The sequence below is a fragment of the Nesoenas mayeri genome (genome assembly GCF_963082525.1).
Source record: "Nesoenas mayeri genome assembly, chromosome: 7".
In the NCBI taxonomy this organism is placed as follows: Eukaryota; Metazoa; Chordata; class Aves; order Columbiformes; family Columbidae; genus Nesoenas; species Nesoenas mayeri.
The window spans coordinates 14,687,666-14,831,844 of NC_137551.1; the positions used below are offsets into that span (position 1 = coordinate 14,687,666).

A 144,179-nucleotide genomic window follows, 5' to 3' on the forward strand; every position below is an offset into this window, starting at 1 on the left:
AAACATTTTAGTGGATATTTTACCCCAATAAGGAATATTAGCTTGGCTCCAATTCAAATGAATCAGTATGTCAACTTCAGTTTTGTCACACGCTAAACTGCAGCAGATTTTGCAGCTGCTGCTTACCAGGACAATCAACAAGCTCATAGTCTATCATAAAAGCATTCACTTTTTATCAAACACTGAGCATAAACTAAAGGCAGGTATGGCTCAGATTCTCTTCAAAAAATGTCGTCAGAATAAAATTAACTTCACATCTGCCATTAAATTCCCCTGTGCTCTACATGAGTGAGAAGAATCACTGAATAGGTTGTGACTTAAGAGTCTGAGTAATTAAAAACCAGTTACTGTATAATTATCAGAATTCATAAATATTTTAAACTATTAGCAACGTCCATTTTAAACATTTGTATTTACTCGTGTTGCTCACATTGCCTATGGAATGACAAACTATCAGTTGATGTTACCTGTTACTACAAGATGTATCTCTGAATGACTTATTTGCAAAAAAAATACATGCATGACACGTAGAACGTGACATTGTGCATACAAATAGCCAAACCTAATTGATTCTTACAGGGATTGTGTGGTTCATTTCCAAGCATTGACAGTGACAGAGTTTTCGAAGCTAACCAAAGAAAAAGCTGATCTGTCCCTGCGATGTTTTCCAATGTATTAAAAGTGAAAATGATCTGTATAGGTTACAAAAGGGCAGATGGCACAATTCTGGAAGCCAAACAATTGGTGGGTAGAAGGGACGTTCCCGTCATGGCTAGAGATAGGAAATAAATGTCATTTTGTTGCAAATGAATCAGCAGAATCCCACTTGGAGATGTGCTTTGGGACTTGTGAGACACAATCTATAATAGTCACAAACTACCTGACAGCAGTGAACAGCACCGTGACAAAATTATTCTGAATAATCACACCTAAAGCTGACAGCTAAGACTTACATCTTAGGTACATATAATATCAAGTGAGCAGATGACAAAATGTTTCCACTGATAAGTGTAAAATAATGAGTATGGGCACAAAATTACCTTTAAGTATATATCTACAGTGACAGGCTCTGAATCTCTAATTATCTCTTTCTCGAGAAAGAGACCTGGGCAGGTCTTGAAATTATCAGTTCACTTGTCAGCAGGGTCATACTGACAAATCCCAAGCAGAATGCTAAAAAACACTAAAAAAAGAAATAGGAAACAACAGAGAAAACATAATCGCACCACTTGGATGCCATTGTGCTCAGACTTACTGAATAAGGCGCATAGTTTGAGTCATTTGAGCTCACAGAGGACACAGATAAACTAGAAAAGGGCCACAGGGATGATCAAACATAACAAGAAGCTTGAACACAGAAGAGATTAAATGAAGGAGAGCACTGGCTCAGAAGAGGAGCTGGTGAGGAGACCAGAGACAGTTTCATTGAAGCAGGCATTCGAGGGATGTGACAATGGAATGATCATTTGCTGCTTCCAACAGCACAAGAATGATGGGACGTGCAGTAAAATTAAATCGAGCTGTGCATTTTCTGAAGCTTGTGGTTTGAGAAGTGTTCATGTTTGCCTACTGAAACACATTATGGCTTACAGAACAATACTGTAACAATGTAATAAATAACAGCTTAAGATATTTGGTTAAGGTTTGAGTCCACTTCAGATTAAAGGGATCATACCTCAGTTAGACACTTGTTAGGCTTTGGCTCTTAGTCCATTTTCAGACCGATTTTTCACTTGCTCTTAGTTCATACCTTTTATTTTGGGAGTAGAAAATAGCAGAGCTGCTGCTTCATTCTGTTTGACAGCCACAAATTTTGATGTGCCTCTGTTTAGGTTTGCATATTCTTTTTCGGATTCGACTACTGAAAGACTAGTGATGGGTAAAGCTGAGTATTATTGCTTAGTAAGCATAAAGTTCAAGCCTCAAGAGCAATGGGGCCTCTGTTTGGAGCAGCAACCAAGGCTATCCTCTGTGGCCGCACTGACAAAATGCAAGGTAACAAAATCACTGAAATCTTTCAGACCTAGAGGTGGTGCAAAATTTACAGACTTGTTTTGAAGAATGTGGGACATGTTCATATAGCCCAGCACAGTGCTCTAAACTGAGGCCAGAGCAGAGGCTGTACAGTACATTACAGTGACATGAAAACACTCCCACCCAGGAGTGGCCTCCCACAGCTCTTCAAAGCAAGACCTCACTTCAGAGGGTTCCCGGTGCACCGTGTTGCACTGAGTAGCTGTGAGGTCCAGTTGCTCCTGTCTGCTCAGAAATCCTACCCTGGTTTCACACTGCACCTCCAAATCTGAGTCATTTTTCCTGTCATTCATCTCCACCCTAAATACCATAAATGAATGCTTCTCAACCAGTCAGGCCCATAGCTGTCCTGGCCTAGGGGTTTCTTCATACAAGTTAAAAAGGCTCCTGACTGAGTGAAGAGAGGCAAACGAAGCATTTGAACAGACTGGGTAGACTTAAACAATTCCTTGGTTCTGATTCATAATGCCTTGGCTGCGCACTTCCTACCAAACAGTGGAGGAAATGAGGTTGCTCATGGCTCATTTATTGGATCATGGATAATTCTCGCTCTCTCCACAAAAGAAAAAAAAAGAAGTTTCCAAGAATAGGTCACCAACGCAAAAATCCTCTTCTACCTATAACTAGTTTTCAACATTAATTTATCCACATTAAGAACTGGCTGACAACCACTAAGAAGTGCACCAAAAAGTAGGCTGTGTTACTTTCAGAAAGATGTCTGAAAGCGAACTGCAGTGCATCAAGAAGCCAAACACACGCTTCCGGTTTATTACACAGTTTATCCTTAGCACAGTCAGCCTTCACCATCACCACAACAGCGCTGGCCCAGTGCCCTCTGGCACTGCTGGTTGTCCAGACCCTGCCAATTAATATCTGCCACCATCCTGATAAAGCCTCTCACAACAAGGTCCCATATCTTGAGTATGTTTTCACACTCTGGAGAACCCAAAAAGGCTATAAACAGGATTTATATTACTCTAACCAAAGTGCAGCCCAGGGGCTGCAAAACACTCCCATACAGATAGTATCCCATCTACTATAATTTAAAAAAAAGAGAAATGTGAAACCATTGGATGGTTGGATGCATTCAGCAACCCCACTTAAACCAGAACAGCCAGTATGGACATCAGTGATTAATACATGTCCTGTCACTAAAGAAGAGAAAGAAGAGAGTGGCTACAAGCTGCCCACTTTTAAAAATAATTAGACAGCACTTCAGGCTACTTCACCATTAGCTATTGCAGCCCTTTGTTGGGGAGGGTTTGAACAATTGTTCATTATCAAAATAGAAAAGGAAAGTGTGCCCCTCCTTAGAGTTCAATTACTTGTTCAATTCAGTATTCAACTACTCTTAGTACACAGTGATCTACAGTATTCTATCCAATATTACTGAACCACCCTACTATCGCTCTTACAGGCAGTCTAATTCTGCTCATTTTCCTCATTTTTGTCAGAGTGAATATTTTGATGTCCTGATGAAAAACAGACTTCTGAAGAAGAAATAAAAGGCCATTTTTCCTCCTTATCCCTAGACACAAACAGCATAAATTCTTCAGGTTTTCATTCAGAAGACAGAAATGCCTCACACCTTAAATAGCATCTCTTGGAATCCTATTTTCAAGGCTATTAAATGCCCAGAGCTCCAAATGAAGTTACTGTGTCCTCAATAATGCTACAAATCAAGGCCTTGCTGACTCAGCTTTCCTGTACTGCCCACACTTACAAACACCCTACAGTTCAATAAAAGGGAGATGAGTTTTTCTGCAGTGCACATTCTTCATATGCTCCATACACTTTGTGATGTATTTTTTTTCTAGCACCTCTTGTACATCTGATCAGGGCATTACAAAGCGATTTAGCAATAGGGTCAGGGAAGAATTTGCACTGTTGCCAGCCTATCATCATACTACTTTAAATTGCATTGCCGTAAAACAGTGAAGTGCACTTGTTTTGTCACCACGGGGAAAAAAGGATTGCCAAATTCCTAAACACGGACCCAAGTGCTGATAACTGTTTTGGTTCAACAAGCTGGGATACACAGACTAAAAGTGCAATGTAAGATCCTTATAATACGACAATGGCAAGTGTTAGTCACAAGTAACTTATCCTTCCCATCATGTCTCACCTAAATGTCTGTTCATGTTTCACCTGTGAGGATGGCCCAGTGGAGACTTACACCTAGCCTATGATACTGAGAGTTCGCCTTTTGGAGCTAAAATGAAAAAAATATTTAGTACAAGCTGCCTTGCATACATATTCACACTTAAAGATCATTCCTCAGAGGATTACGATCAATGATCTGTATAAGCTACCCTGGACAGTCAATACTCATACAGTAAATACTCAGAAGGTGCTTTGTTATGAAAATAAGCATTCCACTTTCTGCAGAGAAAAAGAGGGGATGGACCTGTTGCATTAAGATTACGTAAAAAAATAAGAATTTTTAAATGGTAAACACACATGCCCATACATCTATTTTAGGTGTCGTTTGGAAATTTGCTAATGTAAGTTAATTGTGTATTATTAAAAGATGAAAGGATCCAATAATAACAGCAATTCTAAGAAGATGTCAATAAGATGCAAGTTTGAACAATTATGAATATAATTAAAATTGTACATGCCAGAATTAAGAATTATTTTTTAACACTTTAAGACCCTTGGATTTCCACAGGCAGGATTTGCCCCTGTGTTACCCGTGTATGAAATTTTTCAAAGCGGGCTTTGTTCAGAATGCACCATCAGATCGTAGAACTGTCAGAAAGTAGAGCTGAGTAACAGCTGTGTGCTGGGCTACTGAATTCCCCCATATGTGAAGAAGCAGAAGGCAAGCCCAAGGCTCAGCCGCCTGCACACTGGTTAGAGACAGCTCCCCAGAACAACACCAGAGAGACAACGCAAAGGGAGGTATCTCGTTTGAGCCTCTGGCCCACAAAAATATTCAATAAAACTAAGAATTTGAACCTAAATGTTGATTTCATGTTAAGAAGTATTTCAGATGCAGATTCAATTACCTACTTTAAAGGAATATAATTTTTATTAACCCAGGTTTAAAATTAATGTAAACTTATTAAACACTGTTTAGAAATCTGCTTCAGAGGACAATACTTAATTCAGTAGGTCTCTCATGGTAGAAAACATGCTTCCTTTTAACAAAAATTTGATCTTGGGAATTTGAAAAATAATTGTGCAGCTATAAAGCAAGGTCTAATATCTTAATACAGTGCTATGATAAGTCTTAAAAATAATTATTTCTAACTGGTAGTAAAAGAATATGGCTGTAGGAAGACAAATATTTGTGGCATACAAACACATATACCTTATTTTTAAAGAAAGGGCTGAAATGGTGACATCAATAGTTCACTTACATATGAAAATCAGCAAAGAAAATTATATAATTGGAAACAGAGAGCACACTTGCAAGTGCTAACAGTGAGAGTGCTAAATTTTCAATGTGCTTTAGATCTTGACAGTGAAAACAAACTGTGTTTTGGCAGACAACAGTTGGAGGTTCTAATTTCTGGAGAAGTCACTATTTGGATTTTCTTGAACAGTGAAATAACAGATTATTTCCCTCATGGTATTCAATGATTTGTGCCCACTGCCTCAAGATTCCTTCCACTGAATTACGCAAGGAGGTACTACAGCAGCATTCCTGATTTTTCTCTCCATAAGATGACCCATCATTCAAATATGGGCAGTTTTGCAAGCAAATTATATCACATTAGATGAGAAGTCATGCTGAAAAGCAGCTGTACAAGCAGAAGCTTAAAGATGCTATTAACTATAGATGGGGCAGGGAAAATGCCATTAAACAAATATAGACAAGACAAAACCAATGTTTTGATGGCGATATTTGTCAGCTCTTTCATAACTGAGCTGGGCTCAGTTCAAACCCCAAAGCTGATCGGCACTCCGCAGTTATGGTTCTGGCCCAGCAACGTGTTGAGTGGCAGCATATACTAAATATTCCATTGAATGACACCTCTGATGATGGATAAAATGCTGTATTTCCAAGAGAGCTCTGCAGCCTCTCCTTCTACAGGAAGGTTTTGACTTTCTTGAAACAGATAACAAAGAAAAATCTTAATGGAGACAAGCTAGTGGGCTGATTTACTGAGTTAGCCCTTTATCCACAAGACAACATATTGAGATACTTGGCACAGACATGCAATATATCCAGCTCCTGGAGGACTGTCCCCAAGCCTGAGTTTGGTACACAAACACTCTCCCAAAAGTGGGATCCACACATAAGGTAATGAAAAGCATCTTGAAGAAACCATTCATATGAAAAGAGGATTTTTTGTTTCATATCCCGCCAGCTTGGGCTTTGGCACCGCATTGACCCACTTCCCTGCGGCCTGGTTTCAGCAAGGATTCAAAACTTAGGACAACTTGAAGCCTATCTTTTCGTACAATGAGCAAGAAATCACTGTTATGGCCAAAAGAGATGCTTTTATGCAACAGGACTCATCTGGGAGTGGATGGATTCAAACCCATTTGTCCTTAACCTGATGGCTGTCAAACACACAGCTTCTCTTATACAGGAGAGCCACAAGGCTCTTGCAAAACTCTTCCATTTCCCTACTGACACTATACCCTTTGCAGAAAAAATAATACAAGATTTTGCCACTGAAGGAGTAGAAAATGAGAAGAGGAAATTTGGGATTGATTTGACTTGACTAGAAAGGAAAAAATTAAGATCAAGATGTTTGCTTCCAGGACAAAATTGCAAAGGCTTGTGTGTTGCTAATGAATGCTTCAATTTCTCCAAGATACTTGTGAGTAAAATATGACAAATTACACCTCCTATCAAATTAGTACATAACATATTCCACGGACTGAAAACTAGGCTACAGACAGATCTTAAAATACAGTTGGTGGGCAGGTACAACTGAGTGGGGACATTTTAAGCCAAAGAGACTTTTGCTTGATCCTTTTTTTTTTTTTTCTTCACTATGCTATAATCACATATTTAAGTGACTTTAAAAATTGCAGAGTAGTAACTAAGAGACAGATGGGTTATAATTACAGGCTGACCTGAGCCACCAAGGTAAATACTTGTAACCTAACAAAATGTATTTTGCTAAGTGTTTGAAATCCAAGAATGGCAGTCACTTATATTTACAAGATGGAAGATTTTGCTTTGAAAAACAGAGCTCAGAAAAGGATTTAGGGGTCATTATATATAATCGTCTCAATGTAAGCTGTCTGGGCAATGTTACAGCAAAAAGGACTAAAGAGATTCTTGAATATACACCATTTCCCTGAGAATAAGGCAGGGTCTTACATTAATTTTTGCTCCAAAATTTATTACATTTTTACATGTGTAGCTGCCTGGACATTATTTAAATGGACTTTTAAGATGAACAGTAACTAGGGCTTATTTTTGGAGTAGGGCATATATTTTGAGCATCCTCAAAAATCCTGAAAAACCATGCTAGGGTTATTTTTGGGATAGGTCTTATATTTTGGGAAACAGGGTACAGAGGGAAAGGGGGAGGGGGTGGCACAGGGAAAGGCATGAAGTAGAAATAATAAAGGATTCCAGCATCTCTTGGCAGCACTGCCAAGACCTCTACTAGGTTGCTGAATCCTGTCTTGGTATCTGCATTTTAAAGAGGATTTGAAGTCATTGGACAGAGTTCAACTGAGTGTCACAAATGAATTCTTTGGCTTTAACAAAAAGCCCAAGCCTTCTGACACGAAGGGTAAGGAATGCAGCCTATGCAGCTCACTGAAGAGAAAGCATAGACATACCTTCATCATACTGTGTAGGTAATTGCACTTGGGGAAGATATACGTGAGGAGCTTTCCAATCTGACTGGCAAAGATCTAATGAATAAAAGTTGAAGCTGGATAAATTCAACCTTGAAATAAGGGAAAGTTTCCCAGCAGTAATGAAGACAGGAACAGCTTATTAAGGAACTAGTGAAACCACCACCACTTGCAGCCTTTTAGACAAAGACAGATAGCTCTGAAGATACACCTCTAGCCTGGTTTCAGGATAGATTATTATGGTTGTCCTTTCTAGCTCTGTAATCTGTGAACCCTTAGGTCCCCTAGGCATACCTTTAATTCCTCAGCCCTTGGTGAAACAGCACTGCCTATGCTGCACAAAATGTACTTGCAATGTTTCTGTGGTAGCTCAAATTATGCTACAGGGGCAAGGATGAAGAGTTAGTGTTGTGGGGTCACATTGCCCTCATGGTCAGGGACAAGGGGTGATGGGGGGAAGAATTCCTGACTCCGAAATGCATGAGACTGGAACCAGAGAGGCATCAGGGGGATGAACCAGAGCTTCTTCTCAACAACTGAAAAAAAAAAAAAAAAAATCTTTTTCTCTACACCTTGCTTGTTCTAACAGATGCATCTATGTTGCAGTCACAGAAACAGCTATGTACAGCAACAGACATCCCACAAGAACTTTAAACAAATTGGCCTGCCATACATGGGAGATCAGACTAAATAATCTTACAGCATCTGAAGTTGTTTCTTTTGCTTGTATTACCCCAAGTATGTTTTCTTCCTTTCACAGGTCACTGGAGCAAAGAAAAAGTGCTCACATGGAATGATGTTTTAACCCAGTGTCCCCTAGGAGTAACTGAGTGAATGCAGTGACTTCCAGGCTAAATGAAGGTAAGCAAGGCAAGATGAAGCCTTGTCAGTTGAGCAAAATTGCTTGTCTATGAACTCCAGCTTCCTCCCACTCTTCTGTTCTGGTCTGATACAGGCAGTCAGCCCTGACAATCAGCTAGAATTTTGACAGGTGTTTGAGAGATCATGATCTATTCCTAAGGTAGGAACAAGCAATTACCACAGCAGCTGGGTGGCCATTAGCAACTCTGTTTTGGCAGATAAGAACAAAAGAAAAACAAAATAAAATAAAATCACCCTGCAATATGATATCTGGGTCAGGACTTAAAAACAAACAAAAAAGCAGAGAGCATAAAGTTTCATTCTTCAATAGCAGTGGAGAGTAATCAGCCCTTGGGAAGCTAAGAAAGTTTTCCTCTACATGCAGCCAAAAACTGTTTTGAAATGTTTCACTGTTTTTTTTTTTCAAACTCACCCACAGAGCAGTTAGAAAGTGGAGCACATCACAGACATGGTCAGATCTGATCCCAGTGTGCTTGCTGAAGGGAGTCACACTAGCCAACATCACTTGTCTAAAAAGTTAGGAGCCACCAGGTCTTGTATGGTTCCTCTGCTCATTCAGAGGCAGGGTCCTCCAGAGGAAACTGCATGCTAGAAGGCATTGCATTGCAGGTGCACAGGCACACTCTGCTCTCCCCATCTGTCTATTCCACAGCAGGCACCAGCATCTCAGCCACTATCACCTTAAGATGGCATTTGAAATTACAGATATACAGCAGTAACTTTAGACCAGAAACACCAGTGGAAAAATGCAGGGTTCTTGACTTCAATGAAAATGCACTCAGCAGCCAAAATTAGAAACATTAATCCCATGGCATTGCCCATAATTAAAGGCTCCATCTACCAGCGAGCAGCTGTGTAACTACTGCTAGCTGAACCTCAGTGGTTCAAAATGGGATTAGGTTGAAATGAAACGAAAAGCAAGCATAGCAAGCATTGGTAAGACAAGCAATACCTTAGTGTGTCTTATATTGATCAAACAATAGAAATAGTTTATTGGTGTCCTTTTGCAGTTCTTCTTTCTGGTAATTCCTTACCAGCAGAAATGAGAGTACTACAAACAAAACAAAGGAATTCAGGACTAGAAGCATGTCAGCATCCTATTATCCAATAGTCTATGCTTAGATACTGCGTTAAGCATTTTTTAACTTATTTTTGCTATAACATTTCAGAGACCTGAGCTTGCCACTGAAGTCTATTCCATTGCCTTACCACTACAAGAGAACACTATGCCTCAGACAGAATATACAAATAAAGAATTATCCAAATAGATGGTGATCTCTCCTTGGGTGTCTTTAAATGGTGCATGTTGCTTTTCTGACTGAAAACTATTTGTAGATATGGACAAATGACAGGATAGCAACAAGAAAGAGTCATCCTGTGGGGAACGTGCCATATGGTACACAAATCCCATTAAGAGGGCTTAATTGTTATTTTAAAGCCTACAGGCAAGCAGGAATAAAAGGGAGCCCAGTTCAGATATTCTCTAGATGCCAAATTTGCTTATGTTTTTGTCACACTGAGAATGCAAGATCCATCCTTCCTCCTGCTGGCAGACATTAAATATGACTGAAAGAAAGTGGAATAACTCTGAGTTACTGTAAGCAAGCACAGTAAGCCAGTGCTGTGCATTACCTCTCACTGAGTCACCAGGCTCCTGCAGCGTTTATGTGCTAGCAGCCAGTTGACAACTTCACTCAGAGAAACTGGTTCATCTACAATGCTCCAATGGGATTTTCCCGGTTTAAACTTTGTTTGTGTCTCTTTTCAGATGTAACCCACCCTCCTGATGGAGCCATAAGGCCAGGGCTGCAAACAGAATTACTATTCACACATCTATTTCTGCTTTCTTTTTTTCCCCCTCCCTGCCCACTCTCTCCAGGTGATGGAAAATAAATTACCTGGGAGGTCTTTTCAGGCAAGGTGGCTGTACTGCGACCAAGGGGTAGTACTGGAGCTGCAATCGGCATTTGTTCCTCACATCCCAGGCTGGGCATTCTTGTCACTGTCATGTTGAAAGTAACATGAAGAGGAGCTGGTTAAGTATAGCCTCCAGCAGTTAAAAATAATGGCACAGAGGTGGCTTGTCAAACTTCAAGCAGCAGAAAAAACTGACCTCTGAAAATGTATCCTTGCTGTTCCATCAACGGTATAACTAAAGTGTCTAGTTTGATTTTATTAAATCAGTGTATGGAAATAGTACATAATTTAGAATCATAGGCTTTGGTTAAAGCTCAGATTGCAATGTTTCAAGCAGGTCTGAGGCCCAATTAAAAATATTAAGTTCACAAAATTTAATCCATCTTTATCTTTTTGCTTCAATGTGACTCTTGTTAGCTCCCTAAAATTAGATTTTTAATCTCAGATTGGCACCCCATTCTCTGCCACTCAAGTATCACAAACAGTGAGAAGATTATGGCCACTTATGTACTATCTATTTTCCTATAATCCTTTTAGCACCATAAATGCTAAATATAGCACTAAGTTTAAATTAGCTTTAACCTCAAGTTGACTCCAGTTAACTCCACAGGAACAGTTATTAAAAATCCCACCACCCCAACAAAAAAGCTAGAAATATTTCCATACTTAAAAAAAATGAAGCCTTTCAGTGCATATGAACAGATCGCCTCAACAGGGGTGAATTCTCTAACAGCTTTTTGGAAACCTAGGACTTGTGAGCTATTACTCTGCCACACACGGGTAGATTGGTTACAGTACTCACTCTTACAAACAGCCATCCCAAAAAGTCCAACAAGAAACTGAGGTTGCTCATGCAGCTCCTGTATCCTGGCTATATTTGCAAATGGTTAACACTGAACTCACAGCATTTGTGAATCAGACTCCCACTAGTTTTTCCAGACAGCCTTTTGTAGGCCCCATAAGACCTTCACAAGGAAAACCGATATATCCCTTACCTAAGGGAGGACCATCACTACACTATTCTAAGTCATTAGTGAGACCTAAAACAGGCTCAAAACCCAGAAGAGGAATGACCTCAGTAAAATGACTCCAGGGAACCCTGCCTTTCACTTGGCAGTTGCTTCAGGAAGAAAGACATCCTCAGCATCAAAGCAGGAGTTTCAGGAAGGCTGCCAGAGAGCAGAGGTCTCCCACATTTCATGCAGAGACACCCATAACTGGCCCCAGGGAACCAAGTGCCAGCTCCTGCTGACTGAGCCAGCTTTACAGCTGGGCTACACCCAGGCTGCCAGAACTTGGGCTTTATTTAGACATTTATAGGTTAAGTACTTACTCATGAACCTATATGCTCTATTTCTGCCTATGCAACAGCACCTACTCTGGACCAGCCATGTTTTTTCATCAGCCAGTTTGCCTGAGGAGCATAACAGCAAATGAATGCTAATGAACCAATCATCCTGCAGTAAACAACCATCAGGTGCAACACCCTTAAAGTTACAGGTTCATCTCAAAACTTAGTACTGGATTTAATAAGGCTGCAACTTTCTCCACGTCTTACCTTTGCTCTTTTCAGGTACTACATGGAGAGAAGGGAAGTCCATCCTCAGCAAGCCTGGCATTTTCTCATACTCCAGGGAAAGAATGACTGCCAAACCCTACCCTAGCATGGGAAATGACAAAGAAATGCAAATTATATCTGATTGTGTCTGCCTGTCCATTTTGCTTCAGCTTGTTAGGAACAATTAAACAGATGCCTAAAGCTGAGCAGTAAAATGACTACCCAGGAGCTCTTCCCGCAGAACTTTCCTCCTTCACTTGGAGGACTGCCACACACACAGATTGTGATATTCTCAAATGTTCATTACTGAGATACACTCATCTGTTAAATACAGATTGGAAGGAGAGCATAGATAGAGCTGGTCAAAGGAGAAATAATGAATCAGAAAATGTTCTTGTGAACTGCCATGACCACTACTGAAACATTTGGTGAGCTTCTGTTTAAAAAGCTATGAAATCCCAGCAAAATAAACAAACACATTGAAAAAAGTGGTATTAGGATTCTACATCAAAAGCAGAATCAAACTGGCTGTAAGCCTGAAATCCAGAGCCCATAGTAAGAAGCATGGCCCTCGTGCTGTTTGCAGATTTTTTTTCCTTAAGAAGCATCAAATTTATTTTCTGGACCAGTTGTATAGTAGAAGAGTAAACAAAATTTTTTCAACTACTTCTGGATACAAAAGTAAGGAGTGATAAGATAGTAATCAACAGAGAAAATACCAGGAGGAAATATAATATTTGGTTATTTATTTTGAGCCTCCTGAAGCTAGACTGAGCACCTAATGGACCCCAGCAAAAGTGTCGCAGCCTGAAGGGCACTCGGTCTCACTGAATCACAAGGAAAGAAGCAGCACCATAGAGAGGAGTGGAGATAAAAGATGAAGGACAAGAACACAGTGGTAGAGTCACATATTTGGAGGATAAATTTCTTCAGTTTTCCCTGTATTACAATTTGCAAACTGATTCAACTTTTGACTTCATCAACCTCTTTGACTTGGATCAAATCCCTTACAGTATGTGGTGGACAAATATCCGAAGTAGGTTACACACTTTAGAAAGAGAAGTTACCTAGGTTTCATAAACCAGACCCTTTGGAATAAACTGTTTCTGTTTACTTTCGTTCTGCAGAATTTTTAAAACTTGCTCATTGATACTTTTAAAGAGATTAGCAAGTTAAGCAATTATCTATGCTCTCATTTCCTCATGAAATACAGGTTAATCTTCTTATGCTCTGCAATGATACTATAGGGCATAGCTATAATATGAAATAACATGTCACTCCAGAAGAAGGAGGCTGCAAAAGTTTTGCTCTCCTCTTTATTATTATTTAAAAAACAAACAAACAAACAAACACCAGCTCAATCTTTGAAATTGGTGGAAAGCGACTAATGTTATTATGCAAGTGGGGACACTACTTGTAATAGTGAAGAATCAGCATGTATTTTTCCAGGTTAAGAAAACAACACAGCCACTATGCATGTGACAGTGACAGAAATCACTTGCTGTAGCAAGTCAGAGGGGTAATGAGTTGCAGAGGGCAGTTGTGACAACTGAGGCACAGCAATGACATCCCACAAGCAGTCCATGTCTAGCCAGAGGAAGACTTCAAGCTCTGCCAGTGTAATGGCACACACTGCTCCATGCTGGCTCCATACTGCTCTTCCTTTGTATTGTAGCTTCTGAGAAAAATGACTTATTATTCATTACTAGTTTATCACAGTTAACTACCTGCACAACCATTTGTGGGGGACATAGAAACAATTAACACTGACCAGAATTGGAGTGTAAATGGCACCTCTTCTCCCTCCCAACTCCAATTCTCTTTATTTGGTCCTGTGTTACCACTACCAAAAAATGCTGAAATGGCAAATTTCTACTGTAGGGACAAAATAAGTGCTCTTATGCCAAGTCACCACATCCTACGCCCACAGCCAGGAAAGCTGCACAGCTAGTGCACACCTTATGTTGCTCTGCAGCATCTCCCATCACTAGAGCAGCCTTAGTGGGCTGCAAGGAAACCTCAAACCAACCTTTGTTTCTTAGATAGTTCCTGACATAAAAAGTCTTCAAAAAGTGGAATACAATGAGAAATATATTTATTTAGTACTGGTCTAAAACTTTAAGCTTAGCCAATGCTAAGTACTGGTACTTCCTAGTGTCCTCAACACCGCCATCCCCTGACCTGAGCATTGGCATCAGACTTTTTTTTTTTTTAACCATGGAATGAATGAGTATGGACCAATTTCACACCAGCTTTCACTAGCTTTCTCCTCACCCTCTCCTCAAGACAGCTCTGAAATCAAACTGCTAGCATAGGGTTTTTATTTGTAATGAAACAACTGATATGCACATTGAGAGGTATGTAACTTGTCTAATTTCTGCAGGGGGCTGCTGGGTCCTACTCATGGCCCACAGCCTTGTGCCTCTTCAGGCTGTCTTTTCCAGAGGCCTGGGGGCAGCTGTCAGGAGGGCTGGGAGGACACATTTTCGCTACAACCAACCATGAAAAGTAAAAATAACACACACATAATTTATCCAGATTAATCGCGTTGAAGCCAATCTACTACCCCATAAGTATGGCTGAGAGAAGCATCAGTGGCAGGAGCATACATGGCAGAGGTCTAAGGATGTGCAGCCATTTGATCCGCTCAGCCTGCTCCATGGTGGTGCTGTGCCATTGTCACAGCTGGAAACAAAAAATCACTCAGTATTTCTCAGTTTTGCTTTTCCTGAAAAGTCAACATTCCTACCATGTTATCAATGCTTTCCCATTACAGTAGGGAGACTGACAGAGCCCACAGCCTCTCTTCACCTGGCATGTGTGTAAAGCACTCCAAGGTGCATATTCAGATGTAACCTGCCAAAGATGTTAGCAAGGCCTTTCTCACAGCCCACCTGGACAGGTTTACCACACCCGGTTAAAGGATCTGGGACTAGTATCCATACACCACAGCAGAGACAGATACATTTCCTGAGGACTGCAAGGCACCCGTTTCCTCATGCTGCTGTTTGCGACTGTCATTGTTTATTTAGCACAACTGGCTGATCAGCATTGGCCAAGTACACCAAGAGAAAAGCCCTTCTCTCCTACCATGGCATCTCTGGAGGGAAAAGGCACTGACAGCTTCTCTTGCTGTTAGTTTTCCAGACTGTCCCTAACTCCAGAAGCACACTCACGTAGGGACATAAGCCAAAGGTAGGGAGCTGCATCCAGCCAGCCATTCCCAACTCCCAGGGTACCTTCATTACCCAGGAGTGAGCACCATCCTCCCAGTCCTGGAGACATGTTAAGTATCCTAGAGACCTCTCTAATCAGGAGAACCACTTCCAAGTAATGCTAAAATAAAACCATTTCCTCAATAGACTGTTTCTAGTTAGAGTAAAGTTCTGGAGAAAGAACAGTCCCTGCATCGCTTGCTGAGGGGAAGAATCTGCTGTCCTGAGCATCCATTAGTCCATTTAATACAGTGACCCATCTCCATTTACTGAATTTAGTTGGCATATGAATGTTTGCTGAGTATACTTAAACTAATGGCTGCCAAAGCAGCTTATGTGACTTTTTAATCTAGCTTTTTCATACAGTCATTTGTGGAATGACTGCTTGAAAGAGAAACAGACAATAAATTGGTGCAAAACCTTCTCTGACACTGAAAATGGTATGATGTGGCCACAGCACATGCAATTACACAGGTGGATTCGTGGTTCTTTTCTTACCATTAGACTACCTTCCCCACAGCTGAGCATTTCTGCAGACCACCTGACTAGAGGCACATGCATGCTCCCTGTGAGCAGGTCTCAAGCCTTGAACAGGCTGTGCTTTACAAAATTAATGTGATCCTCTGAAGCAGAAAATAGAAAATCCCCCACCAGCCTCTTTCCTCGGGGAGAAAGGGGACATGTCCAGTTCAGAGGAGAGGTCCAGCTGGGTGGCTCATTCCCCTGTGCTCTTTCTCAAGGGTTTTGACTGTCATTAAGCACCAGAGTCAAAGGAGCACTGGTCAGTGAAACACAGTTTCAAAGGCCTGCTGCAATGTCCAGAGACTGGCTCTGATCCCAGATTACCTCATTTTTTTGAGCAGGTATAACATTCTGTGTCACTGTATGGCAGAAGTCTCTTTGTGCCATTCTCCCTTAGAGAAAATAACGTTGATCTCTTACAAAACACTAAGATCTGTTGATCTGTTATTAAATATATCTATATCATACTATTTTGCTCTTCAAGGTCTTCCAAACCTTTCTCTGGTAATTAAGCATGCCACACTGTCATGGACTGACTCGGGTCAGACACCAGGTGCCCACCAAAGCCACTCTATCACTCCTCTCCTCAACTGGACAGGGGAGAGGAAATATAATGACAGGCTCATGGGTCAAAGTAAGGAAAGGGAGAGATCACTCACTAAATACCATTAATTACTGACAAAACAGACTCAACTTGGGGAAATTAGTTTAATTTATTATCAGTCAAATCAGAGTAGGGTAATGAGACATAAAAACTAAATCTTAAAACACCTTCCTCCCGCCCCTCCCTTCTTCCTTGGTTTAACTTTACTCTGATTTCTCTGCCCCCTCCACAGGAGGACAGAGAACAGGGGTTGTGGTGAGTTCATCACACACAGTCTCTGATGCTCCTTTCTCCTCACTTTCTTCCTCTGCTCCAGTGTGGAGTCCCTCCCCATGGGAGACAATCCTCCGTGAAATTCTCCAACATGAGTCTTTCCCATGGGCTGCAGTTCTTCACAAACTGGTCCAGCATGGTCTGCAGGTGAGTATCTGCTCCACCGTGGACCTCCCTGGGCTGCAAGGGACAGCCGGCTTCACCACAGGCTACAGGGGAATCTCTGCCTTGGTGCCTCCTGCCCCCCCTTCTTCACTGACCTGGGTGTCTGCAGAGTTGTTTCTCTCACATATTCCTACTCCTCTCTCTAGCTGCAGTTGCCCAGTTTTGGGTTGTTTTTTTTTTTCCTTCTTTATTATGTTATCCCAGAGGTGCTACTACTGTCGCTGATGAGCTCAGCCTTGGTCAACAGCAGGTCCATCTTGGAGCCAGCTGGCATAGGCTCTGTCAGACATAGGGGAAGCTTCTAGGAGCTTCTCACAGAAGCCACCTCTGTAGCCTCCACCACTACTAAAACCTCGTCACACAAATCCAATACACACACCAAAAATCAAATCAGTACAAAATCATATTTACCCCCAACATGTCGCACAACTCAGGTTGTTCCACCATATGATAGAAAAAGCTAATCAAATGATGGCAAACAGTCCTTGCAACAGTAATCATCAGATTTACTTCTCCTAATGCATCATACATGACCTTCTGATGACTTCCCCAGCTTGTGCACTGCAGGCTCACCTACCCAACTTGCTGCAGACAACACAGGACCACAACTGGGTGTTGTATATAACCCATAACTCCTTCACAGATCCTCTTCTAGGCATGCCACTGATGTTTTAAATATGATCAATAAATTTGCATAAAGTTAATTTTTAAAATGAGCATCGTCTAAATCTGCTGTTCTGATATGGATATATTTTACCAACACTGGTACAGACACTGCTTCAAAATTAGAGACAAAAAACACAGTCCAAGACATTCTCCTCTGAGGGGGCTGGTGCTGCGCACCCCATCAAACATCTCCACTGGCACATGGCCACACGAAGCCAGGAGCAAGGGCTGCTTTCACAGTCACATATCTCTCCTGACTGTCCCACTGCACTCAAAACAGACAAGCAGTCCCTGCTCACAGCAGGGAGTTGGTGATCCAAGATATAAATATAGGAAAATGAGTCAGGAGGGGACATATAACACAAACACAATTATGGTTCCTGAGTAATAAACACCATCTTTAGTTTCCCGAAGAAAACCCTATTCCATCGGCATGACTCCAAAGGTGAAGAGTCAGTTCCTATCACCTGTCACAGCAGGGAAAGAAAAAATCACCTTTGATTAATTTCATCCTGGGGATAATCAAGTTAGCTCAGCCTGGCAGATGCTGCAGATCTGAGAAGCAGGAGAAGCATATGCAGCATGATGTGGCCAGCCCAGCTCTTTATGAAAGCCACCTTCACTCCTGGGTGGCCATACTCATGCTCCAGGCAAGCATCTCTGCTTTTCTGGGCACCCCACCTTCCCATAGCAAAGGCAGCACCTGACTGTTGGTGCAGCTTCCAAAACTACAAAAGGAAACAGCATGATCTACTTAAACCACAAGATCCACCTCACAGTGGATTTCTCAGTGATTATCACATACCTCAGGTTGTCTCTGGACTTTAATCACCCAAGAAGTGTGATAATCTCTAAAATACATGCCCTATTGTGGCTTATCAGTAGCAGAAAATGACAGTGATGCACAAACAATGACTTGTGCTTTCCACACGTGCTTCGATCTGGCACAAATCTGGGATCTGTTGGATCAAATGCAGAAAACAGCTTTCTCCCTTTGCCCTGCCAGCTTAAAGGTGCACCGCAAGATCATCTCCAAACATGCTGTATCAAATATTTGCTGAGTAGATTCTTGCATGCACAGCTAGGAAAGGGAAAGGTTGTTCAGTCTGTGCCTCCTCTCAAAAAATAACAAAGTGGAAGAAAGCTACTGAATATAGATCACGAGTCAAGACCAACAGCACAAAGTGGCAGAAAGACGAGCAATGAGAAGGGAAAGCCACAGGTCTCTGTGATAACTATTTCTTCACTTTTAGAAGCTGCTTTGATGAGCTCTCAACAGGGAGTAGCAGCCATTTCGCTCACTATTTGCTGGAGCTTTAGTAGAGGCATGGGCTGTTTCTGTAGGATTTTCAATATGAGAAGCAGCAGACTATTCATTTTCCTGCAGAAATTAGGGTGTCCTCTCTCAGCACCCATCCAGACTGTAAGAACAGAATGAAAGAAGTCTTTAACTTCAAAGATGGCACCAACAGGATGTCTTAAAACATAGAAAATACTATTTGGAAGAAGACCAAGGTACAGAGGTGCACCTCAGACTGTAGTTACAAAATAGTTGAAACATCTCAAGCCCTGGCTGGCCCCTTAATTCAGTTATGTGTCTAAGGAGCCTGGCCATGGCTCAGATTCTGATTTATTTTAGACTTACAGGACAGAGCTGCCTATAACAAGTCAGAGGGAGGTTCGTTGTCTGGTCTCTTCAGGCCAATGGTCACTGGCATGAAATCTCACTGCAGCTTAATCTGCTCTAAGCAGCCCAGACAGAGCAGCTGCCGTTTGCTTTGTGCTCTTGCATAAATACTGTGGATTTTACTGTGAAATCTGGATTTGACAAACTGGGAGCAAATAAAGACAGCTGATGATTATACCCAAGCATCTGAGCAGATTGCCCTTAATGGAAACAAACTCTGCCAGAAAGAAATCTGTTTCTCTAAGAAACTTATATTTTTAAGATTCATATATTTGTTTGCTTTTCACCAAACACATCATTTAAACAACATTTTTCTCCTACGTTTGACACATCTTTACTGACATCATCTTAATGCACTACTGGTGTTACAATAGAAAGAAACAAAAATACAATGTCACAACCAAATTAATATCTCTGTTGATCATAAAACATAGTGTACCCATCCTCAGAGAGAGGAAACCTTTATGATACTCATGAATGTTTAGAGAACACAAATCTAGGACTTTCTCATAGAATATTCCTGCTGAAGCCAATAACTTTAAGGTAAGTCCTGTGTGAGGAAGAAGTTGCTAAATGTTCTATCAAGCATAAAGATACCAATATTTGTGAAGGAATGCATTAATTTTTATGACAAAAGATCCATCTTGTAATTCTTGATTGCTTTCAAATAATTCTACCACTAAATATATACTGTTACCCTATACAGAGCCTAGTGAAAATACATAACATTTATTGAAAATTTTCTAAACACATACAACTGCCATCAGAGTCTCAGAGGCATGAAAACAGAGACTTGATGTTTTGTGTGGAACTAGGTGTCAGCATACACCAATTAAGAACAATACTTCTTAAAGCAGCTAAACAATGTTTATACTGCTAAGTAACAGAGAATGAAGTTTATATATCAAACACCTTAAGATGCAAGAGGAAATATTAAATAAGTGAGATCTGTTGACCTGAAGGTGGAATTAATTTCTTGGTATGCCCCAATAACTAAGTTCCTTCTCACTTCAGAAAAGCAAGTCTTTTTTTAAATGCAAAAGATGGCATCAAATCTTCGTGCTAAGTAATGAAAAAGCAGCTGTTGCTCCACAGCTCAAATTTGAAAATATGTTGTCACACCAAAAAGACATGCAGAAATGCTGTGCTGTCAGTAACAATAAAATACTACCTAGTAAACATAAGTGAGTTACAGTAAATAGAAATAAACTCATTCCCTGCCAGGCTGCATCTCCTATAGCAACTGGCATATGTACAAAGCAAAATAAAATTCTATCCAATAATGCTTCTCCATCTGCTTACACGCTGCTTCTTCTATGTTCTCTTCTTCCTTTGCTGTCAAAGACTGCTCTAAGTACTAGGCAGTGGATAACTAGATCTGGGGCTGAGATGAAAAAGGGCTTTTTTCCTAAAAAAATATACGATACCTTTGCACCCCCTACTGGGGAAAGGGTCCGATCAAACAGACATGTCATGGAGACGATCTCCCTCTGCTCTCCGCCTTCTGCATCACCTACATTCATCTACTGACAATGGGTTAGTATTTTAAACATTTTATTTCTTTTAACCCCGTGATATCAGCTCGATTCTAGTAATAATCTCTATTGACTTTAGTTGTAGTTAGTGAAAAGTTTACACAGAGGATTAATGAATACTAAGGGAAACTCATGAAAATTCCTTATTTTATGGTCATGTTCTTGTGATTCTTTGCCTTTTGTAAGGAAAGATACCTCTTGTGCTGGGCAGAAAGGCCATTTATATACAAAACCAAAACAAAACAACCCATCACCACATACCACTTAAGTAGCAACGTATCATCAAATGATATGTTGAGGACAAACATTGCTAGCTACTGAAAACTGGACCTTTGCTGTTGACATATAGAAATCACAGTGGCATATTTTCTTACGTGAGGATGGTGAGCCCTGTTCTGGAACCATGACTTTATGTGGCAGTTGCACACCCCCCTGAGATCTGGAGCCTTCAATAGGACAGTTGATGCCTCCTTAGCACCTCTTGTCCCCCACTGTGCCTGTCCCCACTTACACACCTAGGGTGACACCAAGGTGCTGACAGTCACATCCTCCCCTACCCCGGGGCAAGGTGACCTGCACCTTCACCCAGTTGGGGAGGCGGGGGGAGTGGAGAGCAGGAGGAGTGGGACTCTCAGTCGATTGACAGGGTCCTCAATAAAAGAGGTGTCCAGTGTATCTGAGAAGCTTCTGGACCATGTTTCAACGCCCACAGCCAGATGTGACCAGGCTATAAAATGGGGTCCTCACCGAACACTCCCTTTGAGTGGTCTTCTCAGAGCAGCAGGTCTGAGAACTGGAGCCCTCCACTTAGGCTTCCCAGAATTGAGTGCCTCTCACCTTGGTGAGTGGTTATTTTTCTCTACTGGACATATCCTTGAATGAGTCCTTGCCTAACCCAGGCAAGTGTGAGCCCTTGCCTAACCTAGGCAAGTGGTTATTTCTTCTGGGTACTATTGAGTGAGAGGACTCTAGTTTTGTTTCCTGTGAGTGTATGCATGCACGTTGTGGATCTTTGCTATTCTTATGTTGTCATACCCCCATAATCTCTTCAACTGATATCCGAACCTGTATTTTATATTGTTGGAGTGCTAAATAATTGTATAAACCCTGTTCCTACTTGGTGTATTGGCTACACTTTTCCGGCTAGAATAAAGTCTGTTTTCGAACTTGTTGTCCACCTAAAACTGACTTTAGGGTGCCTCCATGACATTCTACCTTTAAGGTCAGCGGCAGCAGATCACAGTATAATGATTTTATTCTTATCAGTATTTTTTATTAATTTAAATACTAATACAAGAGAATATGTTCATGTTACTCGGTAGAAAATGTGTTAAAAGTATTCAAGAAAACTATTAAAGAAGTTAGGTATTACGTTTTTCCAGTTTATCCAAGAGAGCAATAAACTGACTTTTAAAAAGCATCTCTGCTATTATATTTATAACCAGAAGGTGGCAATAAATTGCCACAAATCTGCTCCAAGCGTCCTTAACTGCTGCCTGCCAGAAGCAGGCAGGGAAGAGTCCTGAGCACTCCTGCGCACTACAAATCGGCCATTTAAGCTACCACTTGAGTAAACCCCCTGGAATTAGAGCAATATAGCCGATAACTAATTCATGCTACACTGGTAACAAATATGCTTTACTCCTTCCTGGCTGTTAGCCCTGTGCAACCAGCTTCTCGCATATCTGCCCTGACTTTTCTGGAAGACCACTGAAACTACAGACCCAGAAAGACCCTAGGTCCCTTAGTGCATACAACACATGTGATACTGTCTCATGTCAGCGCTGGAGCAGAACCTCAAAAACTCAGGGGAGTTTCAGAAGAACAAGTTCCCATGATCCTTAACCACTTAGATCATCTCCAATGAAAAAGTCACGTTATGGGAACTGGGGGTTTGGCTGGATCCTCTGTTAGCTTCCAGCAAGTCTGAGGGCCACGCTGCCACCTTGCCTCTTCTACAGTGTTCCCTCTCCTACAATGTTTCTGTAGAACTTCAGGGATGCATCTGTATTGATTGCCCAAGCAGAGGCTTCCCAGAGTTTACCAACAGAGAGGTTATCTCAGTAACTGGTCCACAGCCTGGAGCCCTAGCCAAGCACAATGGAAAGCATCCTGGGAGCACAGGCTCATATTGAAAGCATCTCTCAGACAGCTGAAGTTTCAGGAAGAAAAACTCACTCATGTATACCTGCACACTGACACCAAAGAGAGCCTCAGAGCCCTAAAAGTTCCCTCCACATGGTTCAGTTGAACAGGAGGTTCGATTCCCTCCTGCACTGCTCCAGATCTGCACTGTTCCCCTTGGCCCTGGGGCTGATATGCACTCCTGAGCAGTGGGACACCCTGGGGCAGGCACTGCTTTGGCTGCACCACCACCTGTCTGTCATGGATGCAGAAGAACTGCCCCATGACATATAAATAGGTCAAAGGGATGCTGGGAATATCCTAGTAAATCTGCTGTTACAGAGCATGTTCGCTTCTGCACTGTGCACAGAGTGAAATGCAAGGTGTGAGAGCAGCCCTAGAGACACACAGAGGCACAGCTTGCCTGCCTCCAAGCCACCCCTTGTTACAGCGGCAAGATTTCTAAGCAGACTGCAGCAAACAGCAGAGCAGGCAGAGGAGAGCCAGGGTCCTGCTCCCCTTGGCCAGCCACATCCCCACACCAAGTCACAGCCACACCATCCTCTGTGATGGATAGGGCTTTGCTACCACACAGCTAGCTGGCAATTAGACAGCTAATAGTAGGCAAACACGTGGTGCTCTGCCCGTGAACAGTTGCTGTCACAACAGACCCTAACATACTGACAGAAAAGAACTTTAAAACAAAAAATGTGTTGTGCTTTTTTGGTTTGTTTTGTTTTTTTTTTTACTAAGAGAGCTCAACATGATTATTTCATTTTCCATTTTTAATGAGTTAGTTGTTATTCTTTTTTAGTGAAGCCTTGTCTTACTTTATTTTAGTGTTACACTACCCCACCAAAAAAAAAGAACGCATTTAGGAGAAGAAATCGATATTTACTAAAAAGCAGAACAAAAAAAAAAGGGGGAGGAGGCGGCATGCAAAGGTACAAAATGGAAGAATCAGCATTCAGGATATTTCAACTCTAATACATGATAAGGGGAATACTGGGACTTCCTTCCTGCTGTGATTATTTCCACACAAATGGAGATTCCAGCAAGGAAGAATCCAGGTGTTGGAATTAGTCTGTATTTACAAAGAATAAGTAGCAATTCTCTCAGTAAGTTTTGAGATAAGTTCAAAGCTCATTTGTAGCTTTGCTTGGAAAAGAAATAAAGAGAAAAATGTATTTTTATTTCTGTCTTTCATATAAATAATTCAGAGATTTCTTTGTTTTGAAGAGAAGGGAGGGGCTCCAATGAGAGACACTTGGAGATCAGTTTTACCAGCATTCATGTGGCAGACCAGACAAAGATCAGTATGTGCATGCAGAGGGAAAGGAGAGAACTAAAATTCAGGGTTGGAAGAAGCTTTGCCATTTGGTTTATCAGTCATCCAGATTTAGCACAGCCACCTGACAGCACACAAATCTGCATTTCTTTTGACAGGGACTTGATGGTAGTGGAACAGAGGGGACAGACTGAGACCAGCTGGGGCATGAGTTAGATGTGGTCAAGAGCCATTCCTTGGCAGAGGTGAGCGGTGGAGTGTTTATGTATGGGCCCTATTACTGCTGCCTGAGAAAATGTAGGGTAGGGAAGGGTTTGGAGCAAACAGGCAATGGCAGGTAGCTCTGATCAAAAGCACAGTGATGCTCAGTTTGTGGCATGTGAAACTACTGAAAGATTGAGTGCTCAGAGAGACTGAGGGAAATGCAAACGGAGCCCCTGGAGAGGAACCATATTTCAGCAGGTCATGAGCAAGCCAATAATAATTTCCACTTCATTTGTATGTGTTTTAAACACACTTGGCATTACTTCAGAGACTGGGGTCAAAAGTTCAATGATTATAGATCTTTGCTAAAGGCATTATGCTAGAAGACATATCTGGATCACTGCTAGGGGAGGGTCAGAGGCAGGTTTGCACTAATCCTTACCCCTGACCTGTCCTGGTAAGGTTTCCCAGCCAAGATCCATTATATATGTAACTGCCATACTGAAAAACAGCCACAAAGCTTATCTTGTATGTTACCTCACTGCCAGGATGCTTCAAAACAGCAAACAGGAGGCAGAGCAAGTAAGGCCAGCATTCACTTGGCACCTCCTGATAGCTTTTCCATGCTGCCAGTCTTGTGGGCCAGCAAGAGCCTTCCTTTGCTTCAGACCCCCTTCAGCATGTCCTCCAAAACATGTCAGTACAGCACACACATAAATTAAATCATGTGTGTATGAGAGACAGGGGGAAATAGCCATCTTCCTTATCAGCCATCAGGGAAAGGTAGGTAGTTACAGAAGGACAAACTAGACCATCTTAAATTAGCCAGTGCCTAACACAGAATGCAAATACTCTCCCTTGCAATAAGTTGACATACTCACTCTTTCTGCCTCCACAATGGTGACGGCACTGCAGTTGAGGCCCTTGTACATGTTTCAACACCCACTGCTTTCTCACCATACAGTAAGGACACCCACTTCCCAGGTACAAACATAGCACCTGGTCTTGCGGGTATCCTTATGGGGCTTAAATGAGACCTGTTTTCTGTTAAAGAAAACTTTGGACCAGCCTCATTCCCCTGGGGGAGGTAGTAGCAGATGCCTGTTCCCAACCCTGTAGCAACCCAGCATCCCTCTGAGCACCCAAGCCCCTGGGGCAGCACCAGAAGGCACCTCCCTCACAACCACGGCCTCTCTGGAAATGGAGGACACTGCACCCTTAGCTGCTTCACTGCTTGCCCACTAATGCAGCAGCAGCAAAGCAAGTCCAGCACTAGCTGATTGGCTACGGAAACACTTAACAGACGAAGGATCAGACAGCTGATAACTTAGTTTCTTGGCAACACTGACAACATTTTAAACTCACCCTTTAAGCTTTGGTGGTCTGGTGGACTCACAAAGTCAACCTCACACACTCAGATACATGACACCACCCTTTATGGCCCAAATAGTGCCTGGCTGTTACTGCTTGGGTATAAGCTGAAAAGAAGGTGACCTGAAAGCACAGGTTTCTCTGCCTGAGGAAGATAACAGAGCTGGAGCAAAAAAAGAGTGTCAAGTACACAACCACAATGCTGAGAGTGTCCTTCTGCACCAGCTGTTGATGTTTTGGCTCTCTTGTCTTTCTCCAAAACATACCTGTGTGAGAGAGACTCTCACTACCCACTGAGTTTCACTACACAGTTTGACTTTCTTTACATGGAACTGGCAGGAAAAGGAGGAAATTTTTGTTGGTCCCAGAGGCATTACAATGACTGTTTTCCACCTCACAGAAATCTTCCAGGGAAACCTGAAGCAGACTCAGGGGACACAGAGGACCATAGGCTTACATTAACTTGCACAGTGCTTGGTTAAACTGGATTCAGGTAATGAACACTGGCTGGAGAAAACATGGGTTCATTTTCCAAGGACTCCTGAACTTTAATAGGAGCTTCCAATGCGTGCTGTAAGGGTATAAGCCTGATTGACAAACATTGTCAATTTGACTTTTCACAACTTGGGGGGAGAGCTAAGGAAAAAGGAAAATAAACCTATTTCTTTTTTAGAAACTTCCCCCCCCCCCTTTTTTTTTTGTAATTAAATTCACCATAATGACCACTGCAATCTAAATCTAATAAGAAGTCTGAGTTTCTGTTTTCCATTGGTAACCATTTGCTCTGCTTGATGTAGGCAACTCACTAAAGCATAAGAACAACATTGCAAGACAAACTCATTGAGTCAGTGGGTAAAAAGAAAAGCTTACCTATAAAGTATTACGTCACTAAAATTGATTGCACCCTATTGTTTATGCTCTGATTCCACTGGCATGAAACATATGAGATGGTTTATTTACACACACATGCAAACTCATTCACACACAGCTGCTTTCCACCTCAGAGCAATAAAAATTAATAATAAAAATAATTAAACTTCATCAGCTTTCAAGCATTTGGAAGCCATAGAGCCCCATTGCCAGATCCTCTGAAAATGTCCTAGCCTCCTCATGAGAGAGACTGGGGCTTTGTTCCCGCAGAGACTGGCTGCCAGAACTACCACAGTGCCTGGTCATCACACTCCAGCAACAGATCATTCCATGGTATCGACCCTCCTGCTCTGGGTTAATTCTTTTAATTGTCTCACCACATCTTTTCCCATTAGGCTGATGTAATTTGTTTAAGCGTACACAGATTGATTTACAACAGCACTAGGGATGTTAATCAGATGCCCACTCTCCAGTTAACACACACTGTAAGGGATGCAGGACAGCAGTCTCCTGTATGGGAGCTCTAGCCTTTTGCCTTGAAATCAAAGGCAGGCTCACAGCAAGAACAGAATTACACCACACTAAGAACAGGCAGCTTCCCCTGTCCTTGCGGGTAAGGCAAGGTCATTGCCTCCTGCTCTCAAGTGCCATCTCCTTTAAATATAGCTGCAATCAAGGAAATGGAAAATCTCTTTAAAAGTTCACTGTTAGGAACTTATTTGAGCCCACTGAAATCCCAAAACCTCCTTAGGAGGTAAAGGGTTCCCTTCACATGCAATCTCATTCGTTTCCATTTAAAGAGGCACTTCCCTTCACAGCATATGTTTCAACATTCTTTACCTCACTGCTGCATGTTCCCTGCATTTCCCTTTTACTGAAGTAACATGCACAGCCCAGAAGCCTGCATAGAATAGCCTTTTTCATACATGCAGCTTGGGTCATGCAATGCACAGAAGACACTACGCTCAGATACTATGGAGATAGTTGAAAAACAGAGCTCTCCATAGTACCAATAAATACTTGAAAACTCTTCGGAAAAAAACAGGACACTGGGAAGACCCAAGGTACTTTTCATTCTGTTGCTGTGTTCAAAATTAAACCAATGAGATATTTTCAGTAAGAATGAAGTTCATACGCAGGTGCCACCATCTCACTGGAAGTCAAAGAAAACTTGGCCCCTAACTTTGTGCTTCAGGGAAAAAAAAAATAGAAACAAAACAAACAAACAAAAACCCAAACAAACACAAAACCACAACACCACACCAACAACACACCCACACACACATCCACTGTGCCAAAGTGCTAAAGAAAACTGAAGTTCTGACAGAACCTACATAGCCAGCCACTCTCTGGGACTACAATCAGTCCCATCACATTTTGACAGCAAATCCCAGGCATTTTCCCACCAGCAAGAGAGCTCAGAGCAGGAGCTCTCTCAGCTGATTCTCTCAGGCGTTCCTCCTGCTACCCAGCTGGTCCTACCTTGGTTAGCAAACAGACTTTGTCTTCTCAGATCTGCAAATCCTCCAGAGAGCTTTCAGTACAATTTCTAAACACAAAGTTAGTGGATGTGCTGACAAATTGCAGAACTTCTTAAGAAATGTATTCTAATTACAGCCTACTCTTTTCAGATTCTAGGCAGGGAGGGGAGGAACTTACATAAAAAACTATTAAAAATCGTATAAATGATGTCTTAAACTGAGTTCCAGACCCGTCTTGGGCCCTTTAAACACAGAAGAGGGGAAGCTGATCTGGATATAACAATGATAAGAAAAGAACAAATACAACAAGGACTGGAAGTGATCAAACTGATGGCAGCAGCAGAGGCTTTGAAGAAACAAAACATTCACACAGTCAAAGCAGGGACACACTTCCAGAACTAAGCAACAATGATACACCTGCACTTCCACAGTTTTCTTATTGGACTTTTTCTGCAGCCAGGTCACAGTCAGCAATGCCTCTCCATCTGAGCCGAGCCGGCTGGAGCCTGACAGCAGCAGCCTTGCGGCCCTGAGTAGGATACATCCCCACAGCATTGGCCAGGCCAGCACACCGGCCAGCACTGCCTGCCACTCCACTGCCAAGTCCAGTGCTTGCTCAGCAAGGGTCTCCAGAAACTAGCAGTCACCCTACACGCTTCTAGCCCAGGCAGGGAGGCAATGGGAGGTTCACAGCCCCTGAAAGCCACTCAGTGCAGCCCAAGTTTCTAATGTCAAGTATCTCGTACTTACACCAGGTTCTCAGAGAACAACCTTCATGCTGAGAGCAACTCACAAAATTTTCAAACAAAGTAAGTGAGACAACTCTAGAAGTACCTTCAAGCAGTTCATGAACAAAGAGGAAAAAAAAAATTATATAATGTATTATTAAGTATGGGTCATAATTCAACTCTATTCAAAAAATATCAAAGGCTGCTTTGATAGTTTTAAAAGCACCAGTAGGAGCCCTTGCTAAGAAGAGCCCCCAGCTGACAAGGGCCACACGGACCATACGCTGCTCTGAAGCAGCACTTACAACAGAGACCCCACCAGATACTCCAAGTGACAAAAAGCACTAGGAAATAATTACTACCTTCGCTCTTCTGCCTCTACCCATGATCTATCCCAGACCTTCACTTCAACAGCAGCTTCAAACCAACACTGCTTTCTTCTATCCCAAGACTGACCTTGCCCATATTCTGAGCCCATCCTCCCTAGCAACATAAGACTGAGCCTTATACCTTCCTGAGGAACTAGCCCTGACGCACACCTAATGTCCCTTCCCAAGTTTGTGTGGATACTAATCATACACACCTGCAAATACCTACAAGATGACTTGGATCTCCACTGATTATCTATACTGCAAGAAAGGAGCATTTTCTCCCCCTTTTCTCAAGTGTTTTCAATAGTTTGAAATGCCACAGTCATTCAAAATGTTAAGGCAAAGGATGAAAGCTACAGAAATATAACTTCTTATGAACAAAAGAATACAATGACATGGGCAAGACCTGTGATAAATTCTGCCACAGCCACACCTAACATGCCTATAATGTATGCACATGAGTAAATATCTAAGGCACTGAGTAGTGTATCTAGGTTTATCTTTTCTGACTTTTGTAAGTATCATGGAAAAGTAGGATCCACTACAATACCGTGTTGTTTGTCTCCAGACACTAATGCCTATTTCATACTTTACTCAAAATTGTCTCCTTCGGAATAATTTTGTAGAAAGGCATTACAAAATTGCCAGATGCCAGAGCTTTCCTTGACAGTGAAATTTCACTTAAATACTATGAAGATACAAGATAACAGGTATCCTGTCACTGGGATATGTCACATACAATATATCCTGCAAGCATACTTTTAATTCTTTGCCAAGAGATTTGTCTCCCTATTTACATAACATATTCATATTCAATCCATTCTGCCTGGGACAATGTTGATCACTTTACAGATTACCAAACCAAAATATCTGACAGGTTATTTGAAATATCCTTCTTCTGTAGCCAGCACAAGAAGAATGCCCAGCATGCTAGAAACCTACATTTCAACTGTCAGCAAATCAGATTGCCAATCTGATACTGCTTTTCAAGCCACTGAAACTATTTGTGAGTGTGTGGAAGATGCATTTCCTGCTGTCTTAGTTCTGAGAGGCTGTTAAGCAATGAGGAGCTAATGAGGAATTGATGTGGGCTACAGCAAAGCCCCAAAAGGTGAGCAGACCACAAGTGGCCAGTGGAGAAGCATGTGAAGAATAAGTTGCATCAAAACATTTCTTTGGTTCCTGCTCCCTGCAAAACTGGATCAGAAATGAGTGCATGCACTAACTTGAGGATTTTTGGAGCAAGAATATATTCTGCATTTTTACAACTGATGAGCTGAAAAACAGGATACCTTGGGGGAGGGGGAGCGCCAATATTTTTATGGTTGCTTGGAGAACATTTTGATAGGCTTCCTCAAAAGAGCAAAGAAAGACACAATAGAATAAAACATATGTAAAATTACTAGGAACAGAAGCAGTCATTGGGAGGAGCAGGATCTTCCCAGATCTTACAGCTGCTTCTTCCATCTAAAAGATAGACACCATTTGTAGTCCTCATCTAGTCTGGGACTGACAGAGCCAATATTTGCAGGATGTAAAGAAGAGACAACTGTGGTTTAAGATGACACATACAATAGATACAGGCATAGTGGGAACAATACAGGAAGAGAAATTTCTAATTAAACATTAGGAGACTACTCAAGCTGTGAATTTTATTGGACAGCCAAGTGTGCTCCCAGGGCAGAAGTGAAAACACCATTCGCTCAGCCATTTAGAAGTAGGGACATGACTTTATTGTAGAGAATGTCCTGTACTTTCAGAGTTAGAAGATACTATAATAAGCTCTCTTTTAACTCTAACTGCACAACTGTCTATTACAACTAACAAGAACATCAGCTATTACTAGAGCTAACATAGGCTTAGACATAAACCCTTGAATTACTTTCTCACTTCTCTTTCTCATCTATTTCTCTCTCTCTAAGCATTATTGCCAGAGAGTGAAGCAGTATGAAGTATGAGTGCAACATTTAAAAAAATCATTTACCATTTCTGGGGAAAAAAGAAGTTATGACAACCATTTTTAAAGAGAAGTTTTGCTTATTTAACACAGTTTTTACAGAAAAGGACTGGCACATTTTCATGTACAGTCCCTATCCTTTGTCACACCTGTATTGGCCATGAAGTTTTGAAAGAAAATTACAACGGACACAGTCTCTCCAGAAGGCTGCACCTGGTGGCCATTAATGTCAAAAGCCCCGTTGGCTGGAAGGGCTAAGGCTTGTCCAGCTAGTGCTGCCAACCAGAGCTGCCCAGCAGGAACCTGAAGCAGGAGCAGGGGCACCAAGCCCTCCCCCCAGTGCCACTGCATGGCAGCACCAGCCTTTGGACTTGGCAGCTCCTGCCAGGACTCCTTCTTTCCTCTGCCCTCCACAGCTCTTGTGTGCCTTTGTGTGCCTCTGCCTGCATCTGTGTGTCTGTCTGTCTTGGGAACACAGATTTCAGTGCCAAACAGGAAGGGCAGGAAGCTCAACTACCATTGACATACAAGAATATGTTAATGACTGAGGCAAAATACCCAATGTTTTCTCAATAATTCTACTCATGGCAATAATTTATTGGTTTCTGTTTGACAGCCCCATAATTTTGTTCACAAAAATGCTTTTGAAATTAAGTTGTTGAAAATGGACTTTACCTTCTGTCTCCTTCCTCCACCACACTTCTAAAGATTATAACATGCTTGTCAAACTAGGTGAGCCCCTCCTATTTGGCAGGATCAGACTAGCAGGTCTTTTAATCAGAAATTAAAATTAGAAAAGAAACACATTATTACTTTAGCACTAAGTGCTAAAAAGTATTGCCATGTCCTTAAGACAACAACCTCTCTATTGTAAGTGCTTGGGCTATTAAGAAAATTAATATTTTGCAGACATGAGGAACTTTCACTCTCTGACTCATTGTGTTTGGGCTCCTCACAACAAAAAATTGTTATCCTGTGGAAGACTCCTAAGGATGCATGACTAAGTTAAGTCCATTCCTGACGGCAGAGTGCATCACAGCAGTTGTTGCTCCTCTCTCTCTCACTGTAAAATCACCCTGACACAGCATCAAAAACAACTGTCATTCCAAAGTGCAAGGACTATCAATTCAGTAGGTAGCAGGACAAGCAAGTGCATATTGTATGCAAGTCATTTTTTTCTGTTTAACTACTCGGATATTTATTTTGATGTCTGGAGATAAACTGTTCTTATTTTTCCAAAATTCTTAAGGTAGGTAGGTCTTTCTTTTAAACTAAAGGGAGTGTGACTGACTGGTCATACTAAACCCCACTTTCCCCTCACATACAACTTCAACTGACACCATCATCAGACATGTAGATTTATATGCTTATACATGTGTTATGTATTTTCTGTCATTTCTTAAACCTTGAAGATTCTAAATGTAATTTCCCTTCCTGGGCCCTGGGATTTTTTTTGACTTAAGAATAAATTCCTCTCTTTGGCAAAGCACTCATCATGAGCTGCATTTTCATTCAGCTACAGCCTCTAGAACAAAGAAAGTGGTAAGAAGTCCTGGTACAGTCAGCTCTGTTATTTATACAGACCTAGAATCTTCCTCATCTCCTTGACATTAGCAGTGGCTTTCCAAAACTGCAAGTTCTGCACTGGAGGACAAATGAAGTACATCACCTCCTCCGCATTCCTCCTCTCAAACCAAATAAGTGTCACATCTTCTGGGCTTTGGGATAAAAGTACAAAATTTTAAAAGTCATCTCACCCTGAAGTCCCTTCTCAAATACAGTTACAAGTTTTTAAGCCAAACACCAGGGAGACTTTTTTCTTTTTTTACTTTAAATTACTGTGGTTCCATCAGCTTTGACCACATTTGAAGGTACACTTTCTCCCAATTAGTTCTGTCTAGTCAAAGAAGCTCACGTAGCGATGACGCATCTCTTGCAGATAAGGGTATCCACTGATTTGATTTACTAAGAAGGCTAAATTTATTATGCAACATTTTACAAGTATAATTCTACTTCCCCTTGATGGTAATAAATTCGATATCAGCTCCCCTGAGACAAGAGAACCGGTCCCTTTATTATCCAGACATGACCCCCAGAGCCAGATTCCATTTTAGAGACGGGAAATGGCCATATCTCTGATTAAAAGGGAAACTTTAATCAAATAAAGTGCTTCATCAAGCAAGAGCCAAGATTCCAATACTCCTGACTGCAGCACAGCAATGATCCAAAGTCATATCTGCCCCCAACCCATTACTGCTTAGTGCAAACGTGATATCCATTCCAAACAAGATCGTTCAGCAGTTTCCTTATCATCCTGTGAGCTTCTCCTCCTGTGCCCACAGTTCCTTGCAGAAACACATTCTCAGGTTGCTACCACAGGGTCTGTTTGAGGAAACAGAGGAGGATAGGCTTTTTGAGTTTTTTTTCCCCAACTAAATCAACCTCTCAGGTGACAAGTAACCTGAAACATGCAGCCAAGTGCAGCAGCCATAGCTCTCAGCTCAGTACCCTTCCAATAACACTCTTCTTTCAGACACTTCCAATAACACTCTGGAATGACCTTTTGAAGTATTTTGGATACTAGCTTATTTAGAGTCCCAGGTCAAGAGCTTTGTCCCTATTGTCAGCAGTGTATTTCTGCAAGTTTACAGTGGGGTAGTAAACAAATAACGACAACACTGACAGTACGAATATCATGGGGTATTGTTATTTTAAGCATGCTTAAAGACTCCACTTCTGTGTAAGTGCAATTGGATCTGTATGCCACTCAATGCAAGGATCCATCTTAGAGCCTTTCTGGCCATCTAGGTAGTTTTCTTGCAAGATACAGCAACTGACAGATAAATCATCTCTCTTTCAGCCACAGAAGCCCAGCTATGCAAGCAAATGAAGGCACCCAAACTCCACATCTACTCAGGAACTGTTCAGTGGAGAGACCCAGTGATTTCATACAGCCTTCTGCAGAGATCTTCCTCAGATTAGGCCACGTGTCATTTCTACTACAGTGGTAATATTTACCCTTCGCTTTATGCCACGATTATCTTCCTAGTACCAAAGTCTCTGCACCGAATGAGGCCCTTTGCTCTGCAGGGCTTCCACCTGCAGGACTGATTGGGAAAATGAGGGAAGTATGTAATACCACGACACTTGAAGATTATTTCCCTGGTATTTGAGTGTTAGATGCACCCACGCACAGAGGAAAGTGGTTATTGTGCTGCTCTCTGCATTCCAATGCAGCTTCAGTGATTTCCTAAGTGGGAGCACTGCCCCGCGGTGGGAGGGGGAAAGGCTCACCCCCAGAGGAGGGGCAGGGCTTAGCCCGGCGCTGTCTAGTCCCGCTGCCGGTTAGTCCGAGCTCCACCGGGCCCGCCCTGCCGGGCCGGCTACGCCGTCGGGGGGATGTCGCAGAGCTGCGCCGGCTGTTGGCGGCCAGCCCCAGCGAGTAGCTCTCGGGTTAGACGTCGGTAGCCAGGGGGCCCCGGGCTGCGCCGAAGAGGCACAGGGCAGCCAGGGCCGACGGTTCCTTGCGGCCCCGGCGCGGGGAAAGAGGGGGCCTTTGCGGCTCGCACCACAGAGGGGCCGAGCCGGTAATCGCCGACTGCCGCAGGCGAGACGGACTGCGGACCGCTCCTCCGGGGCAATGGCGGCATAGAGCCCCCGAGGACACGGGACCGCTACCCGCAGTACCGGCGGGCGCACGTCGGACCGGTCCGCTGCCCCTGCGCTGTTCAGGCCCAGAGAGAAACGACAGAGCGAGGGCTCCGAGAGACTGCCAGGGAAGCGGGGCTCGCTTCCACAGCCGTCCGGGATCCGCGGGCAGCGTCACCGTCGGGTCCGCGAAAGCTGCCGGTGGGCCCCGGCGTTGGGGGTGGGGCCCTCTTTCCGCGCCCCCCTAGGCACACCCCCGTGGCAGGCAGGGATCGGTGGCACCCCCGTCCGGCAGCCCTCTTACCGCGGGCGGGCAGCGCTGTTGCCGCCAGCGCGGTACAGCGGGGCGGGGCGCGGAAGGCGGGAGGGGGGGCGCGGGGCCGGCGCGGTGGCGGGGGCGGGTGGGGTTTCCGTGCGCGGCGCTTATTAGTGTGGTGATGGAGGGCCGGCCCCTCGGAGCCGCCTCGGAGCGGCGGCACGGGCTGGCGGCGGCCGCCGGGAGGTGAGCGGCGGCGGCTCGAGCGGCGGAGGCGGCGGGGCCGCCCCCGCCGTGCCCCATGCGGGCGGCGGCGGGGCGGCGGCGCTGAGGGTGATGTCGGAAGCCGGGGGCGCGGACCGGGCGCGGGCCGCCGTGGCGCGGCTGTCGGAGGCGGTGGGCGAGCGGCGGCGGCGGCTGGGTACCGCGATGGGGGAGGCGCGGCGGCAGCGGCGGCTGCTGCTGGTGGTGGTGTGCGTGGCGCTGCTGCTGGACAACATGCTCTACATGGTCATCGTGCCCATCATCCCCGACTACATCGCGGCCATGCGGGGCGGGGGGAACGCCGCCGGTCCGTCCGCGCCCGCCGGGGGCAACGAGAGCGGCAGCGGTGGCGGCAACCGAAGCCTCCTGCCGGCACGGTACCCGCCGGCCACGGGGGGCAACGAAGACGTGCAGATCGGGGTGCTGTTCGCGTCCAAGGCCATGCTGCAGCTGCTGGTGAACCCGCTCAGCGGCACACTCATCGACCGCGTGGGCTACGAGGCGCCGCTGCTGGCCGGGTTGGCCGTGATGTTCCTTTCCACCGCCACCTTCGCCTTCGCGGAGAACTACGCGACGCTGTTCGCCGCGCGCAGCCTGCAGGGTCTGGGCTCGGCCTTCGCCGACACGGCCGGCATCGCGCTCATTGCCGACCGCTACGCCGAAGAGCCAGCGCGGAGCCGCGCCCTGGGCACGGCGCTGGCCTGCATCTCCTTTGGCAGCCTGGCCGCTCCCCCCTTCGGCGGCGTCCTCTACGAGTTCGCCGGCAAGCGGGTGCCCTTTCTGGTGCTGGCCTGTGTCTGCCTCCTCGACGGGCTGCTGCTGCTGGCCCTAGCGCCACCATGCGCCACCGGGGCACGGGCCAACATGCCCGTCGGCACCCCCATCCACCGCCTAATGATCGACCCCTACATCGCTGTGGTGGCGGGGGCCCTGGCCACCTGCAACATCCCCCTGGCCTTCCTGGAGCCCACCATCGCCAACTGGATGAAGGAATCTATGGGCGCCAGTGAGTGGGAGGTGGGCCTCACCTGGCTGCCCGCCTTCTTCCCCCACGTGCTGGGTGTCTACGTCACTGTCCGGTTAGCCGCTGCATACCCCCACCTCCAATGGTTTTACGGTGCCCTGGGCATGGCCATCATCGGCGCCAGCTCCTGCCTGGTACCAGCCTGCAAGAATTTTGGGCAGGTCATCATTCCCCTCTGCGGCATCTGCTTCGGCATCGCCCTGGTGGACACAGCCCTGCTGCCCACCCTGGCCTTCCTGGTAGACGTGCGCCACGTCTCTGTCTACGGCAGTGTCTATGCCATCGCAGACATCTCCTACTCTGTGGCATATGCCCTGGGACCCATTGTGGCTGGCCAGATTGTGCACACCATGGGTTTTGCACAGCTCAACTTGGGCATGGGGCTCGCCAACGTGCTTTATGCCCCTGTCCTTCTCTTCCTCAAAAATGTCTGCCAAATGAAACCCTCTCACTCAGAGAGGAACATCCTCCTTGAAGAAGGACCTAAGGGACTCTATGACACCATCAAAATGGAGGAGCGCAAAGGCATGGGCAAAAGCCTCCGGCCAGTGGGCGAAACAGAAGAGAACGGCATGGACTCCTACCGCAGAGACCTGACAGGGGTGTCTGAAGAGGATTCATCAGACTATGAGTACAGTTAGGTTTCCTGACATGGCCCAGCCCCAGGAGCAAGGAGGGGCCTGTCGGGGAGAGGGAGTGGGGGGGGACGAAAGCATTATTGCGTTATGTTTCTGTACCAATGTGCAATATATACAGTTTAACCGTTGTCATCATGTAATGGCTTTCTTCTTCTAGACTATTTTTAATTAGTATTTCCTTCAGCATTTTGGCAAGGTGGAGGCAGTGGGGAATGGGGAGACAAATCCTGAAGAAAATTATCTGAATAATCATTGGCATAAATCTGGAGGGGACCATTCAAAAACAAAACAGCAACAACAAAACACCAAACACAAAATAGAAAAACCAACAGCCTCATAGATGTGATATAATTGTGCCAAGTCTTCTGAAGCTGAAACTGTGTGTGACATACTGTATATCTATGTAAAAAAAAAAAAATACAAGAAACGCAAAAAAGTCTGTGTATAATTTTGAATAGCATATTCAGGGACTACATAAATCTTGTGTACATATACTTAGATTTTTCAGTTGGTTTCATATATTTAAGAAGAGCAACAACTATCATGACATCTTATTCTTCCTTGGAACTAAACTAAACTGTTGTACTTTTTTTCTCTTTTGTGCTGCTCTCCGGTAAGTGCAATATACTGTATTATACTGAAGTCCAAACTACAATAATACGATCTGAATAAACAGAATTGAAGGGGATTGATTGCCTTTGTTTCATTGTTGAGGGCTGCTTGAGGGAGGGAGCTGGTTATTCTCAGTGCAACCCATACAGTAACAATTCCTTGTAACACAAACCTCATCGGTTACCAAAATCACCCAGGAGAAAACCCCAGTACAAAATGTTCTCATTCATTCTTCAAAACATATGTTAACAGGTCCGAGCAAACAACATCGCACTGTGAACATGCTATCGATCGCCTAAAAACAGCTCCTCGTATTCTCACACGAATTTAATTTTAATTCTCACCGTCATGAATTTCAGTTTTTGAGTATTACATTACCAGCAGTTAGAGAGACAACACTGGAAACAGCGTTTCTTCGTTCTGAATGCCAGCCCAATTGCAACATGCACACCCATATGTAGCCGACAGGGATTAAACGAAACAAAAGATGCACGAAGTGCTTCATTCAAACCTTTGCAAAAAGTGGAAACCTTCGATCCAACCACAATGGAAGCAGTGTGCATAATTTACCCTGTAAATTTATCTTGATATAAAATAAAATCGTTTATTTAAATTCCTAGCTCATTATGAAACAAAATAAATGACTTATAACCTCAAGTGGCAGGAAAAATTACATAAACGGCCACAGCAACCATTAAAGGGCTTCTACCCGTCCCCGGGGAGCTGGGCGCCGCGAACGAAACGCGGAGAAGCCGTTCGTTGGTCCGGCTGAGCTGCGCGGGACGCGCGGCCCCGCCGCGCCGCAGCTCCGGCAAGGCGGCCGAGTCGCTGCTCAGGCGGCGCAAAACTCATTAAAACACCGCGACGGTGCTTTAGCATGGCGGGTTCGGCGAAGGAGCGATGGCCACTGCGACAGGAGCCGAATCCCGCTTCCCTAAACCGCAACGTCCCTCTTTGCGGGAAGCGGCAACAGCGGCGCCTCCTCTGGCCCACCGCCCCGGGGCCGCCCCCGCTCCTGCCCCGACACGGTCCGCTGCTGCCGCCGACTCGGGGCCGCTGCCAGCCCCAGGGCAGCTCCCGCAGAGCCCGGGCCGCTCCTGGGACTGCTGCCGCCCCGTTGCGGGCTGCCGCCTCTCCGGGCCGTGGTACCGGCCGGCGCCGCCGCCCGCCCTGCCCCACCACGGAGCTTTCCGGAGCGTCAGGTGCCCCGCGGCGACACCGCTCGACACTAGTGACAATCCCTGTAGCAACACTGGTCACCGAGAGCTGTAACCCTCAGGGGCTCCCCTTGCCGCCGCCGCGGGGGAACCTCTCGGATGACCCCGACGGCAGTAACGGCGCGGGTGAGCCCGGATCTGCTGGGGTCCTCCCTCCCGCCCCCTCGGGCACAGGTGGCACTGATGCTACCGCCAGGCACAGCCTGCCGAAGGGGCCGAAAAACGTCGGCGCGACCTGACGGCAGAGGAAGGGCGGCAGCGCCTGTTGCGCGCAGCGGGAGGGGCGGGCAGGACCGGGTCGGGCGGTGCCGGGGGCGAGGGGCGGGGAGGAGCCAGGCGGCGGCGGGGACGAGCCGCGCTCCTCACGCCCCTGCCCAGAGGGGACTTGGCCGCGGAGTAGACGGCGGTACCTTGGACAGAGCCGCCACGACGCGCGGAGCCCGCCCGGAGCCGCTCGGGAGCGGCCCGACGAGCAGGTATGGGCGGGCGGGGCAGCAAGTGCCGGGGACTAGGAGCCGCGGGCCCGGGAGCGAGGGAGCCGGGGCGGCGGGTTCCGCGGAGCAGAGCCGAGAGGGGTCCCCTCGCCAAACTTCGTGGCACCGGCTACTCCCACGGGGCCGCCCCGCTGTTGCCGCCCACAGGTCTCGTTGCGACGGCGGTTCAGGAGGGAACGGGATCCCCGGGGCTGAAGCGTGGGAAGGTCTCGGGGCGCACCGGCAGCCTCCGACGAAGCGTCAGCGCTCCCCGCCGGGCCCCGGGACTGCTGCGGCCCGCGGGAGCTCAGAGTAGGCGACAGGGCGGCTCCTGGCTTTTCTTGTCATGTCAACGGCCGCAGCAGTGAGCACTTCACACATGTATTCCTGATAACTCATGCATTCCTCTTAACTTTAAGCACGGATTCCTAAGAGCTTTAAGCTTTTCTTCCTGATAACACTGAGAGTGAGGATGAGTGGATAGAGGCTGAGTGCAATGCCCTAACAACGCTACACACAGCAAGCTGCCTCCCGAGTCCACAGTGTATGGAGAACTCAACTATAAGCACATGGGCTTATTTCAGTCCTTCTCTGCTATCTGCTAACAGAGAGATCAGTGCTTTTTGTTGTGGATTTGAGCTGCTGCTTTGAACTGTGGGGAAGGCCACCCGGCTTCGCAGCCTGCCGTGACTCACAGTCACCCTGCTAAGCTGCTCACTCCAGCCCTTCAGCTAAGCCAGCTGTAAATAAAAAGACCTAGGATTTTTTTTTCTTAATAACTTTGACAATGCACCTCACACCCATCCAAGTGAGCAACTTTGAAGTTGAACCATCTTGAATTTCTGCAGGATTTTCTCTTGTGTCAGTTTCCTTGTCCTTTATTAAGCAAATAGAGGATTGGGTGTGATGCTAAGCTGGCAGCACTCGAACCAGAGACAAAGCCTCAATTCATCCCTATGACAGAGAAAAGCACAGTTCAGGCTACTACCCGCAAACTCTTTAACACACTCATTTTACAGATATGTGAGTCTGTTACCAGTAGCATTTCCCACAGACACAGAGCCAGTATGGACTTGTAGTCAACGTGACTCCATATTGCAGTTTAACAAAAAACATAAGAAAAAAAAACCAAAAGTCCCAGTTAGAAGAACACCAGCAGGATTTTTTTCCTTTAGGGAAATACAGCTTTAGGGGCTCTAAACACAAAATGGCTGCTCTGTATTTGAACACAGGTGGGGAACTGAGGCCAGCCCATAAACAACTGGGCAAACCACAGTCTTCCAAGAGTTACAGGATGTGTTCATTATTTGTAGTGCTTTGAACCTGTGTTGCTAGGAATAGAATGCACAGCTAAGTGGTGAGACCTGTGTAGCACATGAGAGGGAGCGGAGCAGCACAGCGGGTTAATATGGCCTTTCCATGAGGGAAATAGTTTCTCACTCAGGTTGAAATCATGAGCAGATGACAGATCAACATGAGTTTGCTGTGTGGCTCACTGCAGGGCCCCAGGGACATCTCTCAATCTTATACAACCTATTTCACAGCACACAGCCCCACTGGCCGCCAGTGCAGAACAGGGAGAGGACAGGGTCGACACAGGGTGTCAGTGACCACATACACATTGGCAGAGCCACTCTGAAGCTGGAGTAGCCAAACCGATTCCTCAGGAGAGGACTAATGCACAGCTATCCCTGCCCATTGCTAACCAAAACTCTTCTTCTCACTTCCATACAGTGTAGGTTTTTATCCAAATAATTTTTAAAAGCTGTTGTAGAAATATTCAATGGCACTGAATGTATAGTCCCAAGGGTTTCGGAAAGGAAATACGACATTCTTTTCAACCTAGTCAGCACATATTGTCTTTTATATTTTGCATACACACAATGCAAAGTAATAAAAATCTGGAAAAAAATATCTGGAAACAAAAAAAAAACACACACAAAAAACCAACCAACCAACCAACAACAACAAACACACCTGTGATCTATCAAGACCTGACTGAATGCATAGAACTGTAATTGAAAGACAGTTTCTTGGTGTGGGCAGTATTATATCAGAAGAAATACGTGCACCATAAAGCTTATTCTTGTACAGAAAAAGGAATAAGAGGCATCTTTAGAAGCGAAACCAGGACAAGCACAATACCAGAGAGACACAAGTGAAAGTATTTGCTCTGTCACAGATGAATTCTGTGACTTTTGGCAGGTTAAGCCATCTCCCTGGATAGTTATATGCTATTTGGAAAGACTGTGCGAAGCTGCTCAAATGCAGTGTATGCCACCCCTCCCAGTCCTCCCACAGCCAGCCTGCCAGCCTAGGCAGGCTCACAGGGTCCCCAGCCCAGCGCTATGCCCCAAAGCACTGGCACCCTGCAAGCTTGTAGCCTGCGGGGGACAAAGGCACATCTCCTTCAAGCTCCTTTCCACAGCTTCCACATCTTTAAAGCAGAGATGACAGCACCTCACTGTGTCCATGGAACCATGCAGTGGCAAATAGATTTAAAGACTGCGGTGCTTTCATATCAAACAGTAAAGACAGGATATATAAGATCCTTAGACAGAAAACTGCAGCCTTACTATTGCCAGTGTCAACATAAATACATTCAAAGAAAAGTCACCTCTTTCCTCCAGCTAACAAAGCATGTAGATCATGGCACAACGCACTGCTAAGTAAATTAGAGTGACAAAATAAACCATGCTGAGAAGGGACCATTTATGTGCATCAGATAGTCCTGGATACAGAAATTTATAGCAAAATGTGACAAACAATGTCAGAGCAATCTCCACAGGGCTCAGTTCAGCTACTTTTGAATGTTGTACTTCTATTTCTCTTCAGTTTTGCATTCTGAAGCTTCTGTGTATGCTTGCGCAGGGAATACTCCCCATGTACATTTTGATTATAAATAATGGGTACTGACTGGACTTTAAATCTTTTCTGTTTCCAGAACTGAGGCGTGAGGCTTCATAAGTGCCCCCAAGTGGCTTCAATTTCTGTCCTCAACAAAAGATATTGAAAGAAATGCAGGAATGCCTGTCCTAGAAAAAAACATGCAGAAGAAAGAGAAAGATACATGCAGTAAAGATGAGACAGTAAGTAATTATTTCTGGGAAAAAAAGGTTGAGGATAGATGGCTTAACAGCTTTTAATGCTGTAAATTAATAACTGTAAATCAAGCTCTGTTCCAGAGTGGATTTCTTCATTTCAGGGAACACTAGTTATCCTGCAGAAGTTTACAGTCAGGAACTTTTATCTAACATTAGTGCTTCTCATATCCAAAACCACTCTTCCTCCCGACATCCTGTGAAGAACTCCAATAAGGGAAATACTATTACACAATAGCAGATGCAGTACTGCACTGTCAGAGATGTCATGTAATTATTTCTTAATAGTTCAGGATTATCAAACTATCACATATGATTCATTTTCAAGTGGGTTTTAAAGATGCCGGATGTGTATGCCTATAAATAGTTGAACCCTTGGGTTTAAAGCTTTTTTCCTAAGCAGAGTCATGAACTGCACCGTAACTGTACCCAGAAAGATAGGGCCAAAGCCAGGTATCAAAATCTGGCACATCTCTTTCCACTGACCAAGAAATTAATGACAGAAGAGATATGCCCTGACTAAACATAGCTTGAAACTGTAGAATTACCATTCTTTTATTTCTGACACCCAGAGTGTGTTACAGGCTAGATTGGATTTCCATTTCCATTAATAACAGGTAATCCTATGACACTTTTAATGAGTACTTGAAATCTTCATTTTCTAGATAGGGAAACGTAATGCAGCACTGACTTTCCCATGGATGTCAAAAGGCAGAGCTGGTACTTGAGCTCAGAGGACACGCACTCCCTGCCCTTTTCAGAGCACTTTTTTCAGGCCCTCCTCCCTGAGTGCACTAGCAAAGGAATTTGCAGCTAGCCTTGCTCTGAGCAGCAGGTGGGACTAGGTGACTCTCAGACATCTCTTCCAACCAAAATCATGCTATGGTCCTGCAATTCTGTGAAAATGAATGTCAATTATATCAAGAGCTAGTAACAAAATCTGAACTTTACTTGCTTTAGGAGACAGGCAAAAATCAAATTAGAGAAATAAACCCTCCAAAAGTTTATGGTCTATACTAACCACTAATGGACAAGCATAGCTGAATTAGATGACCATTTCTCAATGGGGAGACATGTCCACCTCCCTGAGCATCACAGCCTCATGAAATTTCCCAGTCTTTCATGGATTATACTCTTACTTGATTTTCCCACTGCCCCTGTAAGTCCTCTGGCTTTTAAATGACTACACTTCACTTGGTTAATTCTACATCAAAAAAACAAGGAAACTTAACTGCTTGGACAGCATGAGATTGTTCTCTTCCCAGATACTATTGTTTTCCTGCTCCAAACAGGATAAGGATAAAGCAAGTATGAACAGAAATGTTTTATCAAGCCTTCTAGTAGTGTTCCAGACTGGCTGACAGTTGAGGTCTGGCAGGGTAAAACACAGGTTTATTGAGGATTGTATGTAGTCAGTGCTACTAAACAGGTAGAATTGCATGTTTTCTATCTCTGCAACTTTATAACAAGTCATATTACCAGTCAGACAAATATTAATCCACAGTTTTACTAATCACAAGCTAAATGCCCTTCTTTACTAATGAAATAACTTCTCTTAATGCATTATTTTACTATGCCCTGATGTATTAGAAGATTTACTAGAGTCTAGCTCAGACTATATGCTTGCATCATGCCTATCTGCCTGTTTGTCCTAGGATTTCTAGAATCTTTACCGAGGAATATTCTCAGTTTTCCACTAGTTTCTTGGCCTATCCATTTGAAATCTTCATTGGCCAAAGGCCATAAAATAGAGCTACTGGAGAGGTACCACTGCTTCAGTATTGCATACAACTGCATACTATGTCCTAAAATCCAGGCAAATTAAGACCTAATGAAACTCCACTAAGTCACACATTTGCGGTAATCAGGAATGTCAACTTCTAAAAGAGAATAAATGGATTTTAAAATGGGTGCAATATATTATTCAGCAACAGAAGAAAAATGAAGAAGAAGAAGGAAAAAAAAAAAAAAAGACAGTTTGGGAACAAGTAGAATTACTTGCTGTTTCTTTTTATGATTAGGCAGTGCCAAAACTCCCAGTCCCACCACTGCAACAGACCTTACGCATGTACCTACAGTGCATGAAACACTTGGTGACAGAGGAACAATTTAGAAAGACTAAGGTCATCGTGGAACAGTTTGGAGTTGCAGGAGGCCTGGGAGAATCCTTGCAGCAAATACTTGAGGAGAGAAGGGAAAAAACAGCGAACTGGGTAAGCAAATGCAGCTGAGAAAAATAATTGCTGTGTTGGATTATGCTAATTTACAAACTCTTTGTAATGTTCTATTTGTGATCCCTGCTTTCTTTCAGTGGGTCAATGCAAGCAGGGGTCACATCAGATTCTACCAAAAGGAATGAATATTCAGCCACAATACACTAGAATTTTCGAACAATGTCAAAATCCATGTCATTATTATGTTTTCAGATCAACAGGTTATTGACATATATGAAGGAATTCATGCACCTCAGGTGGATGCATGCAGGTGTCAACTCTGTCTGTAGGATGCAGTACATACAGCCTTTTTGGATGTAGTTTCTTCCTTTCCCTTTAATAATAGGGTTTAGAGTTTTTATTAAAATGAAAAACGCTTTCTGACAGAGCTATTAAAAGTGCCTTGCACACCCATCTAGCCAAAGCTCTGATGCAAAAATTATTCTAGAATGGAATACCTTAGGATAGCAATTACTCATTTTAAATTAAACTATTATTTGCCATTCATTGTCACAACATACCAACATAGTTACCCTGAAGTATTTGCTGAATATACACACACATGTAGACATACATATATGTATAATATCTATCACATTGACCATGGTGTGACTTCAGCCTTTAAGGAAATCCAGTTTTCTGCTTCCCAAGACAGGAAAATTAAATAAGCTGTAGATAAAGTAGATTTTATTATTCTACAAAGTCACAGTTCATCCTGCCTGCATTAATTGTGTTAGAATGTGGCAGCTGAAAACTAGAAATACTCATTTTATTGATGTGCTTCCATCCCATCAAGGAAGACAGTCATTGAATGGTTTAATGGATTCAGTGAAATCCTGCAGGCTCACTACTGATGTCAGTGAAGTGTGGTTTCCCTTAACTTCTCAGTTGTGTGGCCTGCAAGAAAACTCCATCAAATTGCTGCTACAGTCAGGAAAAAAGGCTACAGTACCGACAGTGCTTTTATTTTAAGAGCAGTGCTTAATTTCTGAACTACCTGTTGCCACAGTCTTGAGGGCTCCACTAAATGCTGTCCAACCTCATTTTGTTTTTCTGATGATAGAACTTCATGTTTTGGTGGCTAAATTAACCATCACTTAAATAGTGTTCCTGATAACAAATAGTGTTCCAGGAGACAATTGTTCATTTAACCACTTACAGCATGAAAACTACAGAGGAAGGACGTATAAACATTTTCTGAAATGTCTCAACTTTAAGTACCAGTTATTAAAATTAAATACCTGATTCTTAAGATAAACTAGAAATGTTCTTATTTGGAATTTAACTTGCCAGGAGTACAGCTCTAGCCTGTTCTCCTGAAGACTCCAGAGACTATGAGGGAAGCATCTGTTCTAACAGCTATGAAATATCTCAGAGGAAACCTTTTTCAACTGATGCATGCATTCATAATTATTTTTGCATAATTTCATTGTTGTTTATAGTTACTATATGCAAAGCATGCCTACTAACTCTGAAAGACCATTTGATATTTTTATGAAAACCTCAATTTTCCAAATAATGATTCTTCAAACTCTGCTCAGACACAAAGGAATATGGTTACTGTACATCTGTGTTTTCAATAAAAATGGTTAGAAATTTAATATGTGTGTCTCTCTGGGTCAGGCATCAGTAATTTGCATTTGTGTCAGTGGACACAGAGGGAATTCTCCAGGGAACTTATCCACATGCAAGTATCTGCAGGACTGAATCATTAGGCTCAGAAAATTCTTTTCCCACTCCATCTTGATACAGGACAGTATCTGATGGCTAACAACAGAGCATCTTGGCATCATTGACAAATATTTGAAGCCCCCTGAGGAAAGCCTTCACTAGTAAAATTCTGTCCATCTCTTAAATATATCCCAATCACTATTCAAGAGTCAGCAGTTAGTATGTTGTACTCAAATGTTTTTTTTGTTGTTGTTGTAGAGCGAAGCAAACAACAAAATACCCAAACTACCACAATATGGAGCTTGTTTACTTTTTAATGGAACATACTGTAAATTGCTATTGATTGAAAAACAAGATTATGGAATTGTGGCTGATTTCAGCTGAGCTGAGGTCACAGAGCCCAGACTGAAAATGCTCAGCAGCTCCATTAATCAGAGCCCATGCCTGACACCAGGAGCACCGAGCACTCCCCCCCTCGCCCCAGACTGCCTTTCCTCATGTTGTTCACATCTTTAAGAGTTCTTGTCCCCTTCCTTCAGGTGTTTAACTATTGGCTGGATGACATGTACCTCAACAACCGGCTAGCTCTTCCAGTCAATTCCAGCCCAGCAATTATCTTTGCTCGTCAGTATTTCAAGGATGTAAATGACCAGCTGAGGTAATGTACCACAACTTTACAGCTTTTGCTAAATGAAAGGATATTTTAAACATACTGTTTTTGCAAAACGACAATAAACTTTCATTAAAAAATAAGGGCTGTAAACATTAACTTATTTCCTACTAGGCCTGCTGATTGAAGGCAGTGTTTCTGGGGTTACTCATACTGATATTCAGAAAGAAAAATGTCATTACAATTACTTTTATTGCTTGAAAAAAAATGCCAAGGGATTTATAATTTTTAAGGGGATATTTGCAAAGCTTCTCATCGTATAATTCAAGTAAACCATTTTGTGATGGAAAAACAAAATACACAGCACAGAATATATGCCTCCAGACATGCTTAGAACAGGATTCCATTCCTCAGCCTTTGCTAAAACATTTTATCCTTTTAAAATAGTAAACCAGATGAAATCGACCTTCATATAGTGCAATTTTCCTCTTTGCTTTTAGCACTCTCTAGCTGCTCATTACTGAAAGAATTAACTGCATGTGAATTTATGCTAATATAAAACAGCCAGAACCTTGAAGCCGATATGTGTTATTTTAACATTTTGCATAGACAGCCAATGCATCTTTTTACTTTACTTTAAACATAACTATAAATGCTTTCATTCATTACAGACTAAATTTATTGGGCACACAGCTTCCAAAAACCCTCAACTTTGCACTTTCTAATGCACATGCTTTAACAAGGAAGTATTTTTCTCAGAGCCTCCCATTCAGACACAATGCAAATGGGCAGTGTCAGGAAATAATACACCTGTCCACTGCTCAGCAGAAAGAATATCTGCTTAGGACAGGAAGTACTCCAATATATTGGACAGCTTATGAGTATTGATATGGAAACCCCTCTTAAGGATTCTGTTAAATATTCAGCCTTTGCTTACATTCTCTAAATAAATGCTTTCAGGCTTCCTCCTGTGGTAGTCTGTTTAACCATTTGAAGGGACCATCTCTAGGATTTCATATTTCTCTTGACATTAATTAATTTATGTTTTGGTGGGGGCGGGGGGCTGTTCTTGCCAAGCCAGAAGACTTTCCCTATGCTGTGTCATCAATCATTGAGGCTCTCCTCTGTCTCTCAGAAACTGCCCAGTATTGCCAAATGACAAAAGACTGATGTCACTTCTATCTGCTACTTGCAGGTTTGCTGCCAATCTCATTTCTGGAGTGCAAGACTATAAAGCTTTACTGGACACGTAAGTAGCTTGGAAGGAGAGCTGCTGCTTGAGTATCTGCTGGGCTTCTGATTCAAGAGTGCTGTAGCATGCTCAAAGTCAGGCTGCATTGCACCCCTCCACCATTTAGAAGGGATAGGGCTCCGGCACGCTCCAGGGCAAGCGCTTCAGCAAATGTTATGCACTTTCTGTTTTATTACTGCAATCTAACAAGTTGGAGAAGGGTCCTTTTTGATGCCTAGTAGTCATCACTCTAGCACACACAGCACAGCCCAAAGGACACACACAATCTACCTAGCAGAGCTGTTGAGAACACACCAGAAGTCTGTGCTCGCCAGACTCAAAGTGCAGCAGCACTGTGGTTACGCAGCCCGCACACCTTCCCTGACACTTGACACCTGCCAGGGTGCTGCACCCCCTCCACATACTGCACCCTCCATTTAGAACATCAGCTCCCCACTTCCCGCAAAAAGGAATTTATCCCATCAGGAGAAGGAAGCCTTACCACAGACAGGTAGCTAGTAAAAATAGTTCAGTAGCTAGTAAAAATAAGAAGTTACTTATGCCTTTGTTACATTCTGTACATAAACACAGTGAAAATCCATGATTCTTTAAGTCATATATGAGGTATCTCATAAAAGCATTTTACATAGCACTTCTTAACCTCACCTAATATTTTCCAAGTTTACTGTGGAAATCACTGCTCCCAGAAGACCAGAAACAGTGGAGAGCCAAGCACAACGGACACCACATCGTAGTGTGGAAGGGGTCACTTTCCTGTCTGGAGACACCAGAGGCCTGTATGATATGCTTTAATCAACACTTGTTTGCATGAGGAAGGCAAAGTCCATAATCAAACAAAGTGCCTATCATCTATAAATTAAATAAAAGAAAGAGGAAGAGCTGTTTGATTTTTCAATTCAAAAGCCTGACAACTACTCAGAAAGTATAGAAGAGAACTTATTTAAGAACACATGCTTTTGTCCAAGATATACTATGCAACTGCATATACCAGCACCGATGCACTGTGAAGTACTATTGCATGCTAACGTAGTTTGTTTCATCTTTATAAGACAGGATGTAAGATAAAGAAACCACATTGCTCAAAGAACAATGTAAATTCTTATTATTTTGACCTTGTTACTCTAGATCCAAAGATTCCTGTGATCAGAGTTGCTTGTCTTAATAATAATTTAAATCCTTGCTACTATGTCCTCATATTGTTATTACTGTTTGCTTATCACCCCTCCTGTATAATTATGAGGACACCATAATTGTAACATTTTCAGGTCCTTGTTGCTGTTAAGGACTTCTACTAGCAAGTGTCCTGCAAGCTTCTCTTGCATCATCCCACATGTAGATGCACAATATTCCAGTGCAAACCCAAGTGTTTAGTTTTAACCATGCAGATATTCCATGTAGTTGCCAGGACTAAATATTTCAAACAAAGCCCAACTTGCTCACATAAAAGTGTTATAAGATCTTAAGCAGACATCTCCTAAATCTTTACAAGTTCTTCTGGTGCCATCAGTCAGAGTTAATAACCCCTTTCTTAACTGCTATATTTACAGATTGTCTTATCTAAACCTACCATGCTATTCCACTATTTTCCATCATCATCGATGCTCTTTAAAACTCTGTTCAACCTAAGAGGATTTCTGCATTATGCAAAATGTGGGAGAAGGAAAAATATACAGAGAGTCTGAGAGCCAGGAATCAAACTGAATATCCCTGGTTTAGAACTGCAATAGTTTTAAAGAAAGTTAAACAAGATAAAGTAGCATAAAACATTACCCCATATCAGCTCTGTGACAGTAACCGTGCCAGTGTGCTTCCTTGCCCCTGCCCCTCTCTGGCAGGCTGGAAGCTTAGTCCCCTTCTGCTGAGGGAAAACCCCTGCACCACAAAATCTTCCTCCTGTGGTCTCTGCAGCCTCTCCCAAGCAGCAGCACCATTATTTCCTGCTGCAGTGTCAGTGGGATATTTTACAACCCACAATCATAATTGTGATAATGTAGTGCTTTGTGTGGTATGGGGTTTTTTTGTTTATTTTTGGCATTGTTGGAGTTTTTTGTTGTTGTTGTTGTTTGTTTTGTCGTTGGTTTTGGTTGTTTGTTTGTTGTTTTCCTGGCTGCTAAAGAAGCCTTTTAGGAGGTGTTGTTTTCACGTGCCTTCTAATAAAAAGAGAATAGGTTTTCAGCACTTATTCCCCCATAGATTAAAGTAAGGATTAGCACGTAAGCAAGGCTCTATGGAAAACAGAAATGCCCTCTGTATTGCCCCAGACATTCCCTGTTCATCAGATACAGCCCTCTCATGCACACTCTAACCACTCTGCATAGTACAGGGCCACTATGATTCAAAGTGAATTTCATCAGTATTTTTTTTCAAGGTGCTATGTCTTTTCTAGCTATTCTGCTGACTTCCGTCCTGGCAAGTTTCCGGGGTCCCATCTAGGCAGGCTTCCTACGCACATTGCAGAGATGCTTGTGACCTGCTATTCTTTCCATGTCCACTAGATGATAATGCAATTGCTTAATGAATATGCACGAAGCTGCCAGGAATGATGTATTTAACGTTGGTATGGGAATTCATCTATTTCCCTTATACTGTAATCTTGTTTTGTTATTCAATTTGTGTTATACCTGATCTAATTGTAACAGAACAAAGGACAGATTAGATTTCTTTTCCTTTCTGTCTCTCTCTCCCCTCTTTTTCTCTGGCTTTGTTTTTCTCCTTCTCTCTCTCTCCAGCCATGCTTTACCTGTTGATTTTGCTCGTGGACAGCTGTCTGGTCATCCTCTCTGTATGAAGCAATACTATGGACTCTTTTCTTCCTATCGTCTTCCAGGACATATCAAAGATACCCTCGTGGCCCAGAAAAGCAGTGTAATGCCAGAACCAGAGCACATCATTGTTGCTTGTAACAATCAGGTAAATTAATGTGGTGTTTGGGGTTTTTTAAATACTTTTCTACATTTCTTAGTTCACTTAAATTCACTCAAGAAGAGTCTAATCTAATCACTATTCAGAAACACAATTAGCGAGCTACATAGGAGCTCACTTCTTACCAAGCATTCACTGTCAATATTTCCAAAATATGCTTCTGCAGCATTTTTGTTCTTAGCCTACATTATGTTCCAAGTACAGTGATGCAGAAAGGAGGACTGTGGCAGAATTTTTTTGCTTTCTCATTCAAACAAAGATGTTTATTAAACAGAGATGAAAACACTGAGAAAAAAATCTTATTAGAGTGCATTTGCTGGAAATGCTTTTCTCTTGATATCAAGTATTGGCACACAACACATGGCATATATGCCACCATTCCATGTAGGGGGACCTAAGCCATACCTGAAGTAGTGAGCACAGGTGCAGGCAGAAATACAGAAGCATTAGCATTAATCTGCCCCAACCAATAAATGCCATCAAGCAGCAGAGTGTATTGGCTGGGCAGAGCCCTCCTTGACTATTTGTGGCACTGGAGCCATGCCTGCAGGCCCCTTTGGAATGAAGGGGTTTATCCCAGGATAATAGGTCTCCCTTTTCCAGGAAGACCTGTTCTTCACCTCAATGGGAAGTTCTCTAGATCATCTAGGTTGTTTTTAAACAAATAATTCCATGGAAATTATGTACATACTTCCTGATTTTATCTCTTCAGGTTTTTTAAGCTTATTCAAATAACCTATGCTTTATTTGGGCCCAACACACAATATAGGTCCACGATAGCAACTGCCATTACACTGGTATAAAGACAGAATGAGGGAGCCCTGGGCCAGCTCCCAGTGGTTTTGTGCTCCACTGCCTGCTGGCCTGGCTTTCCAGGCAGGACTTCAGCTTCTCAACAACCACACAGGCAAAAGCAAAATGTTGGATGAGTAAGGGTCCAAACCATCTGTGACTGTTCTTCCGACTTCTGTCATTTTTTTGCAGTTTTTTGTTTTGGATGTTGTCATTAATTTCCGTCGTCTCAGTGAGGGAGATCTTTTCACTCAGTTACGAAAGATAGCCAAAATGGCAGAGAATGAAGAGGAAATGCTGCCTCCAATCGGCTTGCTGACAACAGATGGCAGAACTGAGTGGGCAGAGGCAAGGACGATCCTTATGAAAGGTTAGCAGCAGCAATACCACCTTTCTCCTCTTCATCATCTTCATCCTCTTCCTCCTCACCATCATTGCCTTTCCTTGCTGGGAGTGAACGTTACAGACAAATATAGGACTGAATGTGCGATTTCAGTGCTCAGATGTGTGTTACCAGGGAAGCAGCAGGTACAGTTTGACCCTTTGGCTGTGTATGTTTAAGTGTTATGTCATGTAAATAGCTCTCGCTCCATTCTCTGTTTTTTATCACATAAATGACATTACGTCAGATTTTGTGATTTGTCTCTTTCTTCATATCCATTTTGTACCTATACGAATTATGTATCTTTTTAGCTTTTGGCAACTATTAGACACTTTTGATCTGATCTGTCAAAGTGAAACACCTACTGAATCTAGCTGTGTACTCTCTCTAGTCAATGGAGAAAAACAGGAAGTACCAGTGCTAATTAATCAAAATCTTAACTAAGTACCTAGGAAAGGTGACACCAATTATTATCTGGGCATAGTTCTCTCTCTCTCTTCCAACAACAGGCAGAGTTTAGCTCTCATGGATTCTGGATTCAAACGCCTGACTTTGAAATAGATGAAAATAAAGGGTGGGATTAGTCACCTCTATCACTTCACACTTCCTATATATTACCCTGAAGCTAAGTGATGTAAATGCCTTCTTTTTGCCATTTTGAATGACTTAGGTATTTTTTTTTTTTTAAGAGGGAGGAAATAAATATGTTAACTCAGCTCTTTATCCCCAGTTCAGCAATGCTACAGAAAATATTCCTGTTTTACCAATGCCATGGAATATACAAGAGTTTCCAATAGTCTCAAAATATGTTTACCACCCCAAGGAAGATCTTCACTTCTCTTAAGTTTATCTGTGCTTATTATAACTTTATACAGATACACACACACATGGGGTCCTGGCCATTATTACATGGCATCAGTCTCATCTTCAGGCTTTCCCCTCCCTGCCTTTTCTTTTTAAGCAGGAAAAAAGATTCTATATTTTAATGAAAACTGATATAAGCACCTAATCATTTATTTTCACAACACACTTTGATGTAAAACAGTGAATAACTTGAAACCTGCAGCAAAATCATCTTTGTAAACCTACATCATCCTAAAGAAAAAAAAAAAAAGACACATCAACAAAAACTAGCAGAACCATCTCTATGGTGTTTCTGGATTGCCTGGCATTTGCCAAAATATTCATTTTAATGAGGAAATAAACCAACTCAGCCATACAGCTAAACAAACAAACAAACAAACAAACAAAAAAACCCCAACAAAACCTGCACTAGCAAATATCACAGCACCGTGATGTGAGCCTTCTCTAATCTAAGCAGGAATCCCATCGTAGGCCACTTGTATTAGCAAAGTTCCTCTGTATAGTATAATGCATTGCAGTTACACATGAATATATGATTATTAACAGCCCTTTTTTCTTCCTTATCTGTGGTGAAATGCTCATGCAACAGTAACTAAGAGAGAAAGAGAAAAGCCTCTTGTGAAGCAGTGGAAGGTGGAAGAGGTCACTCTGCACTGTTCTGTTCTGGGTAGGGAAAGAGAGAATTCTCTGGGACAGAGAAGACCTATACAGCACTCTGCAGAGGTTATGAAGGAGAGAGATACATGGGCCTGCACAGACCCACAAGTACATAGGTCTTCTGGGTGAGAAAATTTCAAAGAAATTATGATAAACCCAGCCATCACTGCTTTATAAACACAACCACTACTTTAACTGCCTTCTGGTGCAGAACTAACTCTCCTAAGTAGAAGAAGTATATTCTTACTGCTATAGGGGCTGCTATCCCACAAATGCTATATCCAAATTTGATTAAGAACTGTAATATCAGATTTTCCTTTTAGAACAAAAACACAAAACCCCAACTAACCAAAGATGACTGGCCAATTCAATGCAATTGTGTGCATTAGAAAGAAGGAAAATAAATGTCTTGCAGGGCTTTAAAGCTTGCTCTCACACTTGTCTGTTTCAGCTCTTTCTGGAAATATTTATTTTCCATCCCAAGTCATGGTTCATGAGTTCTTGTGCAGTTCATTGCCTGCTTTACATGATAATTTTTTCAGTGTTTGATCAGCTCTCTGGACATGTCTGTTTCTTTCTGTAAGGGCATCTTTCCCCTACTTTTCTGTTTCTAGCAAAGCTTAATTATATTCACTCTAATACCTAGAATCAAGACACCCTGAAGCCATATGTCAGAATAAGGGCTTCACATCTGTCAATGATGTGTGGGCAGCAGCCACAATGGAATATATATATACCTATCAGACAACATAAAGCAGAACACTGAGCAAGCTACGAATAGTTTGTATATCACTACCCAACCAGTTTCTCCTTGAAGGCGCCCATCTGCAAATACTAGCAGCTGACCTATATGGGGCAGCTTCCATTCACTAGGATCTTTTCAGCTTTTGCATTGATGTACCTGAACTACCAATGGAATAAATACCACAACTATGGTCAACCCTGCTATTGTCAAATACTAGAACAGCTTTACAGCCAGGAGCACAGGGACACGTCTTGTCCTTTATAAAGCTTCTGAATCCTTTCAAGGACAATTCATGGAGACCTCAGTGTTTCACATATTGTAGAGAGGCACAGATCACTGGCAGAAAGCTCAGCCTACCTGCATGCCCCATCAGTTACAATATCCTGGCTTAAGTCTTTGTAGGAGGTGGCAGGAACTCCAGGTGCCTTCCCTAGGACCCTGCTCTGCAGGCAAGGGACGACAACACACTATGTGCTTCGCCAGGTCCCCATGCAGCCTGCAAGAAGTCAGGCTGGCACCCTGTCACTTGGGCCCATGGCTGCCAAGGCTCCCTGGCAGGAGCTGCCAGACAGCAACAGACAGTGCCTTACCACAACCTGCAAGAGGCCACAGCTCCCCCTCTTCCTTCTTAGCCACTGCTATCACTGGCGTCTCCTTCCCTTGACCACTTTTTAATTTCTTGCATATTTGCACTCTTTTTTACTACACAACATCTGGAGAATGAACCTGGATGATAACATGCACCTGTTTTTTCTTAGCTCCTCACTAGCCTATGTTACTTGTTTAGGGAAGGTACTTTTTTTGTCTTACTTTGAAAAATGCTTTTCTTTCAGAGTATCAAGCTACTTTTCATATTTGCACACATTAAAAAAGATGTGCATTTTGAAATGGCTCCACATTTCAAATGCAAATCAGAATTGTTTAATTTTAAATATGCTAAAAAAAATCTCCTGAATTGAGCACAGATTTGCTGAGCTTAGCACAGACTTGCAAGAAGTTTTGATCAATCTGAATTCATATATTTAAGAACAGTCTGAAACACAAACATTTTCACCAAAATCTAGCAAAACCAGCAGAGGAAAGCTGATCTGTTGAGAATTGAAGAAATTTTAAGATGATGTTGGAAATAACTTTTTTCCTTTGATCTTGTTAACAAACATTTAACAGCAATTAACTGTGTTGTTGTATACTTTTGAATAAAACAAATTCTTGTTATAGGTTCCATACGTCTATCCTTTCAATTAAGAGCTGTATTAACTGTTCACAATTAAATATTTCCTATGCCTCAAACTGGCCCTCAGAAACAAACCAACCTTTACCCTCATAATATTTCTGAGTTAAAGAAACTCAGGAAAAAAACCTTGCATAAATACCCCATAAATAAGGAAGAAAGTGCTGAGGACAACATAAAAATAGCCTTTGTAGTACACCTGTAGAAGCAAGAGTGACAGGACAAGAAAAAGAAGCAGAGAAAGACAGAAAGAAAAAGCACGTTTGATTCAGCAGTATGCTAATTAAAGAATGGAAGCGGTATGTGGCAACTCATGGTTTTGGCAATACCATGTTCAAAAACTAAACCTCGATATCTCATCCACAGATGTTTCCTCATGTGATGCAAGCAATATACCCAGTCCAGGGCTTATTTCTCCAAAGTACAAGAAGTAACCAGGGGCAGGAGAAAGAAGAGGGTTTTAATACAAGAACAATAAAACAGGATGGGCCCTGCTGTTCCTTGTCCAGAAAGGGGTTTTAATGGGAGAACAGCACAAAACCAGCATAGGCCCTTCTGTTCCAGAGCAGAATACTGCAGCAATACCGTGAGCTCTGAAATTCTCTATTTTCCACCTGTCCTCTCTGTAACTCTTATATATAAAATAAGTAAGCATTGCTGGCTTTAAGAGTGAAATATATCTATTTTGTAATATAATTACTTCAGGAAATGAAAGGCAGAAAAAGAAAGTGGATATTATTGAATCATATGAAAGATACACAGAGATATTGCAAAAGTTAACACATGAATGAATGCTTTGATGTAACATTTCCTTGCACCAAGACATTCTGCTGTTGAGAGAGCTTTGCAGATACCATCCCATTGCAGAGTCAGGGTCAGATCTTGAATGCTCTCCAAGGCAGGACAGCTCCTCAGCCAGTCCTGCACTACAGGTAAGAGGACGTGATCATTTCACTTTTTTATCCTCAGACTCTACTAACCGCGACTCTCTTGACATGATTGAACGGTGCATATGCCTGGTGTGCCTGGACAGTCCAAGTGGGGTGGAACTGAATGATACAAACATGGCATTGCAACTGCTACATGGGGGAGGCTACCATAAAAACGGGGCCAATCGTTGGTATGACAAACCTATGCAGGTAAAAACCTTATACTACTATGATGTCACTTGCATGTGGCAAGGTACTCCAGTCACCCTTGTGGTAGGAACCACTTAGAATCAAGTGGAAGAAAGAGGGGAAGGTGGTGTCAGCATCTGCCAAGGCAGGGTTGGTGTGAGCAGCACTGTTCCTTGCAAGGCAGGGGTAGATTTCACCTTCCCTGAAGTTGCCCTTTGCACTTCAGGCGGTAGAAGGATACACAGACATACAGACAGGTAGACATCTGATTGCAAAAACAAAACAAAAACAACTAAAAACCTTACCAAACAAAACCTCCCTACCCCCATAGCACACATTTAATTACAGTCAATCAAATGAAATAAAAATGCTGGACTAGCATCCCAGAACAAAACAAACAAACAAAAAAAGTACAATAGCTTTCTGTGTTGTCTCTTCTCATGCATTTTCCTGACATTGTAAAATTACTACTGCTTGTAATTTAGTATGTGTTTAAGTTAGTATTTAAGTTCTCACTTAACAGACTGTTTATTCATTTAATGACATCCTTGTTGAGGCTTTCCTGGAAGAATCAATTTATCCAGCCTTTTCCCAATCTGATTTTGATTGTCATATTTGAGAGTGTTGCACTGTTATTTTCACATTTTGCAACAGACTCAGGGTGAAGCAATATATTAATCTCCAACTGTCAACAATGCTGACACTTCATGAAAAATTGAAAAGAACCCTAACTGATACATTGCTTGTGCAATGCTTGTTGCTCTTGCCATATCTAAGAACAGCCACATGAAAAAAGAAACCACTAACCTAATTTCACTTGCACTGACTTACCCCAGTGCAAATACATTTCAGCAGTCATTCCTGATTTGTGCTACTGCAAATGACATTATTAGCAAACTCCAGTGCTGTGTTTTTAAAGAACAAACCATTTGCCTTTAGTTAGAATCCTGTTATTTTCAGGGCCACTAGTTGAGACGTTTCAAGCAGATGAGAATGAACAAGAATTTATTTTTGTTTACTATCAGAAAGTAGCAGAAAGCAAATACATTTGCATGGTATATGGGAGAGCTTCATCTGTCTGGATGTACTCAGGCCAGAAGTAGTTCAAAGGTAAAGAGAAATTCTTAGGGAAAAAAGATCCCTTTTTCTTTCATGCGAACAGAGATTACGTAGGAAGCCATTCTCACAGCAGGACTAGTTCTCTCTCTCCATATTCTTCTTCATCTTTGCAGTAAGGCATCAGAAGATGTCCAGGTAAACTTTCTGCATCACACACTCTGTGAAAACCTCATGAGAACCAAGGAGGCAGGATGCATATATGTGATAAAAATGCACAGAGTGAACTGAGTGGGAGAAGTTCAGCCAAAGACATTTCAAAATTAGTGAGGGAAAATCCCAGAAAACATGCAAGACAAATTGCAGTTTGGTCTTAGACATCTGCTTTTGTTTGAGATGCAGAAGTAATCAGCTGCACGGGGGTTATCACAGAACCACAGTGCAGCATGTTAAGTGTCACCAGTTATGTTATATGTATGGAACGAAATCAGGAATGAAGACAAGTAAGAAGGGAATGACGAAAACACCACAAAAAAGATAAAGAGGAAGCAGGACAGTAAAACAAGCTTTGAAAAATCTAACAAATAAGGATGAGCTTGCTCATTTGATATGATATTTGTAATAAATGTGATCTTAAGGGACTTCCCAGATACAGAAGTTGTATTGCCCCCAAATGTGGAAGGAGAACACTGGCCTGTCTTTCCAGTGACAAGTGCTCTTTACCATGAAGTAGATGCTAAATCCAATTTCTGTACTCCAATGGGAAATGCTAAAATTTACGTTCTTGCAGGACTCAGTCCAAAACAGCAGCATGAAAGGGATCCAATGCAACACCATTCATAAGAGAGGAAAGTCTCCCACTGATAGGTCAGTCAAGGAAGTTCCTGATGTGGGCAGTAAGAAAATCACAGGAGAACAACCACCTCTATTGTTAGGTTGCCATCATGGTTAACTTGATTTATTCACCATATGTCTTGCACTTGTTCTTTTCTTTGCTTAGTTTGTGGTAGGAAGAGATGGAGTCTGCGGTACTGTGTGTGAACATTCCCCTTTTGATGGCATCGTACTGGTGCAATGCACTGAACACTTGCTCAAGCACATGTGAGTCGGCTTTCAGTACAGCTATTGTACCCACTCTGGCCCTCAGGATTCCTCTGCCAGTGGCAAATTTCCCCCGGTGCACAGGGCAACTAAGACCCATACAGCTTTTGAAAACCAGTCGTTTACCTGCTAAAGAAGCATTGTTTAACAAATAGTTTATTCCTGTAACCTTAATGGCTTTTCTCTTACATACTAACAGGAAAGAAAGCTCCAAGAAATTAGTCAGAGCTGATTCAGTGAGCGAGCTTCCTGCTCCACGGAGACTAAGATGGAAATGTTCCCCTGAAATTCAGGCACATTTGGCATCATCAGCAGAAAAACTCCAAAGGTAGAACAGATGCCTCATTTTTCTCATCAATTGACTGCAAGCTGGGAGCTACCCAGAACTTAGTGCAGGCAGGGGTTTCCTCCTAGAGGGCTTTCCCTGCCCTTCTGCTCCTCCTCCTCGTCCCAAATTGGACATACCTAGCATCTCTTTGCAGGGTGGCACTCATATGGGCTGGAGCTACATTACTGTATTCAAAAATTGCATTAGTATTGTTTTCCTTCCATGTAAATATTAGGACAGTTAAAGACCACCAGAAAAAAAGAGTAGAATCCTAATTGCATGGGATGCAAACATTGCAGGCCCTCCGTTTTTGTGGATGCACTTTATGGGTTTGACCTGAATAAAGCCAAAGCCAGGGCAATAGGGATACATAATATGGGACAGAAGAACACAACTGGTTTGAATAAACAATTTGAATTCAGGAATATAATTTGTTTACAACCATGTTACTCCTACAAAGGTAAGTTCTTCTGAATGTGTATCCATACTGCAAAAGATTTGCATGACCCTTGGGGTGGGGTTGGCAATGAGAGATTTCTTTTTTCAAATTATTTCATTTCAGCACTCAGGTCTGTGATGTATCTATAGAGAATTTGCACATTGTCTGCATGATCAGCTGTAGACATGTCCAGTGTGATTGCATTAGATAAGACCTCAGCATGGTTAGAAGCATACATGAGAGTATGAAAAGATTCAAGATGCAGAGTAATTCCTTTTTGGTTTTAAATAACAGTAGCAGTCCTCTAAGTTAAAACTTGCAAGGAGCTTACAGCATTCTTCAGGTTTTAAATCCACTCATTTCTCACACTAATAAATCTCACAGAAACTTATCAAGAACAAATTAGCCCCTAGCTCAGGCTTCGGGAGTGGAAACACTAGTTTGTTGAGCTTTTTTTTACAAGGTGTTTTACTCAAATGAACAGAATGACCTGAGTTTCACATCTCATGTTAAGACTCCAGATAAAAAGCCCAGTCTACAACCTATATGAAAAAAAGCTGCTGACTAGGAAGAAGTTACCAAAGGCCAGGACTGTCTGCAGAGCAGGAACCCACTCACCCCTGGGTGGGTACAGGCAGGAAATGATCTCTGGGGTTTATTTGCGTATGGAAATGGAACATGAGATTCTTGGATCTCCCACCCGCAGTAACTGCCTCTGCTTGCTTTGCAGCATAGTAAAAAATCTGGACTTTATTGCCTACAAGTTTGAGAACTATGGAAAGGAATTTATTAAGAAACAAAAGATTAGCCCAGATGCCTACATTCAAGTAGCACTTCAGCTGGCATTTTACAGGTAAGGCTAATTCAAATCATAGGCACAAGGTAGCACAAGAGGAGATTCACAATTTGTTTTTTATACAGAGGGTCCAATTTTTTCTTCAGCACCCAAACAACTGCCTCCTGCATGGAAATTAGTGATCTTGCCTAACATCTGTAGGTCAGGAAAGACAGAAATTGCCAGCTGGTTCTGAGACAGACTACTCCTTTCCTTCACTCCCTTTCCCGCTGCTTCTCTACCTTCCCATCCCTGTGTCCCACTCACATCATTCCCAGCCAGTATCCTCCCCACAGTTGTCCCTGCACTTGGCACAGAGAAGAGGGTGAGGGGATGTGGTAGGGAGAAGCAGACAACACTGCCACCCACAGCAGCAGAAGCTAGGGAGTCCAGGTCTCTAGGAGAGAAACATTCCCTTGCCATTGCGGGTATCTTGGGAGGAAAAGTGGTAACAACTCATAGCTCACCACATATGCATCCCCTGCCCAGCAAGGTGAAAAGCATTCACAGGGAAAAATACTACAGCTGCATAACTTAACAGAGTCCCTACAGGACAGTGACTACTGTTGCTTCCTATTTCACAGGCATCCCGAGATTTGATAATGTACTCTAATTTCCATGGTATTATCAAAGTCAAAAGCTTCTTTCTACATTGCCAGAACAGCCAATGCACCAGGCTAGAGATCAGTTTCATGGTTTCCTGCAGAACAGCATATTAGATTAATAATTCTTTATCACGTCAGATTAAATCCTGAAGTGGTATTTAACTGGTGAAAACCAGGTAAATGCCTAGCACATTTTGCATACTCCATTGACATCTATTAAACGTCCATTTTGCATATTCCATTAACCAAACTGCAACAATGACCTGGTCCAAGATTTTAATCTGGATGCCAGCCATTATATAAATCCCATGTATGCAACAAAACCTTAGGAAACAGTTATGTTCTGAGACCCTTGCTTCAACTGGAAGGCACAGCAGGTCTCCTGAAGTGAGGAATGGTAGCTATATACCTGGAAGCAAATTAAAGAATAGTTTTCACATGCAGGTCTATTTGCTATGTGGGTTTTCATTCCAGTTCACAATCTCAAATAGCACCCTTTTCCTCTTTCAGTTTTATATTTTTAATTCACACACAGAGTGTATTTTTTCTTGTTTTAAATAAAACATATTTCAAGCCCATAAGTAAATGATTAATTACACAATTATTTTATGATGCAGTACAAATAAAACATTCCTTGAGATCTTTCAGTAAATTTCAGTTTTACTAGCCTTTTTTTTATACAGCAAGCCATTTTTTACTGGCAATGCATAACTAAAATGTATGCAGCTGTATGCAGCTCTTCATATTAGAAAGGAGCGAGCATCTATCTTTTTTAAGTTTCTTACAGAATTCTATCAACATTAAGATGAATACTATGCAAAAAATAAAATTGTAGCTGTAACAATAAAATGTACCAAGCCTATATTTCTTTTAGTCTTTCTGACTCCTTGAAAATAACTATTCTTTGTTTTTCCTACTTCGTTCTCTCAGATGCCACAAGAGACTTGTGCCTACCTACGAAAGTGCTTCCATACGCAGATTTGATGAGGGCAGAGTTGACAACATTAGGTCTGCTACCTCAGAAGCATTTGCTTTTGTGAAAGCAATGACTGATGACAAGACAGTTCTATCGGTATGTTGTCTGGCTCCCTCTGCCTCCTTTGGCAAAACACTAACCATTCATGATCCCAAATGTCTCACTTTTTAACTGTTAACCAAGAGCATAAATGCACAGGGCAGGGTAGCAAGCCTTATAGGATTTTGCTTTTTGTGCAAATCAACCATTAAGGTAAAGAGAAATATTTCCTTATTTTTATTTAAGCATCCAAAGGATTCAGAGGTGCCTAAACAAGTCATTATAAGAAATAAAACATCTGATTTTAGACTTAGTACTGTCTTTTAAATAAGCTATCATCAGATCCAAATTCTGCTCCCTGGTGAGATCTAAGCTGAGCATGCAAAGTTCAGGAGCATTATATTAATACTGCCACACCAGGGAAATGGCCCAGCAGGTCCCCTCCAGTGGACAGCTCTGCTGCAGACTGCAATGTGTGAAGTGATATAATTCACATGCTTTGACTTCTGGATAAGGTGGATATGTTCTGGCTGATCTTTTTGGTTTTAATGGTATGTTTTTACCGAACAGATTTAGTTTTATAGGATCCTCAAGGGGGCTGAACTTTCATGATAAAAATACTTCATCAAACTAATAAAACAACAACTCTCCAAACTGTCCTGACATCATCCTGCAAAAAGAAAAAACTGAATTGCCTTTCTTTGAGACACCACCATCTGTTTGCCAGAAGCATGAGTACTGTACAGCTGAGAGAGCTGAGACTATAGCTGCACAAACAGCTTTGTGTACTGTCCTGCCCACCATCCCTGGAGAGTCTCCCTCAACATCTCTCTGTGTGCCACACTTCCACCCACTGCACTTCGCTGCTGCATAGGGAATATCCAGGTGGCTGTTTAGATGCAAAATGCTGCCGTAATACAGATTATTTTGCACAGTTAGCCCACTTCAGTGGCAACAGCCCACATAGCTGTTCTTTAGCATAGCATTGCTAGAAGTATTGCTGGGCTGTAGATTAAGTGTAAATTAATGAAATATTGTAAACCAAACTCTAATGTCCCAGAGGATGAGGAGAATTTGCCCGGAGGAGTGCTCTGTTCCTCCACTGCTTCTTCAGCCTCCTTAAGGTTACCATGCACAGAACTTAGCTCATGATGAACAAGACTCAAATAAGTTGCATGTTAAAATGACAACTTAATGCAAACCTGAAGTAATTTCTATGCTGAGTGGGCAATTCAAGGCAGATTATGACCATACTATTACACATAATAGTGACCAGCATAGAGTAGACAGGAAGAGCCTGTTGTTGTTTGCTAGCAGTGTCCTGACTGACAACATGGTTTCATTATTTCCCTATTCATAGTTCATCATGTTTCATTAGAAGCTGCTGTCATCTGCACACTTTCCCCTCCACACCTGGGTGCTCAGCATACTCCCAGCCCCAACACACACTGCTGCAGGCTGACTGTACTCCTAGGAGGAGCCAGCCTGCTCCTAGCACATTGTTTTGCCAGATCCTTTTTGTTCCTTTCAACAATCTCTTCCTACCTTCCTTATTCCAATACTTACTGCCTTCTACAGCTCTCCCAGTTTTACCCAGCTCACTGTTTTACCACCCAAATCTGAGATTGTGCCCACCTTCCAAAGCATCCTAAACTGTACTGCTTCACGCAAGCAAGCAAAAGAATATGTCTAGAGCGAGCTCAGTCTCAGCCCCCAAATCTTTATACTGCATGCCTTGGCAGTACCAAATAGGAAGAATAATGGTTTCATTTCCCCTAAAAAACCTGCAATCATAATGCAAACCAATGCACTGATAGTTTTCCTGGCTTCTTGTTCTCTGAGAGATGCAAAGGACATCTAAACTGATCTGTGACTGTTCTTTCCCACAAACTTTCAGAAATCTGTATTTTTGATGTGAAAATCTTTATCTTTCAGTTCAAAGCTATATATATTATTACCACAGAATCATTAGAAACAAAATTCACTTAACACTGTTCCAAGGTGATTTCTTTAGACCCAGAGGATGGGTTGCCTCTGGATGCGAAGCAGTTAATTCTATTTTTTGAACAAAGAGGTGCATCACTTGGTTTAAGTAGCCTTGAACTCCCCAAAATATTGTTTGTTAATAGCCATTAATTCAAATAAAATTAAAACCAATTTTCTATCTGGTGCTAATAAAAATTATCTTCAAATGATAGCTTGAAGAGTCACCAAAGACTGATCGAGTGGGATTGATTCTCTAGCAGGAGAAATATCTCATGCATTTGACACTTGCTGTAAAAGAAGCAGCAACTGACACTACAGGGATTGCTTGAATAGCTGTAAATTAATCATATTTAAAGACCACATTTGGTAATTTAATCCATACAATGAAACTAGGGCCTAGCTCTAGCCCTATGAACAAATATCCAACTCCATCCCTTGAAGGTCCCTGACGGTGGTCTTTGATTGCTTCTAAAATGAGTACTTTGTTCAAAAGCTCATTCATCGTCCATAGGAGCTGAAGGTTCCCTGCTTATCTGGAGACACAGTAATTTCTGGCTGTTTCAGTGTCTCCCAAAGTTGCAGTGTCAGACTTGATGTACAGCAGGGGCAGCACTTCTTAGGATCATTCCCTTAATATAAAAGGCTGGCATTTGACAAGAGTCAAAATTTACTAGCTTGTTATCTGAAATGTGAGGCATCTGTGGAGAGTAGAGCAGCCTTGGAAAATTCTAGACGCCCCTTCACACAGGGGAGTAATTTTTTGACCAGCTAGTAAAATATCAGTAATGGCTTTCATTAGTATCGCTGTCGTTGCCTAGATAAACCATTCTGGAGAAGATATACTGCCTGGCTGTTCTGAAAACACTGAATTACACTAGGCAATTATTTTCCCTGCTTCAAATTGAGTGATTCAGTTAGTAATAATCTACACCCCCAAAATCCATTGAAAGAATCCATGAAAGGAACTGCAAGCCCTTACTTGACTTCAAACAAACCACCACCAATAAACCTGCTCAGCCCTTGCACAACCAGGCACCATTGTTATCAGGACACTGAATCCCTATGGCTTTTCATTATAAAGAATACTTACACCTGAACCAGAAGCAAAGGACATTTGAGAGTGCTTGCTGTTTGGCTGCTAGTTAATTGATGGAAGATGCTATTTTTTTGAGAGTTTATTCAATAATTGATATATTTTGATTCCCTCAACAGGATTTTGAGAAGATGCAGAGATTTAAGGATGCAATTACTGCTCAGACTAATTACACTATTCTGGTAAGTAAAACATTGCTTTGTCTTAATAAGGACTAGTTAATCTTTTCAAGAAAAGTACAAACATATAATCATTAACTATTAAAGCACCAGAAAACACAGGCATCTCTAAATAGGAAAGTACCTGTTTTGTCACACTTACAAAAACTTCTGATGACCCAAACACCCTCCAAACAGCCATATTCAATTAATCTCACCTAAAAAATACTTTCTGGAAAGCAAGGTGACAAAATTGTGCATTAGACATCAGTGGTAAGACCATCACTCTTGGGCATTAGCTCTCTTATCTAGGACTGTCATAGAATATGACACTCTGTATTCAACATATTCACAGGGAATATGCATCTGTGAAACATTTATAATTTGTATCTGTGTCATAATTAGGACTCCTGGCCACAAATTAGGATTTCACTAAGCTTGGTGTTGTACAAATTAACAGTTCAAAAAGGGCCTCCATCTTAAAGAGCTTGCAAGCAAAATTTAATAAATATTGAAAGGTTTGCAAGGGAGAACAGTAGCCAGATGAAATAAGCCTTTATACTGTGTACTCTGTGATCAACATGAAATGCTAGCCATGAAGACAGCCAAGAAAAGTGGCAATGGGGTATTCTAATGGGGTATGGCAAGTGGGCAGCTGAGAGCCTTATCAGGATCAGAAGTAAGCAAGGCCTAAAAGCAACCAACTTCTGCATAACATGCATGAGAAATAAAACTCCAGCTGCAAAATCTAGATCCCCAAATTTACAGGTATTTAGGCTCATAAACTATAATGTTACAGCTAAGCTCAAGGCGGCTGTAACACATCAGGAGGTTTTTGCTTTTCCCTAAAACAAACCATTTATGCATTTTCTTACATTTCTCCTCCCTAGAGGAGAGAGGCCCCCACCTGGGACCTGATCCTCAGATGGACTGGTACTCTGGAAAGTGTATTCTGGTACTGCAAAGTGCCATTTCTAATAAAGGTCATTAACAATGACAGACTGATTATAGTAAGTTTGCTTTTAAAGATCTGAATGTAGTGTCGAATAAAAGGAAGAGACGCCCTTCAGTGAAGAAATCAGTTTAGTATCAAATACAGCTCATTTTCTATTTATTAAAAATGAGACAATCCAGCCTGGGTAATGCTCTACATCCCACTGTGCCAAGACAAAGCACAGACTTACTCTACAAGCAACTTAGTCAAACCACTCATGAAATTAATAAATGTTAATAACCAGCTATGTTAAGTGAATTTGCTACCTACCTATGGTTTTGCCTCAGACCATTCATTGCCTAACAAACACAAATTGCTGATTACTGTTTAAATACTCATAATATTCAAGAAATCATTCACTTCCAGAAGTGGGTTGAGAGGTATACTCAGAGCACTGGAGAGGTGAAGCGCTCCTTTGAGGCAGATTTGTTCCTATGACCGCAAAACCAAAGAAGCAGGGAAGAAAAACAGTTTTGTGTTTCAAGTGTCATGCTGGGAACCTGCATCTTAGAAGCTGAGACTCCATGTCATCTGTAAAGCTGAGGCAAGTCTTACTTCTGGGCAACTGAACTTGACCTATCTCAGGGTAGTCTCACAATGAACACAACTTACTGTAGGTCTAATAGGTCACAATCAGTGGAATTTCTGTGCATCTCTTAAAAAAAGAAAAAAAAAAAAATCCAGAAAATATCCCCTCCAAGTCATTTCAGTTCCAGGAATGGTTAAAAATTCAGCCTCCAGCATAGCTCATGGGAAAATATTAAAATCACCACTGGAAAACTAATTTCTCTTTAAATTTAAAAAGGTCACCAGGTATTTCTACTCACCAAACCTCCCTTTCTTTCTCAGAATAGCAGGACGGAATTCTTGTGCCTTTAAACTTTAGGCAAGACTTACATCATTTGACTAAATCATGTGTAACAGACTGAAATGTAATGGCTCCTAAGAAAAACAAAAAAATCTACTTCATAAAACAAAAAGCAATTTAGTGATTTTATTTCCCCTTGTTAGGGCTTACTAGTAACATTGCTATCTTAAATGTGGAGCTCTAAAATTTAATTTAGCACAGTTTTTTCCTATGCATTGACTCACAGTTTATTTCGTTAGCCTGTCTCGGCCTCTCTTCAGACATGACATTGATCTATGTTGCAAAAATGTCATTGCTAACAGCCTTATAAATCTTGTGTGATAGCAAAATATTTCCTTTGATTATCAAGTCAGGTTCCCTCTATGGGAAAAACAACATAAACACTGCACTGATGTACGCTACTTTTTTGCAAGCATCCATCCTCTGTCTAGGCTGATAAACAAATAGCCCCTTTACCAATGGGTGCCTACTCCTTAATAAGCCAAACAAGATTATGCCCTCCCGGCCCCCTGCTTCAGGCACTTATTAGTGATTGAAATTATTCTCTTCTTAATAGGAAAAGCAAATTTGTGCCTTAAAAAAAAATCTCCCTTTTAGAGGAAAACTAAGCTTGTGTTCTTTTTAAAATTCTGTCATCTCTCAGATTGCTTGTTTCCCTCATTATAAATGGGCCTGTGCCATAAGGTTATCAGTTCTGCTCTCAGTGTAGTATAATGCCCCCTGTTCAGCATTCCCCTGCTACACAACTTCAGCCTGTTAGCAGGGGTGATCTACAGTTCAGTCCTCATAATCAATGCTCTCACCAGCTAGAATAAACCTAGACTGCAGGATTTTAAATGCACATTGTAATTTGAGGCAATTCCTGGCTGGCTGGAACAGCTCAGTGCTGTTCTTCAGATGCCAAAACCTTGATTTGGTTTCTTAAATAAATAAAACTCTGTAACTACCCTGTCTGCCCATCTCCCACTACTGACTTCGGTCCTGTTAGCCATCTTCAATCACATTTGCTAGCAAGGCAAAGATCTTAAAGCTACTACATTCCTGAAGTCTACAGCATTGGGTCACTGGATAGAGCAGAGAGACCCAAGCACAGCAAGCTCATGGCAGAAAGACTTCCTGCAGGCTTGGCAGTAGTTCCTGTGAGTTGGCCAGCAGCATGTCCCTGCTGCTAACATTCAGCCCCTGCACCTGCTGCCAATCGCCTTGCCTGTAACCATAGACAAGGGAGGAAATTGGGACATTGCGGGCAGCATGGCTGGTTCTCAGCTGGGGATGATGATGAGCAGAGGCACGGGCAAGCAGGATGGCAAGTAGACTGTTCTAGGTCTCTTATCTTGAAATATAATCCAAGTGACACATAGGAAGTTCCAAAACACAGTTAGAAATTTTTGGTGTCTCATGTGCTCCCCTCAGCAGTTTTGGATGCCCAGCCCATGATATTGAGCTCTGAGACACAATGAACACCCAGAACACCAGGTAACATCAGCACATAATACATCTCAAGACCACCTCCTTCCTAAATTTTACATCTTCAGAGCACTATATGAATTTCTCGTTACTGATCATCAGCAAAGTACATACTCAGAGTACTATCTGAACACTATAGGCATTACATCAGTCAAACCAAGTTCATTAACTCTGATCAGAAAGCAAGTCAGTAATAGCCAAGAAAAACTCTCCATAGTCAACTAAATGCTGGTATCTTATATCAAACACAGGCTATTACTGGAATGGCAATAGACAATCATCTGCTAGGGCTCAGAGAGGTGGCACGGGAACGCTTCAAGGAACTACCAGAAATATTTACAGATGAGACGTATTTGACCAGCAATCGATTCATCCTGTCAACTAGCCAGGTGAGCTTCTCCTACTCTCTGGTCTTGCTAAGCGAAAGTTAATTCATTTGTGTTCTGCCAGACCTTGTAGCACACAGTGAAAACAATGTATAAAAACAACAAAAGGGCAAAAAAAGCAAACTTGATACCATCAAGAAGTCTGCAAAACTCTCCAGATTTTTGATCCAGTTTTGATTCATTTTTCAAAATCAGCATCATAAGTAATGACTGAAGTTACCACTTCCCTTGCAACATCCCAAAGCCCTTCCTGCAAATTCTGGAAATGCATAGAAACTCAGTCAAATTTGTACAAGGGCTCAGTCTTTCCTTGTTTTCCAAACTACATATCTTCCTGTTCCCTTTCTTCTCCTCCTTCCCTAAGGTGACAGCTCTAGTGGGAATTCTTCACTCCAGTGACAGTACAGCCACAAACCAGACAGGCTGCCCACTCTGAGAAACAAAAGCCAAGAGCCATGAGGAAATTTTTCTCTTAAAGATAGCTGTGTTTGACATCTTGGAGAGCCTTCAGTTATTCAGTGTAAGACTGCAGCCTCTGCAGTCACGTATCTTGGATTTACAGACATTTTAGACGTTTTCAGATTTACCATCATTTGCAACTACACTAAGATACTCTAAGAGTCAACATTTCCTACATTTAATGTTCTGAATAAGGAAACATCTTTATAGCATACAACCTAAAAATTAAATGTTTAATTGCATATCGTAGAAGTCCTAATGAAAGAAGAAATCTATGTAGGAATTCATTTACTGAAACACTAACCTAACTGGACAGATTGGAACTATGCAACAAAAGAGACCTATAATATCATGCTACACCACAAGACTTTAATAAGTAATTTGATCTTGTCATAATGCTTGTATGCTTTCAGACATGAGTGAATGTAGCCAGCACACTACTACATAAATTCTCCAAGAAACTATCTATGAGCAAAGAGTACTTCTGAATAGCTTTATGGCCTTCGGCTGTTGCACAGCAAATTTATCTGACAATTCTATGGCTCTATTAGCAGGACTAATGGCTTGTTCTACACCATTAAAAAGCCAAGTGTCATTTGTGAAGGCACATGTACACAAAGTCTGAAATATATAGGTTTCTAACACATCTTTCATTTTCTTCAGTAGAAAATGTTTCACTCCTGTGTTATGCCATGATTAAACCATGTGTAATAGAAAAATAGCACCCAGATGCATTAAAATACGATTTTATACATCACAATTATGATTATTAGAAATGGACCATACTATTTCCTATAATTGATTACAGCCTTCACATTACAAATTTAACATAACCTTAAGATAACCTTAATTAATTAGAAGCCTTAGAGAAGTTTTGTGTATTACAATTTTACATGTCAGAATTATATACAGCTTTGAAAATTCCGTATCTATGAAAAACAAAGCTTATAGCTGTTAAAGGCTTTCATAAAGTGGGCAAAGAAATGCATTATATCCACTTCAAATGATACCAGTTTTCAAATGCTGGCAAACAGAGCAACCAAATTCTACACTGAGATTGGCTTTTAACTTTCAAGTGTCAGCTCCAGGTCTGGACGTCTGACAAAAGCGATAATCTACACATTTCCAGCATTTGTATCATTTGTTTATCTTTTTCCTTAATCCTGACCAGCTGATTTCAGGTGCCCTGATTAATCCAAGATCATTTCTTACCTTCTCCCTACAACCAGGTTCCAACTACTATGGAAATGTTCTGCTGCTACGGGCCCGTGGTACCCAATGGTTATGGGGCATGTTATAACCCTCAGCCAGAGCATATATTATTCTGCATCTCAAGCTTTAAAGACTGTAAAGAAACCTCCTCAGACATGTTTGCAAAAGCTGTGGAAGAAAGTCTCCTAGAAATGAGAGATCTGTGTAGCAAATGCAACTCTACTATGGGAAAACCACTTGCTAAAAAAGAAGCAGCCACACAGCTGCAGGGTGACGACAAATGCTGAGAGGCTGTGGGAATTATTCTCCTGGATCCACCTTATGAAGAAACAATGACATAGTTGTCCAAAGGCAAGATAGTACTGGTAATATATTAGTGTAGAACCAAAATGCCATTTGTTTTACATTGTTGCCAACATCTAAAACCTTGTAAGTACTAAATCCACCATTTCTTGCCTGAGAGTCAGCAAAAAAGGCTTGGTCTTACTGGCTGAAATGAAGGAGGAAATAGTACAAGTGTGTGTTGTACTACCATCTCTACCCATAATCAACTTAGACCATTTTACCATCTAAAAAACTGAGTAATTTTGTATGACGTAACTTAAATACTAAGGCACACCAACTAATGAATATCCCCTGCAAGTAGTTCCAAAATAATCACATCTATTCCTGCAAGATTTGCATGTAGAAAAAAGAAAAACAAAAAGAAAAAGACCACAACAACACCACCACCACAGCAACTTCCCCATTGGGAATGCTGAGTATAACATTGTAAATAATAGTCTGATGCCATCACATCTTGAACATTTGCATGAAAAGTATGTAATAACACCATACTATTTCCAACGTGAGAAAAGCAGATTATTTCTAAGAGTTGCTGCTGTGTATTTCCACAAATAGAGTTTAAGGAGATCGCAGCAATGTTTGCATGTTCCTCCAATTCAAAAAAACTGCAGAAATTATTTAGCCTTTATTCTGGTTTGCACCGGCCTCAAGCACAGTCCCATTCTGAAAGCAGCATATTGGAGAAAAGATCCATCACTGAGAATGGGGAGAAATTTATCTATAATAAATTGACTTAATTATTTCTTTCTATCAGTGAGCAAAACCCAGTCCGACAGAGAGGCAAAGCACAAGTGCAATTCAGTCCTACTTAAGACCTTTTTTGCTTGCACAGGAATGAATTTAGTTACTGTGACTAGCAGGAGAGTGTATGCAACCACACAATATAGAAGAGCAATAAATAACTAGAACAAAGAGGCAAACTTGCAATATAACAGTCTCCAAGCTAGAGAGATAAATACCAGTTTAAGAGTACTAGTACTTATATCAGCTTTGCACCATCCCACTTACGAGAGATTTATAGTTTATATTTTTTAGTAGTAGATGTAGAGTATCATATTCTGCAGTATACAGTAAATTCAGTAAGGAAAGTAATAAGGTATCTGGTCATTCCCATATTCTGAGTATTATCCTGAAGGTTTTCTCATTTCTTTCATTGCCTACAAATTCTTCCAAGGAATATTTTCAGTTACCTTCTCTCAAGCTGAAATATGTTGCCTTGCTGAGAGGTTTTCAGTCATCATTGTTAGAATACCACTCACTAAGGACACTTACTTCCTCACTCCAGTGCAGATCCTTTGCTGGGCAATCCGGAGCACACTCAGAAGCCTGGCCAGGGACTGCTTACTTGCCTGTGGAGAAGTGGAGATGCTCCTTTGTGGACTGAACAACCACATGCTTAACCACTCTCAAGCCTAAAAGCAGGAGAACAGATTCATTACAATAAACCTGAAGCACAGATACATTTCTGTCTAAGAATTCTAGATACAGATTCAGTAGGTTACATACGTCTACACTTATTCTACTGCCACTTTGGAGCTGCACACGTGCAATTAAGCAGTCTGCTGGATAAAGGCCCCACAACCCCACATATGAAAGCACAGTGGGGCTGACAATCAATTGGAGTAAATCAGCTATGCTGAAGCAAATCAGCTATGTTGATCTACAGTGCTTGAGAGCTGGGCTCATTTTTTAAAAGTTAATGTGTTCATTTAAAAATATGTAGGTTTCACTACTCCATGAGCTGTGCTTCAAACCAAAGATTAAATCTCATTTTACATTATATAAAGAATATTATGGCACAAAATCTGCTCCAAAGTGAAAATGTTAAAAAACCAAACCAAACAAACAAAAACCCACGACCAACAACAAAGAAAACTGTTAGTCAAACCAAATGTTCAATTAATTAATATCCTGTTCAAAATTACTTTAAATTTTTCCTATAATGATTATGAAAATCACTTTGAAACATTCCCAGTAATTTTGCTTTGTTCTCTCTTGTCACCAAAGGCATTGTGCATTTTTAACATAAGTGTAGCATTACAGTCCCAAGATATTTTTCATAGAGCTGTAAGTTTAATATTATAACCATGTTTTAAGCATCTAAAAATGCTTTGACTAGTTGATTATTTATTAATTTTCTTCTAATGAAAAATGTAATTTTATTTTTTATTCCTAGTTCCATAGATACTGATATTTATTTGCAAATGTTACCTTTGTTTTCATTATACTTTTTTGGCTAGAATTTTAACAGTAGCTCAGACACTGTACTCAATACACAATCACTGAGAATTCAGGCAAAAATTACAATCACACCTGAAATTTTATACCAATTGATCATTAAGAACCCCTTTTGTGTCTACAGCTGCCACAACAGGTGTTTTGGATTCTCCAACACTGGAAAATGCACCATATTTTAACTCAAGGAAGAAACCAGTGACCACCCACCCTTGTTATTCATTTTGCTGGCCATTACTTGTATCTTAGATATTCACTGATCGCGCCTGAATACTCAAAAAAAACCCAGTCCCTCCAGAGGAAGGCATTTGCTTACATGCTTAGCCTTAGCCGTGACCCACACTAAAAGTAGCATCTGCAAAGTACCTGACTTTCTTCAAGAAATTTCAGAGTCAGTTCAGCTGTGTTTAAATGGGAGGACACTGGTTAAATTACAGATAGATAAAATCCACAGCACAGGGCAATACAAACTTCCTGATTCGCCAGTAAGAGCTTCACAAGGGACTATACTTCTCAATTAACAGAATCTCCTGCACCTATGTGGATTGTTCCCATGCTGCAGCTGCATCTATTAAGCATTTCAGGAAACAGGTAGTTTTCTTAGGTACTTATTTCAAATTATTCGTATTATACAAATGAAGTTCTCTTCTGAAGTTTAAAAATACACAATCTGTGCGCGTGCAGTTGTGGAAATCAAATTAGAAGCTCTTAAAATGTTTCCAACTAGGAAACTATGGAATAGATTGTTCGTTATAAAAAGGGAGAAAATCTTGATCGGCAGACTAAGTGTAATTACATTAACGTAACAAGTGGCAATGATTTAATGAGACCTCTTGGTGGGACCTGGGACATACAAAGCCCCTGCAAGAGAACTTTAAGGAGGCAATTGTTTTGCTCTCTCCATCGGTGTACACCCACATACACGCAGTACTGGGATGCAGAAATTTAAAAGCCAGTTTTTGTGAATGTCTGTATTCACAGTGAATAAAAGCAAAAGGAACTTGACTTGCAAACAGCGGCGTTTGAAGGGTGCGAGAAGCAGCCTCGCTCCCCAGTGCTGCCCAGGCCCCTGCGTGCTCCGAAATGAAGTAGGACAAGGTTGCAACACCACCGCTCAACTTCTTCCAGTGTATGAGTTGCGAAAGACATAAAAATATTTTAGTGATACCTTTATTTTTATAAAATAGTATAGATTTATGGCAAATGTAAATGTGTATTTATAGTACAGTTTGTTTCCGTGATGTTTTGTGCTCTATGGAAATATATTTACCTGCCTACATTAATATATACGACTTGAAGCGTACGCTGGTACCATCACTTTGGCTTCTCTAAGGGCGGAGCTCCGCACCGCAAATAAAAGCTACCAGAGGAAAGGCCGTGTCTCCTCTTTCTGTCCCGCAAGGCCCCTCGCCCGCCCCGCGGCCCCTCACGAGGGGCGGGACGGCAGCGCCAACGGCTCCCAACGGCTGCCAACGGCCGCGGCGCGCGCCATGCCGCGGGCCGCGCTGGTGACCGTGCGGCACGGGCCGGCCCGCACCCGCGGGCTGCCGCGGAACGGCGCCTCCCGCCTGCAGGGCCTGCGAGGTGCGGGAGCGGGGCCGGCGCGGTCGGGAGCGCCCCCGCAGCCCCAGAGCGCTCCGCCAGGGACACCCGCAGCGCGGGCGGCTGAAGGCGGTGCGGCCCCGTCCCGCCCGGCTGCCCTGCAGGCGGGGCGGCAGGCGGAGGCAGCGGGGCGGGACGCGGCCCCGCAGGCTCGTTCTGCGGCGGTTTCCGTGCGGCCCCGCCGTGCGGAGCGGTCTCGGTCTCGGTGTCGCACGGCTCGCAGCGGGGCTCCGCACTCGCGTTGTACGTGTGACAAAGCAGGGCTGGTCCTCGGATGTGCCTCGGGCAGCGCACACTTCCAGCTTTGATGGGTGCTGAAATAACCTTGTGTTACAGCGTGTATATATTTTTCTTTTCAAATTACACAAACCTCATTAAAACACAGATTTTTTTTCAGTCTGAAGTAAACTCGTAAATCAAAGATGAAAATGATTCAAGCTCAAATTTAGCCATAAATACTTGGGAGTACAAAGTAACTTTTGCTGCTTACCGCTCCCCTGTATTTCCCAACCGTTAAGACAACGCAGACGGCAGGAGCCCCAGAGCCGGGGCAGCCGAGGCGTGTTTGGAGCAGAGCCCCCCGGACACGGGTGGGGAGCCAGGCGGGGGCTGCTCTCAGCACTGCTGCAGGGCTTGACATGGCCTCTCTGCAGATGTGTGTGAGCTCATGTGTTCAAATAAGCCAAATTTTGTGATTATAAAGCCTTTAGATCACATGGATGCAACAACAAAGAAAGATAATATCAGACAAATCAGTATTTAGCTGATGCTGGAAACTCAGAGCACGAGTTGACGCAATATATAAGCTACTGACAACTCATTCAGATTCTGTGACTGGGTTTGCTGGATCATGGCAATGTACTTGACTTGGTCTGAGAGTGACCAAGCCTCAACCTACAGAAACTCATATTTCCCCAGTTCTGATTAATTTACAACAACATTATACAATGTACCATAATAAAAGCAGACCACACCTAATTCATCTAAACAAATATGTGGATCAAGAGAGGATTTTGTCCCTTCTGTTTTCATTCTCAGCTTCACAAAAATCTCAGGTCTTTAATGTCCTGAGGAATTACTCTTTCAGCAGAAACTAAACGAATTATGCATCAATGAACAATTGGGTTATCAAGGTTGTTCACGTTATGTTCCAGCTGTTCTATAGCACCATCTTAACATTTATTGGAGATCTATTTTGAACTTAGTCTTATTCCATGGTACTTACAAATAAATACATGGTGTTTCCTACAGCTGCTGAGCCAGTTAATAGCAAATACAAATACATAATGAATTTCTTGCCTTTTAACACTAGAACTAGAAATGACAGAGGGTGGAGGCTCCATTCAAAGGAGATCCATTAATGTAATAACAGTGAAGCCAGAGATTAAAGCTGATAGGATTTGTAGGGAGTTCTGTAGAGCACTTAACTACATTAACACTGTTATTTGCTCCTTGTCCTTGGAAGTGCTAAAACTTGGATATACTCAGAGTGCAAAGGAAACCAAGCAAATACAGGACTGGTCACTACTGCTTTGCCCTTTCCAGCTGTCCTTCAAGCAGACGGACATCAGCTCGTTATGGAAGAGATACCAGACTGGAACTCTGTGGAGCTGGTGGTCAACGGGGAGACTGTGTTCCGCTGCAACATCAATGACCTGGATTTTGGCAACTACAAAGTTTTATTCATTGTGGTCTCTTGCTGAAAGCACTTACATGTTGAAATGAGCACTTGCTAAGGCATAAACAGCCCGGGTTCTGTCAACATTAACACTTCAAAGCTCTGCACTCCTCTGTATTCGAGGCAGTTTGAAGGGCACAGTCAGGAAGAGGGATTAATTTGGGAGTTCAGGCCATGCTCGAGAGGGCTCTGCTCAGGGCCTTCCCACATGCACCAGCACACAAGCACAAGAAAACCCACTAGGTTTCAGTCCAGAGATATTGCGACATCCATTTGCTTTCAAAATAGCAAATTATTTATTTGCATAGGCCTTTGTTTCTTTGGGTTTTTTGGCTTCCCCTCCTCAACCAGCAAAGCAGAGACAATACCCATTTCAGTGCCTTGCAGAGAGTCATTTTTTTAATCATTTTTTGCCACAGGTGAAACGAGGAGTTCAGGGCTCAGACTTTCTCATGTCCTGTGCAAGTGGCTTCCAGAGAAAGGGTGAAAACCACTGCTTCTCACCTCCCCACTGTTCAACAGCCTCTCTAGGGCCAGGGAAGGGAAGCTGTGGAGCAAAAGCAGGAAACTGACCAAGGATAATGGTATTGCCAGCACCACAGCGTGGGTGGTTTCACCTTCCTGCAAGGAAGGCAGACGGGTCAGGAACTGGGAGGTTCCAGTTGGAAATGTATTCCAGCAGAATACATCTTCTTTGGCCCAATCCAGGACATATGCTGAACAGTGAAGTACTGGCCATTCTGCTGTCTGCTGCACCACCTGCACTGCTGCATTCACTCTGTTCTGTTTCAACTCCAGATCAAAGCTGACCCAGTCTCAGGTTATACAGCTAACCAGGGTAGAGCCAAGCTGGGCCCAAGTACTGTGAGGCAGAATGCAAAGGAATGTAGGTGCTAGGATAAGAAGTAGACATATAAAATAAGGATAAATGTACTCGCATATACTTTCTGAGTCATGTTTTTCTCCTTTAGGAGGTGATGGCAAGCTGGATCCACTTTGTGAAGAAGCCAGAAAAGCAGTGTTAAATGCCTACTGATTTACAAGGAGACATCCTCTTTTACCTTTGTTTTCTATCAGGCAATTTGCTTACATTACAAAGGTATAACAAATGTCAGGATACAGTTGGTTCTTTACACTTCTATGCCTCTTAAGGAAGCTCTAGACAATCTTGTTATACCCATGTGTCAACCAAATAAGAATGTACTGCCTTTTCCAGGACCAGCCGTACGTCACCACCCTGAACATTGCAAATTCGTTGAGAGGTGGCTTGCAGGTAGTTCTAATAATTTGATTGTAATTAAAAGAGTAAGGAAATTCCTGGCTATCTTGCATTCTTTCAACCTTCAGAAATTTTCTTGCGTCAAATTTCAAAGTCATTAATAGCTGATGACTTTGAATGAAAGTCTTTAATAGCTGATGATCAATCCATACATATTCATATAGATGTGCCTTCTGCTCTTGGCAACAAATATCCCAGACAACACTGTGCCTAATGAGGCACAGCCCAAAGATACAGAGAGAAAGAAGTTGGCATAGCCATAAGGACAAGATTAAAGCCAACTGCATGTTAGAACTGATATTTCAGGTATCTCAAAAGTAATGCTGCCTTTTCCTCTCTGTTTTTTTTTTTCCCCCAGTAACTAGAGTTTAAAGCTTCTTTTTTTTTTCCTCCCTGATTTGCCAACATACACTCTCAACCTCAACTTCATTTTACAAGTACTTCTGACCCAGGTAAATTCAGCAGCTTGCAAATAATCATATGCCAGGCATGCTGGTACCCTGATTGGTTTTCAGTTTGGCCCATAATTGGTTATAAAAGAAAGAAGCAGCAAGTCTTTGCACCCTAACAGAGCAGTGAGAACAAGTAAACAGTATTTGTCAAGGCTCAGGAGCACCAGGCAGCAAAGCTGCATCTTCTAGTGTGCCTGAAGGACAGACAGGCTGCCAAGCACAAACCCAAACCAATTCTAGCACTTGGTATCTCCTGTCAGCTGTAACCTACAGGGAGATAACTGCAGTTACAAATAACCAAACCACATTCACTGTGATACTGATCCAACACCAAAGTGCTGTCAAAATAACTCTATCACTATGCACAAACGCAGTCCCCTTTCCAATGACCTACAGATGACAGAGGTATTAAAACAATATTCTTTAGTGAGAAAAAATATTCATATCTAAGGTCAAGCAAAGCAGAAACTATATTGTTCCTTTAGAAGACTGAAACATTTTTGCTTTTGACAGCTCTGACATAACAAGATTAGAAAGTTAAAACATTTTGATTGAATCATGTTGAGAAAAATGGATGCAGTTAAGCTTGGTGTGGACAACAGAGGCCGGTTCTGCAGCAGGTGCTCCCACAGACAGCAAAGAGTTGGCTCCCACTCCAGCGTGATCCTGACCCGTAAGTACCGGGCAGGCTGTGCTCTACCACAGCCCAGCTCCAGCCTTCAGCTCCAGGGGCTTCCAAAAATCCACCCTGCTGCACTTGTCAGGGAAGCACCAAGAAATGGTGCTCTGCGCTGGCAGTAAATCGTTTACTGGCCTCTTAGGTAAATGGAAATTAATTAGACTAAGTTAGTTTAAATAATGTTAATCCTGGGCAGAATTTACTTCCCCAAATAGAAGACTAAATTGTGCAGACCTCTTGAGCACAGAATGCCATGAACATCAATGGAAACACTCCAGGCAGATGAACGCACCAGTGTGAGTAGGTTTGGTTGGAGTTTTTTTAAGTTTTAGTGTTATTGTGTTCAGTGCCCTCTGTAACATCACCTTGAGGACATTTCCGACATACCTCCAAGTCAGAATGACAGCAGTTTTGTAGGAAGATATTAAGCCTTAATAGATAAACTTGTTTAGCTGAAATAAATACAACAAGCTTTGAGGAACACAAGGCTTCGGGCCTGAAAGAGAAGCAGCAAACTTCAAGACAAGTATGGGTTGAGAACAACTGCTCTGACTTTGCTTCAGAGTAATGTTATGACCAAATTGGGAAAGACCAGAGATGGATGAGAGAAGATTTTTAATAAGACAATGAGACAACAAAAAAATAGCTCCATCAGACATTTTGAACACAGCTGGCTAGAATGCATAAAGAGATCTCAGCCCCCATTATTATGCTTTTGTTACAGAAGGGAAAAATAAATTTGAAGTAGCCCTTTCAGTTCGGTACCCGTCCTCCAAACACCACCTGTGATTAGTTGCCATGGCACTAGCAGGCAGATGGATATTTGAAGGCACTGTAGTAGCCACTTGGACAAAGGCATTTAATTTTTTTATATGTGAAATAACCACTTTTTTCTTCAAACTCTCCAACATTTTTACGGGGATTATGTGCTGCACAGATAATCATGGCCATTTGAAAACTGAACCTAGCCTGCAAGTCCTCTCTACAGTGACTTTCATCCAGACTATTGTGATAAAGTCAAATCAGGAGGAAGAAAACAGCAGCAGCAAATTATTCCAGTAGTAACACCAACTAAATTGCTGTGCAGCTTTTATGGTTGGACTAATTGTCTCATTAAGACACATTTCTGATCACTGAAATGGATCTCAAGTATTTTTAATCACCGAAAAACCTGTACTGCTAAGAGCCTCTCTCCCTCCTGTCCTTGGCACTATTTGCAATGGAAAACACACAAAGTCTCTCATTGATTGGAGCCCTGCTGCTGCACAGTTGGCAGTCAAACGGTACTAATGGCACAATAACACAATATAACTAAAATAGTTTGCCTTTTAGAGTAACAATCTCTTACAACATGATTAAGCTCTATCATGCACGTCTCCTTATGTTTTGCAAATGGCTCAAGAAAAATCTGTCAAATTTTCCAGTCATTTCTTCAAAAGAGAAGGGAAAATAAAAAATCATTAGCTATCAAGGAACAAATTAACAACACTTGATACATTAAGAAAAGGATGAAAACAACTGCAGCAAGCACGGCCTGCACAGCACTATGGTTGTGTAGCATCCAGTCCCTTGCCCTTGCAGAACACAACTCCAAGGACTGACTTTGTCCCATTTAATCGCAGACACTTTTAATCAACACTTGGTTTAGGAGCTGGCTTGCCCTGGACTGCCTCTGTAACTCATGGAGAGAGTCATGTCCACAGAGCCATTCAGAGCCCTACTAACTGTAGACTTGTAGGATCTATGGGCTCCTAATTTAGGTGCTTTTTTGTTTTGTTTCAAACAATATTAAGAGTTGAAGCTTCTTCCTCATATGAGGAGCGCATTTCAGAAGGAGCAAGCTGGCGTTACCCAACGCGTTACCAACGTGCTCTGTACGCTCCCAGCAAAGAGGAGGATTTTGCTCTCAGTCATCGCTGCCAGTGGTTGCACAAGCCATACATTGCACCAAGGCATTTCCCCATACAGGAGCCATAGGTGTTTATCCCATACATTCTCATACTAAAGGCAGCAGCCACTTAATTTTCAGGTAGCATATTCGCAAAAGTGGCACAGCTATTGCTAGGAGAGACGTATGCTTTCTTGGTGGCCAACCTGACCAAAAAAACCTGCAAAGGCCTACAAGCTCCTTTGTGGAGATGGAAGCAATGCATGGGAAGGAAATCACTCCATACAAAGAGTTGACAAGATCAGACTTATTCTCAGACATGTTTTGCTTGTTTTAAAATGACCATATGATGGTAACCACCAGCTTCCCGTGGGTGCACTTCTGAACGTGCGCTTGGAAAAATAAAGCAAGGCACAACTGCTATCAGCACACTTCTCAGAAAAGAGTTTAAACTTCATTACTTGAATTATTTTAATAGCTGGTGTGTTTTTAAAATAAAAATTACCCATGGTTCTATAAATAAATTTTCTCCCCGTTCATTTTGCGCATGGGCCATCCAGTACCATGGTATTAAACACGGCTGCACTCAGAACATCCATGCATCATTTTTACATCTTAAGAGAAAGTCTGTGACAGAGTCGCTTTGTGGTCTGTAGGAAATCATTTCTCCATCCCCTTCACCTGGAATGGAGATAACAGCTTTGAGTCACAGAGATCTTATGTTTCCTAAAACATTTTCCAGTTCTCAATAAAAAGTGCTGTGCAACTAGCTGTATGGCACTCCACAATTACTGCAGGGAAACTCGTTATTCCAGTAAATTCTTTCATTAAATACGTTTTTTTGTTTACCGCTTAAAAGAGAGGGAACAATGATACTTCTGTTTTTAACAGCTGCTTTAAACTGTCTGGACTTCTTTTGGTTATTTTACAGAATTTTTGTTTAAAATATTGAGAACATTCCCTATCAATGGCCACACGTGTTATGAGTGAAAAAGAGCCCAAGAGAATACATGAAGGATTTTTCTGCTCTGTCAAGACACATATTTACAAGACTCATAACTCAGCAGAGGCTCATTCAAGTGAGAGACAAGATGCATTACTAATTTAAGATGAATTTGAAATGTGGACATTTACTTGCTACAACTTTCAGTTTTGATCAATTTTGTAAGGCAGTTCAAAAAAAAAAAGAGGAGGCTGTTCCGCACCCGCACATAAGCGTTATTCACACACATCAATATCTGCTCATGTACACGTGTCTATGGAAATGCACCTAGGAAGGCATCCACCAACATCATACCAAGTACAGCCAGAAACATCACAAATTAGTGATTTTGTCATAGGCTTTGGATGCATTCTGGGGAAAAGAGTACGCTACAGAGATGTCTGCTTTACTTCTCTTTGGGCTTGTTACAGAGACAGGTACCACAAAGTTCTGCATCAATCTGTTGAGCTCATGAGCTGCGCAACATTATGCTCACTGTGAAAAAATACGATATTACTGATGAGTCTAATGAAGGGTCTGAGGGCTGTGATATAAAGGTCTGAGAAAAAAAAATAGGGACATACTACATGAAGAGTGATTTTAATTTTTTAATGCACATAAATATCAGAACAGTGATGCTGAAGAGAAGGAAAAATATTAGATTTTTTTTTTCTGACAGTCCCTGCAGAAGCTATTTATGTACAGTCATATACTGACGTGCATACTCAGATATATTTTCCTGAAGCCCATAGAGCTTTTTCTAAGCAAGAGCTTCAGAATGTGCGTGTGTAAATAAATTTTAAAATGTCTGGTTTATAATGAGAAGGCTGTATTGTGGTATAAATACTGCAGAGCATATTAAATAAACATGGTCACATATGACCAGGTATCTATTAAATGTGCACATCACAGGAGAAGTTAATTATCTAAGAGTGTAACTAGGAACCATTTAGAATCACTGGAGATTACGTTGCTTTATTTCTGTTTATCTTTCCTTCTGAATAGGCAGCGGGTTGTTGCAATGAAGAGTCCCAAAGAAACACAAAGCGTCAGTTCTTCATCAGCTCTCAGATGACAGAGTTTTGTCAACAGTAGTTTGAAGTTCTGATAAAAAAATCTTCCTCAAAGTAATTTTGTGCAAAATATGCTGGTGCAAAACAGTATTTAAGATGTAAAGGTGGAAAATATTTATGGTTCTTTTGATATCTTAAGCTGCTTAAGGAAGGAAGAAGACTTACAGGCTATCCTTCATATATATATATATATATACACAAACACACATACACATATTTATGTATTTCTCTCATATATTGCATCCCAAAAGTAGTACACACAGCCTTCTTCCAAACTGATTGTTAGTGTCAGAAACTAATATCCCAGGAGTAATATATACCTTTTTACTTTACAAATAAGATTTTTTCTAGACTTGAAAAGCTATTGTGTTTCAGTCCACATGCAAAAACATGAATTCTGATGGAATTTGACTTTGCTTGAGCCACGAAATTAATGAAGAAAACTGTCCAGTATTCATCCTATACAACATAATAAACATTGCAAACAGTTTAGTTAAGGATATGTTTGCGCAAACTGCTCTAGGACAAAGAACAACTGATGACGAAGGATTTAATCACATAAAATCATTGAAAGCAAGATGTAGCCAACCCCTTTAAATTACTTAAGTACCGCTTAAATCCTGTAATTAACATATAGTAATAAATATTTCATCTTTAATAAGCCTATTGGGACCAGTTTGTTAAACATTTATTTCTAGTCATGGAGGGTTATGTACGATCATTTTACCGTGTTTTGTATTAGACAATTTTATGTTATCCTCTTTATTTTATCCACAGCAGTGGATACTCTTTCCTCTAATGTGAGGAACCATCCTCTATCTTCAAATGTCTTCTGCTTTTTCTCATTAAGTTTACCCTTGCAAAGTCCTGGCCAGCACACAGTGATGGATCACACCTACTCCATAACCTCTCCTCTGGAGTTCACTTACTACACATACAGGAGCTGTACTGCAAACCCCAGCAAGGCTACCCAGGGCGTCACTGCACACAGAACCTCACAGGGTAAGGTCACTTTGGGGGACACTAGACTCGAGAACTGAGGTCTCCTCTGCGGCACAGCCAAGCCCCACAATACCAGGGTGCATTTTCAGGCACTCTCTAACACCGGCCTGCACTTTTTCCTCTACCACAGGTAGGATCACAGGCGCAGGGGGAAGTCTGAGAGCCCCAAACATCCCTGCGCCCACAGCTGCTCTTCCACTGCAAGGCCAACTGGGATGTGGTCACTTAAACCATTACTAAGACACATTATACTGAGAGCGTTCAACATCCATCCAGGAAAAATACCCGAGATCTGCGCTCTTACGCAGAGCTCGTCTGCGTGGGACAGCGTGAGCGCACCCTGCGCCCCACGGGGACAGCACAGAGCTGGCTGGGCACCGCACGACCAGAAAGTCTCTCTGTGCTCCCTTATGAAAGTGTCAGTGAATTTATGGGCTATTGAACAGGAAGTCAAGATTTTGGTAACAGAAACAATATTTCAGTGTTTCACACAGCAGCTTTAGTGATGACTACAGTTGTTTTCCCCTCTAAACAAATTAGACCTCCATTTGCCATTAATGACTGCAGCACTTAAATATCACAAAGGAACCGCCTGGTGCGCTTATTAATAATTGAAAACTTTGAAGAAATCTGTGAAACATTTTCAATCAAAGCTAATAAATCTCTAAAATATTTTTTCCTGAATAAATTTTCCTTTTGTTCTTTTATTCCTTTTGGATTATAGGCTACATTTGAAATAATGGCATTAAGAAAAGCACAAGCTGAAATAACAGTTAAGAAGGATCTAAAATCAGAAGTGGTTTCAACAGTTTAGAAAAAAAGCAACAATTAGAAGAGGCAATATTAATCTGTTTCAGTCAAGTATGTTGAATTTCTGTTTCAGTCTGCATGCTGTTTCCTGATATCTTACACTGATGATTAAGAAAATGTACCCACTTAATCTCTGTCCTTGTTCTGCATAAACATTAAAGAATTACTATTGAAAGTTTTTATTAATCAGCAGAGTCCATCAAATCAAGACTTCTCTTACTACACACTTGGACTTCGCAGAACTACTAATTGATCAAAGGGAACAAAAAATACCCACAACTTTTTGATCAGAGCTAATAGAATTCTTGAATGCCTTTGTGATGTTAAGTTTCACATTGTAGCTGTTCTACTCAGCAACCTTTACTACATAAGAATAAGGCCAGAAAGATACATGCAAAATTACCCTCATCCACAAAGATTTTTGTGGTGTGCTATCATGGTCCGTGTCTCACCAGCACAGACAGACTGTATGGCACGTACCCATGAAAGTCCCAAGACCTTTTTTTTTTTGTTTTTTAATAAATTTCTTTACGATCTTTCACTCAATGTCTTCCTCACCTTTCCCAAACAAACATCACTGTATTTGCATTCCAAGTAGCAGTATTTTACATCCTGTGCAGCTTTTGCCAGTGGCTTGTACCAGAAATCCATGGCCACACTGTGGGTTTTTCAACAGGCCCTGGAGTCCTCAGAAGCTCTGGTAATTACACAAAGGATGGTGTTCCCCCCCTACCCAGTTCCAGCGTCTCTTACCTGCCCGCAGAAAGCTCCAGCAGCTGGAACCTGCACCCCCTTTTGCCTCCAGAGCCTCCTCAGCCTCCTTCGTCATCTAACTCCGTAACTCTCACCATTCCTACAGCAGGAGCAGCAGACAATGCCCCACAGGGACCCCCTGCCCCACTGCAAGAGCCAGGGGCCCAGCCACAGCCCTCCATCCTGGAAAAACATGGTGAAGTATTTAGGGAAGGATGCAGGAGAGATAAGTATAGGCCAGCTGGGACCAAACCCCAGGCTTTCATCAGTTAATCATGGGCAGGTTTGCTTGGCCAGTCTCATCAGCCATAATTCAGTCACCTGTGCTGGGTGGGCTGGCAGGTGCCCTGAGAGCCCCCCAGGGCAGCCCATGGCCCAGGGTCAACCCAGCAGTTGCCTGTAAGCTAAAACATACCGAATTCACTGAGCCAACACACAAGACAATAGCATGACTCCGTCTTTGACCAGGCTTGTTTACAAAGATATTTCATCTGCTTTTAGGGATTTTCTGGCTTTGATTTTTAAGCGTGCCTGTATTTCATGTTTTAAACAATGTTCACAGTCATCTGCAGCACTGGCAAGAAGCCAGACTGAGCAACCATGGTCTGTGACACCTGCGTAAACTTAACAGCAATCAAAAAGGCTGATATATATAGGCACCTGTGTGTGTGTATAGAACAGAGGTTCTCAAATTTTCATTTGTTACTAGCAGCAGTGGTTGTTGCCAGATCTGTATCACAGGCAGCAGATCTGTTTGTGCACTGAGGAAAGAGCTGCCAGAGCTCTTGAAACAGCAGAAGGTCCAGCCAAGGGATTCGTAGAAAAAAAGAAACACCAAACAGCAGAACAAGGAACAAGCCCCTGCCCCAGCACGCACTTTCATCTGCTCAGTTCAGACGATGCACACACGTTCCTCTTTCGTGTCCAGCCTCACACATTAATTTTTACTTCCTAGAAGCAGCAGGAAGGTTCCCTTTCCAGAGAACAGGTTAGTGCTCTGCTCTAGCAGGCTGACTCCAACTGCACCAGGGGTAGAAGCAAAGGTTTGCACCAAGCACAGCCCTGCTGTTAGCGCAGCTCATCAGGCAGCTGCTAGGAAACAAAAGTGATTCTGTGACAGAAGCTGTTTGTCTTAGCAAGTCTTTTGCCGTTGTGGGCACGCATGACGTGCTGTCTTACCCACAAATACGATTAAGTCAATCGATTCTCTCATTTGCCGTTCCTTCCTTCCCCGTTACAGAGCTGTGATGTGAATTTCTACACAGACTACTTGCAGAACAGGCTTATATAATACTTCAGTCCTTTTCAAACACTCTACATAGACTAATTGATCGTTATTTAATATGTAAAACGTATTGAAGTTGTCAGCTAGTTCTAACAAAGTATCTGTTTTCTGTGAGATCAGAGATATTCTTAACCTGGTTTAAAGCTGCCATTACAGAAACTTGCACTCATTGTTGATAATGCAACTATTTAATATGCATCTATTTAAGTACTCCTTGTAAGAGATTTTATTCAAGAGGCGTCCTGGAAGAAAAGCAACAGAATTCTGCAGATAAGTATAATCTATGCATTTCACAATTTATAATGCTTTGCTATCTTTTAAACACTTACTATCTGAAAGGGCAGGCAGCAGGAAAAGTAATTCAATAGAAATATATATTGAGCCAACATGTTTATAGAAACAAATTCCAGTGCTTCGAAATTAGAGAAGTTAATTCCAGTCTAGTTCCAGTATTTTAAAAATTCTGCTTAAAATAGAAATGTGTTCGCTTATTACTTTAAAAAATTAGAGTAGAAAAAAAAATCAAACATTCTAATATAACCTCAATGCTATTACTACTTTTAACCAGACGACTTGAACAATTATCTTTTTCTAGTCCAAATCCTGTCTCCCCCACTGCTACTATATTTAAATAAACCACTATTGAGGAAACAAACAGAAAATGAAAAAATGAGCTGCCCTAGCACTCTTAGAAATGGGATGCTAATGCCAGCACTCAAAAGAGAAACTGTCAAAAAGAACAGCCATAACAGATAATTTTGGTCTTATACATTTTTATTTTATTGGGTTTTTTTTAACATTCTTTGATGGAATTATTATGCAACTATTATGCCACAATGTATGATACACAATGAAAATGGAAACCTGTCTTTTACATTCTATGTTAATTTTGTTCTCTGCCTCTGTTTATACTGTGGCATACGCACATTTATCATATTTCATGCAGCACTGACCTGCCTTATGCAAACTGAGAATACAATAAATGGTGCCAGCAATATTTAGCTGCACTCAATTCTTGCCACAGAAACAAGCATTCATAAAAGCATTAAAATACTTTGGGTGATGGTTACTGCCTATCAGCTTAATGTTTTGAGCTATAGAAATGGACAAGAGACAATCTTTGCTGTTGTCAACTGCAGTACTTTCCAAGTTGATTAGGTTTCAAAAGACTGAATTAGCTTCAATGTTTCAATGAGCAAATAAGCCCAAGGCAACCAACCTGATTTAAAGGGATCTAACAAACATCAGACTAGCTTTGGTTCTGGATCCCACAGCAAGTTCCTTACCACATCAATTTTGTGCTCTGGCAGAGGGATTGTTTTTTTTTCCCATTGTCTCCAGGCCAAATGAAAGGACAGCATAAGGCACACACATCCCTTTTTGGTAACTTGCTTGAACAAGTAGTACCTGATCATAGCTACAAGTTTTTAATACAGCTTTTTATTTTGACAAGAAGCTTTCCAGCATCACCTGGCTATTTGAATCTGGCGTAAACTGCCAAGCTTTATTATGTCAGTGCCAGAACAGCAGCAGCAGGATAAAACTTAGTGCCGCAAACACAAGTATGTCCCAGGAACACGTTCAGGTAAGGGAACTGGAGAAAGGGGTGAAGTCCCATCCACGTGTGTTCAGTCAGTTGGTATGAGGTACCCAAGCAGCTGCTCAGCAGGTGTAACACAACCCTGCAGGCACCGCAGGGCTGTGGGCCCTTGTACAGATAGTTACTGTCTCCTACTTCAACAAGGTAGGGCCACTGCCCTGCGTTCCACCACAGCAGCCTGTTATCTGAGCAGTTCCCCTGCCAGCCAGCAGAGAGAAGGGAAGAAATCTCCTGCCACTATGCGCTCCAGCACTGCAGAAACCTGCAGCCACCAGACCCAAGTTCTCCTGGGGCAGAAGGAACAGGACTTGACGAGACATTAAGAGGGGAAACCTGTGTCCCCTGCCCAGTAGCGCTGCGGAGAAGCAGCATCAGTGACACACAGAGACCACCCTGCCCTGCGGTGCTCCCGGGAGGCCAAGCGCTGTCTCCCGGGAAGGGAAACCACCTCTGCTGTCCTCTCGCCTCTAGCACCTGCTGTGCGTCAGCTGCCTCACAGAGCCAGCTCTTGAGGCGGTTTGCTTTCACGGCCATACTGAAAGCACATGGCAACTGATAGCCTAATTGACAAGTAAACACAAGGGGAAAACAAAAATCAATTACTACTTGTACAAAACCACACCATGTGCCTTTGGTCAATCAGCAACTGTTGCCTGCCCACCTTCCTCTTAACAAAAAAGGGTGACTAAATCAGGAATTGCCACTTCAGAATTGGATTAATATTAGCAAGGAGATGTGAGGCAGGGATTATCACCGGACAAAGCAGAGAACCTGCTACTTGTTGCACAAACACAGATTTCTCATCCACACACAATCTTTTTATGGATGCTACCAGGTCAAAGAAAAGCAGATCTCCATAGTCTAGTGAGGGAAAGAACATTCCTCCAAAATGAGGATGTTCACAGGACTCCACAGTTCCCTAATTCCACAAAGCATCAAAGCAGGCAGCCCAGGGAGTGGGAGCAATTGGTGCTGCCACCTCTTACTTTAGAAGTCATTTGATGCTGAATTCTCCTGCTGATCACTCACTGCTCTGGCAGCTGTGGTCTTGCGTAAGCTTCTTCCCCCCCTTAACTATCCCCAGCAAAGCTTTTCTTGGTCCCTTTTAATTCTGCCTTCATCACCCTCCTCCACCTTATAGCTAAGCAGTCCACACCACTTTTGTTATCACCCATAGTTTAGCAGCTTTGTAAGGATTCCCTATTTCCAGCCTCACCATCACATCACTTGGCTACCTCACCATCTACTTTCAACAACCACAGCCAGTACATTTCTCTGCCAAAGTCATCTATGAAATCTTTGCTTTTCGGTTTCACTGCTCCTCTCCAACATACCTAGAAGTAACTGTCAACCATATATCCTTGTGACAATGCATCTTGTTTCCTTAGTGGCTCCCAAACATACTCTCCTTTATCAGGGATGTGCATAACTCTCATGCTGTCCACACCTGCTCTGCTTACTTACAGTAATTAAACAGTGCGCACAGACTGAGACTGGAGCCTCGCTGAGCCAGACACTGCGTCCTTGGGTAGAAGACTCTCCTTGTGCCAAAGAGGTCCCAATCTAAATAGACAAGTGACAAAAAATAGTTGAGGGTAAAGTGGAAATTTTTTTTATGAACTGGGGAGCAAGGTGCACAGTAATTAAGTCAGCTGCTGGATCATTTTATCTGTTAAAGTTACATGATTTCCAGTATTTTTCCCACTTTTGCTTCCTCTTTCAGATGCGGTGACTTGAGAGACTACTAGACAGAGATGGCTTCATGTCCTGCAGTTAGAAGGTCTTTCCCTCGAAGGCCTCCAGGTTGAAAGCTGTATCCAAGAACCTCCTGAGTGACACCAGATGCATGTTCTTGTTGCCTGTGGCAGCTGCAGCAGCAGGCTCTCGGCCAACATACCTTTGTGACAAAAGGAATTGGACAGACAAATGAGGTGAGAAGAGAGACTGCTTTGACACTAACAAGCAGGAAAAGATGTGGTTAAATGCATTCAAGTCAGCTTGGCAGATTTGGACATTTAATCGTCAATCTTTCTTAAATAAAAATCAAGCTAAATTCCACCGTCAGTTACACCGTCTGGTCAGCTTCCCCCTCCCACCAATATTAAGCTGTGTCTTCTTCCTCATGTCTCCAAGGGCAGCCAGCTGCACTATCACATAATTAGATAACTTGCTTTTGGCAATGAAGACTCTCATTCCTCCAATAGCTGCATGGGCAGACTCAAGAGTTAATAATCTAAAATAAATCCAAAGGTACCCGGACTGAGCTCTTAAAATAACTGTTTCCTCCAGAAATCAAATATTTGGAGTGAAATTCTTCAAAAAGACAGAATCTTAGACAACAAGAGAAAAATCCAGGAGAGTTAAGTGCAGTGCTAAGTGACAATAAATACAGAGCTAGTTGCTACTGGTTTTCTTTTAGAACCACAGGAAGTGCAAGATATGCATGATGAATTTGAGAAATAGTCATCTGGATTTTTCCATCTTTCACCCAAGAACCCAAACTCAGAGGTTTTGATTTGTGAAGAACATGACTTCTCCATGAATAACATCCTCAAATCAAAAACAATTTTAAAAGAAAAAGAAAAAATGAAAAAAACTCCAAATAAATTTAAAAGCAAACAAATCAGCCCAGGAGATAAGTGTCTCATACCATATAGGTCGAGTGTGGTTCACAATAGTGCGGAAACGAGGTTTGACATAATCATAATATCCACTGTTTTTGTGTTCCTCCTGACACCAAACTAGATCAGCAGCTGGATACTTCTCAAGTTCTTCTTTCAGCAGGTCAAAAGGGAATGGTGAGATCTGGAAAGAGAGGGTAGTAACTGGCAAAGCTTCCTCTTACATTGTGTCACCCATGGTAGGAAAGCCTTTTACCTATCAGGTATTACAACCAATGACTGTAATTAACCATTCAGTACCTAATATAATTGCTATATGTTCTTTAGAGTGACTCATATTTCTTTAATTGATTTCATGCTGTCAGAAGTGAATACACACATATTTTATATTTGCATCAGTATGAACAGCAGTAGGTCATAGTCCAGATCTCCCATATTCCTACCATTTTTCTAGTGAAGTCATTGTGACAATACAAGACCTTAATTAGTGAAATGACAATGCAGCTGCAAAGTGTACTATTCACAACCTCTAAACGTAGCAGATTGCATATACAGGTTTAAGGTGCCATCATACTGTAACCTTTACTTTGTTACATTGTTCTGGAAAAGTCCAGCTGTCTGAATCTCATTGTCCAGTATACTGTTGGTGTGTTCCTTCTTCACAAAGCCATGAAGGATTAGATAATGTCTTATAAGATGCAAAATGCTATAAAAATGTTAACTATGACCATTCTTCGTGGCAAAGTGCTATCTGTTTAAAAGCACAGTAACCCCTTGCTGAAGGTCTCCCCAGGGACTCTGTCTTCTGTGGATGAGGGATCTCACCTGCTCAAGTCTGGTTATAGCAACTTGTTTCTCCAGGTCTTGATTCTTTCTCTCTTTCACAAGATCATAGTAGACTTTTCCCGTGCAGAAAATCACTCGCTTGACCTCATGTGGTGCATGAGCTGCCAGGCCATTCTCAGGAATCACACGCTGGAAGGTGGTACCTGGTTAGAGCACAGATTAGAAAAGTGCTCTCAGTGGAACAGACATTGTACAGCTGCCTCTCTATTTCTACTTTTCAGACCAGTCATTTTGCTAAAGTGAGATTCAGCAGTTTAGTTTCAAGAAGTTAAAAGATTGCAAATATTCCACTCTTTCACACTTAATAGACGGAAACATATTAACAGTAGATTCGCTTTTAGCTTTGCATTGTGCATTACAACTTTAATTTTAAATTGATTGGATAGCTTACCTTTGCTTACATTTTTTTTTAGAGAATTACCTGAAATCTTGTTTCTTCTTTCCAAGATGATCTCAACCATATAGCTTTAATATAGGTTCAGAAGATTTTAGAATATTTTTTATATAAAAGCACAGCACATATTCATAATGCAATTCAATCTGGAAACTGCAGAAATATTTACACAAGCACATACATCACTGCCATGTATACATGTGATTTAAACCTCTGTTTGAAAGTTAAAATGGCATTAGCCAAAGGAAGAATTAGTGTAGTACTGAGCCATATGTATTAGTGATAAGACACAATTTCAGATGCATATCCTCACCATTAAGATATCTTTTCCCCTGTGATCTCATCTCCCAGGAGAGCAATTTGCTTGGGATACATGAAGCTGGAAGAGGGACTTGATGGTCTAAGATCCTTTTCTTTGCTCTCATATACGATTGATTAGAACTATTCCCACATTAACCAACTGCAAGGTAGCAGACAGCAGCATGACCTCCCAGCCTGAATCAGCACGCCCACTTACCAGGAGAATACGCTCCTGTTTGAACCATTTATCTTGGAGGGGGGAGAAAAGCAGCAGCACATACGTACAAAAAAGAAACTGATTTATGTCAGAATTATCCCGTCCCACTGAGGAGCAGAATTCATCATTAAAAAAGACTGAATCTGCGCTTCTTTGGGTCAGTTGGAGTCAGTCTCCCTCTCCTTCTCAGCTTTCCATTAAAAGCAGAGCAAAAAGAGTTAGCTGAGAGTCAGCAATATGTCCTGTCCTCTTCAGCAGTAACATGAAAGTATGTCAGAATTCAATGTTAATTAGGAATTTGGCCATTACTGAGGTGGCTCACCTGGAGCCTGAAATAGAGGGGACTCCCAAGACAAAGTGACCAATCACAATCCCTACAGGATTTCTAATCTGATTAATTCTACAAAGCTTTGAAACAGTAATCAAACCCAGAAAATGTCTTTGCTTGAGAAGCAAACTTTACTCACCTACAAAAAGGAGATAATGCAATATTTAAGCATGTTTATACACTGTAAATTGCTTTCAAAAAACTGAGCAGTTACCCTTTTGTGACAGGAGTCAAGACAGCCACCAGAACTGGAGACAGCACACTGCACCTACCCACACTTGGAGCAAGCGCTTGAATCACTCACTCACTCCATTTCACTGCATTTCCTCATGCCACTCCAACACATTCTAACCAGTGCATGGCAAGAGAAATTACTGCAGCTTTTGGTATTTTTACCTCTGCAGCCGCTACATCTCTCTCGGTGCTGACGGCATGCCAACAGCAGCTGGGGTGGTAGATCCAGCTCTGAAATCACTGATCTCACTTTAGATCACTGGTGTGACATGGCAGCCCCAGAAATGAGTATTGTGAGAAGAAATGGGCCCATCATCCCTCCAAATGGGCACAGTGTGATTGCAACCTGTTCCTCACAGCTGGAGGGCAGTACAAAGAACAATTTTTATATGAAGAGAAAAAGAGTAGAGGGACTTGATAGCATACTGAGGGAAACATCCCTGCAGAGACAGGAATGCACTTTCCACTGCCTTTAAGATTAATGGTTGGTTACGAGATAAACCTGTTAAAATTAGCAATTCATATTTGAAAGCAAACTTTCCAGCAGAAGTCCATGCTAGATCTCACCACAGCAGCTCCACAGAAATTGTGCCAAAGGGAAACTCTCCAGAGCAGATTCTCTTCTTTGCAGTCTGATATGCCACTTGATATTGCTAGTTATTTGTCCATAATACTTTCTGATGACTTACCAGACACCATTTCATCAAAACTGGATTTAGCTTCCGGATGTCTCAGCAGTGACTTGGGTGTCAAAACAATCAGCTGTAAGACAGAAATTTTTCAAAGGCTCAGAAGCTGCTTTATCTACATTATTATATGGAACATTTGTAACACTGTTCATACAAAACTCACAAACTAAATATGCTATAGACCAAATTAACGTGAATAGCAAACACAGTAAATTATTTTTTTTCTGTTTTGAAAGCCTAGGAAGTTTCAAAATTATTCAAAGTATTTGTGTAGTCCACTCCTTTTAAAGGTTCTCAAAACCCACTGCTTATGCTTCTCTTTGAGAACAAAGTCAAATCACAGGCTATGAACCAGTAAAATATCCAACACCTGTATCCTAGGTTTTTGAAGTTTCAGCAATTAGACATGCAGTTTATAGTTATGCAACCTGTTAGCTACATAGTGTCTTGACAAGCTCATCTGAAGGTCTGCACACCCAGAAGGAACTAAAGCTGAAAAATCAAGTTTTGGAATCGTCATAAGTCAGAGCAGATTTTCATTCCATCAAATCAGCGACTTCAACTCGTGTTCAATTCAGGTTTTTCACCTATGATTCTTGTTGTTTTCAGCAGTATGTCATATGGAAACAAAGCCCCCTCTTTATGCGAGGGTTAATATACCTAGAAGAATCAAGTCCATTGCAGTAACTTTACCGGTTTTCTGAATGGCAGCAAGATCTGTCTTCTGAGGACGTGAAAGTAATTGGCTGGAGTTGAACAATTCACCACAATCCAGTTGCACTCATACAGCTGGGAAACTTCAAACTGCTCACTGAACTCCTGAGAGAGACATTAAAGGCATTAGAAAAGTGTCTAAAAGACTGGAGAAAAAAAAAGGTGTGAAAACCATACTTTTATTTCTGACTCTCTTTCCTCAAAAAACTTGATTAGCAGATCTTTGCTGATATTATATTATTATCTAGGGTGGCATCCCTACAAATCATTCTCTTCTGTTACTACTTCTTCCTAAAAATGTATGCAAATAAAGCCAAAATGCTTCCATTAACTTCAGCAAGCTGGGAAGACTGGGCAGGAAGGGTGAGGAGGACTAGGATTTTAACTGGTGGAAGACACAAAATAAAACTCCTTTGAAAGAATCTTTAAACTAGAATTCATTTCTTGAGTGTATAGGTAACTCTCTCCCATTTTTCAGTAGGTGTCCTGTCCTCTTATACTATTTTAATATAGATTTTGTGTTTATGTATTCTACGAATATAAGGTTTTTTTAATCAATATCTACATATATACTTATTAGGTAAGCATATAGACAGATTTAGGTAGAATAATCTCATTACAGATTAGTACAGTATCTAACGTGATTTCCTGGTCCCTGGTTTGAACTCCTGCCTTCCATGGTAAAATTTATAACTTGCCTATTACATGCAATTGACAGTGCTTAAATGTAGTCAATCAAACAGGTCTTTATTCTTACAGTACACCACCAAAAATCACTTTTAGATGAGGAAGGACATGGCTGTGGAACTATCATTGCTCCAAGGGTAACAAACTCAGGGCCAAAACTGAAATATCCATTTTATTTTGCCTTTTTTTTTTTTAAATTTCTGGGCTTTTTTCAGTTAATATACAGCAGTGCTTCTTAGGAAACCTGCAGTGAGGAAGTAGATGCCCAGTAGCCTGTAGAGCTACATATTTTATCTGTAGAAATGAATGATTAACATATGAAGGTCTTAAGTGAATCAAATGTAGAAGCTGCTTATTTTCATGCTCCCAGCAGTACAAGTTAGCTCCACTGCAAAAAGCCAGGAGCAGTCCCACTCGGCCTCCATTAGAAATTAGCTAGAGACACTTACTTGCAGTACACACAGCAATATAAACAAGCAGAATCACTGGCCCTGAGAACAGCCATAAAAAGATCATCCTGCCAGAGATTAATTGTATATGACCTCAGCTTTGAGATGAAGCAGCACATACTGCATACTTCCATTACTTTTATTGGGATCAAGTTAATGTTACACGAAGCTAAATCTTAACCCACTATACCTAGCTAAAAGGATGCTTCCTACAGAAAAGTATCTCTGAGATGTGAAGAGAAAAAAAAGGACATGGCCTTTGACAAATCAACTTACTGGATAAGCATCAGAATCATCATTGCTCATCTGCAGAAACCTCTCAGGCCTGGCTGATGAATGCTCTGGACCCTGGTAAAGGTATCATTTAAAACAACGTTAACAAGCCAAATCAGCAGTTAGACATCAGTCTGGGTCACTCACTGCATAAGCGCATCCTGTCCCCCAGCAGCTCTACAGCAGGCTGCACACCCACCCCCCAGCCAGAGGCAGCGGCAGCAGCAAGAGAGGGCAGGACACACCACGGGACTGGAATTGTCTTCCGTAAACAGTTTTCATAGGAGGTTTTACAAGGATTTCCAATGCTTTCCAATGCAAGGATTACCAGCTTTCTTCTAGCCTCAGTATGAAGACCAGTGAAAGGGCAGTGGGTCCATGTGGGCACAAGAATAACCTTCCTACTGCAGGGCAAAAAGAAGCAGAAGGAATGTCAGGAGGAGAAACACCATGTGCCTCAGCCTATGCAGTGACTCCTCCTTTGGGCCAAGCCACCTTCGCATGCTAACAGCAGCAAAGACTAAGTTAACTGCTGACTATCTTCACTGTATTAGCAACGCAACGAGCAGACTCAGGATCTCTCTCCCACAATTGTTCACTGTTCAGTACAGGATAAAATAGCTTCAATGAATGCTTCAGCTAAAATGGATCAAAACACGTGTATACGTTATCTGGCAAATTAACCTATGATTAATTTCTGCCTCCTCAGAAGGTATTTTACATTCTGTCAGGGTACTGAACACTCACATCCACTGTCTCACTAGCACCCAAGGTAATTTCTTTTAGGGCACAAACATTGTTAGATCCGTTTTACACTAGGAAAACATGCGTGCTGGTCAAAGACAGTATCAGGAATAAGGAGTGTAACAGAATCTGTTCTCTTCCCTCCCATGTCCTTGTTTATAAAGGATGAGAGAAAGCTGTGAGGAGTACAACAATACAGTGTGCTTTTTTTTTTTTCATGGCTAATGCTGGCAGCCTGTACTTGTTCAAGTGACAGTTACTGTTAGGAAGGACTTTCATTTTGGAGACAGCCACAAGGTTTTTTAACCTGAGGACATAAACTATTACACCTCTCAAATCTCTCCATGACTGCTAAGCTAATGATGCTCCTAAAGCGCTTTTTTCTTTATATGGCTGCTTCTCACCACAACTTCCCCTGTTGAAACCCTAACATATGATCTCCAAAATCACTCATTACTTTGACAGCTAGTAGTCCACCTTGATTCAACACATCAGCCTCCCTGCTTCCAAGAGCAGGATTCACTCTACTCCATAGACTATGGGAATTCAAAGGAAAAAACACTCCACTGGCAACAAAAGAGTAACACAAACAGTCAGGAATTGTGCCTTGCAAAATTACTCTTTTGAAGATTTCTGCTTTTGACATGCTAAATAATCTGGTCATAATTGGGTAAGGGCTTGAGAACAAGAAGCAAAGCCATGCAAAATTATGGTGCACAGTAACAGTCCAATATTGCAACACCTCTGTTGTAGACATCTATTTGCTGTAAATCAAATCCTACACTAAGTACAACCTATACACATACAAACGTAGCGCTTCACAAGCACACTGAATTCAGTACACTGCAAACAGAGATGTTACGAGCAAACAATTACAGGAGAGACAGGTGAGGCTTCCCTAACTTACACAGATTTCGCTGCCCCAGCAACAACCTCGGTCCAGAGCCTCAATGTTCACATCCATCTTTGATTTCTCTGCTGACACCATCAGTTGGATTGTTGGCAACCGCTGCGTGGGATGGGGCAGGGTTTATTTCTACTGTGACCACCTATCCAGACAGACCTATACTGAACCCATTAGCTACTTTCAGATGAGTCCCCAGGGAGTGATTAGACAGCAGAGTCTTTCAATCTCAGCCAACTTGCCTGTGAATGCATGACCTAGAGGTGAAGGGATCCATATCCCATTACGAATCCTTCCCCAAATCATTCTGTCCCCAACGCTGTAGTTATAGAGAGAATAACATTCCCATAATGGAAAGCTCCTCTGGGAAGATAAGAGATTTCAGCAGCCTGGTAGGATTCTTAAATATTCCAATAACACCTGACACTAGCAGCAAAATAAGCTTGTTTCAGAAGATCTCAGCAAATCTTAGTTGCCAAGTCGCTAAAAGAAAAGAAACATTAACTGTATTGTAAGTTGCAGAGAACCAGTTCCCTTCAGCTGAGTGCTTTCCTGCAGAGGACCACACCTCCTGCTCAGGGCACATTCAGGCTATCCCTCAGGTTTCATTTAAAAAAACATTAATTTAACAAAACCCTTGTGAACAGCATCAGACCCTCTATTCTACATGTACAAATGGGTATGGAAGCCATTCATAGGATATGAATGCACCTCAGTATATCAAGACAGGATTATAATTGAATGGAAATAAACTAAATTGTTTGTGAGAATAAAAATGATGCTGTTTGTAGCAAAAGGGTCTAGAGCATTTATACAAATGGAGATTGACACTGTGGCACATACTGTACTTTTCTTAATAGAAAATTAGAAACATACATGCATCAATTCGTGAATGTTAATGCATTTGAAAAGACCTAGCCTGACATGATCCTCATGTAACCTTTAAAAATAATTTAAAAGATTTGAAGAATAATTCTACTGCTGATAGGAACTTCATATAATGCTATATACAGAGCTTGCCCATGCCCTTTCCCTCTAAGACACTGTGTAGCTCCTCCTACCAGCCAAAGAAAAGAAAGTCAACAGCCAGCAGAAACATTTGCCTTTTCAGAAAGAGGGAAATTTCTTATTATAAAAAAAATGAACCAGTGTCAATGATTTTCGAACAATATTTAAAGTTGTTTCATATAATTTAATTACAAGTGAATTTAGTGCAGAGTTCATGCAGACATACTTCAGACAGAAAAAAAACGAAGCAAGTACTGCTAGACACTAATGATTTCTTTCTTACTGTGCACTAATAACCTGGCTTTCTAGGGAAAGAAGGCAGCATCTCAGCATCTTAGGAACAGAAAGAAAAAAAGAGAGGAAAAAAAAAAAAGAAAAAAAAATGGGGAAAACATGGTACATGTCACTAAGGACACAAAGCTAAGAGCTTAGAAATACTTCTCAGTTTTCTTTGGTTCTTACTGATCAATCTATCCATGTTCTTTTCTGCAGCACTGAAGCAGTCCAACGTGCTGAACAGCACGTTCCTCCCTCGGCTTTGTATCACCACTGGATCCCCAAGACCTTTGGGTTTTACAGCCGCAGAGGAAGGCACACAACCAGCATTTCCCTCACGTGCCAGCCCGTGGCCCTCACCATTCCTTCCATTCCGTGTGGCAAGAGCAGGACGATCCCGTTGTGACGAACCCACTTGGCCTGGCCGGAGCTGATGAACTGGTCTATTATACACTGCGCTGTGTTGTGGAAGTCGCCAAACTGGGCCTCCCAGCACACGAGGGCATTGGGACTCGCCATAGCAAAGCCAAGTTCAAAACCTGAGAACCAAACAAGTAGGAGAATTAGAAAAGAAACAGACTTGCTGAGAATTCTGTTCATTTCTCATAAAAGAAATTAAATTAAAACAAAACCAAAAGGAGAGCATGAACTAGATTTTTGTAGCCTTGTTATAAATCACGCAGTTTTCAGCAGTAACATTTCCATCAGAAAGATTACCAAATAATGTTTTTCCAATACCGACTCTAATCCTTCAAACCATTCCTCAAACATTTAAATATCAACGGAGTTTTTAAATGAACTAAAACTCCTCCCTTAGCTCAGACTTCCATGTGATGTTTTCCTGAGAGGTCACTGAGGGAGATACCATCCTTTCCTGTAAAAATACAATGCAGCGCAATACTAGTTCAAGAAGTTATTTGTTAATTTTATTACTCGCACAGCTCTGCAAAACACTGTTGTGTGGTTTGGTTTGGGTTTTTTTTCCTCTCATACGCCTATAGGCAGGATCATAGCCTTTGTATTTTCAACTAAACTTGAACATAACAGGGGCATGGGAGACCCATCAGGAACTTGGCCAAACAATTCTTCCTTTGGCAGGGCTAAGGACCCTTTAGGTCTCTGCTTCGGTAGCAGAGAGAAGGCCAGAGGTGCTCCCACTACAAGAAAGACATTGAAGTGCTGAAGAGAGTTGAGAGAAGGGCAATGAAGCTGGTGAGGAGTCTGGGACACAAGTCTGATGAGGAGCAGCTGAGTGAACTGAGGCTGTTTATCCTGGAGAAAATGAGACTGAGGGGAGATCTTATTGCTATCTACAACTACCTGAAAGGAGGATGTTGGTCTCTTCTCCTGAGTAGCAAGCAGTAGGACAAGAGAAGATGGCCTCAAGTTGCACCAGGAGAGGTTTAGATTGGATATTAGGAAAAAATTATTCACAGAAAGGGTTGTTCAGCCATTGGAACAGGCTGCCCAGGGAAGTGGTGGAGTCACCATCCCTGGAGGGGTTTAAAAGACTTATAGGTGAGGCTCTTAGGGACACAGTTTAGTGGTGGCCTTGGCAGTGGTAGGTTAAGGTTTGGACTCAATCTTAAAGGCCTTTTCCAACCTAAATGATTCTATGATATCACTAGCTCAGCTAGTGAAAACAGAAGGACGTAACCTTCTCCCTCCCCACTCTGTGTTGAAGTTCTCAACCCATTTTCAGGTCATCCGCAGTAGCAAGTGCGTGCAGAAATTTCCCTAAACTTGTGCTGTTTGAACTGTAAATTCATCAGTTCCATACAGAGAAGGACCACACATTCCCACTTAGCCATGCCAGGTTAACGCAGCAGGACAAATGCACAGCAGCAGCCTGGTTGACGGCAGCTCAGGTGTTCTGGACAGAGCAAGCCAGGCAGCTTGTTGCCTGCTCTTAAAACTTGTCAAGGCCCAAGCATAACTGAAGGCTCTCACAGCCTACATGGGTATCTCTTAAAAGGCAGAAATGAATTTTTGCTCTCACTGAGAGATCTGCTGCAATATGCTAAAGCCCCAGCTCTACAACAGGACCTGGGGAGATGACTGGCAAAGAGAGAAAAGAAAACCAAATCAAACTGCTACTGTAGTGGAAGCTGGTAATTGATTCCTAGTAGTTCTGCAAAGGTAAAACTTAGAAAACTGCAGGAGTGTTTGCATGTGCTACATGGCCTCTGCATTTAAAAAAATGCAGAGTTGTGTGTCACATCAGAACATGAGAACCTAGCTATATGCAATGTATCTGTCTAAGTTTAATGACCACAATTGAAGTTAAGGTATTTTTCCATACCATGTTCCATAGTGAGCTCCTAAATGTATCTAATAATGTAAAAATATATATTTGATCTCTGCTCACATTTTCCCTGAGCCTGGAGTGCTGAGCTAATACCTGTACTCATATTCGACAACTATAATTTGGAATTATTAAAATCAAAAAAGTTAAAGCTCTCAGTAAAAAAAAAAATCAGTGCTACGCAGCACTGCTCTGGATATAGAGGTTCTGACAGAGGGAAAACTGATTCAATACACAGAGAGAACAATGGTCTAATGGATAAATATGGTTTAAGTTGAAGTTTTAACATTCTACACAGAATAAAAAGATCTATTTTCAAATACAGAACCACAACATGAGAAGGCTCTCATTGAAGGTTACCCCAGCAGATCAACTAGCTTTGCTACTGTAAAATTGTAGGTAAAATATAGTGAGTTGTAACTCTTTCCTTAGTAACTGCAAGACTAAAAAACCTCTGAGTGAGATAACAGACTGATATGGATTTCTTATCTCTTTGTAGCTTATTTATTTTAAGATCTGCACATGTAAGCTAAGTTGCAGAGAGAGTCCTATCCCGCTACCATTGTTTTATGCTGAACTCAGCTTGATGTTTTTGTTACGTTCAAGTTACCATAATTTCCATTTTTGCCTAGTTTCCTTACAGTGACATGATAGCCACTCAAATGCTACAATATAGCCTTGATAGCAAAACCAGCTTAGGCAATAATTAACACAGTTTCTGGTAACAAAATATCTGTACTGCTTAATTTGTCCTACCGGCCCCCAGTCTCCCCCCACCTCCAAAGAGTCATAAGAGTAGTGTACATTTAATCAAGACAGAAATGTGCCTAAGACTGGCATTTGGGAAGCAGAGAAAAATCCCTCCATATCTGAGAGGGCAGTACACCTGCCCAGATACTATGCAATAATTTGGGTTTCTCCTCCTTTAACTGGCAGACATTCACAGGAGTACAGGACAAAGTATCAATCTGTAACACCTCATGTGGCTATGAGCCCAAATACCATCATAAATCAGGAACCTCACAGACTTCCTAAACATTGTAGATCAGTAAAATCCAATATTGCTTTGTGACCACCAGTATTTAGTAAACTACAGTAAACTGCTGAGAAGCCATGATAAAACGCAAAGTCACTGAAACTATAGTTCCTGACTCTGATCAAACCCACTCTACAACTCTTCCAATTAGAAAAATTCAGGAACTTCAGAAAACTTAGGAAGAAACAAGCTTATCATCTTGACATTCTCCACACACAGAAGGCTACTGCTGCAGGGTCACCAGCAAGTGACAGCTGACATCCCTCACATACCTGTCATTTGTGATTTATACCCTGGTGACCGAAGGCTGCAGTCCCTCTAGAAGAGCCTCTCTTTGTGGAATTCTATGGGAAAGAGAATTACTTCAAAGAGAACTATAATACCAAAAAACTAGATAATGAATAATAGAAAAACACCTAAAATACTTTTAAGATAGCCTGGCATTCCAAGCACTAAAAACTTCAGTATATGATGAGATAGAAGAGAACAACATGTGGCACGTACAGCATATGAGTTACTTGAATGTTATTAGTGCCAGGTAATTGACTTGGCTGTGGAGGAAGACTTCATGATCAAGTCAAAGCTATTCAAACCTTCTCTGTCCTTTTTTGTTTTCGTTCAACTTTTACCATGTGTTCACTGTCAGAGAGATACTCAGATCTCTAAGCTAAGATTGAGCTCTTTGTGTGCTGGATACACAAGCAGTTCCTTCCCTGAAAGTTTTACCATCAAATGGGGGGATGGAGTGACATTTAAAAAAAAAAAAGAAAGAGTGGAGGACAAGCATTTCCACTTTATGAAACTGAGAATTAATGAATATACAGTTATACAAAGTTTAAACTAACTTCGTCAGTTCCACAAGGAAAACTCTCAACAAAACTAGTGAGATTAGTCATGTATCAAAGAAGTCCCTCTATAACACCAACTACAAGAACATCCTTCCAACTCCTGACATGAAGTTTTGACATAATTCATCTCCACGTGCAACTGAAATTGCTTTAGCTTAACTCGATGACTACACAGATAAATTGGAGCTACATGATTTCTTTCTTCTGCTCCAGGAACAGGCTCTTCAGTCAGTGCCAGTGTTCAAACTTTCCTGGAAGGTTAGTAGAGGAAAAACTGCAGGACAAATTAACTGCATGAGAGAAAAAGCAACAAGATCGTCAAGTGAAAGTGTTTATTCAAAGAGAAAACAGTTTCACATATTGTTTTTACAGTGTGTCTTCATAGTCTGCTCCTTTGTAATTCCAATCCAGCTTTTTGTTTACCATCGCCATGGCAAGAGATCTTTGACTCACTTGGCTTCTGGACTGGTGAACTCTGAACGGTCCATCATAACTCCAGCAGATGCTCCTGTGCACACCAAAAAGCAACTAGTAGGTCAGAGGCCAAAAGGTGAGTGATAAGTCAGACAGTCGGCCTTTCATCTGTGAGTCACCATGACAGAGCATCACCGAACAGGATGGCTTTTGCTGACCATGCCTTCGGCCTGACTGCCTCAACAGCCTTTCTCTCAGAACATATTTTAAAGTTCTGTCCTCCTTATTTGTTTGATTCTATTGTTTTTCACACAATGCAAGCAGTGGAAAAATTGACACAACTCCTTCAAGGCATGTTCCCAAAAGTATCTGAAAAATAGATTTCCCCAGACAGGCTCGAATCCCATTCTAATTTTACACAAGCATTAAGAGACCATTTCTACTGATTGGGTGACATGGTTGAGAAAATATGCAATATGTTCCAGACTTGTTTGCACATATGCTGCTCTCTGTAAGGATGGGGTACTCTAGCTCTTAGAGAAGAACAAACTGAGATCTTGACCACTGGGAGTTATCAGTAATCACACGGTGCTTTTCCAAGAGTATGGAATTCTAAAGATATTTAAAACTTGGTCACAGTACACACATAATCCTGTTTCATCTGCCAAAATCACCCCTAAAATTCACCAGGAAAAAAGAGTGTCATTTCTCATTTCCTATCTTGTTGCCCATTTTGTGCTAATAACCTCCAGAAGGTGACAATGTCCTGTGTAAAGCTGCATTGAAAGGTGTGATCCTAAAACAGATACCTTTTGCAAGCTTTCTTTCAGCCATAAAAACGTCTGGGAAAATATATCCAAATGTAATCTATACATTCTGATTCATTTTTAAAAATTTATTCTGCTAAGACTACTATTTCATGGAAGACATGCCTGTGGTATACCCATCTTTGGTATAGCAGAACCCATTTTCCACCAGGTATATGACAACGATAGTTCCTAACATTAAAGCTATGCCACCGCAAATACAGGAACTGCTAGGGAGTCTGTCGAAAACTATTACTTTTACTTGCACGTGGAAAAAATTGTATAAAGAGCAAGATCTGAACTGCTAAATTAAAAACATTACATTGGTGGAAAGATGTCTAGACAGATGCAAGGGGTGAACAAGCAAGGAGAGGGTGAGGTGCTTCATCTGAAAGGATTTGTTGAGGCACCAGATGAGTCAAGGTGATGGAAGGTGACTCAAGCTAGAAAGACTGCACAGTTCTAGAGATGGGACCTGAACTGCAGGGGAGCAGGTTCCTACCCAGGGTAAGGGAAAGGGTAAAAAAAAAACCGCAGCAGAGACCTTGCAAGCTTACTTTGCTTGTGTCTGCAGAGACAAGAACTGAAAATATCTTCAGAATGCTGTGCAAACTCTGTGAGTTTAAAGGATTAACTCTTACACAGCTAGAGACACAAAGAACAGGTTTAAGCTGTGAGAAAACCCAGTGCCAAGACAACGAGGCTGCAAGACATAACTTGCAAAGAATGGCAGGTAAAGAACCTGCGCACCCAAGGCTGGAGAACCACCAGCCAGCTCCGATCCCCAGGCAGCCGCTCAGAGCACAGCAGGGCACAGCGAACAGGACCCCGTGCAGCAGCTTGGGCAGCTTCCAAACTGAGGGGAGAGAGGAAAGAAGAATACACAGCGCTTGACTAAGGTTGCTAAACTAACGTTCTAATTGCTGAAGTTCATTAAGGTCCATAGATGACAGGCAGAGCAGAAATGCTTGTTTCCATTAGTCCAGTTCCTGCTGTGCTCCCTTTCTGTTCTTTCATCACTCTGGCAGAGAAAGAGGTGTTGTCAAGCAAAGTGGCAGCTTACACAGCATCTTACACAGTGTTTTTCCCCACAGCACTTTTCATGATTGTCCAAAGAACTGTAGTTTTTGAATTAATGTAAGGCTATAGCTTAATTCAATATGATTTCAAAGTGACTTAAGGCATGAATGTTAACTAATGGTTATAGAGGGCTTATCAGCACAGGAATTTAATGTCAGAATGAGGAAAGTGTCTCTCTGTTACTTCTGCTTTTCTCCTCTATCTCCATCAGCAAAGAAACTCAAACAACTTTGTTTAAGTGACTTCACACACCCATCACTTATACACCCATTGCATTCAGTTTCAGTGAAAGGGAAAATTTATAACTAGATGAGTGGATGCAAAACTAAATTTGTCAGACATTGGAACAGGCTGTCCAGGGAAGTCATGTAGTTAACATCCCCGGAGGTGTTTAAAAGGCGTTTAGGCAAGGTTCTTAGGGACATGGTTTAGTGCCAGGGTGACACTATGGTTGGATTCAATGATACTGAGGGTCTCTTACAACCAAAATGATTCTACAGTTCTACAAAATTGCAATAATCTGCATATAGCTAAAAATAGCAGACATGGGATGTCAAACAAAATTATCAGAGATTGTTAAATACTCTGATTTGATGCCTCAGTACATATACACTACAGCTTCCTGTATACAAAGCACAAGCAATTGTTTGGACCGCAAGTTAACAAGACTGCCTTTGATTTATTTCTAAGTGAGATGAGTCTTGTCAGAGTATCATTTTAATGGGGCAGTTACACCCCAGGTGTTCCTAACCAGCTCAACAATAACTTGGTGCAAAGCTCAGAGCTCTGATCAGATGCCAGCTCTTGGCTTAGGCACCTGCCAAGGAAATAATCTGTAGTTTTATCGTGCTGGGCTGTTCAACCCATTTTTACTTAGCTCTAATTCACAGAAACTAAGGGAATTCCCAAAATGTTTCTGAGGTACTACATGTTAACACAGTCACAAATTACATTCTTAACACCATTTTTTTTTTTATTCCTTTATATCCTCTCACAACTCTCCCACCCCCCACCAAATACTTAAGGGCACTAATCCCAAACTGCTCCTTATAACGGGCTTATATAGTAGAAATAGCAGTTAAAGAAAATAAAGTGTGGGGTTGGTTTGCTGCTCCTGAAGAATCAACTGCTTGAACTGCATATGTTCATTTATTCTTCCACACATGAAAAAGGAGACCCAGTGATGTTACCAGCCAAACAGGTAACAATTCTGACAGCTCCTCTTTGACTGAGATGCTTAACTAGAAGAGACATGTTCACACATGGCTGCTTCTCCATACACTGTCTCTTTGTGGATACAAACCACAAGAGTAAACATTTTGGAGAAGGTTGATCAGTAAAAGCTAGCAAGGGAGAGGAAACATAATTATAAAATCACTTCAACATAGAAACATGGCATTTTTAGTAAAGAAAAAAAAACATTGCTTATCAACTATTTCTATCAACTTAAACTCTTTTACTGTTAGAAAATACTTCAGACATGAGGAATTTAAGGTTCTTAACAATTAAATATCAAGATCATTAGTTTTGAAGAACCTGTCATCACCTCTGCTGAAGCAGAATTGCACAGAAATTATACTCTCGTTTTCGATGTATGCTTGTATTCAATGAAAGTCACTAAATCAACTTTCACATTTCTCCTGCTGGGGAAAGGTGAAGAGCAATAGTGAGCAGTATGAGATCAAGAAAGAAAGAGGGCCCACTCAGTTAACTTTTTTAAAGGACAGAACTGTGGCAATAAGAATTGCCCTCCACACCATATCAACACTAGGCTTCCTAGACCTACTGAGGTGTAATTTTTGGAATAAAATCAGATTTCAATAATATCCAGACATTTATCACTTTCACATTTGGATACATTATTTGAATATAAGGAAAAAAAATACTTGTTTTTCTATTTATGCCAATTATTTTTCTTATGCTTATACACATCCTCTTTTGCACTCTCCTATTTAGAATTTACATTTACATGTTACTAAATCAGCTTATAGAGATACAACTTCTGTTCACACCAATTCTGCCACAGAGCTAAGAAAAATACCTAAAAAAAATTTTAAAATCTCAGCTCTTCACTCCGTGCTCCAACCATACAGTTTTATACCATTTTAATATTATATTAATAGCAATAGGTAATATGTAGCATATGTTGTTTTGGTTTTGTCTGGGATAGAGTTAATTTTCTTCATAGTACCTAGTACAGGGCTACCAATTACAATCTTTATCTAGTGCGATGTTTCATCTTTTTCCTTCACACTAGCTCTGAAATGGATATGAAACAAAATGTAATAATTTATCCATAGAATCAAGAACATTTTTGATAAATTATTAGATGTCTTCATTTTGCACTCCACATTTCTCTTGCCACCCTCATCATGGATGTTATCCATTCTCTGTGGCTGAAGGCAACACATCTTTCCAATATCAAAAATATAATTAACTGAGATTAATACTATCACTAACAAGAATCTGTTTTCTTGAAATAGCACCATTCAGAATAGCAGTTCAGATAAGACTAGGATGTATTTTTATATTTGTATTACAAATTGTCCATCATTTTGTTGACAGTTACTCCCATGTTGAGAACGCATTTGGTTCATGTTCCAGCATCAGCCACGACACACAGATACTTTGACCTGAATCCCATAATTGTAATAATAATTGTAATGTAATCCCCCACATTGTAAAATGTGGGGATGCTTAAGAGATGCCAGAACCTGAGAGGGAGAGCTTTGATACCTGTTCCATGTATAACTGTTTTACAGCTTTCTTTCACATTCTCTTTCTTGCTGAGCTCTGCTTCTCACATAGCTACATTATTCTCTGAAATTCATCTTCTGTCTTTGCTAGCTAATGTCCAGTTGAATACTGATGAGACCAACACTAACATAGTCTATGACTTTTCCATCAAAACCTGCTGAAGTCTCCTAGTTCATAGTTTTGAAGCACAAGCATGTTCTAAGCAGCTTAAACAAATAGGTGTACTGCTGGAGGAGTGCAGAAAGTTTTGCATTGCAGGCACACCAAAACCTGTAAGTTCATGTGCCTCATACCACAGGCAACATATTCAAAAATTGAAAACAAAAACCCAAACAAACCAACACCCAGTTGAAGTTTTCCCTTCTAATTTTAAATTTATGCTAAAATGTTAATACTGAAATGTACATTAAAATCAAAACCCATCATGGCACACTGTAGGACAAAAACAAGAGTTTGGCTTAAAGGTACAAATATTGCAATGAGTAAGGTAAATTTACTGAATCTCTTGGTAGAGCTACTTTTTTCCAGGGGATGAGGTGAGGGGGAATCAGTTTAGACATTTTGATAGGATCACAGGCCCCTGTTATGCAATTCTTTGCTCTCACCTGGAATAAAACTGCTATGAATACGGTAACATCAAAGTACAACAAAGGCAGAGTTTGTTTATTTTTAAATGCTACTAACAGAAGGAGACTTTGTTTTGTTTTGAGGCTTGGCAAACTCAAGTAACAAAGTCAAACCTGGTAGCCAGGAGGCTTAACTACATTAATGCAAAATTGGAAAAAAATTCCTCCTAATCAGTAGTCATCAGTTCCTACATCTTGTTTGAGAGCTGTCACAACATAGGCAGATATGCCAGACAATTACCCTGAGACCTACCTAAGACGCCGTATTCAGAGAGGGAGCTGTTGCACACGGTGTAGGGGGCCTGCTGCTCCCAAAGGTGATTCATGGGGACACACGTTCTCTTGTCGACTTCTTGATCATGAAGCACATGATGACGATGGCTACAAACAGTTGTTGAAATAAATGTATTAGCTAAGAACAACTTTGGGCTTTTAACAGAGCTGTTTTCAAAGATAAACCATCAAAGCTATGCTCTCAAAGGCATGCAAGCAACACAGTTGCCTTTGCTTTGCACAGCGCTCTGGTTTGGCCAAAGCCCAGCAACGCAGTCACATCTCTAAATACAACTCTTGCACTGTAAGGACTTTCACCAACCATCCAGGCTTGTTCCCAGACTCCCAGGGAAAATCAAAATATTTCATCACTAGTAGAACTGCTGGGGCAGATGGGAAAGGGTGGGGAGGTTGTTGCTATAAAATAAATCGATTTTTAAAAAAACAAAACAAACAAAACAAACAAAAAATAAATCACTAACAAAACAAATACACCACAAAATTGTTATAAAAAGCATTTCACTCCACTTCCTTGGCACATACTATTAATCTTTTCCTTAAAACAACTGTTATTTGTCTTTTATGCAAAAATTTACTCTCATCTCATCTCAGCACCAAGACTTGAAGCAGTTGTATCTTCTTTCCTGCTATTTGCACTCACTTGCACCATTTACAGTTCTCTAGAACACCATTAATCAGCATTAGAATGGGGCACCGAGGAACACTACCAAACCAGAGATGACTGAAGTAATTACTGTAATCCATTAACTCTCTGAGCAGAGTAACTGAGTGAATCACACCAATATGTCCCGCTTTACAACCGCTAACATACGGATAGTTATTATACTGGTAACAACTACTGTGTGTTGTAAAGATGCCAAAACTGTATCTTTTTGTACTTCCCTTTGCTATGATGAATGCCAGCAAAAGAGCTCTGAAATTTATTTAGGAGTCAACAATATAAGGCCAGGAAAAGACAGAATCTTGGAAGAACAGCACAGGGAGAGAAGTAGACAGAAAGAGGGAAATACACCAAACAGCTGTTAGGCAGAAATCATTTTTGCCCTGTTATTTTATTTTTTTCATTCAGCCAAAGACAGAAGGCCTACCTAGTCAATAAGCTGCTTGAGCACAAAGCTTTCTGTTTCCCCAGCAAAAGGTGATTGCAATGAGCATAGATGGACAGCCAGAAATGCACAGATATACAAGTCAGATATTGCTGTTGCGCAATTGTCAGGTTTACTGACATCAAACCAGTACAGAATCAATCTCTCTTTCCCCTTTCCCTTCTCCAAAGTACATCTCCAAGATGAGAAACATCCCTGTCCTTCTATCTGCAGCTTTATCTAGCATCTGTCTATTGACAATGATGAGTAGTGAAACAGGAAGAAAGCAAGCCAAGGGTTGTGATCAATGGTGCAGAGTCTGGTTGGAAGCCTGTAGCTAGTGGGGTTCCCCAGAGGTCAGTACTGGGTCCAGTCTTCTTCAGCCTGCTCATCAATGACCTGGATGAAGAGACTGAGTGCACCCTCAGCAAGTTTGCTGATGATACCAAACTGGGAGGGAGGGCTGACACACCAGAAGGCTGTGCTGCCATCCAGAGAGACCTGGACAGGCTGGGGGACTGGGCAGAGAAGAACCTAATGAAGTCCAACAAGGGCAAGTGTAGGGTCATGTACCTGGGGAGCAATAACCCCAAGCACCAGTACAGATTAGGGGCGGACCTGCTGGAAGGCAGCACTGCTTGGGACTTGGGAGTTCCGGTTGACAACAGGTTGACCATGAGTCAACAATGTGCCCTTGTGGCCAAGAAGGCCAACTGTATCCTGGAGTGCATTAAGGAAAGTGTGACCAGCAGGTCGAGGGATGTTATCCTCCTGCTCTGCTCTGCCCTGGTGAGGGCGCATCTGGAGCACTGTGCCCAGTTCTGGGCTCTCTAGTTTGAGAACGACAAGGAACTACTGGAGGGAGTCCAGTGGAGAGCTACAAAGATGATTAGGGGTATGGAACATCTTTCTTATGAGGAAAGGCTGAGAGAGCTGGGTCTGTTCAGCCTGCAGAAGAGAAGGCTGAGAGGGGATCTCATCAATGTTTATAAATATCTCAAGGGTGGGTGTCAAGTGGATGGGACCAGACTCCTTTCAGCGGTGCCCAACAAGAGGATGAGGCGCAATGGACACAGGCTGAAGCACAGAAGGTTCCAACTGAATATGAGGAAAAACTTCTTTACTTTGAGGGTGCCAGAGCACTGGAACAGGCTGCCCAGAGGGGTTGTGGAGTCTCCTTCTCTGAAGATGCTCAAAACTTGCCTGGATGCACTCCTGTGCAATCTACTCTGAGTGAACTGCTTTAGCAGGTGGGTTGGACTAGATGATCTCCAGAGGTCCATTCTAACCCCAACCATTCTGTGATTGAATAGAGACAGAAAGTAGTAGTTTCTAGACAGCACTTCAGAAGCTCCAAAATAGTGAAAACACTCCCATCATTTTGTTTTCATTATGGCAATGCAATATATGCAGTTCTTCCCCAATTCTGGCTGATACTCCCTCTTCAATTAGTCCCAGATATTTGAGACATTATATAGTTCAAGGATTCTGGAGAGTGAAGGGTCTTCTCAGTACAGAGAGAGGACAGTGTGACATCTACTTTATATGTGTTTGCAAATGTGTTTTTTTCCAATAAAAATGCACCAGCATTTGCTCACCTTTATTATAAATGACAAAGAAACTCAATCACAGCTAAAGAAGAACAGCTTTAAAGAGAACTCCAGTACCTCCTAGATACGTGTGTAGCACAAGTTAACTTTTCTACCCATTCCTCTCATTAAATGAGCCTCAATACAGTACAACAGGTCTAGTCTTCCACATTTCTCCAGTGTTTTCTTCTGTTTAAGAGAGTGGTTGTATATTCTCTGACTTCCTCAGGTCCAAGCCATTTTTTTAATCTCATCCTTTATTGTTCAACTGCTCTGTCACAATAATTAGAAAAATTCACAATTACACCAGGTGCTAGTATTTTGTAGATCCTGCTACCCAACAGGCAAACTCAAAACCCAGCATTACAGCAGAACCAGGTTACTCTAAATCAAACATCTGCAGTACCAGTTTCAGTTCTGAACTTCACAAGAATTTATGTGAATGTCTTTTTACTCCTTTTCTAAAAGACTGAATAATAAAATCCAGATACCACAGGAATCGTTAGCTAGTCTTCAACAGTTTGAATAGTATTTTACTTGAAAACATGTTTTTGTTGTTGTTGTTTTGGTTTTCCTTTTCTGTTTTTCTTATATTGCTGTCAACACAGGAATTGTTTTTATCTTACAGATCAAGGAAATCTGGATAATAGTTCTGGAAAAACTTCTTCCACCAGTGAGACAATTGGGAATACAGAGAATTCATATTCTCAAGACAAGTCTACCAGCATGTGTTAGACTTGACTAAGCACTCAGCTGAAACAGGTGGGTAGGTTGCTAAACAATGATCACGTGTTCCTCTCCCAGGAGATGCTCACCGCTTCACAAGACCACAGTATTGAAATCAAGGAGGATGAGAAATTGGAAACAGGGTGGGGATCTCCCCATTTTCACTTTTGTTTTCAGGTCTTGTCTGAAGGATTTTGTTAAAGTGCCATTAGAATGGGAGCAAAAAGAAGAAAACCCAAAAACCTGGAAACCGAATGAAGCTCAGCACAGAAACAGAGCACTGTACTAGAGAAGACAGGCACCAAGATTTCTCTCTTTCCTGTAAGCATTCAAAATGAAGCACAGTGCAGCTGCTGGTTCATTCACCCCAAGCAATGGGCTTCGCATCAAAGGCTTCAATTAAATACATCATTAACATTCCACTCTATGGAGAGTCAGGTAAGGCAGCAGAACTGTATATATTTTTACCAAGTGATCAGATTCTGTCTTCATTCATGCTCCAGTCATTAAAAGTCTCAGTACAAAGGATCTTGTTTCACTTTAAAAAGCCTTGCCAACCAGCAATGTGTTTGTTCACAGCATACTCAAGTTCCAAACAACCACCACTGGAATGGTATTTAAAAGACTTAGAATCTGCAGCAGCAAATACCCTTCTTTTACTTCTCAGCAATTAGATGGATTGCAGCTGAATTTTTAGTTAAAAGCAGGAAAAAAATAAAGAGAAAAAACCCCACATTTCTGCTTTTCAGCAAGAGAAGGAAGAAAGTATCTAAGAAAATTTGTTCTGCCTTTGAAGTGGTGTTTACAGAGACATGGGAGATTTGATTATTCTTGACTGCCAGAACCTTTAACATCCAGATTGATACTGAATAGTCTCAACTTCCCCTTCCCCACAGGACACTATATTGTTTAAAAAAATGTCAATGGGCTTCTTTAAGCATGGGACAGCATTTAACAGTTCTCAGTACTCACCTAAAAGTGCCCCTCTCCACATCCTGTCCACTCAGTCGGACATGGATCCCTTCTTTCAGAAAAGAGCCAAAAGCCATGTATTCTGCTAAGGCCCAGTCAACAACCCTGTTCTTGGTCATTTCCAAGCGGGCTCTTAAAATCCGAGAGAGTCCTACATTGGAATAATAAAGGTCAAAAATCAATGGACCTACTTCAGAGATATTTTATATTCACATTACATTCACCATTCTCCTTCCCCACTGGCTAATTTAAATACAGATCCTAATAAGGTCTACAAGTTGTTCTTCTAAAATTGAACTGAGAGCAAAGGAAAACAACTTGTTTCCCAGGCGAAGGGCTGCATAATTTTCATACCTTGTTTTAGAAGGAGAAAATAAGATTGGCTGTTTCAGAAACTACTGAAGACAATAAAAAAGCTCCACGGTGAAATACTTCTTAAAGATTTATTTTCACATCTTTAACACCAAGTACTGTTTTATAGGAGGCTGAAAATATCATCTATAGGGTTCATGATTTTTTCTTCTCTCTCTCATTTCCTTGGCATTTGTCTTATTGAACTTATGGAGATGTTACAATGAAAAACAGGCCAGATTAATCAATACTGTGAATATCATATAAATAGGAAATTGTAGCTGCTGCCAGCAGGTTTTCCATTGGTAACCAAAAGTTATGTTTTTGCAGTGAAGACTCTATAACATGGTAAGGCAAAAACAGGTTGCAATACTGTGAGTTTTAAAGGGAATAAACCCAAAACTGCACACAGGTGCTTCCAGTTTTGAGGCTATAAGCCTTGTGTATTCAGTGGCACTTGGCACCATCTTATTTTCACATCTGCATCAACACTCTCGGCAAGCTGTCCTATGTGTTATTTCCCCATATTTCCCTTTGTCACTTTCCCTGTTTTTACAAAAAAAATCACCCTGCTTTCTTTCCACATAAAACTATTCTCTCATGTAAATTATTGCATTGTAAGTAAAAAAAATAAAATGACAATTTTCTCATTAGAATATATTAAACATTTGATAAAATAAAGAATCTTCCAAATGTTTGTTGAAATATTGTGAGATATTAAGCTGTTTCGTTCTAGTGGAAAGACAAAGTACTTCAAAGGTGCTCTTCCCCTTCTAATTCTCTCATTTTTTAAAATTTCATGGCCTTTTAAATTCCATAAAAGAATCTACCAGACTAAACTTTGCTTTGAACCATAAATTTATCTTATATACTGGCAAGTGTTACTTAGTGTCAATGGTTAATCAAGTTACTGAAGACAGACTACCTTACCTTTTTAATTAGAATGTTTAATAATAGATTTTATTGGCCAACTATAATTTCAAATTTATCAGTGTCACAACAAAGTGCACAAACATGTGGAAGAGTTTTGAAGTTCATTTATTAATTGCATCAGCTCAACAAGCTTGCAATTGATAACTGGGAATGCCCTATCATAATTTCTTGTAACAGTGTTTAATTGTCCTAAAGGAACACAAACACATACAACATCTGCAGCAGACATACTTTATTCCTTCATTAATGACTCTGGAGAAGAAATATTAGCTAGAGATTTTACACAGAAAAAAAGTACATTCCTACAAGCCAACAGAAGAAAAAAGATCCCTAAACAAAGTGTCTCCATATTTCCCCATGGAATTAACACGTTATTGTGCCCTTTTGAGCTGCTGGACTTCAACCTGACCACGGAGTGAAGAATTACCTCAAAACTTTGACACAGTACCAGGTGCTCCCCAGCGAGACTGGCACATTTAACCTCTTACTGTATGTAATACATGCCCAATTCAGAGTTGAATCTCTTCAGACCAAAAGCTAAGACTTTTTGAGAAAACACTAGATTTGTGCTACCATCAATGCTAAGCATCAAGCTGAAAGAAAAACTGCCTTAAATTGCCCACACAGAGTCCCTTCAGCTGTATTAAAATTATGCTTATGGTGTATCAGCAATGTTGCCAGCTCTGAAAAGACCAAGCTATAATCCTGAGTAGAAAGTTGTCTAACTACAAGAAAATTGTCTTAAGTGAACCTCAAATTACCACTTGTTTTAGTCTTAAAAAAATATAAAAAAAGCTTCCTGAGATGGCTGCCTTACTTCACAGTAAGTCCCACAAACGTGCTGCATAGAGGCAGCATTTTCCACAAGGGCTTGAAGAATGAAAGGAGCTATTAACATTACAAAGAGACTTTTACCACCCTCAGAAGAAAATCTGCTTTAACAAGGTAGGGAACAGAAGTGGCATGATACTGAAAAAACATTATGCTGAGAACAAGCAGCAGGACCTTAATTCACATTCTCCTTGTCCATAAGATGGAAGAGTTAAAATAAAAGTCACAGGCATTTTCCTCTTTTGGAAATGGCCCAATAGCAATTCGTGTGCAGAAATATAAAATCTGAGCGAGAGAAACAAAGACTCCAGCTGACCTGCATGTATTTTGAAGTCTTTGACTGGCACTGAACTAGCTACGTTGCCAATGTGAGTCAGCAGGTCTTCCGAAATGCCAGTTGGAGGACAAGACATGCTCTTGGGTTCTCCATCCATGTTAAAGAATCCTAGAAGTAAAATATTTGGTGAGATGTTCAAGGTTAACAGATACCTACACAATCTACATTTTACTTAAAAATTCACAACTCTTAAAAGACATTCTCTGCAGCAGCCTAAGCCTAGTTGTTCACCTTTCACTTGGAGATACAATCATTTTGATTGTCTGTATGACAAAACTCGATCTTACAGGCACACAATGATCTGCCTTTTTTCTGCTTTCACTCCCTGTGAAGTCCAACTATGTGGGCAGAGGCAGCCAATAAATGGCATATCCCTCAATCCCTCAACAACAACAACAAATGAAAGAGCATGACACATACTCTTTCTTTCTGAAGGCACAGTTATTGTTACGGGAAAAACACTTCTCTGCTAAACTGAAAAGACATCTTTTTCAAAGTCACACCTCACTTTGCATGTTTTTTAAGAAACGCATCTCTTTTAAGGTAATCTGGCAGAATGTTTCATTTACTACTAATGGGCAAAACAAAGGTCACATACATTATTTTAAAGGAACACTGCTTGATAAAAAACATTTAAGAGACCTAGAATATGGACTCAAAAGCACAATAATATTAACACTAGGACAAGTGAAAGGACACCTCTTACCAGGCCAAGGTGAATCAAGCCAGTGCTTGATATGTAGGATTTTATTATCCTTAGATCTAGTATATGCTTCTTCACATATTCTATCATACTTTGCAATTTCTTCCTGTAGAACAAAAACTTTATTTTTAAAGCAGATAAGCATAACACCTCTGAATCTCACAGATGATACTTATAATTCAGTACAATAAAACCAGTTATTTAACTCCAGAAGAAAATTTAGTTATAATTATGCAAACAACTTCATTTTATCTAGGATCAAATTTCCTTTGAGAAACATCTTTGCCCCCATTATTCTAAATAAATTATTTAGTTAATTGGACAGGTGCTACAGAGGAGAGTACCAAGAGCTGAAGTTGCAACCATTACTCTAGAATGAGACAGAACTGAAGCACCAAATATAATTTACAGTCATACTTCTAAGATCAGCATTATACAGCTCTCATGCTTCTTGCTACAGAAGCCCCTGAAGACTAGAAAAGGATCTCCTAGGACACTGGTCTGGTTAGGAGAGATCAGCTAAGAATCTGCTGGCCACACCTGTCAATGGCAACGGATACTAAGCCATATTCTCTAGAGGCGGAATGCCTCTGTAGTATCTATGTTTCAATCCAAGAGCACACTCAAGTTCTTGAGCTAGTTAATCTTTAATTAACAGCAATTCTGAGCTCAGTTTGTACAGCAAAACATCCACCCAGGATCTTGGATCCACTCACCAAAGCCTATGCTACAAATGGCTACCCTTACAATGATTCAAGGTAGCTGGTTCTGCATGAGCTGTGATCATTCTTGCAGATAACAGAATGCACCTACACAAACAGGTTGGTTGTTGATCTGCAATACCATGTCACTACATAGCTAGCCACACCTTCTCCAAAGGTCCTTCGTTGCATCTGCTCTCTACACATTTCATTTTCAAAAAGATTAAGGTAAAGACTTAACTAACTTAATACAGGCACCAGACTTCAGACTTCTTCCTTCTAGAATATTTCAAATGATCTCTGAACTTAGTTGAATTATTGCAAGAAAATAAAAAGGTTAAATTGATTTTATTGCATTACCGCTGGATACAAGCCTGCCAAGATTATAAATATGAAGCTACAGTTATACCTATGAGCACTTAAATACTGTCTTACTGCTGAATAAAGACATGAACAAATGCCTCCATCTCCAACATTCACAGCTGATCACCTCTTAGAAATCTCAGAACTGAAGGAAATCTTTTTCTGTGCAATACGTATCAATTACTTCACAGCACTTTCATTGCTTTTGTTACAACAATACTACATATTTTACACAAAAACCCAAACCAAATAGCATCAGATAGTGTTAAAGGGTGAAGACGACATGGTAATGAAAGAGCAGGTTTTTAAGTAGGCAGCATATAGTGACAGTTGTGTCTTCCTCCTGACAGCTTCAACTTGTTACCATGTACCTCGAACTCCTGCAGTGTCACAGTCCCATCTGCAATCAGTTTATCAGCATATTTCTTCAGCACTGGCACCTGCTTATGGATCTGCTTGTACATTAGAGGCTGCGTGAACATTGGTTCATCCATTTCATTGTGCCCTCTCCTACGGTAACAAACCTACAAAGGGAAAAATTGTTTCTCTTGGTACGGAAAAATGTAAAATTACATCTTCCCATTTCAGTTTTACAGAGATTTTAGGAGTTTTATGGTATAAAACCATTTCTGGATACTTGCGGGCCTGTTAGTTGTTTACCTTTTTTTTTTTTTTTTTAAGAAGAAACTAAAGGCCTTTTAAAAGAAAAAATGTTTCTTGACTGGCCTTCTAAGCCACAGAAAAGAGAGTAGAACTAATACACAAAATGACAAGTTAAGAAAACCAAGACGTACCAAGTCAACTACCACATCTTTATTGAAGGTGTTTCGCCATTCTGCAGCTACACTGCACACATACATCACTGCTTCAGGGTCATCAGCATTCACATGAAAAATGGGAGCATTGACTACACGAGCAACATCAGTAGGATATGGAGATGAACGGGCCATACGGGGGTCTGTGGTGAAGCCAATCTAAAAATTCCAGAAACTTCCATTAAAATAATTTTGAATGCTTGAGGCTTTCACTTAATAGTAATTTACACAGCAGTAGAATCAGCCTTACATTTTGGCTAGCTAACTGCTTTTTGCTCCCTTAAAAACAAAACAAAGCAAACCTAACCCATCAAGTGTTACACAATGCATGAAATAAACGTAGGTGAGAGGTAGATGTAGATATCCACTCAGAGTTGCGAGATACTATGATCGTTTTCAGGAACATCCTAACCATTCTAATAAACAGAGGAGACAAAGCACCCAGCTAATAACAAATAAGAATAAGAGGAAATACACTAGTAACTATTTAGCAGACAAATTGACTGAAAAATGCACTACTTGTTACCTGGTTGTTGACCACAACATGAATAGTGCCATTTGTGGTGTAGGATGGGAGGTCACTAAGATGAAACGTTTCATAAACCACTCCTTGTCCTGCAAAGGCAGCATCCCCATGTAATAATATGGACATAACCTACAGAGGATTATACACACATATCCACATATGTATTAGAAAGCAAAACTGCAGTTTAAGTTTCTCAGCAGGATTTCTTTCTTCCATATTTCTGTAGTGCTTATAAAACAAAAATGTATTTTTATAATAAACCATAGACTTGTCAGCATTCTGCTGCCTTTGCTCAGTTTGCAAATGAGAGAAAGTGTCAAGCCTACTTCCTAAAGTTAACCTTGAGGTACCACGTCAAAAACCTTACCTACTTCAATAGGTGATAAACTTCTTTTCTGAAGGAGGAACAGAGGAAGATTCTGTGACACAAAACTACTGGTAAAGTATTTTTATTAAAAATAATACGGAAAACTATGATTAAGAGTTATTATGTTAAACAATATTTACCTTTTTCCCTGCCGTATCCCCTCGATAAAACTGTTCGGCTTTTGTCTTCCCCTGCACAACAGGATCAACTGCTTCCAAGTGAGAAGGGTTAGCCATCAGGGACAGAGTGATTTTCTTGTTTGTTGCTCGGTTGATCCTCTCATGGTACATTCCCAGATGATATTTTACATCCCCAGATCCCTAATGTACAAGACACAGTCACGATTCAGGAATGTCATTCATACCAGCTGCATCGACTACACCTAAAACTTGTGCTTCAGTCTGCAAAACACATCTAGCTAACTGCACATCAGTATGTACTATGGGTTTGACACCACACTTTCAAACTGGAACACTGTTCCTAATTTATCATCTTAGTGTTGCTATCCAGTATTTGATAAATATTTACATAATATTGATGCTCATTTCATTTATATAAAACAAGGAAAGATGCTTAAAAGTTAGGAACTCAGTCAAATGACCTTGAACTTATTACAGTCATTCCTAAAACACCTTCTGCACGTTAGAGGTACAGTATAGTCTTTAAATTGGTGAAGAAATTTCACTGAATCGTATTCTTCAAACTAGAAAAGAGGACTATGCATTTCAGCAGCTGATAATGCTATTTGCATAATAACCATGACCAAAATTACTAAAAATTACCTTGAATGTTGACCTCTCTATACAGATCTACTGAAAAAGCATCTTACCTCATCAGCTGCTTCAAGTTTGGGATCAAACTGACAGAAGATCTGCTCCAGCTCTTTTCGGATTACGTTAGCCAATACATTGAGCCTACCCCTAAGAAAATTCCAAACATAGTTATGTCTCAGAAATGGTAATAACAGAGTTAACAGCATAAAACTTATAAAATCAGCAAGCCACCTCTGTCAGAAATTCGCAAGTAAGAAGTTCATTTCAAACTTCTGAACCTGAAAACCTTCATTGTACCCTTCTCCTCCCATTGCAAAGTCCCTCCAATGCATTCCCATAGACATTTCATAACATCTAGTTATTCAAGTATGAGCAATGAATTTTGCAGCTATCTGGCAGTTTTAACAGGATGATGTTAATATTTATTTAATTAAAGCAGACTGCAAAAGCAAGTTTGATACTATCTCAACAAGCTTTCTCAGTTCTAGACTCTCTGAAATGGGACAGACACCACAGCTGCTGCCACATCTGCTTGCAGCTCCAAAGTCCACCACGGAGAGTTTTACCAGCATTTCCCTGAGACACCTGTCACCTCCCACTCATAGACCTTTGTTACAGTTCTGTGTTCCCATGACTCGCTATGACTGACTCTTGCCACTCTGGCATTATAAAATTCTAGAACCTGAAACTCGTCTTAAGACAATAATCCCATTTGTTGGGGGTTTCCATTGACATTACCTATGAGGCATCCCCATTATAACATATTCAATTCCCATTTCACTGGATTTATCAATGATGGTCTTAAGTGCAGGAATCATTACTTCACATCCTTCCAAACCAAATCTCTTTTCGGAAGACCACTTGCGAGCAAGGAAGTCTTCAAATCTTTGCCAAAAAGAAACACAAAAACCAAGAGAGAGTGTTTGCATTAAGATAATGTAGAGAATGCTTATTGTCAAACATATTTTAGAAAATATGATTACATTACACTGTTTTAAAACGTCTGTGAATACATGTTTTAAGGGCTCTAGAAGTAAGTCACATGTAAGGAGGGAGACACAGGAGAGAATTAAGTCTTCTTTCTCTTCCATCTGAGAGGCATTTACCAGGACTTGAAAACCATTCAAACAGGAGGGAGAATCTCCGTCTCAGACAAAATTCAGTTCTCAAGTTAAACTCTGCTCCTTCCCATGTACACAAAACGTATACTGACCACTGGGAAGGCAGAGTAACACCACAGAAGTCTCTTCTATGGATTGAAGAAGACATAACAGAGAACCCATATTTTCTGGAATTAAATACTTGTAGAAATACAGTACAAAGCACACCTATTTCATAGGTCCTATTCAATGGCAGAGCTCCTCAGACCATGTGATGTAACAGTTGGTAATGTGCCAAGAACTAGGGCACTGGCATCTCTGCCTCGGCTGCAGCAGGAGAAAGATGTCAATTCCTGACAGCTCCACATTCTTTCACTCTTTAATGCATTTGGGCCAGGGGCAATGTGAGTGGTTAAAAAGTACCTTTTAACAAATGCTGAAAGGATTATATGTTGTAAAGCTTGGAAATACAAAAAGCAAAGAAAATACATCTTCATGAAAATAACTGTACTGGTTACATCATCTGTGCAATGCCTGAACTCATAACACTGCCATAATCTATTAATACTCAGCTTATTCCTCACTCAGAACACTGACATTTACCTCTTTAGACTGAAGTCCTAAAAGCAGTGAAATGAAGAGTTGCCAAAAGACTCTCCTGAGCTCACCCATCAATACCCTTACAATTCAGCCATCTAATCAACCAGGCAGACTCTCAGCTGAGCTATGCAGCCAGAATTCCTCAGGGAAGTCTGCGGGGCTGTGCCAGTTTATCTAAACTGAAAGCGGGGCCGCATGTGAACATCAAGTCCTACAGGGCAAAGCGAAGTGGTGTACACGCTGTTTGCCTTCGCTTTGCAGCTGCAAATCAAGACAGTACTGGACAAGCAGAAAGTTGATTATCTGAGGCAAACTGCCACTAGGTGTGCAGAACTGCAATATTGCACAGTCACATGTTACCCCTGTGTGCCACCCTGAGCTCACAAGGGCTGGCAGCACATCCGCTGTCACCACATGGATTCAGTACCCAGTGAGCGGCAAGCCTTACGAAAGATGGTTGCTCTCACAAGGGATGATCTAGAAACACTTGACCCCGCACAGGTGAAAGACAATGCCCAGATCAGACTACACGATCAGTTACTAATGCATACACAGTATAGAACAAAGATACACAGGGAGTATTTTACAGAAGGAAGAGTTAAAAATGGCCCTTTTTTCAATAACTTATCAGTGAACACCACAAAGGATGAGAAATCCTAATTTAAAATTGAGTTTCAAATCCCTGAACTATGTAGCACTTGGAATGAATATTTTGGAAAACTGAATTCTTGAGCAAAATTCTCACTATCTGCTTTACAAAGCCACGAATCTCAAGAGCACGACGTTTTCCACAAAACCAGATCTTTTTTCTTGATCATTTTCAGACCAAAAAAAGTACACTAGGGGTAGCTGAATAGAAATTTATGTAATTTTTTTTTTTTCCCCATTTTCAGCAGACAATTAATTTGGCAGAAGATGAAAATTCAGCTTTTTCATGCTACTAGGAACCCCAGATCTTTACACAGCTTAGACAGGCAGGAAAGAAAGTGTAAATTCTTGTCTCAAGATAAATGGAGAAGGTTCATGCTGAGCGCTTGTTAAACAAACTTACTCAAATGCAACATTCACTTGACCATTAAGTAACTTGTTTTCTGTTTAAATGAAACTTTTAACTAGAAAAACAACCTCGCTATAATATTGGAAAACAAAACACCAGGCAAAAATATCTTCTAACACTTCCAATGAGCACTTAATTTGTAAGTCTTTGAACACAGACGCTTAATCAAAAATGTGTCTTTATAAATCTCTAACTCTCGTATTAATCAAAGGATATGCAAACTGTTTCACATCATAAGAATCAGAATAAATCTTTTGCCTGAGAAGACAGTCTCGTTCTAGGGGTGAGAGGGTAATTCAGTCTCTGGGATCACAGTATTTCTGTACAGACAGCCACAACAGGAACAATCAATATGCTGTTTCCAAACATGCTTTCATAAATTGCAGAGACCAAAACTCCTGCTGCCAGGTCATGCAGCAGTACAGCACATCTTGGCATACCTCAAAAGGGCAAAACCAGGACTTGAAATGACATTATGCCTCTCAAATCCAGCCCCATCTTGGCAGAGGTCTCCAAAGACACTGGTAGCATCCCAGTGAGTCAAACAACGCTCATGTCAACATTTCATCCATCTAAAAATTCCCCTTGAGCTGACTGTTAGGATGGCCTCCTTTGATCATCTGCTACTAGAGAGATGTGCAATAGATGAATATAGCAGAAGATCAAGATCCAATGTTATTCTGACTCCTATTTTCTGAAACAGGTTATGAATCTTTCACACAGAGGCATATTACTAGTCTGCTGAAACAATTTTTTTCCCCAGCTTATCTCTGCAAGCCAATGAAAACACTGCCAGATATGCCCCTAAAGGCTGCACAAGTGTTACACAACACAACCTGCCTTTTAAGAAAATAGGACACTAAAAGCCACTACACAGACCCTGACATCCCTCAGAGTACTCACTTCCCTTTGGTACCACAGCCAGGTTAACGACACCCTCCTGTACTCCAGGTTTCAGTGAGACTCTTCAGCTCCCCCTCAGCAGTTTGCAGACCACAGCAGTTGCACCCAGCAGTCACAGAGCTGTTTCCCAGCGTACCTCATGGAGCGCACCAGCCTCGCCAACAAAGTCCTTTTCTCCTCATTAGTAAACTTCATAACTCCCGGTGTTTCAAACTTCTGCCGGATCCACTGGCACTGCTCCACATCATTGATGAACATGAACTCCAAGCCGATGTGTTGGCAGTAGGTATTCTAGGATGTGAAAACACCAACACAGAAGCTTTAGGAGTTAATGGGCCACGAAGAAACAAATACAGTTTTTAAATTATATTTGCTGTACGTATTATTCTTCTGAAAGCTATCTTGTCTTCTTCCTCTTCCACTATACCTTACCCACAGTAATCCTATAAGTACATGAATTATTCTACCAAATCTAGTTTTATGTCAGAAAGCTTTCTCTACAAAGCAACATTTCAAAACTTTGAATCTGGAGGATTCTCATTTGGTAACATATTCAAAGTAGACCAGTAAACCTGCCTTAAACTGACTGCCATATTTCACCTAACTCGCTGCTGTTCTAGGCTATAGAGTCTTTAGACGCACCAGCAAAGCTTTCAAGTAATTTATCAAAATTTACTGTCTTTCTTAAATGTAATTAAGGACTAAAGACAATGAGAAGGCTCTGTAGCCTCATGCAAATTATAATTGTCAAGTCTCAGAAGACTGGATATCTGAAAAGGAATCCAAGCAGCTGAGAGCAGAGAAAGGACAGGGAAAAATAAAAAGGCACTTCGGAAATTTTATCTCCATGTTGCATTTTTTAAATGTTCTTTTTCTTACCTTAAAAATAATATTTCACCACAAAAATGGGTCTAAAATACAAGTCAATGGAAGTAAGACTTATTGTGAGTTTAATCTGAGACAAAACCACTCTGAACACGTAGTATGTGCTCTCTACTGCCTCCAAAAAAGAATTTAATGTTCATTTCAATTAAAAAAAAAAATAAAATCCAAAGGACTGAAGAGGGAAACCAGAGGGTTATTTCTCTTTAACACAAATCAGTTCCTTGAGGCTTTTAGATTTTGCTATTGATTTTGTCCATTTATTTGCACACTACATTTTTAAGGATTATCTCTTGAAAGTTTCAGCACAGACACGTGCAAAAGTGTAAAAACCAAAAAGCAAATACAGGGCTCAAATGTACAGAGATTATGTGAATTAACAACTGACTGTGCTTCAGCTAAGCTGATGTCATAGTCAAACATGCAGGTCAACACATTCTCTCACACTTGCAACAGGTCGAAGCCAACTCTTTTAGGTTCAGTAATTACTTTACTTCTATTTTTCACATTCTTACAACTCAGTTCTGTATTTCATCCTTTAAAATATTTCCTCACTCCTAGCCCTTTTTAGTCCGATGGATTTCATTACCATGCAATGGAAATCTCTGCAACTTGAATCCTCCCAAACCCTGGAACAAGCAAAATCGGTAATATCCTGTACTTAATAACTCAGTAGTTTACAAATTCATTACCATTCCTACTTGCCGTTTTGCTATTTGGAGTTCCCACCTAATGATAACTATTCCTTTGAATTGTGCTTTAAATTAGTTTACCTTTGATGACTTCACGTGGCATAACCATACCACCTGTCAGAAAATGAAACTCTAGGAAAGGAACTGGCGACAAAAAACAAGGACCATCCTCATCTACAAGCTACAGCTGGGCTTTCACTAATTTGGCGGTACCCAACTCTCATACTTCCATCCAGGTAAAAGTCTCAGTAAAGCTAGGGCTCTGAGAGCAACCCCTGCACATCCCAAGTACTGTAGGCAAAGGTGTTTTATCTGCGGTAGGACACTTGAAAAACAAGTTCTAAAGGCTCTACTCCTTCTAAACAAGGTCAGCTCTTTACAGATCTATGGCCTGAATTAGTATTCTACCATGTTCACTTCTTTTATACTCATCCTTCATCTATGTATTTCAGATATCCAGGCAACAAAACTAATGGTGCTGCCATCTCTACAAACAGTAGAAGGGTTATTTTTATTGTCATTTGAATTCTTTACATGCTCAATTAATAACTGACAAATTGTAAGGGGGTTTTATGTGACTGACGACCAGAAAACATTCACTTCTGTTTGGGTGAAAACAAGCACAAATCACAAAACATCCCACTGACCTCCAGCCGTTTGATGATCTCTCGTAAAGACAGGCTGTTCTCATTTCCTCCTATGAAGGTGGTTGTAGGCAGCTGAAAGACTTTGTCCAAATCTGATTCGTGCAAACCATAAAACCCTGCAAAAGGTACATTATCAATTTGCAAAGCAGGGCAAGAGAAAAGAAGGAAACCAGCATTGTTTTTCAATCCACCATGGATTAAGTTTAATAAAACAATATTAAGAAAAAGGTACCAGATTAAAACATGGAAGTGCGAATATTTTGGAGGCATCCATTGGTACAATGCACTTGAGTCCGGATCTTAAAAACAAATGTTTTAATTAAGCGGTTATTGTTTGATTAGAAGTACCAAACCATTATTTTTTAAATGCTCAGATAGAGCAACTGAAATTAATATCACCCAAGCCTTTTTATATTTCAATATGTTAGTATATGTGCCATGAATTCTCCATATTATATTTTGCACTTCACTGTTTAGTGAAATAACTAACGATTGGGATTTCTTCCTTGTTCTTTTAAGAACAACAAACACAAAAAGAACCACTTTTCCCAGACAAAACCAGTTGGTTAGAAGCATACTAATTTATACAACGTTAATAGACAGACTAAGAGATATATCGACACATTCAATGTAATGTGTGTAACTTCCAAGGTATCTCCATTCAATCTCCTCTTCTTCACAGGGAAGTTAGTTTGAAATGGCCATGCAATAACCCGTACAGCTCTGCTTCCCAGTCGGCAACCCCTTATAAAGGAGAGAGATTTCCACATACACACGCTCCCAACTAAAACAAGGGCTTGTTTAAGTGTATTGTTTCATCCTGATTTAGACATATTTAAAATTGTTCTGGCTGAGAATATGGTTTAATAAAACATTTAACTTTTATGCAGTTTCAAGAGCTAAAACGCACAACAGACAAGACTGAAAGACTGGTATCAATGCAAGTTAAGGACTTTGCATGACAAAGTTTAATCTAGACCTCTTAAACGAAGAAAGAAAAAGACAGCTTCTTAAAATTCTAAGAAGTAAATTTATAAAACCTATAATGCACATTACATACAGTTATAGAAACCTATTATACACAAAAATTATGTATGTGTGTGTGCACATGTTAAGAATATTTTAAAATTATAGTTTCTGTGGTTTTAATTTTGAACTCTTTACCTTGGTTCTGGATAAGCTGCAGGCACCCACTTTAACACTGATATGACAGCCTGCACAGAACTCTTACATCAATATAGAACAGTGCTCCATATTCCCTGTTAAATGAATTTTCTGAAGATGAAAGTGAAAAGGCAATTTAAAGATGAAACAATAACGGAACTTAGCATTTAGAGTTGGAGTCAGGCCACAAGACTGCATTGCCACCACTTTTATTATACAAGCACTGTCAGTAATAACACAGTTTGTGTTTTAAAGATAACATATATTTAAAATAATGTTTAAAACATTTATTTTGTTTTTAATAATAATAATTTTAACAATAAATACAAACGTCATATCTGAAGTGAACAAAAAAAAAGTGTTTGTGTACCACTGTTTCTTCTTTTTTATACCATAATAGGCTTTTCCAGCATCAAATTAACTCTGGTTTTCTATAGTGCTAAACAAGAGGGGGGGTAGGGGGAGGAGGAGGGGGAGGGTCACAGGATGACAGGGCCTTTAGTGCCATTTGAAACAATGAAGTACTAAGATCCTATTTTTTTTTCCCCTTTGCTGACATCCTCTAAGACTTCACGGACTTTTCATGTTCTGTCATGCAAAAACCAGAACACGTACAGGAGTGATTTGGGCACACACAGAGCATCTGTGCTTTGTACAGCAGCACCGCGTATTTACTGAAGCATCACCTCATGTTTAAAGAGACACAACCTTACTGAAATCCAAGATTTCCTGAAAGCAATTCCATAACCTGAATCGTGCAGCAGATACACCTGTAACTAGCTGCATTTTTACAAGCAACTCCCAGAAAAAACTTCTTACCTGAAGGTTTCTCAAAAGGAAAACAGTTGACGATGCAAAGAAAACACAAAGAAAAATCAAACACTAAAATATTTGCTGTACTTCCAGAGACCTTTCACAGCTTTCCTGCCTGGAACACTTAAGGATAGGCAACATTTGAGATCTGTCTCTTTTATGCTTTTATGTCTCTTTTTCAAGACTAGGGTAGAAATTTTCCCCTTGCAAACTGAAATATCACTGCAGTTACGCTCCCAGACAAAACACCCCATCTCAGTCAGAGGTCTAGAATATTTTTCCTGTCCTCATGAGCGCTTCAGTCCGACACTTTCTGACCAGTCACAACACTCTGTACTGAACTATCTGTACACTTTAAAGAAATTTGTACCGACATGCTAGCAATCACCCATGCTCCAAACAAATTATATTTACTCAGTAAATGTCTCATGTATTTTCTAGTAGGTACTTTCCTTTCATTAAAGCTGACAAACTTCAAAGAGAACCCCTGATTTGTGTAAGCACCTCTATTTACAGTCTTAAGCACTCCAATGCCTTTACATGATCATGGGTCAGAAATGCTTCTTTCCCTACCACCAGAAATAGAAAACACAGCAGCAAAGAGGCAGTAGATGCACTTACAGAAAAATTAATCAGAATGTGTTTTATCTATTACTTGCACTCCGTTTTATGTCTGGTCCAGAAAGCTTCCCTACCTATCAAAGAAAAATCAATTCGGTGTCTTTATCAAGTAGAAAACCACCTTTTAAATAAACCAGGTAGATTGAAGAGTAGAGAAAAATCAATCAGATGTTTCTCTATTCAAGCAGAGAGGAGCAAAGAAATTGATCAGTGCAATTTCTCAAAGACATGCCCTCTTAGCAACCAGAACAACCTTTGCAAAAGCAGACCTGAGTGTATCACACTCCTCCAGCAGGAAACTAAAATGATCACCATTGAATTCTATACACAAGTCAAGAATTCTGCAGTTTCCATGTTTCCTTCTGATAATTTCAAATACTCTTCACATTATACAGATGGAATATGTATCAGAGGCTAGAATTCAAATTTGGTATGAAATTTACCCTAAGTTCCTCTATCCAGCATTTTGTTTGTTGCTTGTTTTTCCTATTGACTGGCTTTCAGATGGCCCCAGTCAAAATAAATATCAAGCATAATGGTATAAAAGTAATTTACCAGAATCTTAGACTAATGTATTGATATAGTATTAATTTAATTATTAATTAAAAGATCTGAGTTTTCTATAAAGTGTTTATAATCATCGTTCATCAGAAGGTGAAGTTACAGGAACCTCATCTGTGATCTCAGAGTAGAAACTGCATTGTTCTGAAATTTGAGCCTCCTTACAAATGCCCAAAGAAACTCTTTCATGATACCAGCAAATAGAAAAGGTAGAAGCTTCCCTGAAATGTCTTATTAAATCATTTCAGCCCAATGAGACAAAAGAGAAAAATGACCATTGCAAATAATAAGGCGTACAGTGTACACACCAAGTTTATCGATCGTAGTGATTAAGTCAGATGGAACAAACGAATCCAAGTCTGCATCCAGAATTCCAAGGGGATCCAGCTGAGCCACATGATGGCCACGGATCTGAAAAACAAGGAAAGCCAGAGAAAAACGAAATCACACTAAAAAAAGTCAGACAAAGGGAAAAAGTCACTGATATCTCTCCATACTATGCATATCAGCCGTCAAGTCAAGTAAGTGAACACCACTAATGTCACGAATGGGTCACATTTCCCAAGTTTTCCCATAAGTACAGGAAACAAGTATTATATCTCTAGATAAGTACACTACTTCTTATAAAAAAATGCTGAATACACATTAGAACATAACTTTTTTTTGGTCTGACATACAGTTTAAACTGGAATTACACTGAAGATTAAGTAAAGAAAACTGCTAAAGATTGTACTCTAAATCTCTGGGTAAAGTTAAGAAACTACAACTAGTCTATAGATCTTATCATTTGCTAATTCAGTCATTTTATATTTTTGCCTGAATCCTCCTTTCTGCACCGGCAGAATACTAAAGCTAACCTAAAACATATATTGGTGCTGAAGAAGTTTATATTGGAAGTGAAGGGATCACTCTTCCTGAGCTCTGTTCCACATCAGATAGCGTTTTTTTTCATTCATGAAATTTCAGGAGTTTCACCTACAATAAAATTGACATTCAAGATACCAAAGAACACAAATTCAGTGGGGAATTCAGTCAGCTTTCAGTTATCGATACAACTGGTGATAATGCATGCCACAAGTTGCTATAAACTACTGCTTTACATTAACATACAACATTGCTACAGAAGAAATAACTAATTGACTCAACAGAGCCACAAATAAAAAACTTTTTTTTTGTATGTCTCTTGTGCATTATTCTCATATAGTGAATTAGCTCATTATAAACTTTTTATAGATTAACATATAAATATTTTCTCATTTTTCTTTTTAAGGACAAATTCAGACCCCCGGGTACAATTTCATTCACATTACTAGCACCCTAATTATCTCTGAAAAAAATTAATAAACTGCAATATTAATAATGAATTGCACCACACAGCAATAGACAGTGATTAAAGTGTAGTTCATCAAGAAGTGACTTGTAAAAAACATTATTCAAATGTTCTATATTAGCAGAAGAGTTCCTAACAAAACACCTTCTGCTCACAAGCAAACAGAAACACAGCATCTTTTTAAGAACAACTAGCCCTGTGAATTCAGCCTGGCCTCTCAGATTCTTTGCATCTCATAAATCACCTGTAATAAAACTCTGACAGGCCAAATGATGCCCACGGCAACATCTGTGCCACCTCATTGTTTCCAGCAGCACAAAGTCTATCTGACTGGAACTAAGCAAACAATTCTGTCTCAAGCATCATCAAGAGGAAATAATTCACCTCCCTAAGCCACATCTGCTCTGCAGTAGTAGGAAGAAGAAGAAGATCAGTAAAAACACCAAAACCCAGAAAAGCAAAGCACTAAAGTGCTGTGCCATATTACACTCCAGGAGCAGTTTGGTCTTTAACTAAAAGACAGTATTTTCATCAACATCAAATTATTTTTCAATAACTTCCACTTCTTTCACTGGATACAGAAAATAGTAACAACTTCAAAAATCAGAGATCAAGCTTGTGAAAATACATGCATGGAAAACTTCCATCAATTGCCATAAATTTTACTAAATGCAAGTACACACTACCTAAATCTAGACTTTAAAAATAATATTTTCTAGACATAGATTAAGAAACCTATGTTATAAAAGCAGCCTCAAGAAATTACTTTATCTAGACTCATTTTTTTAAGCACACACATTTCACTGGAAATCCTTCTTTCAGTGTGTCTGAAGCTCTGCATTAGAAAAAGCAATAGATTAACTGTCTTTTCAGAAGACCAGCTCAACAGACCACAAAGCAGTTTACCACAAAAACCATAAAACACTGACAGGCTTGAGAAATGGAAATTCTGTATCCTTCTCCATTTCATTTCATTATCAGGCAAAGGAAGGTCACAAATTGATTGTGTCCCTTCAACACTGAATTTAGAGGGTATTAAATACCTTTTAAAAACAGCCAGTTGCCTTAGGTAATCCTCTTTCATTGTTTGTTGCAGACACACGGGTGCCTGCCATTTATACAGACATTTCTGTTCTATCACTTGAGACCAGCACTCTTTCAAACACAAGAAACAAAATGGCAATCCCTGAACTGTTTTCAATAAATGGTGTCAAAGCAGCCTAATATTCTCCAATTTTCTCTAATTCTTCAGCGAATTTTTACTACAAGCAAAAGTGAGTGGGCTGAAGAGGTTGTTTCCTACATAGCTATTTCTAAGCAAATTTCACATATCCTTTCTATTCACAAACCTTTCTACTCCTTTACAACACCTCTCCAACAGCTGGAATAACATGGTTCATATCTGAATCAACAGTGACAATGTGATGTGTACTGAAAAGGAAAAGGTTTTTTCAAAAAAGTTCCTCTTCTATTCCTCTGATGATAGCAAATGGGACTTAAAATTCTTAGTGCAGGTGTAATAAATAATGGTCAAGGTTGTTGAACAAATCGAGTAGGGTTCAATCATATCATGCATATCGTTGTAAGAAGTAATCGCGTTTGTGCAAGTTTCATTATATTTTGTAAAAAATAGTAGTTAAGCCAATGGCCGGATGCCGGGCCCCAACCAAGCCAACGGCCGGATACCGGACCCCAACCAAGCCAATGGCCGGATGGTGCAACAGATAACAGAGTGGCCGGATGGTGTAACAGATAACAGAACTCCAGAGGCAGAAACACCAAGCGACACCCAGCAACATCTTTCACTGTCGACTAGCCAACCAGGAGCTAACTCGTCAGGGTGTCCCAGCGCGTGAACAAGTGTATAACATATATAAGCACATACGAAAAGTTGAGTTTTGTGCCGTGGTGGAACTGAGCTTCCCCCGGTCACCCAGTGCTGTTTTGCCTAATTACTGCTTGCTTTAAATTCGCTTGTTCAATAAAATTAATTAATTGGCTCAAAGACTTGTTTTCATTTATAACACAGGGAAGAAAATATCCACTCAAGTCACTGCAGCAAACTCCTTGGAAAGTTACATACTTACTAAATAAAAAAAAAAGAGTCAAACTGGAATATTTTGCTCAACACAGATCTACATGTTTAGTGGGATTTTTTTGTTGTTGTTTCACACTGTTTTTAATACATTAATTTCAATAAAAGGCTTAAATACAAGTCAAAATAAAAATGTTCAAACTTGTTTTACGTTTAGAAAACTTCTGACCAAAACCACTATACTATTTCCAAAATCCTCCTCCTTTTAGAGGAAAACAGGAAATTAGACTTAATTTCTTAATTTGATAAAAAGGTTAAAAATCTGAGTGTGAAACAAAGTCAACTTTGAGGAACAGCTCTCTAAAATAAATTTAAAGCTGACCCCAACTCAGTAGTGTCAGCCTCCCAAAATTCAACTTCTGGTTAATTCATTATTTCTCCTCTCTCTTTTTACCTATAATCCTGCTCAAACTAGGGATCTCAAAATTCATCCTAGATGTATGAGAAGGCAAGCACATTTCCTCCTTTCTCAAAGAAAGATAGTAACCATAATACAAACTTTTCCAGAGGTGAAGACAGACTTAGATCATGGAAAAGTTTGCTGTTGAAGAGAGGGAAAAGTTCTTATTTCACATTGCACACATCAGGAGATTCATGAATACCAGTATATCCAGCACAACTCCCTTTACATAAAGCAAAACTATTTCAGATAACTTATTTTTTCAATTTGGTCGAGTAACTTACTGAATGAGACACACACACAAGAAAAATCTTAATACAGTTGTGAGCCAAAAGAACAGTAAAGGTTAAGCTTTGACATGCTTGGCTCCTGCTCCCAGTGAACCAGCAAAACCCAACAGATTCACGCTCCCTTTCGCAAATTGCTTTCTCCACAAAGAACTTCCAGGTTAAGTCAGGTCTGCGGACAATCTGAATCCTGAGTTTGCTAAACCAGAGGAGCATCCCAGTCTGAATCCAGGACTTCAGCATTCAGACACTGTGCGGGGAAGAAAAGACTATCTAGTTCAAGACATTTTGGATCAGAAGCAAGACAACAGGCAAGAGTTAAGACCAGAAGACAAATAAGAACATAGAAAGAAAAAAAAAGGTTGTTTGCAAAGGAGAGGCCCTGCCACGCCCACCCCAAAGTACACTTACTTGGTATGCTCTTATCAAAGACTGCACAGCAAGGTGATCTTCAACAAGCTTCTCAGTTTTACCCGGTGTCTGGGCCAGGCCATGGCTCTGAAGAAACGACGCCTTTCTTTCCAACTGATCTGGTAGTTGGGGATCACGTGCTTGGCTGGCATTAGCATTTTGGAAAAACAAATCCCAGGACTGGACACGTGTACAGAGTAGGAAACAAGGAGGAAAATTTATTACTTCAAACAAAAGTCTCAACCAAAATCAGCTCCTTCAAGCTGCAAATGGCACCTCAGTACATCACAGTATGAAGTACCACTAATAGCCAACAAAAAGAGAGCACTGATACACCCACATCTCAATAGCAACTCTGCGTTTCACTTACATAGAGCCTTCTTCATCTCATTTCTCACACTGAGCTTGTCTCCAGCACATAGGACTGCAAAGTACCTTCGTACATTATTCATTCACACAGCTCTTTTTAACTGTGATGTTTATTCAGGCAACTAGTAATGGATATGATATTATGCTGCTGGTAAAGAGATATCAAGCCTATAAAACTGAAAACATTAATAAATGAAATTAATTCATTCCTTTAATGATACTTCAAGAATTTATGATACTTCAAGACACTCACTGAATATGCTAAACCAGAATCAGTCCTTGAGGGCCTTTCTTGAAGGAACTGTTCAAAAGCAATTACAGCTTTTCTGAATGAGGCTTTTGGTCTAAGATACTTCCCTAACTAACTTAGATTACCATACTACAAAAGAAATTACGGACCTGGTTTCAGGTGCAAGTCTTGACTTTAGAAGAGTACATGTTTGAGAAACTAAATCACAACGAATGAAATATCTTTTTATTTCTATCTGCACTTTTACACGTCACTTTCTCCACGTATGCCCAGACCTGGCTTTCCTGATAAGGTAGTCAGGTTAGAACGATATTACATGTATGGATGCCAACAGATAGCAGCAGAATAGAATAAAACATCTGACATGCTTATACCAAACAGAGAAGAAAGCCTGCGCTAGCAGGGGACTAATCAATACTTGTGATTAGCTCACAGTTTCCATAAAAGGTAATGAAAGGTCATAAAACACCCTCCTCGGTCTGTTTAACTTCGGAACCAAAGGAAGCTATTTCAAAACTTTAAAATATTAGTGACTAGAATAGAAAAACTGTAAAAGTTAAATTTCATTTTGTACAGTGCATGTTATTTACCTTGGCTGTGAGCCTGGAATGACAGTATTTCATGACCCAGTACCAGAAAAGACAAAAAGTAGCACAAGATTTTATTTTAAAAAGAACACTACTTAATATATTAAATACAGAATCAAAATGAGCAAACGAAAAAAATCAAAATAATGTAATACCAACACTACACAATGGAAAAATATTTATGAAATTCTGTTTCCATTAACAAAAAGTCTTCATATTGAAATTTCTACAAGCTTTAAGGTGTTCAGAAACACTATGAGAAGGGAAGCACGCAAGAGATAAATATCACCAACCTTCCAAGTTAACGTTATGGAAGTGGGGGGACTCAAACCTGTGGGTTTCTTGGCCACTACCCGAGAAACACAGCTTCAATGCACCTCTCTCACTTCTTTGTTAATACAAAGCTGCATTGATACAAGCACAATAAACTGACAATTTATCACCCTGTTCTTACACAGGCTTGATCTAAACATACTCTAACTTTTGTATGCCATGAGAAATTAAGGCATTCAGATCATGCTTGGCAGTCAGCTCCAGACACACATTCCTGCTCCCTTCTCTCATGTATCCTCATTTCCTCTATTCTTCTTACTGCAACACCTTGCTAGCTGCACTGAGATTAGAAGTCTGAATTGACAAACATCCTATAAATTGTCTACAAGAGTCTATTAGTGCAACTGGATTTCCTCTGGTATTCTCTCTATACACCTTCTTACGCTGTACTAAGAACAGTGTTGTTATTCCACGCCTACACAGCAGCAGGTCTGAGAGTTTGCAGATTCCAGATAGGGAAAAAACAGATGCAAGCCCTTCATGTTACAAATGAGGCTACTTAGACTGAAGAAATTATTTTGGCAATAGACAGTTATTAACTCTCATTAAATTAGGAAAATCCAAACACACATTTGGATCCATGACAAATCTGACATTTGGTATTCATTCAATGTTTTAATACAGAATAGGCTTTGCTTATGTTGAGGTTCCTTCCTCACTTTTTCCAATACCATGATACACCTACAATGATGACAATAACTGCTCCTTTGTTGAGTTAAAATCTTTTCATTTAGATGTAAAAGTAATCACAGCACAGTCCTAAAGAATTTAATATGTTTTTGGACAAGTACTCTGCTGAGACAGTTGCTAATAAAATCCAACTAGACATGCCCAAAACAAATAAGCATAGGACCCTTTCTTCATTCAAACTCACAAATATAAAGAAATATCTTCAAAATGTTTACATCTGAAGAAGCAGCCAGCTGGGACAGAAGGAACCCACACTATTTTTTCCTATCACATTTTTGAACTTATTGATTCGTTGGGCAGGCTTGACATTTAATCAGAGGGGAGGGAAAATATATCATTCGGCTACAGAAAATTAGTTTTTTCTAGATACACATCCATCAAAGCCTTTAAAAATTTCTATAGCATCTTTCAAGATTGATACCAGATTATAGTCCTCAAGTCCTGTGTATCAATGTCAGTCTTAGGCAACAGCATGTTGACCATGTGACTGAACAGGCAGAAGACCAGCTTGGTCTTACAGCAAACTTGCAGTTCTCAACTAAATTAGTCAAGATCTTAAAAAAAAAAAAAAATATGGTAGACTAGACTTATAATAGAAAAACACATCCGTAAAAAATAAATTGCTATAGTGATACGCAACACATTCCTTTTTTTTTTTCTTGTCAGCAAATCTATATTGTAGTTATCTACTACTTTCTCAAGTAACTTAATACAATTCAAGTGATTCAGTGGCAATATTCTACTCTCACATAATAAACAGTGTTGCACTTAGAATAATAAGTAACAGATTCGTTATCTTGATTTTTTTTCCATAGTGACATCACAATATTTATCAACTGCAGTGAGGACAGAAAAGCCTTAGAAGGCACATACTGAGCATCACTTCATACCTAAAAAAAAAGTAAAAACAAAACACAGAAGCCACACTTTTCCCAAGTACATGAAACAAGGAAGTGATTACGCACTCACAGCAGAGCAGTGACATACAGGATAACATGGCAGGCATCCTGTACTCAATATCCAACCATGCAGTTTTGTAATTAATCTTCTGATAGTAATAACTGAGCCTTGTCAAGGTTCTCCCTTATGATCTATGGCCCTGACACTGTGCTTCAAGGAGAAATAATGATGCCACGTCATTTTATTCTAATTGTTGCTTTGGCTACTCCAAGGATAGGCAATTCAAAAGACAAGGAAAAGCAGGAAATCATCAGGAACGGATTTGCACAAAGAATAAAAGCTCCTATAGATACAAACACATATTCCTTGATATATAACCATGCTATACACAGAAAGGAGAAATTCTTAGAAAAAATGCTAGTAACACTGAATACACTCACTGGAACATGACACACATATTTCAAAGTTTGAAATAAGCATACATGGGAAGACATGTCCACTCAAATCTTCTGAGAGGGACATTATTTGAGGAGCTTTGATTAATTGGAGTTTCTAATTTAAAATAATGGAGTATTATTTCTAAAGCCCAGGGAAAAAAAAGCTTTTTCACCTCATCAACTAGAAGGAGGCACATCCCCTCTGATATGAAGAAACAAAGAAACATGAGGAAAAAATAGAAAATAAAGATGAAAAAAAGGAAAGAGTATGTAATGTCTAAATGCCCAGCACAAATGGGCTTTCTAAACCATGCTGGACATACTCGATAAAATGATGAAATATGAGTGGCCTGCAAAGAGAGTCAAATTATTAACAATACCATAACCAACACCACAAAAGCCATTTCTGTCTCTTGACAGTATTTTCCAGCACTTTCTGTAGCAGAATGACAAATTCACAACTTGCCTACAGTCATAAAACTATGGCATGAATTTTTCTGGATTTTTAAAAAAAACAGGATGAGTTCAACTCTCAATCTTTTTAATCTGTTTTATTAAAGTCCAAATTAAATAATTTCTGTCGACAAATATCTTGGGTAGATATTTACAGCTTTCAGCCAGTGAAATTAGATCATTTTCAAGAAACCAAAAATTAATTTTGTTGATGAAACAAAGTAAAATTAATTGGTATCATTGTTCTCCCCCCCTTTCTTCTAGACTGTGAAAAAAAAATAATTATTTAGTCAAGAGTAGCTATAAAGCAATCCATTATGTCCATCAATTGTATTCTTTTAAGCCTCATAAACCAGGCACACAGTTAATTTACTTCAGTTCATTACTGTTGTAAGTATACTACAGATAGTTAACCTGGATAAAAATTCACACATTTTTAAAATGCCTCTTGAACTACCTGGGATCCACTCCCTAGGACACACTCTACTCCACCAAGTACATTCACATTTCTCTGTAAACTCATTCTGCTCATTTGTTAGTTGCTAATCAACCTACAAACTGCATCACCTCATCAGGATCCACCACCCAACTGTGCCTGAACTGCCAGACGAATGGGCTAGTCTTTCAGAAGGATTTTTAGCATTTCCACCAACGCCCAAGCACCAGTAGAATAACAAGCAAGTCTAAATTTGGCAGCAGCCGTTGCTCTTTGCCGCAGCCCAAACCGGCGGGGCCGTTCAGCACCCTGGTCAGCTCCAGGCCGCTCCCGGCACGGCGCGGGGCAGGGTTTGCAAGGCCTCCCAGCAGCAACGCTCACTCTGCTGTGAAGTGTCCGAACGACAAATGTAATTCTTCTTAAAGGAAAGAAGGTTGTTGCAAGTCGATGGAGCTTAAGTAAAACAAGATGTCGCCACACACACTCCTTCTGAATGACTTGATCTGTTCAGTGTCCTCAGAATAAAGGGTTAATATCAATCTGTAGCACCAACACACCACCAGGGCATCTCAGAAATTAATGCAAGGCATCCATTGCTAATCTGCTCTACACTGGTTGGAAATTTAGCTGGCAGTTACATGATAAAGAAACAAACACAGATGAGTGAGAGGAGCCACCCTTGGAGAAGATCTCTTCAGTACAAAGTCAAGGTGTAACACTAAAGATCTAAGATCTATCTGTTGTATGAATAACATTCAGTTTTCAGAGATGTCAATCCATACTGTCACCTTTCAACAAGACTCAATCCATACACAATATCCACCAAAAAAAAGCTAAAAACCAGCTTTTTTTTGGTCTCATTTCCACCCCCAGCCCCCCTTCAACATGCTTCACTTCCTTGTGCTCTAGATAGATTATCAGACTTACAGCAACAACTTCTAAGTGACATTTTGATATATGTGCCTCAGGAATAAGGGAACACACAACCAATTTGGTAAACATTTTGGACAAAAGTCCCATTACTTCTCTAGAAAATGACTTGTCTGTCTTAAAATTTATCAGACTTCTCATCAGCTTCTTAAGTTAATATACATGCATCACCTTAAGAAAGCCTTCCTTGACAGCAGAAAGCTTGTTAAAAAATAAGTCTCTGGATTTTGACCACAAGAAAGGATTTGGGCAACAGATTTATAGTTTAAAAAAAGCAAACAAATGTATGTCGCCTGGAGAGAGAGTGGAGTTACAGAACAAAATACTTTTCAAGACACTTAAGAAGGCTTTTCTGACAATTTCAGACTCAGTTCTAAGGTTATAACTTCCACAGCTACCTAAAGGGAACTGAACATGCAGCTTCTTCAGGCAACTACCTTACTACAATAAACCAAAAAATTAAAAGTATTTTAATTCTTGAGTCTTTTTCCAGATGTAACGAATTACTTAACAGACTGCTCAAACAGCATTTCTATGGAGGAATGCTTAAAGTTTCTGAGCAGCTTACTATTTCTACTCTGGACTTCTCACTCTTTCTGCTCAGCTCACCATACCTATGACTCCTCTGTACTTTTTTAGCTGCAATATCACATCTTACAACAATCAATATGCAGGAAATTAGTTTCATATTTTTTATTTCATACGAGACTTTTTTCTGGTCTTCTTATAAAAACAAGTTTAAAAAGAAAAAAAACCATTCCACCCTTAACTCAATATTATAATTTGCAGTCTAGTTTTAGACTTACCTTATGTACGCTTTTAGGGTTTTCAAGCCACGCATAATACATTTCCTCCACATAATTTGAATTACTCCCACTCAGGAATGGTTCTGAGGTTCCTGATGAAAAATACCGTTGGCCATGTAAAAATACCCTTCTGGCTATATATTGGTTTTCCAGAAGTTTAATGCCATGCCACTTCAATGTAGCCGCAAACAACTTCAGATGACTCATATTTGGTTATTAGACAGAAGATCCAACTCTGCTAACAAAGACAAAAACAAATCTTATCAGAAAAAGAGCGAACAAATTGCAGACACACTTCAGCTTCTCAGTGGAAACTGGAGTTCATGGCTAGAGTGCTCTTCAACAAAGCTCAGGCACATGCACAAAGTTTTCTACAGGAGCGAGGCCACTCCATGACTGATGGCAGAGCTACGCTTACAGCAGTGGAACCATTGCTGATGGCCACCCCACATCATTCAGCTCACCTCACAGCTTCTCTAACTGATAACATCATCCTGGTTCCTAAAGCGACCATGATACCACTTGTACCACATGCCCCCTGCACCCTGGTTCCCTGGGAACAAGCGAGTCTGCTCATCATTGACTTCTCCAGAGATCTTGGCAACCATAACAGCTGTCTTTCAGTTATAGAAAACTGTAGCCTTTTACCAAGTCAGACTGGGGTAAGTTCCATGAACAGCATCAACCGTAAACTGTGGTTGAAAAAGAATCCTGTTATCTCAAATTTACACCATGAATAATGGAGATGACAAAATAATTAAAAAGTGTTCTTTAAGTGTTCATATTGGCATGAGCCTTCAATCAAACATTGTTACACTATGAAAAGGCTCAGTTTAATTTGCTTTCCTCACTAGCAACATTTACCTTGTCCTTCCAATGAGCTTTTTAACAAGGAGAGCAGATTCCCTGTAATTTTAAACACAATGAGAAAAACAGTAAGGGTTGAATCCTGGGAATGCTGACCACCATCAGCTCCAGTGCTAGCAAAGAGAATCAAAGCTCACCTTCAGAATAAAAAGAACTGACGTAGCTCACAATTAGACCAAAAATAGTATAATCTTAATGCTGAAGTTGCTAAAATTGCAAAGGAACACCAATATTGTGAAATCATTAGTTTTGTTTTCACTTTAGAAGTATTTGGAAATCTACAAAAACATTAAGGGTTAAACTAATTAAGAGGAAGAAAAATTCAGATTTAACTCCGAGGTGTCTCTCATTTGTTGTCCATCTAGATAAATAGTTTGTGTGGTCAAAAGATAAAATCCAAGTTTTTGTTGTTTAGTGCGACTAGTTGAACAACTGCTAAAAACAAAAGTACAGAGCTGACAAATGACCTTTAAAGCATTTTAAGAATGACACTGTCATTTTGAGTCATAGATCAAATTATGTTACCTATTACATGCAAAGATTACTTTATAATAATCTCACTGTTTTTTCCTCTTCCCCTTCTCCCTCAAAAAAGGAAATATATGGTTATAAAATTCCTAAATTTGGAAGGAATAGGAAGAGCTGTATTTTTCATCATCCAATTTAAAAATGAATATTGGTCTTAAACAAACAAACAAGCAAAAAGGTTCCTGCTGAATAAAACAGTGTTATTGCATGCTCTTCTCTGGCATCACATTTTTAGTATGACATTTTTAACTCAATCCCTATTTCGAAAGCTGCTGACTGGATCACTTTCCTAGTTGCTGACTTCAACCACATCATCCCAGCAGTGAGTTTCCTTCATCACACCAAATTCCCTTGTCTCCTCTTTCAAGCCTTCTGCAGCCTTTTCACTCTTATCCACTAGCAGACCCAACGCCAAGCTTGTAACACAAGCTGCCCCCATACACTTACTGAACTTTCCAAACAACCACTTGTTGACATTCTCCATGGTACCCAGACACACAGAATGTAATCTCCGAAGGGAGCACCACCAAAACTAATATAAAGTCCTCATTTAAACCTCCAAAACCTCAAAACCACACACTCCTCTCCCCACTTGGCATTTTCCGCGAACTGGCAATTGTTAGGCTCCTAGTATGCTGAATCCTCTATACATTAGCATTATTTCCTATCTACATACATTCACTTACCATTTCCCATTTCACAGATTCAGAGCTTATTACAACACTGATTTCCCCCTGTGTCAATGGCCTGTCTATGCTTAGGGCTCACAGGCAACTGCAGGAACATAAATACTATCAGCACCATTTTGAAAGCAGATTAAGTCCTGCAAAAGCTCAGAGCAACAGAGGCAAGACTGACAGAGTTAATATCTTGTCTGCATACATTATTATCTTTAAAAGGTAGTAGCAGTATGTATGCATCATGTCATTTTGCAAAACATGATAAGATTTCAACATGTTATAACACTAAGAACTGAGATGTCACCATGGCACTTAGGACTTCTGCCCATTCTGATTGAAATTATTCTAGCAATCTTATGCCATGCAAATCCAACTCTACTACCAAACATCGGCACATGTACCTCAGGGGTGGACACTCATTCATAAAGGGTTACCTACCCTCATTTAAGGTGCTTTGCAAAAGGCTGGGAGAGAAGGAAACAGACGCTATCTTTTTTTCAGTTTACCATAGTACAGCTGCAAGCTTCTTAAGTACAAGTAATTTCATGTTCTTTCTTCCTAATGTGTCTACCTGGAGAACATGTAGATCTTTCCTCTAGCAGTTAGCAAAGAATGCATGGCAAAATAATGACAATTTCTCAGGAAGATTTGAAAATGGATGTAAATGACATAATAATTAATAGAAACAAAGAGCTTATAAGTGGTAGCAGTCGCTTCCCTCCAGTTCCATTTAAATTTCAAAATAGGTCAAAGTCAAACTTCAAGTTGTAACTACTAAATATGCAACCTGTAAGAGCAGATATGAGCTGTGTCCCTCCTGTGAAGATATAAAGATCACAGGTGAAGAAAACTGCTATCACAGGCATTATTCCCATCTCATGAAAAAGTAATGCCTCCATTTTTATGCAGGCATGACACAAAAACGGGCAAAGCCATGAATCCTGTAATTCCTGTCAGATTTCAGATACCGATTAATTTAACTCAACAAAACTGACTTGTTCCTAATTCTCCCCTTTGCACACACCGCTCTTCAGCACAGATGTCAGCTGTCAGCAGCTAAACGAATTGGAGACCACCAGTGTGATCATAGACCATTCCAGCCCACTCAGCCTTGAGACTGTCAGTCGAAAATCAGCACATAAAAGTCAGAAATAGTTAGGATTGTTCCACTCTCCTTTGTCTCCTAAATAACTCTGAAAGGAAAACAGGAATTGGCAAGGAATCAAGCTGAGCTAAGAGCAACCTAAAGGAAGATATTAATTAAATCTCTACCGGAGGTCAAAAAAAAGAAAGAGGCAGTGAACCAAAAGAACAACCTGATATTTAATGCACCAAAGCACCCTTAAAATGGTGGAAGTAAATGAAAGCCCTAAGCAGCTGAAAATTTCTGCAGCTGTTCTGCAGTATGGCATGTGTGTCTCAAGCTACGAGCTAGCTTTCACCCTGGCACTTCAATTCTAGAAGGGACCTAATGTCATGGACCATCCCATTAATTATTCCAGCCGTGTTTCTAGAGGGTTATAGAAGCATAAGAGACAAGAAGACACTTCTGATAGCAAAAGTGTTTATCCAGCTTTTCTCAAGATCACTTTAAACATAAATACATTGCATAGGCTAGTATCCCATGAATCAATATCCCCCTGGTGTACCCTTGCTGATTTTCTTAACACACACGTGAAGTTCCATCAATAATGCTAACATGTGTTCTTCATGCTTTGCACAAGTAGCCATTAATATGTCTGGCCTATATTTCACAAAATTGCTCCTTGATCCACTAACACGGTAATTTTCTCCTATATTCCCCATACAACTCAGTCCTAAAGCTTTTCTTAAGACTGAATAAGCC

General features: G+C 40.9%; 3 protein-coding genes across 4 annotated transcripts; 2 read left to right on the forward strand and 1 right to left on the reverse strand.

The window, feature by feature from the left end:
* Positions 1 to 35,467: 35,467 nt before the first annotated feature.
* SLC18A3 (solute carrier family 18 member A3) lies at positions 35,468 to 37,060 on the forward strand (the record flags this gene model as incomplete). Its single annotated transcript, XM_080348296.1, has 1 exon — positions 35,468 to 37,060. One exon carries the CDS (start codon positions 35,468 to 35,470, stop codon positions 37,058 to 37,060), a length of 1,593 nt encoding a protein of 530 aa, XP_080204422.1.
* A 5,325-nt stretch (positions 37,061 to 42,385) lies between these two features.
* On the forward strand, positions 42,386 to 71,206 carry CHAT (choline O-acetyltransferase; the record flags this gene model as incomplete). Its single annotated transcript, XM_080347637.1, has 14 exons — positions 42,386 to 42,448; positions 44,482 to 44,673; positions 46,884 to 47,002; positions 48,150 to 48,203; positions 50,936 to 51,116; positions 52,113 to 52,290; positions 56,769 to 56,938; positions 58,974 to 59,074; positions 59,274 to 59,402; positions 60,572 to 60,694; positions 62,212 to 62,353; positions 65,495 to 65,557; positions 69,114 to 69,251; positions 70,937 to 71,206. The coding sequence occupies 14 exons, from the start codon at positions 42,386 to 42,388 to the stop codon at positions 71,204 to 71,206; spliced, it is 1,923 nt and encodes a 640-aa protein (XP_080203763.1).
* A 19,149-nt stretch (positions 71,207 to 90,355) lies between these two features.
* OGDHL (oxoglutarate dehydrogenase L) lies at positions 90,356 to 140,465 on the reverse strand (the record flags this gene model as incomplete). 2 transcript variants are annotated; one of them, XM_080348298.1, is made up of 22 exons in its annotated part: positions 90,356 to 90,479; positions 91,233 to 91,387; positions 92,029 to 92,192; positions 94,212 to 94,284; positions 94,905 to 95,030; positions 96,338 to 96,409; positions 99,627 to 99,805; positions 109,392 to 109,519; positions 113,805 to 113,955; positions 116,236 to 116,364; positions 116,963 to 117,065; positions 118,395 to 118,547; positions 118,818 to 118,997; positions 119,365 to 119,493; positions 119,872 to 120,051; positions 120,561 to 120,651; positions 121,243 to 121,389; positions 124,301 to 124,455; positions 126,386 to 126,501; positions 129,853 to 129,955; positions 134,068 to 134,247; positions 140,259 to 140,465. In XM_080348298.1, the coding sequence occupies 22 exons, from the start codon at positions 140,463 to 140,465 to the stop codon at positions 90,356 to 90,358; spliced, it is 3,045 nt and encodes a 1,014-aa protein (XP_080204424.1). The 2 variants fall into 2 exon arrangements, with proteins under 2 accessions (XP_080204424.1, XP_080204423.1); XM_080348297.1 differs by having other exon boundaries at positions 129,820 to 129,955.
* Between the last annotated feature and the right edge of the window lie 3,714 nt (positions 140,466 to 144,179).